The 123,798-nt window shown below is 50.0% G+C and overlaps 2 protein-coding genes and 1 pseudogene across 2 annotated transcripts; all 3 read left to right on the top strand.

The window, feature by feature from the left end:
* Nucleotides 1–22,188: 22,188 nt before the first annotated feature.
* Nucleotides 22,189–35,121, top strand: LOC128574665 (UPF0686 protein C11orf1-like; annotated as a pseudogene).
* Nucleotides 35,122–46,711: 11,590 nt separating this feature from the next.
* On the top strand, nt 46,712–83,189 carry PADI1 (peptidyl arginine deiminase 1). Its single transcript, XM_053576718.1, has 16 exons — nt 46,712–46,869; nt 61,096–61,276; nt 62,269–62,341; nt 62,966–63,027; nt 64,528–64,645; nt 64,751–64,876; nt 66,315–66,487; nt 66,656–66,759; nt 67,760–67,883; nt 68,264–68,371; nt 69,738–69,889; nt 75,460–75,604; nt 76,567–76,660; nt 77,699–77,778; nt 78,554–78,679; nt 81,250–83,189. Exons 1-16 carry the CDS (start codon nt 46,778–46,780, stop codon nt 81,481–81,483), a joined length of 1,992 nt encoding a protein of 663 aa, XP_053432693.1. The 5' UTR covers nt 46,712–46,777; the 3' UTR covers nt 81,484–83,189.
* A 1,600-nt stretch (nt 83,190–84,789) lies between these two features.
* Nucleotides 84,790–115,004, top strand: PADI3 (peptidyl arginine deiminase 3). The gene is made up of 16 exons (XM_053576719.1): nt 84,790–84,921; nt 92,045–92,225; nt 93,613–93,685; nt 96,991–97,052; nt 97,929–98,046; nt 99,029–99,154; nt 100,657–100,835; nt 101,158–101,261; nt 101,359–101,470; nt 103,192–103,299; nt 104,424–104,575; nt 106,104–106,248; nt 106,356–106,458; nt 109,527–109,606; nt 112,315–112,440; nt 114,050–115,004. Exons 1-16 carry the CDS (start codon nt 84,830–84,832, stop codon nt 114,281–114,283), a joined length of 1,995 nt encoding a protein of 664 aa, XP_053432694.1. The 5' UTR covers nt 84,790–84,829; the 3' UTR covers nt 114,284–115,004.
* Nucleotides 115,005–123,798: the final 8,794 nt, after the last annotated feature.

The following is a 123,798-nucleotide window of genomic DNA, read 5'->3' on the forward strand; positions in this document are numbered from 1 at the left end:
TGGGCCAGGGCCTGGGAGATGCTCCCTTAATCCTTACTGCTTTGGCCCTGGCCAGGTGAGGCAGCTGGAGGTCAAAGATCCAAAAGAAGGATGGGTAGTGCTGGGCCAAGTGCAGGTGCAGTGAGGGCTGAGCCCTTTGCCCTGCCTGGCGAGAGATGAGCCAGGCCCTTCTGTAAGCCTGGGTTTGAACCCTGGACTTTGTGATCAGGGCTTAACTCACAACTTGGAGTTTGCACATGGAGGTCAGCACTGTGCCACCTATTTCCCAAATGAGAAAGATGAGGCTTGGTGTCTGTATCGGTTGCTGTAAAAAATTGCCACAAACTTGGTGGCTAAACAATACAAATTAGAAAAGAAATCTTTTTTTTTTTTTTTTTTTGAGACAGAACCTCAATTTTTGAGACAGAGCCTCACCATGTCGCCTTCAGTAGAATGTGGTGGTGTCACAGCTCACAGCAACCTCAAACCCTTAGGCGTAAGTGATTCTCTTGCCTCAGCCTCCCAAGTAGCTGGGACTACAGGTGCCCGCCACAATGCCCGGCTATTTTTTTTTTTTGTTGTTGTTGTTGTAGTCATTGTTGTTTGGCAGGCCTGGGCTGGGTTCAAACCGACCAGCCCAGGTGTATGAGGCTGGCACCCTAGCTGTTGAATTACAGGTGCCGAGCCAAAAGAAATTTTTTATCAGAGGAATGAGAGCCCCATTTAATTATCAGGCCCAGAGTGACATTAAAATGTGACAGCATGTGAGGGCAGTGACATCTTACTCCCCTTCTGGAGCTTAAAGTCATTTGCTACGTGGGCTCTAGGCTGATTGGTGCCAAGGGACTATAAAATGTCAAATGCTGTACACCTTAACTCATACCTATTGTGTGCAACAGTGTATAGTTAATCAATGTCATCTCTGTAAACCAGTGAAAATTCCTGTTAAACAACTTGGTATCCGCTTTAAAAACCTGCTGGTAACAAAGGCAGGAAGACACATCCCCCAAGGCAATTTGGAAATGTGTCCCTGGCTGCTATCCTCCATGTTGGCCCAAATAAACTCTTTGTCTTAATTTTGCCTCAGTTTCTTTCTTTAGGTCTACAATGTTTACTGTCTTCTGGTTCTGGAGGTCAAGTTCCAATGTGGGTCTCGCTGGGCTAAAATCAAAGTGTTGCAGGAGTAAGTTCCTTTCAGGAGGGCTTGGGGGGAGGATCTACCTCCTTGCCCTTTCCCTAGAGGCCCCCCTGTCTTCTTTGGGTCACAGCTCTCTGCCTCCAGCCTCACAGTCAGCATCGTGGTATCTGTCTGACCCTTCTGCTATAGTCATGTCCTCCTCTGACCACAGCCAGGAAAATTCTCTAGTTTTAAGGATTGGTGTGATTAGATTGGAACCCCTTGGATAATCCTGGATAATCTCTTCATCTCAGGAGTTTTACCCTTTTATCACATCTGCAAAATTCTTTTTGACATGGTCACAGGTTCTAGGAATTAGGGTGTGGATATCTTTAGTGGGCCATGATACTGCCTCGCACAGAGAGGTTAAGCAATCTGCCCCAAATCACACAGTCTAGAAGCAGCAGAGCCAGAACTTGAACCCAAGCCCCAAATCCCAGTGACCTCTCCCTGGGATTCTGGTTCTAGCTTCTGTTGAGTGGGTGAGGTTTCACTTAAAGTTTGCAGGAACCTTAATAAATCATTTTACAAACTAAGATGTCTCAAGAGGTGCGCGATACAATTAGGTAGACAACAGAAATGCAAAAGATGGGGTGGAAGAGTTAACTGTCACTGCTGGGCCTGCCCAAAAGAGAGGAACTTGCTTGTGAAAGAGCTGTGGCTCCTTTCAGATGGAAGTGGGGAAATGGGGCTGGCCTTGGCCAGTGTCTTCCACTGAGGGTACATTAGTTCCACCTCCACATTTACCCAGCAGTCTCTGGGGCTTCACTCCAGATTTGTATTTGGACTTATGACCTTGAGGTCATTAGCAAAAATTGTGAGGAGAAGTGTCAGTATGAATGGAGCTGGAGGAGGAATAGCCCTCCCCCCTTCCTGCTCTACTATTATCTAATAACTACTGGGATCATGAGATACCTATAAACACAGTCACTATGTTTATCATGGGGATATTGTTCAAAGTGTTTATATTTGTTAGAATACTTTTCAGCAGCTGCAAGTTGTAGAAAACTCAACTAAAAAAGAGAACTTATCAGCCTATGACACTGAAAAACCAGAGGTAGGATGACCTTCAGGTATAGCTTGATCCAGCAGCTCATATGTGCTCAGTTCTGTAGCCTCAGTATTAGCCCGATTCTCAGTCAGACTCTCTTGCTGTGTTCCTAAGATGGTTGCAAGAAGTTTCTGGGATTCCATGTTTCTAGATTCAAGTGCCGTAGAGAAGAAAAGTGTACTTTTGTGATGACTCAAAGAAGTATTAGAATAGGGTCAATTGGCTTGTGTTGGGTTGTCTGTTCATTTTCCAATCAATAACTGTGGCCAGAAGGATGGGACATGCTGATTGGCTTAAGCCAATTGGCATGTTAGGATGGAAGCTTGGGAGTCTCTGATGACATCCTTCCAGCCATTGTCATGTTCCCTTTGGGAGGACACACAGCTCAGCTCTTTCTGAACAATGGGCATGACTTTGGACTCCATGACTCATATGTGTGTATGTGGCGGGGGAGTGGGTTTGATAATAAAGACATTAAAGAGAAGAGAGAATGAAGGTTGAATAGGATAATGTCTGAGAGAATTGGCACATAGAAATTAATAAAACTAATGTCATAAGCTTGTACTTTGTTCCAACCTCTCTGAACCTTAGTTTCCTCATCTAAAAAATGGGAGTACTCATCCCAATATCATGAAATTAAGAGAGAGGAAGTTGGTAAAAGTTTGTGTACATAGAAAGAGGTGGCCATTCAGGTATTCAACTGTCACTTATTTAGTGCACCCCTGTTTTCCAAACACAAGGAGTTATTGTTATTAAAAGATGCTTAGCCCTAGAGGCCTCCCCAAACAGTTGTGGATGGTGGTAGGGTTTGGATATTTGTCCCCCAAACCTTGTGTTGAAATTCGATCCCAGGATTGGAGGTGGGGCCTAACAGGAGGTGTTGGGTCATGGGGGTGGATTCTTCATTAGCAGATTAATGCTTTCTCTGGGGGTGAGTGAGTTTTTAGTGGTTAGTTGCCTTCCAGAGCTGGTTGTTAAAAAGAGCCTTGTACCTACCCCTTCCTTTCTCTTTTGGCCTGTGATCTTTGCACATGCTGGCTCCCCTTCGCCTTCCGGAATGGTGAGCCGAATACATATTTTTTCTTTATAAGTAACCCAGTCTCAGGCATTGCTGTATAGCATTGCAGAATGGACTAAGACAGATATGTTGTGGGCCACACAGTGAAGCTGGACTTGAACCCCCAATCTCTCATCTCCCTGCTGCAGCTCACAGCCTCTTCCCTCCCTGTACAGTAGCCACCTCCCGGTTACTGAGCCCGGCTTCCCTCTGGTGCACTTAGGAATCTCTTTCGCTGTTGCTCTTCCTGGCTTCAGGAGCGGACAGGTCCTTCCCAAGTTACCGCTGATAATTGAGGTGGAGAATTAATCACAGCTTTGTGGTTCTACTTTCCCCGCCGGCAGCTCTGTTCTGCTGCCCAGGGAGGCGGGCAGAGTGCGAGTGCCAGGTAATGATTTTTGTGCTCTGGGATGAAGTCATTGGGATGAGGTGAGGCCGGGTCTGCTCTGCGTACACGTGTTCTGGCACGCACGTGCATTTGGGCGTGCATGTGGGTGTGTTTGTGAGGGTGTGGGGGGGTCTGCGGGTGTTGGGATCCTGTCCACTGAAAGTCCCAGAGGAGTCCTGGGTCTAGACTAGTGTTTTGTTTTTCAACCTTTTTAATCTCACAGCACACTTGAAGCTATAGTTAAACTTCTGCCGCACACTTCAATTATGTTGATCAAAAAAAAAAGAGTAAAAAAAAATATATACTTGCTGTGCTTTGAACTTCTTTCAGAAATAATCTAATTAATGATCTTTTAAAATTTTTGTGGCACACCTCAGATCCTGTCACTGCACTCTAGTGTGCCGAGGCACAATGGCTGAAAATCACTGGTCTAGACCTTGCTCCACCATTTCCTAGGTAGGTCACTAAGTCCAAATCGTCTCTTCCCTCTTGGCTTCAGTTTCCTTCACGGTAAACATTCATTATCTTCCTTATGAAATGAACATCAAATAAGACCAAGAGGAAGAAATGAAAAGGGCAGGACACTCCCTACAGGAAGAATGGCCTCCAGATGGGGGTGTAGACTGTCCAGCTTGCCTGTTTATTACCTGCATGATCTGAACGTGACCTCTTTGGGGCTCAGTTTCCTTATGTGCAAAATGGGGACAATATTAGAAGCTACCAAAGTTTAGTAAATCTAAGATTTCATCAATTGTCAGATACCAATATTTTATGGCCCTTAAAGATAAAAAGATCACTAAGATTGGCATCACCCTGAGTTCTCTGGTCTCTGATGGGGCGCAGAGCAGTTCCAAATTCCAAGGAAGGTTTGCAATGGCACTGTGGGATCATGACCAGGTGGCCCTGGGCCAAGGCAGCTGAGACCCCACAGCTGGGAACTAGGCAGATTCCTCAAAGGATGGGTCACAGACTGCATGCCATGATGTCTACCTCTGAGTCTGCTCAAATGCCAGGAAGCTCTGGCTCTGGTCAGCGAGACTGTAAGCTGTATTTAAGTCATTAACTAAAATGCTACCAGGAAAGGAGGAAGGGGTGGGGATCAGGAAGGAAAAAACTCCTAAATTGACGGAACTTACCCTGATTTTCTCAAAGACAAACAAATCCTAATTGCCTCAAATTATCTGAAATGACCATGGGTGCTCATTAGCCTGTTTAGGTTTCTACTACCGGGGAACAAGGAGCTTGGAACTATAGACTGTATTTGGAACTACACTGTATTTGGTTGCAGGCAAATAAAATTGTGTTTCTTGCACAACTGAGTTTGCGTACTGGGAAATCCACGTCCCCTGCATATTTAAATACACGTGCCTCCATACATAGAGGAGCATTCATGTATATATTTAAATACAATATGCCCAGAGAGTCAAAGGAGAGACATCAAATGTCAACAGGCTCCCTCTCCACTAGGTGAGTCTGGTTTGTATCAGTTGGCCCACAGGTTTGACTGCTGTCACAAAGGTCAGAAAAGCAGTGCCTTTAATGGAAGAGGAGAGGAATGGTGGAATCATGCAGTCTAGCACTGCTGAGGTTACTGACTGACATGTGGGGACCCAGGCTCCTTCTGTCTCTTTGCTCCACCCTTCTTAATACTTCTTAATACTTAATACCTTTCCATGGTCTCATCTAAGCCCCTCCATCACACCTGCATTCTAGCAAAGGAGAAGGGAGCAAGGAACAAGGGAAGCCAGGTTTCTTTCTTTCCTTTTTTTTTTTTAAGGACATAATTACAAAGTTGCACTCATCACTTCCTCTCAGGTGACTTGGATGCATCCTGGTTACGTGGTCACACCAGCTGCATGGGATGCTGGGAAATGGAGTTTTAGCTGGGTGTCCATGTCCCACAGTGCTGGACAACTCTCAAGGACATGCTAGCCTTGGTGCTGCAGGTGGGCTTGGCTGAGGCCTCTGCTGGGGTTCACCACAGCCCAGCTTCTCTCTCCACTCAATCCAGTTCCCTTACCCTGCTCTCCACGGCCAGGTGTTGATCCTGAGAGCAAATACCAATCAACTCCCAGTGTGCAAAGCTCCTTCTCAGAGTCAGCTTCCCAGAGAACACAACCAACATGTACTCTGAGTGAGTTGATCTATGCAGTGGAAACAATATTTTTAGAAAGATTAAATGCGCTATTTTAAATGAAACACCTGGCACAGAGTAGATACTCAGAAAATAATATTAGTGAAGCCTTACGTCGGCAGCACTGACCCAGATGATGATGTTCTAAGCCTGTTATACTTATAACACCATTCACTCTTCACAACAAACCTTTGAGAGAGGTACTACTGTTATGCCTGTTTTATAGATGAGGAAACTGAGGCTCAGAGACGTTAAGTAATGTGCTCCAGGCGCCCAGCTTGTAACCATTCAGATGCGGCACAGGGAACTGTCAACTGGCAGGTTAAGAGTAGCAGGCCAGAGCCAGGAGGACAGCAACCAGGAGCCTCAGCCTGTGTAGCCTCCGCTTAGAACCTTCATCTCAGTCTCCTCACGGTCTTGTCAAGGCTCCCATGTGACCACAGCTAGAAGTGCTTTGTAAACTGTAGAGCTCCGGGCATCCCTGAGGTGTGGGCATCTCTCATGATTCCTTTTATAATGATTATAATAGCACCCATTTGTGGTATGCTCACCCTGTGCCGGGCCCTGCATTAAACATTTGACAAACATGATGTCATTTACCTCTCACCAACCACACGAGGCAGGCAGCTACCACTGTGCTTTACAGATGAGGCAATAGAGGCTCCGGGAGGTTAGGTAAATTGCCTGAGGTCCCGTGGCTGGGGGGTGGTGATATGGGACACAAGCCCAGGTTAGTGTGAGTCCAGAAGTCGTCCCTCACCTCAAGGTCTTCAGAAGGATGTGGGCCTGAGGCAGCTGCCCTCAAACATCCACTTCTCAGATTCCATTTTACTGACCCCCAAACAGGGATAAGCTAACCACGGCTGGCCAGTCTCCCAGAGAGTTCCCAGAAGACAGAGGAATCACAGGTCTACCTGGAGGGCCCCCCAGTTTGATGGGAAGGCTCAGCTTCTTCCTAGGCAGAGCCACTAGTCTGAGGGAGGAGGCCTGGGGTAGTCCCTGGTATGGTAGGAGAAGCTCAGGCCTTGTCTTGGAGAGACAGTCTAATGAGGGGGGCTTGACCCTGACCTTAGCTCTGCTAACAGGGAGTCTAGATGCCAACAGAGGCCAGGAGAGAGGAAACAGTGAGAAGGGGCCCAGGAAAGAAAGAAGCTGGAGCAGGAAGTTGGCTAGAGGCCAAGGTCAAAGCCAATATCTCCTACCTCCCCTTCCCCCGACCTGCACCGCCAGCCTCTGTAACAAGCCTGTGCATAACTGCTCCTGGCTGCACGGCCAGTCACACGGGCATGATGGGGCCTCACAAGGAAGCCATGCAGGACTTGGAGTGTGGGACCCTATGATTCAGGAGCTGCCCAGCAGTTTCACCGTATGCCTGGGCAGCTCCACTGTATGCCTGGGTAAAATCCACCTTGCTATGTGTACCTCAGTTTCTCTATCTGCAGCTGGGGGGAATGGCCTGGGCAGTTTCTATCTCAGCATGGCTCAGCCACATCAGAAACCCTCTGCCTGGGTAACATGATCCTGAAGATGCCTCCCCACCTGTGGTTCCTGGTCTGTCTGGCTCCATTCTTCATGCCCTTTCAGGCCTACGCCACCCCAAGAGAGTCCCTCTGAGGATCCCCTTGCTGCCAAAGCCCAAGGTCAGTCTTCAGCAGCATGTTGGCTTTGACGTCATGATCTGCACCCTCCCTGGGTTGGGTGGCATGCCATGGTCCTGTTTCTCCTCCTGTTGCTCTGACTGGCACCTCTGTATCCTCTCCCCCCATATTGTTAGGGAGAAGGGGCTAGGGGACACTCAGCATGTCCCAGATATCCCTCTGTGAGAGCAACTCACAGAGTGCATGTCCAGTGGCTCATGGGGCTTTTCCTCTGGGGTGTCCCCCGTGCAACCTGACAAGATAAATGATTGCGATGGTGCTTGGGTCACCAGCCACTGTTCACCTGAATGGCCGTTTCTGGCAGGGCACTGCTGGTCGGGCAGCCGGAGGAGCCTATGTGCCGACATCTGGAGATTGTTTATTCGCTTCCAAGGCCTGCTGTCAGAGATAAGTTGGGGAACTGGACTCCATGGTCCCGGTCAAGGACCCAGGACACTCTGTGTACCCAGTGAAGTGTTGACTATAAATTTAATCTAGAATAAAAATGCTTCAAAGATATAACCACTTTAAGATGGGAAAATATTGTCTAACTTTGCAACCTACGAGGGGGAATCCTATCTGTACTATGATGAGTAATAACATTGCTGATGTTTACTTTTACTGTGAAAATAAAAAGTAACAAAGAGAAAGGGGGGCAGAGCAGTTCTTTGAGGAGATACCCTCCCTGTTGTCCTGAATTGCCGGCTTTTCTGTAAATAAAAGTGAAACTGTTGATCTTTCATCTGCTTCTCCATTGATTGACTTGGGTGACAAGAGAACGGGTCTATTGGTCCAGCAACGACTGCAGCTCAGTTCTGGATGTGTTAAATTGTTCGCCCGCCCTTCCCTACCCTCGGTAATTAATGAGGCCTTTGTATTCCCCCACCCAGGTGGAGCTTTTGTTTGGAAGCCAAAGCCAGACATACGCAGATGCTATGCTCTAAAGAGTTGGGATTGTGTGTTTTGCATATTTTTGTAGCCCTATTTTGGGCTCTGGGCCTGGCACATAGTAGGCATTCAATAAATATTTGCAGACTCAATGGGTGATTGGATGGCAGAGTAAATGCGTCAAGTGTCTTCATCTGTGCAGGGGATAATGACAATATTGCCAAGAGAAAAGGGGAGAGAGACATGTCCAGGAGAGCGTAGCACGCCACTGGGCACACAGTCAGGGCTGAGCGAATGTCTGTTGTGATTGTGACTACCTGGCTGCACAAGGGCAGAGCAGAGTGATGTGAGCTGTACCTGTGGCCCTGCCTGGGCTCTTTGGGGCCTCAGTTCAGATTTCTGCCCATAGCCTTTGGGATGAGTCCAGGCCAGCATCTGTCAGAGGAACTCTGAACCTCTGAAACCTCAGCCTCCAGCTTCCGAGGATTCGTGGGCACATATGGACCCCAGTGTTATTGCCGGCCAGTGTCCACAGCAGTAACTGGCAGGTCAGCTAGGGGCCCTTTGGAGAACCTGATCCGAAAGAACAAAGCCATGGCTGGACTTTGCATAGAAGGTGACTCTCAGGCTGACTTTCTACTAAGCACCTGCTGTGTACTTCCCTTGGGAAGTGATGGGATCCAGGCAAGGTGTGAGAGGCAGGTAGACTTGAAGTCAAATCCTAATCTGTGACCTTGGAAATTCCTTCACCTCTCTGAGGCTCAGTTTCCTCAAGTTGCAGGATAACTATGAGGACTAAGTGAAGTACCTTGGGGCACAGAGCACAGCGTGGGAAGGCCATGCTGCTGGGCACAGCATGGGACATTCAGAAACCCTTTACACCTCATTATGGGATTCAGTCTTGGTCCATAAGGATCTCATATTTTAGCTGAGGGGACAGAAGGACTGGTGAAAAGAAAGCTGGAAGCCCAGGATTCCTCCCAGGGAGTGGATCCTGAGTTCTGTGTAGCTGCAAAGAGGTGGGATGGAAGCTCATATGGGTTGGAGTGGTCAGGGAGGGCTTCCTGGAGGAGGGAGCCCCCACGCCAAGATGAGCCCAGGGGAGGAACAGGCTTTGGACAGGTGGAAGAACTGAGGACATGTGGGTAGAGTGACAAGGGGCAAGGGCCATGAGCATGGAGCAGAATCCATATGTTGAGCCTGGGTGTGGGAGTGGGCTGGCCTGAGAGGTGACAAAATTGGGGAGCAGGTGGAGGTCACTGAGCAGGCCTGGTTTAAGGAGGGTTTATCTCTTCAGCACCCAGCAAGGTGGAAAGTAGGACTTAGCAGTTAAGGGGAGAGACAAGGGGGCTACAGACTTCTATGGCCCTCAGGATACATTCCAAGCCTCTCAGCTTGGTCTGCAGAGTCCTGTGGAATCTTACCTCTTTCCACCTCTCCAGCCTGAGGGTCCCCACCCCAATAATCTAGTCATGCTGACCATGTCCAGTTCTCTGAACATGACTCTGGGCCTGCGCTCCACTGATCCTCCTGCCTGGAACACCCTCTTCCTCATGCCCACCTGGCACCCCCTACTAACCCCTGGGGACTTGCTTAATGTGTCGCCTCCTTCATGATGTTTCCCTGCTCTGCCAGGAGGATGGATGCCTTTGTCCTATAATGCCCGCTGTCCCCACATTCATCATAGTAAATGCGTTCTGCTCTGCTGATGACTGCCTGTGTGACCTCAGACAAGTTATTAAACTTCTCTGTGTCTCAATGTCTTCATCTGCAAAATAGGGGCAATAATAGTACCTGCCTGTGTTTGGTTAACACTTGTAAAGAACTTAGAAGAGTGCCTGGCACTTAGTAAGTAGTGTTACTCACTATGAAAATAATGACTCTTACCTCACTGGGCTGTTAAGAGGATTAGATGTCAAGTGTGTATCATGCCTGGAACCTAGTGAACCTCAAAAAGTGGGTGCCCTCATCTCCAACATCATCTTCACCATCCCCACCCTCTCGTTCACCATCCCCGTCCTCATGCCAACTATCCTCACCATCCCCACCATCTTCCCTCCCCTCCCCACCATCCCTGTCATCTTCCCCATCATTCCCACCACCATCCCCACCATCCCCATCATCTCCACCATCCATACCACTCCCACCACTATCCTCACTATCATCCCCATCATCTCCACCATGCCTACCATCCCCACCACCATCCCCACCATCCCCACCATCCCCACCACCATCCCCACCATCTCCACCATCCCCACCATCTTCCCTACCATCTCCACTGCCATCCCTATCATCACACTATCTTCCCCACCATCCTGACCATACCTATCATCTTTCCCATCATTCTCACCACCATCCCCACCATCCCTACCATCCCCACCATCTTCCCTACCATTTCCACCATCCCTGTCATCTTCCCCATCATTCCCACCACCATCCCCACCTTCCCCACCATCCCCACCACTATGCCCATCATCTCCACCATCCATACCACTCCCACCACTATTGCTATCATTCCCACCATCTCCACCATCCCTACCATCCCCACCACCATCCCTACCATCTCCACTGCCATCCCTATCACACCATCTTCCCCACCATCCTGACCATACCTATCATCTTCCCCATCATTCTCACCACCATCCCTACCATCCCCACCTTCCCCACCATCCCCACCACCATCCGCACCATCCCCAACCTTCCCACCATCTTCCCCATCATCCCCACCATGAGTTTGCCTGTTTACTTTCCCCAGACTGTGAACCCCTCAGGCATGGCTATACTTGGCCATCTTTGATTCCAGTGGCCAGCTTAGGACCAGGTACACGAGTAGGTACTCCGTAGGTGTTTCTTGGGAGAGTGAAGGAAGCAAGGTCCTGGCCTTGAGGGGGTTAAGGAAGGGAAAGATGTGAGTTAGGGTTTGGAAGAAAGTTGCTAGGACCAGGTCCTGGTGACTAGGTATGGGATGTGGGGAGGAGTTTCTAGCCCAGCATTAGTCGTGTAGCAGCTAGGACTAGGGGAACAAAGTCACCATGACTCCAAAACCCTTGGGATCCAGAGCTGCAGTCTCTTTGAGGCAGGAGGACATTAAAAATGTTTTGGGAAAAAGCAGTTCCCCTTGGAAATCAGCTTGCCCTCGGCCTCTGATCTCAAGGAGTATCCCCAGCCTTAGACTGTCCACCCTCACCTACAGCTGTTGATTCTACAGCTATAAGTGGTGGCTCTGGGCGACAAGGATGTGCACAGCTCCAGGAGAATCTTCTCAACAATCAGAGATGTAGATAGGGAAAGAGGTCCCTAGGGTGCAAGCTGAAGGGTGGGAGAATGAGGAGGGCTTCCTGGGATAGGAATTTGGAGTTAGGAAATAAGTTCAGACAAAGGGTGGGTGGCACAGTGGACAGCAGAGTTAGAGAAGAATGAGCCCTGGGTCCTCAGGAGCCCCATCCGTCCTCCTCTTGCCACCACACTGCCCCTGCTCTAGTCCTGGTTGCTGTTAGCCCTGCCTAGGCCACTGAATCTCCCTTCTATCCACCTGCCTCCTCAGCACCCACTCCCTGGACAGCATGCTCTGCTCAGAGCCCCGGGGTGGCCTTTCCCATCCCCCACTCACAGTCAAAGCCAAAAGACTCCACTGGCGGACAAGGCTATGCACGACCCAGGTCCTGCCTGCTGTTTTCACCTGCTACCCACCCCCTTCCCACCCTCACCTTCTGGCCACAGACGGCTTCTTGCAGTTCCCTAAATCCTGGAGGTGGTTTTCCAGGGCCTTTGCCCCAGCTCTGCCCCCTGCCTGGAACTCTCTATTCCTGACAACATCTGGGACCTTCTCATCCCTGAGGTTCTGGCTTAAACATTGCCTTGTGTACGAGGCTTTCTCTATGTGCTTCCTTCATAGACCTAATCACAATTTGTTATTAAGTGGGCTGTTTTTAAACTTATTACTCCAGCCCTCCATGAGCCTGTCAGCTCCATGGGGACAGGCCTTTGTCTGCCTCCCTCACTGCTGTACCCCAGAGTCCCAGGCAGTGGCTGGTAGCTAGAAGGCTCTCAGTAAATGAAATGGAATCCTGCGCTTTGAGATGAGGATGGTGAATCGAGGAGGGGTTTAGGCCTGGGAAACAAATGCAGAGAAAGGGATGGGCGTTTAAGAGTGCAGCCAGTGTAGAGGTGCTCAGAGCTGGGTGGAAAGGGCCCAGGGGAGCCACTTTGCCCTTCTTGGAATATTTTTAGTCCCACTTGAGGCCTGGAAATGTCTGTCTGGGTAAGACCTTGCCCCCCACAGGCTTTAACAGACCCAATTCTGCAAGCTAGTGGCTGTGAGGCTGTGGACAAGTCCCTTAACAGCCCTGAGCCTCAGTGACCTCATCTGTTAAGTGGGGGTGAGGATGATAATGGCCAATAGTTATCGAGGGGCAGGCATGGTGCTGAGTGCCTTGCACAAAGAAGCTTACTGGATCCTCACCACTGCCCCTTGAGATAGGTAATTTTGAAACAGAGGCCCAGAGACAGTTCCAGGTGGTTGGTCATGCTGGGGATACTGGAGATTCTGTTTCTCTTCAAGGTGGAGCATAGGCCCTGAGTCCCTCTGGACGCTGACTGGGACTGAGTCAGGCCCATCTCCAGAGTCCTGACCTCGATGCCATCTGCACGAGGGGATACGTGCAGGTCTGCGAGGCTCTCTCGCAAGCCTGATCTGGCCATCGGCCCTTCTGTGCCTGCCCTGCTGTGGCCTGCAGCGGTGCTGTGAGTCACACTGTGCCGCCTCCCTGGCTGTGAGCCTGGCCACATTTTGTGCATCACATTTTTATGCCAGTTAATTATAGCCATTATGTCATTATGGAAAAGTTATGTGATCTCAGGCAGGTCTGGGGAGCCCCGAAACGCCCGAGGGAGCTGCTAGCCAGGGCTGTTGGGGAGGAGGCTCTCCTTGGCCTGCCTATTTTGTCTTCCTCCTTTGGACGAGGCCCCTTTGAGGTTAAAAAATGGTGTCTCCTTCCTTAGGCTGGTGCTCTGAACAAAAACTCTAAAAGAATCTTTTACAATGCATGACGGCGCTGGCAAGAAAGTAGAGGGAAAAAAGAATATATACGTAAATCAGAAGAGGTGAGGCCTGACTTCACAGCTCCCCTAAAAGATTCCTGTAAACTAGAGCTTTGTTGTTTTTCTAAGCTGTGGTCAAATTTACATAGAGTAAAATCCAGCCTTTGTGGTATGAAGTTCTTTGAGTTTTGACAAATGCATAGTTGTGTATCCACCACTGCAGTCAAGAGACACACCTGTTTCATCTCCCCTCCATTTCATTGTGATGAACCTGTCTAAAGTCAAGACAAAAGAAAAGATTCTGCAAGCTGCCAGGAGTAAGCGCCAGTTGACCTACAGGGGCAAATCCATCAGAGTGACCACAGACTTCTCTAATGAAACTTTCCAAGCAAGAACACAATGGTCATCTACCTTAAATCTACTTAAACAGAACAATTTCCAGCCCAGAATTCTGTACCCTGCTAAGCTAAGCTTCAAAATTGACGGAGAAATCAAATCATTTACGGATATACAAACATTGAGGAAATTCGCCACAACAAGACCAGCTCTACAGGAAATACTTCAACCTGTTCTGCACACTGACCACCACAATGGATCAGCAGCAAAGTAAGAACTCAGAAATTAAAGGACAGAATCTAACCTCCACGCTGATGCAAAAGATAAAACTAAGCAATGGACTCTCACAAAATAAGATGAATAGAATACTACCACACTTACCAATTATCTCAATAAATGTTAATGGCTTGAATTCCCCACTGAAGAGACATAGATTGGCTGACTGGATTAAAAAACACAAGCCATCCATTTGCTGTGTGCAAGAAACATACCTGCCTTCAAAAGACAAATTAAAGCTCCGAGTCAAGGGTTGGAAGACAATTTTTCAGGCAAATGGAATTCAGAAGAAAAGAGGAGTTGCAATCTTATTTTCAGATACATGTGGATTTAAAGCAACTAAAGTCAAAAAAGACAAAGATGGTCACTTTATATTGGTGAAGGGAAAAATACAACAAGAAGACATTTCAATTCTAAATATTTATGCACCCAATTTAAATACTCCCAGATTCTTGAAACAGACCTTACTCAGTCTGAGCAATATGATATCTGATAATACCATAATAACAGGGGACTTTAACACTCCTCTTACAGAGCTGGACAGATCCTCTGAACAGAAATTAAACAAAGATACAAGAGATTTAAATGAGACCCTAGAACAACTGTGCTTGATAGACGCATATAGAACACTCAACACTCCACCCCAAAGATAAAGAATATACATTCTTCTCATCACCCCATGGAACATTCTCCAAAATTGATCATTTCCTGGGACACAAAACAAATATCAACAGAATTAAAAGAATTGAAATTTTACCTTGTATCTTCTCAAACCATAAGGCACTAAAGGTGGAACTCAACTCTAACAAAAATGCTCGACCCCACCCAAAGGCATGGAAATTAAACAATCTTCTGTTGAATTACAGATGGGTGCAGGAAGAAATAAAACAGGAAATCATTAACTTCCTTGAGCATAACAACAATGAAGACACAAGCTACCAAAACCTGTGGGATACTGCAAAAGCAGTTTTGAGAGGAAAATTCATCGCTTTAGATGCCTACATTCGAAAAACAGAAAGAGAGCACATCAACAATCTCACAAGAGATCTTATGGAATTGGAAAAAGAAGAACAATCTAAGCCTAAAGCCTAAACTTTTCTAAGAAAAGAAATATCCAAAATCAAATCAGAGATCAATGAAATTGAAAACAAAAGAAGCATTCAGAAAATTAATGAAACAAGGAGTTGGTTTTTTGAAAAAATAAATAAAATAGATAAACAATTGGCCAGACTAACGAGGAACAGAAAAGTAAAATCTCTAGTAACCTCAATCAGAAATGATAAAGGGGAAATAACAACTGATCCCACAGAGATACAAGAGATCATCTCTGAATACTACCAGAAACTCTATGCCCCAAAATTTGACAATGTGAAGGAAATGGATAAATATTTGGAATCACACCCTCTCCCTAGACTCAGCCAGGAAGAAATAGAGCTCCTGAACAGACCAATTTCAAGCACTGAGATCAAAGAAACAATAAAAAATCTTCCAACCAAAAAATGCCCTGGTCCAGATGGCTTCACTCCAGAATTCTATCAAACCTTCAAGGAAGAGCTTATTCCTATACTGCAGAAATTATTCCAAAAAATTGAGGAAGAAGGAATCTTCCCTAACACATTCTATGAAGCAAACATCACCCTGATACCAAAACCAGGAAAAGACCCAAACAAAAAGGAGAATTTCAGACCAATCTCACTCATGAATATAGATGCAAAAATTCTCAACAAAATCCTAGCCAATAGATTACAGCTTATCATCAAAAAAGTCATTCATCATGATCAAGTAGGCTTCATCCCAGGGATGCAAGGCTGGTTTAACATACGCAAGTCCATAAACGTTATCCACCATATTAACAGAGGCAAAAATAAAGATCACATGATCCTCTCAATAGATGCAGAAAAAGCATTTGATAAAATCCAGCATCCTTTTCTAATTAGAACACTGAAGAGTATAGGCATAGGTGGCACATTTCTAAAACTGATTGAAGCTATCTATGACAAACCCACAGCCAATATTTTACTGAATGGAGTAAAACTGAGAGCTTTTCCTCTTAGAACTGGAACCAGACAAGGTTGTCCTCTGTCACCTTTACTATTCAACATAGTGCTGGAAGTTCTGGCCAATACAATTAGGCAAGACAAGGAAATAAAGGGAATCCAAATGGGAGCAGAGGAGATCAAACTCTCCCTCTTTGCTGACGACATGATCTTATACTTAGAGAACCCCAAAGACTCAACCACAAGACTCCTAGAAGTCATCGAAAAATACAGTAATGTTTCAGGATATAAAATCAATGTCCACAAGTCAGTAGCCTTTGTATACACCAATAACAGTCAAGATGAGAAGCTAATTAAGGACACAACTCCCTTCACCATAGTTTCAAAGAAAATGACATACCTAGGAATATACCTAACAAAGGAGGTGAAGGACCTCTATAAAGAAAACTATGAAATCCTCAGAAAGGAAATAGCAGAGGATATTAACAAATGGAAGAACATACCATGCTCATGGATGGGAAGAATCAACATTGTTAAAACGTCTATACTTCCCAAAGCAATCTACCTATTCAATGCCATTCCTATCAAAGTATCAACATCGTACTTTCAAGATTTGGAAAAAATGATTCTGCGTTTTGTATGGAACTGGAAAAAACCCCGTATAGCTAAGGCAGTTCTTAGTAATAAAAATAAAGCTGGGGGCATCAGCATACCAGATTTTAGTCTATACTACAAAGCCATAGTGCTCAAGACAGCATGGTACTGGCACAAAAACAGAGACATAGACACTTGGAATCAAATTGAAAACCAAGAAATGAAACTAACATCTTACAACCACCTAATCTTCGATAAACCAAGTAAGAACATACCTTGGGGGAAAGACTCCCTATTCAGTAAATGATGTTGGGAGAACTGGATGTCTACATGTAAAAGACTGAAACTGGACCCACACCTTTCCCCACTCACAAAAATTGATTCAAGATGGATAAAGGACTTAAATTTAAGGCATGAAACAATAAAAACCCTCAAAGAAAGCATAGGAAAAACACTGGAAGATATTGGCCTGGGGAAAGACTTCATGAAGAAGACTGCCATGGCAATTGCAACAACAACAAAAATAAACAAATGGGACTTCATTAAACTGAAAAGCTTCTGTACAGCTAAGGAGACAACAACCAAAGCAAAGAGACAACCTACACAATGGGAAAGGATATTTGCATATTTTCAATCAGACAAAAGCTTGATAACTAGGATCTATAGAGAACTCAAATTAATCCACATGAAAAAAGCCAACAATCCCATATATCAATGGGCAAGAGACATGAATAGAACTTTCTCTAAAGATGACAGACGAATGGCTAACAAACATATGAAAAAATGTTCATCATCTCTATATATTAGAGAAATGCAAATCAAAACAACTCTGAGATATCATCTAACCCCAGTGAGAATGGCCCACATCACAAAATCTCAAAACTGCAGATGCTGGCGTGGATGTGGAGAGAAGGGAACACTTTTACACTGCTGGTGGGACTGCAAACTAGTACAACCTTTCTGGAAGGAAGTATGGAGAAACCTCAGAGCACTCAAGCTAGACCTCCCATTTGATCCTGCAATCCCATTACTGGGCATCTACCCAGAAGGAAAAAAATCCTTTTATCATAAGGACACTTGTACTAGACTGTTTATTGCAGCTCAATTTACCATTGCCAAAATGTGGAAACAGCCTAAATGCCCACCAACCCAGGAATGGATTAACAAGCTGTGTTATATGTATACCATGGAATACTATTCAGCCATTAAAAAAAATGGAGACTTTACATCCTTCGTATTAACCTGGATGGACGTGGAAGACATTATTCTTAGTAAAGCATCACAAGGATGGAGAAGCATGAATCCTATGTACTCAATTTTGATATGAGGACAATTAATGACAATTAAGGTTATGGGGGGGGGAGGAAAAGCAGAAAGAGGGACGGAGGGAGGGGGGTGGGCCCTTGGTGTGTGTCACACTTTATGGGGGCAAGACATGATTGCAAGAGGGACTTTACCTAACAATTGCAATCAGTGTAACCTGGCTGATTGTACCCTCAATGAATCCCTAACAATAAAAAAAAAAAAAAAAATCAAAAAACAAAAAAACACCAGTACAACCCCTATGATTTCATTTATATTAACTCAGGAAACAGGCAAAACTAGTTTACAGTGACGACATGCAAATTAGCAGGTTCTTGGGGCCAAGGGTTGAAAAGGGGATTGACTGCAAAGGGACAAAGGGACAAGAGGCCTTTTGGGGATAGTAGAAACGTGCTTGATTATGATCAAACCCATGCTTCCAATGGATGCTTTTATCGTATGTAAGTTATATGCAAATATAATGTAAATAGGATGTACATTATACCTCGGTGAAGTTATTTTTTAAACTAAAAAGGCAATGATCAGGTTGGGGGGCCTGGCAGGGGTCATTTTAGGGTTTGCCCACCCTCCCTCTCTCCCTCCCTCCCTCCCTTCCTTTCTTCCACTTTTGAGACAGGGTCCTGCTCTGTCTCCTGGGCTGCGGAGTTCAGAGGTATCATCATAGCTCACCGCAGCCTCCACCTCCTGGGCCCAAGTGATCCTCCTTCCTCAGCCTCTCAAAACACTGGGACTACCAGCATACACCACCAAGCCCAGCTCATTTTTCTATTTTTTTTTTTTTTTTGCTATGCTGCCTAAGTTGGTCTCAAACTGTGGCCTCAACCGATTCTCCTGTCTTGGCCTTCCAAAGTGCTGGAATTATAGATGTGAGCCATTGCGTCCACCTGGGCCTTTTACTTTCACACAGCTGACCATGCCCCTTCTTAAGACACTGTCTTTTCGGGACAACCCCCTCTCTCTTGGATTTCTTCCTACCTCCCTGGCTGCGTCTTCTCAGGCTCCTTCTTTTTCCCAACCTCTACCAGGGGTCCTCAAACTTTTTAAACAGGGGACCAATTCACTGTCCCTCAGACCGTTGGAGGGCCAGACTATAATTAAAAAAAAAACAACTATGAACAAATTCCTATGCACACTGCACATAGCTTATTTTGAAAAAACAAAACAGGAACAAATACAATCACACCGCCTCATGTGGCCCCCCGGGCCGTAGTTTGAGGACCCCTAATTGGAGGACCCTGGGGCTCAGTCCCAGGAACCTTATCCTCAACACCTGCAAAACCACCCTTCTGCTTTTCAACTCCACAAACCTGCCCCTCCCTGAGACTTCCCCCACCTTAGTCACGGTGGCTCCATGCTTCCGGATGCTTCCACCAACACCTTGGAGTCACCCCGACTCCTCTCTTTCTCTCGCACCCCTCAATTAATCCCTCAGTGAACCCTGTCGGATCTGCCTCCAAAAATTAGTTTCCATCTGGCTACTATTTTTTCTTTTTCGAAACAGAGTCTCACTCTGTCACCCTCAGTAGACTGCTGTGGTGCCATAGCTCACAGCAACCTCAAACTCTTGAGCTCAGGCCCGAGGAGTTGGGATTACAAGTGTGTACCAACACACCTGGCTAGTTTTTCTACTTTTAGCACAGACAGGGTCTCACTTTTGCCCATGCTGGTCTCAAACTCCTAAGCTCAGGTGATCCACCCACCTTGGCTTCCTAGAGTGCTAGGATTACAGGCATTGGCCACCACGCCTGGCCTCCACCTGACTTCTGGCTTCCTGCTCCACTTACTTCCTCCCTAGTCCAAGCCATGTTGCCCGCCAGGATGATGATTGCTTCCCTAGCTGGTCTCTCTGCTTCCACCCTCGCTCCCTATAATGTGTGGGCAGCAGAGCAGCTGGAGGGATTCTGTCAAAGAGTGAGCCAAGTCATGTCTCTCCTCTGTTCAAACTCTTCCGTCGACCCCTCAGCTGACTCAGAGTAGGGGGACCCTTCCCTTGTCCTGCATGGTCTACCTGATTCTACCCTTTGTCCTTCTGACCCACCACCCTGTCCATCCACCCTTCTCACGGTGGCTCCCAGAGGTTCCTGAGTGCATCAGAACTTCTCGACCCATCAGCGTACTGTGCGTTCATTAGCCACATCCTTCTCAAACACTTCATGGATATTTCTTTTTTTTTGTTGTTGCAATTTGGCCGGGGCCGGGTTTGAACCCTCCACCCTCGGTATTTGGGGCCGGCACCCTACTCACTGAGCCACAGGAGCCGCCATGCAACCTACCTTTTTTTTTTTTTTTTGGCCAAGGCTGGGTTTGAACCTGCCACCTCTGGCTTATGGGGCCGGTGCCCTACTCCTTTGAGCCACAGGCACCGCCCCTTCATTGGATATTTCAAACTGTGTGTGCTGCTTTGGTTCTGCAACGGAACTCATATTTGAAAATAACATGAAGTTTTGGCTTTATCCCTGGTTTCACAAAATTTTCTCTAAGAAAAAAATTGCAAGATAATTGTGGGGAAAGGACTGTGAGGTGGTAGGACCCCTCACAGCCTGGGGAAGCGTTCAGGGAACACCCGCTGCCCCCCCCCCCACTTCTCCTCCTAGATCTGTTTTTCCTTTTTTGTTCAGAAGCCTGTTAACTAGCAACGTTTTGAAGAAACTAAGAAAAGAATAATCCAGTAACAACCCAGGAAGCAAAGCTGTAACTTTCATAACACACACCAAACTAATTACGGTTTTCTCATAAATCTGAGTGCCTCCCCCACAAAAAACTGATAAACAAGGAAGCCAAGAAAAATGTAATTACTTCAAGTGAACACACAACTCAGGAAGCTAAGATCGATCTACTTAGCATCCTGACATCATTTCAAATTCAAAACATGTGATGCAAATTCTAAATGTACTAGAGAAACAGGGATTCAATTTCTAGAAGTCAAATTAATGTAGCTTAATGCCTTGAGTTACACACTTCTCCTTTAAGATACTGACTTAGAAGAAAATTTGTAAACATGGAAATGATAAGGTTCCCTGAATGCCAAAAACGAAACTCCGTTTCTGTAAAGTTAATTAATAAAAACTTCTAAGGAAGAAGAAAAACTTATTCAGTTCTTCTATCTTTTACCCATATCTGTGTCTTTTGCTGTGGCTTTACAATGAAAGAAATGAGGGATGTGCTATTCCAACTTTCCAAAAGCTTCATTATTCTTGTTTGGCTTAATATCCAAAAATGTTAAGCCTTACTTCAAACCACACAGCGTTTCATCCATTAATACCACATTTGCCTTATCTTAGAGCAAAAGTTTTATGGGATACTTCTTTAAACGACCTTAATTCAAGAAAGAAAAACACAAAGAAAAATATTTTTTCAAAGAAACATATTCACCAAAGTTAAAAAGAAAAACAGGGCTTTGTTTTTTCCCTCCTCCTAGATTAACATTCTTTTCACCTGCCAGAAGTCACGTAGCTCCTGTGTAGTTTCCTTATTACAGCTTTTCCTCCATAAGGCTAATATTTACCCCAGGTGTTAAGATTTACCTTGTTAAAGACACATGATAAATACAGCTGTCCACAGTTCAGTGCTGGCTGCGGTCGTCAGCTGCGTCAGACCTGCCCACCCCACCCTATCTTTGCCTCATGTGTGTCCTATAGCACTTGTCTTTCTTTCTAATTTCCCACCATTGCCACTCAGGCTATTTCTATTTCCTTGTGCTGGTTTGTGAGAATAATCAAAAGCCAAAACAGGAATTTGAAAGAATGAGGATGTACATTTATAATAAAAACAAAACAAGAAGTGTCAAAGTGAAATGTCAGGGCTGGGCCCCGTGGCTCGTGCCTGTAATCCCAGCACTTGGGAGGCCAAGGCGGGTGAATTGCCTGAGTTCACAGGTTCAAGACCAGCCTAAGTTAGAGCGAGACTTCATTTCTTAAAAAAAAAAAAAAAATCGGGCATTGTGGTGGGCACTCCTAAAGTCCCAGCTACTTGGGAGGCTGAGGCAAGAGGATCCCTTAAGCCCAGGAGTTTGAGGTTGCTGTGAGCTATGACACCATGGCACTCTACCAAGGGTGACAGAGTGAGACTCTGTCTCCAAAAACAAAAAACAAATGACATGTCAGGGATATCAACTCTCAAACTTAGTACTCATGAAAATTGGACATTTCAAACTTAGTAACCTAATGATAAAAGAAGGATTTGGGGGGACATCCTGAAAAAAGAAAGAACAATACAGAGAAAAATTATAAAAAAACACAATAGGAGAGGCTGGACTGTATCCTGCGTGTTTCTAACACAGAGGAGTTTGTACCCGCTGTCATAGCGTCTGAAATGGCTGGCTCCCATTGTCTCTGCTGCTCAAAATATCTCCAGACACAGAACCCCGCATGTTTCCTCACAAACCCACACTATGGCAGCCTCATTAATGCAGATGGCCATGGTGAAGTGTGGACAGATTGGAATTCTATGTCCAAGTTTTTTCACTATGGGTGGAGAGGTACCACTAATGAGAATTCCTATTCAAACCGTACTCTGATGGGCAACTGGAACCAGGAAAGATATGACCTAAGGAATGTTGTATAACCCAAACCCTTGCCTTCCCAGTTTGGACACTACTTTGAAACAACATATGATACAAGCTACAACAACAAAATGCCACTTTCTACCCATAGATTTAAGCAAGAGCCACATTGGTTCCCAGGACATCAACTTGAACTGGATCCTCCCCAATACAAATGCACAGAAAAGTCAACTTATATGAACAGCTATTCAAAACCTCAAATCGGGCATCTCCCTGGGTGTGTATGGGATCCTAATATTAATCAGTTTCAAGGTTCAGGATTCTAAGAAAGAATAAACTTCATGTAAGGTGCCGGCCCCATATACCGAGGGTGGCGGGTTCAAACCCGGCCCTGGCCTAACTGCAACCAAAAAATAGCTGGGCGTTGTGGCGGGCGCCTGTAGTCCCAGCTACTTGGGAGGCTGAGGCAAGAGAATCACTTAAGCCCAGGAGTTGGAGGTTGCTGTGAGCTGTGTGAGGCCACGGCACTCTACCGAGGGCCATAAAGTGAGACCCTGTCTCTACAAAAAAAAAAAAAAAAAAGAATAAACTTCATTTTTCCAGAGTAAAACGTAGGAGGGAGCACTTTTAAGCATAACTAAAACTTTAGCTCACTGTAACACTGTTGCACTTCTAAAGAAATAAAGCAGAAAACACAGAATTAAAAAAAACACAATAGACTTCCTTTTTTCTCTTGAGTTTTCTAAATTATGTTGGATGGAACAAAAATTGTAACACTGTCTGATATGCTTCTGAATGTATGTAGACAAAATATATTCAGACAATTATAAATGGAGAGAATAAACTGATGTAAAGAGAAGTAAATTTTCCATACTTTGGCTTGGTGCCCATTGCACAGTGGTTATGATGCCAGCCACGTATACTAAGACTGGCACGTTCAAACGTGGCCCAGGCCAGCTAAACAACAATGACAACTACAACAAAAATAGCCGGGCGTTGTGACAGGTGCCTGTAGTCCCAGCTACTTGGGAGGCTGAGGCAAGAGAATTAGATAAGCCCAAGAATTTCAGGTTGCTGGGAGCTGTGACGCCACGACACTCTACTGAGGGTGGTATAGTGAGACCCTGTCTCAAAAAAAAAAAATTTTTTTTTTTTGCATACTTCACTTAAACTGGTAAAATGATGATAGCAGGTATATTGTGATCATATATATATGCATATATATGTATATATATATTATATGATACCTAGAGTAACTTCTAAAAAAATTATACAAGGAGATATACTCAAAAACACTATAGTTAAATCAAGATGGAATTCTAAAAAATGTTTAATCACCCATAGGAAGGCAAGAAAAAGAAAACAGGGAAACAAAGTAGAATGTCAGATCTAAGGCCTAACATATCAATAATTATATTCAATGTGAATATTCTTTTTTTTTTTTTTGTAGTTTTTGGCGGGAGCTGGGTTTGAACCCACCACCTCTGGTATATGGGGCCGGCATCAATGTGACTATTCTAGACCAATTAAAAGATAGAAAATGACAGAGTAGATAAACATGAGCCAACTATATGCTTTCTGTAAGAAACTTGCTTCAGATATAATGGTATATTGGTTTCTGATAAAGAGAAGGGAAAAACAGGGCCGGGCGTGGTGGCTCAAGCCTGTAATCCTAGTATTCTGGGAGGCTGAGGTGGATGGATTGCTTGAGCTCAGGAGTTTGAGACCAGCCGGAGCAAGAGTGAGACTCCATCTCTAAAAATAGTGGGGTGCTATGGTGGGCACCTATAGTCCCAGCTACTTGGGAGGCTGAGGCAGGAGGATTGCTTGAGCCCAAGAGTTTCAGGTAGTTGTGAGCTATGATGATGTCATGGCACTCTTATTGTGTGTCCATTTCTCTTGTCAGTTCTATTATCTTTAGCTCCATTGATTGATGCATACAGGATTTCTATGTCTTCTTGATGAGTTGACGCTTATCATTATGTAAAGTCCCTCTCTTTCCCTAGTAATCTCTTTGCTCAGGGTGACAAAGTGAAAATTCTGTTTCAAAAAAAAAGGGGGCAAAGATATCTGTACCAGAATGTTTATTGCAGCCCAATTCATAATTGCTAAGTCATGGAAGAAGCCCAAGTGCTCATCGACCCATGAATGGATCAATAAATTGTGGTACATGTATACCATGGAATATTATGCAGCCTTAAAGAAAGATGGAGACTTTACCTCTTTCATGTTTACATGGATGGAGCCAGAACATACTCTTCTTAGCAAAGTATCTCAGGAATGGAAGAAAAAGTATCCAATGTACTCAGCCCTACTATGAAGCTAAATTATAGCTTTCACATGAAGGCTATAACCCAACTATAGCACAAGACTATGAGGAAAGGGCCAAGGAAGGGAAGGGAGGGGGGTTTAGAGTGGAGGGAGGGTAATGGGTGGGGCCACACCTATGGTGCATCTTAGAATGGGTACAGGCGAAACTTACTAAAGGCAGAATACAAATGTCTACATACAATAACTAAGAAAATGCCATGAAGGCTACATTGAACAGTCTGATGAGAATATTTCAGATTGTATATGAAACCAGCACATTGTACCCCTTGATTGCACTAATGTACACAGCTATGATTTAACAATAAAAAAAATAAATAAATTGTGGTATATGTACACCATGGAATATTGTGCAGCCTTAAAGAAAGATGGAAACTTTACCTCTTACATGTTTACATGGATGGAGCTGGAACATATTCTTCTTAGCAAAGTATCTCGAGAATGGAAGAAAAAGTATCCAATGTACTCAGCCCTACTATGAAACTAATTTATAGCTTTTCATATGAAAGCTATAACCCAATTATAGCCTAAGAATATGGGGAAAAGGGAAAGGGAGGGGAGGGGTGTGGAGGGGGAAGATGGGCGGAGGGAGGGTAATTGGTGGGTTCACATCTACGGTGCATCTTACAAGGGTACATGTGAAACTGACTAAATGTAGAATATAAATGTCTTAACACAATAACTAAGAAAATGCCATGAAAGCCGTGTTAACCAGTGTGATGAAAAGATTTCAAATTGTATATAAAACCAGCACATGGTACCCCATGACTGTATTAATGTACACAGCTATGATTGAATAATAATAAAAATAAACACATAAATAAAAAAATAAAAAAGAGGGGGAATAAAAGATGGTGTAAGTAGTAGAAAGAAATAAAGGATGAAAAAAGATTTACCATGCCAACTTTAATTAAAAGAACACAGGAGTGGCTATACTAATGTCAGATGAGACAGACTTCAGAGCAAAGAGACTACTAGGGAAAGAGAAGGACTTTACATAATGATAAGAATCAACTCATTAAGAAGACATAGAAATCCTAAATGTGTATTCATCAATCAACGGAGCTAAAAATAATAGAACTGAAAAGAGAAATGAATACACTTACAATAATAGTTGAGGATATTAACACCATCTCAACTAATAGATTCTTTAGACAGAAATCAGCCAAATTATAGAACTCAGCAAACACCATCCACCAACAGCATCTAATCAATATTTACAGAATGCCCCACTCAACAACAGCAGAACACACATTCTTTTCCAAGGACCTATGAAATATATGGCAAGATAGCCCATATCCTGGGTCATAAAATGAGTCCAAAACATTGAAAAGAATTGAGATCGGGTAGTGCCTGTGGCTCAACGGAGTAGGGCGCTGGCCCCATATGCTGAAGGTGGTGGGTTCAAACCCAGCCCCGGCCTAAAACTGCAAAAAAAAAAGAATTGAGATCATAGAATGTGGCCTCAGGATGCAATGGGATTAAAATAAAAATCAATAACAGAAAAGTAACAGAAAAATCTCTGAATGCATTGAAACTAAACAACATACATCTAATAATTCATGGGTATTATTTCTCTTGAGAGGAAGTCTCCAGGGAAGTAAATATATTGAGCTGAATGAAAATTTAAATTCAACATAGCAAAATTCATGGAACACAGTAAAAGCAGTGCCGAGAAAGAAATCTATAGCACTAAATGCTTCTATTAGAAAGAAGGAAAAGTTTCAAATCAATAATGTCAGCTTCCATCTTAAGCAATAAGAAAAGCAACAACATTGGTGGCGCCTGTGGCTCAAAGGGTAGGGCGTCGGCCCCATATGCTGGAGGTGGTGGGTTCAAACCCGGCCCCACCCAAAAACTGCAAAAAAAAAAAACAAAAAAAAAAACCCAAAGCAACCAGAAAGAAGGAGATAATGAAGCTAAGAGCAGAAAAGAATAAAAATAATAGAGAAAATCAATGAAATAAAATCTGGTTCTTTGAAAAGATCAATAAAATTGACAAATGCCTACCATGGCTGACAAAGAAAAAAGAGAGAAAGCATAAATTACCATTATTGGGAATTAAACTGGAATATCCAGACAGATGCTGTGGACATCAAAAGAATAAGAAGGGAATATTAAAAACAACTTACAAACATACATTTGGCAACTTAGATGAAATGGACTACTTTCTCAAAAGACACAGTCAAAACTATTGACTATTGACCCACTATTAAATAGGGAATTTAAATAGGCCTGTTGCTAGTACGGAAATTAAGTCAATACGTTAAAGACTCCTGAAAAAGAATTCTGACTCAGATTATTTCGTTGGAGAATTCTACCAAGTGTTTAAAGAATTTACACCAGTTCTACACAATGTCTCCCCCCAAACAGAAGAGGAGTGGTGATTTCTCAATTCATTTAATGAAGCCTCTACTACCCTAATATCAAAATGCATGAAGCTAAAATTGATCGAACTTTGAGAACTGGACAAATGTAGTAGAACAGAGGGAGATTTTACCACATCTCAATAATTGATTAATAAAACAGACCAAAAAATTAATAGCAATAAAAGATTTGACTAACTCAAATAACGAGCTCCATTCACTCAACATGTAGGTGACCCTGCGTAGGCCAGTGAAACATACATGAAAACTGACTTATGCTTACGTGGGCTGCGCAAAAGCAAGTCTCAACAAAATCAAAAGAAACTGTGTCATCCAGACCACATCCTTGACTCTAACTCAATTAACTTAGAACTCAGCCAGGATAATAAGAAAACCCCATTCATCAGGAAATTTTTTAACACAGTCCTCTACACAACTCATTGATCACAGGAGACATCCTTATGGGAGTTATGAACTGAGTAGCACTAAAAAGAAAACATGTAAGACTAGCTAAAATGGTTCTTGGAAAGAAATGCATAGTCCTAAGTGTTTACGGTAGAATGAAAGAAAGGCAGAAAATTAATCATTTGAGCATCTACCTGGAGAAGTTAGCAAAATAATGAGATTAACTCCCCAAAAGGAAAGAGAAATGTAAAAGTGGGAATTGGTTAAAAAAAATAATAAAAATACAACAATTGGTTCTTGGAAAGTCAATTCAATGATAAATGTAGGGATTTCTGGCAAGGCTCATTGGGAAGTATAAGTCTTAAATAAAGGAACTTAACAAGGGAAGACACAGAATAGAAAGACATGATCACAGCAAAGGGAGGGAAGCCGCCTCAGTTTCTGGAGAGGACTGGTACCATCTTAGATCTGTTGGCCTTTGAGGGACCCCAAGAGAAGGGACATGCACCTCCTGCTGTCTTTCTGGAGAGCCAAGCTTGTGCCTCTGGCTTCCAGCTCCCACCTTCTAACACACAGAGCCCAGGCATCCAGAGAATTACCTGTATCCTCCCAAGGGAACTCCCAGGGCGGTAAGTAGTCCCTTCCTTTCGGGCTCCCTCATCCACAGAAGTAGAAGGGCTGTCAAACTATCACAGCCCAGGGCTGATGTTTTCCATAGTGACTGCAGTATTTTCTGTTCCCAATACTCATGCACGAGGGCTCTGAATCTCCACCTCCTCACTTGTTACCATCTGTCTTTTTCATTATCTGTTCTAGTGGGTGTGGGATGGTATCTTACTGAGGCCTCGATTTGTCTTTCCCTACTGACTAATGACGCTGAACATCTTTTCCTGTGCTTATTGGCCATTCGAACATCTTGGGAGAAATGTCTATTCAAAATCTTTGTCCATTTGGTAGTTAGGTTGTCTTTTTTTTTGGCCGGGGCTGGGTTTGAACCCACCATCTCCAGCATATGGGACCGGCGCCCTACTCCTTGAGCCACAGGCGCCGCCCTAGGTTGTCTTTTTATTGTTGAGTTAGTCTAGTTGCAAGCAGTCTTACCTGATAAACCATTTGCTAATGTTTTCTTTCCACCTACGGGTTGCATTTTCACTTTCTTGATATTATCCTTTGAAACACGAAAGTTTTATGTTTTGATGAAGTCCAAATGTACATATTTTTTTCTTTAGCTGCTAAAATTAAATTTAGAAATAATGGCAAATATATGCCAACAGACGTGGAAATGGATTTCTAGAAAAATTTAACTTAGCTACACATCCAGTGGCGCTGGCAAATATTTAACGATTGGCTTTCCAAATCAGCCAACCATACAGCATACAAATAAAACTGTTAGGTGTAGCATTTACTAATTTCCATGGTGTGAATATTCCACAGCACAGCCAGTTTTAGGCTACCAGTGTGACGTGCGCACAGTGGGGTCTCCAGAGCCAGGCTCCAGGGCACTGCTGTGCTGTAACATGAAAATGGAGAGCCCTCATGTTAATAGTTCTGTAATCATGAAATAAGCTGAATCAATACTATTTGCTCCTGTACTCCATAAACTTCAGGGTCTGCCATGTCTTCCTGCAAGAGGCCCCGCCAAGCCACCCTCCTCCCAGGAGGCCATGCCTGTCTTGGCCAGTTTTATTCTCGCCCCCTTCCTGCTGAGCGTAGGTCCTGCCTGAATATTTGAGTCTAACCAGGCACATGCAGACTCTGGTATCGTGGGAGGTCAGCTCCTGGCAACTGAAGCTCAGAAGGGGCCAGCAATGTGCCCATGGTCACTCAGCAGGACATGGCAGAGTTAACTAAAACCCAAGTCTCTGCACTCCCATCCCAGCCTTGGAACTGTGCAAACTTGAGTCTGGCTCCTGGGCTGAGCCCCTGGGCCCCTCCTTCAGCCCTGAGCTGGCCTGGGAATCTCAACAGGCTGGAACATGACCCAGAGCCCGGTCCACCTACACCTGCCCCATCGCTTTTCCCCAGGGAGCTCAGGGAGCCCCACAGTCTGGGCTACCCCTGGGGGCAAGACCAGCTTTGAACCCCAGGCAGAGCCTCGAAGGCCCAGGACCAGGTCAATGAATTGAAGTGACAGGATGCTCTGGGTGCTCCAGGCATCCCTTGGGGTCCATCTGGAGGCTTCCAGGACAGGGGTGAAATGGACCGTGGGCTTTGGAAGCACACAGAGCAGGGCTGGCACTCTGGCTTCCCAAGTAGGAGCTGCATGACCCCAGGTAGAGTGTCTCAACATCTTGGAACTTCCTTTTTCTCTTGTAAAAGGGCCTGGGCCCACAGTGGTTCTGAGACTCACATGAGGTAATGTTATGTTCAAGTGCTTGGCCCTGGGGGGCACACACAAGAGGTGTTCTCTAAATAGTGAGAACACTTCCCCCAGCCCAGCAGCTGGGCCTTCTCAGCAGGTCCCTTTTTCCTGCTTAGGGGATCCTGGTGGCTGATAGGGGTGGGGCGGGGAGGAGGGTGATGTGATCCTCTGTGCCTCCAAATCCCATTGGCCAGGTGCCATGGCCAGGTCCTGGGGCAGCCTCCTCAGGTGATGCTCTGGGGGCAGATTCAGAGCCAAGTATATGGCCCCACAGAAGGCAAAATCCCAAGGACTCCCCAGTACGGAAGATCTTTCTGACATCCTGAGCTGGTCCCACAAGGACTGCTCTAGAGAGCCCTACACAGGGGTCAGGTCCAAGCTCTGCTGCTGGTGTGCTGTGTGACCTTGGGCAAGTCACTGCCCTTTTCTGGTCCTCACTGTTTCTTTCTGTAAAAGGCAAGACTTGGACCAGCTTATCCTTAGGGTCCCTTTTGGCTCTAATGATTGGGAACTTCCAGCCTCTGCCCAACCTTGACTTTCAGAGGCATTGTGGCTGGGCCAGAGAGGCAGCTCAATTGATATTTCCCTTGGCTCATGCACCAGACACACAGCCAGGTTCATAAATGCCTGGAAGAGTGGCAGGTCTCTTTAAAACAAAAGTCATTTTCTAAAGAGGATTGAGAAAGGTCAGCTCCAGGCAGCCAGATGCAGGCCATCTCAGGGACACTGGGCACAGCCTCTGCAGGCCTCCCAGGCCATGGGTGTGGGGAACCAGCTTCTGTAGTCCTCTGTCTCTCTCCTTCCCTCCCTCCCTCTGGAGTTCAACCTGGGCTCTAATCCTGTCTTACTGTGTGCCCTTCATCCTGTCACTTCTCCTTCTGGGCCTCAGTTTCCCTATCTGTCAGACAGGAGGCCAATCCCTGGATGGCCTTGTTCCTGGGTCATGATGTGGCCCAAGGGAGACAATGAATGAAAGTACTCAGAGGGCCGTGAGCACGTGTGTGGGTCGAGTGATCTCAGTCCCTGAGTTAACTCCTCCCAGCTTGCCTTCCACCCAGCCCTCTCTTCTCAGCTCTGGTCACCTACATGGCCCAGACCACATGACCAAGGGAACCCCGCACACACTGGGAGGGGGGTCTCTGGGACCTTGTGCTGGTGGCATCTGCTGGGTGTGCTGCCTCCCCCATCAGACAGGGAGGGGCTGTGTCCCCAGAATCAGACTGGAGACTTCCTGATGACCAGGAGCCCCAGGGACAGCAGGGGCTTCATCTTCACTGACAGAAAGAGGAGGGTTAGGCTGGGCGCAGTGGCTCATGCCTGTAACCCTAGCACTTTGGGAGGCTGAGGTGGGTGGATTGCCTGAGCTCACAGGTTTGAGACCAGCCTGAGCCAGAGCAAGACCCCTGTGTCTAAAAACAGCCGGGTGTTGTGGTGGGCGCCTCTAGTCCCAGCTACTCGGGAGGCTGAGGCAAGAGAATCATTTAAGCCCAAGAGTTTGAGGTTGCTGTGAGCTAGACGCCATGGCACTCTACCAAGGGTGACAAAAAAAAGAAAGGGGAAGGTTTTGAAGGCGGGGTAGGTCCACTTCGGGACAGGGCTGTGTCTCCCCCATTACATTAGAATGTTCTCAGAAGAGGGGCATTGCCCACTCCTTAACTCCTAAGAGAAAGGACCCAGGTTTCCCTCATCAGACTAGATGGTCTGTATATTAGACGCTGTATCTCCTGCTCAAACTGAAAGCATCCAAGAGCAGGGGCTGTGCCTCCTCCATCAGAGAGGAGGCTCCTGAGGGACAGGGAGTCCGTCTCTACCTCAGCCTGGGGCCCACCGAGCACAAACGGTGGCTCTTCCTTCAGACTGGGGAGCCCCTCCATTCCCCCTAGAGCCAGCACCCAGGAGGCCCGTGCTGTGTGTGGCTGGAAGAAAGGAGGCTGCACGTGGGCCAAGGGGATGTGGAGCAGGAAGCAAAACAGTGGCCTGGAACGAGGTGCCCACCCTGGCAGGCTGACTGGCACCTCTCCTAGGGCAGAGGTCCAGGGTCAGGCCGGGTGATTCAGGCCTAGGCAACCTGGGGATTGGTTGCCTCTCAGTCTCAGCCCAACCCTGGCTGGCCTCACTGTGGGTCACCTGGGGGGAACACTGAGGCTGGGGGTGCTGGGGAGCTGTTGGGGAGAAGTGAGGAGGGGGCTGCAGAAGGTGTGAGTCTTACCTGGTCTCACTGTGTCAGCCTGGACAGGCTCTGAGCAGCAGCTACTTAATTCCCACCTATACAGATACAAAGAATGAGGCCATGGACAGTGGCCCAAGGCCACCAGGATATCTTCAGGGTCTTAGGATGGGGACTCCGGGCTCCTGACTCCTGGCCCAGTGTTCCTTTTACTCTGAGTTGGCCTCTTGGGGTGACCCAGCTTGGGCTCCTAGGGGGCCTTCCCGCCATCTGAGGGTAGATGGAAACCCCACTCCCAGCCCACTGTTAGCCCTGAGCCCAGATGACCTGAGAGCAGGGCGGGAGCCTGTCTGGGAAGCCTTCCTGTACCCTCATCCTTTCTTCTGGTTTCCTTCCTCTTCCTTCCCTTTTACCATTCTCCTCTGGCTCTGCAAGCCCCTTCCTCTTACCAAGAGCATGTTAGAAACGTTCCACAATTGACACCTAGTGAAGGCACAAGTGCATACATGTCCAGGAGGGGCCCAGGGGTTGTCCCTGAAAAAGGCTGGCTGTGAGCGGGGAGTCTCCTGGAAGCTTCCTGCTTAATACATGCATCTGCGTGCATGTGAATTTTGAGATCCCCCCCAGGATGCCAGGCTGCTTGGTACAGGATTGACGTGAAGGGCCAAGTAGGTTGTTCATTGAGAAATTAAAAAAAAAAATTTTTTTCTTCCAGATTATTGGGTAAATTGATGCTGCTGCAGGAAGCTGGGCCATGTTTCTAAGGGGGATTTATGGGTCCAGATCATGGCTTGAGAAGCTCAAATGGACCTCAGATCACAACTTCTTGCCTGGTAAATTAAGCCGGCATGTTGGCTCTATCAGTAAATCAAAATCTCTTGCAGCAAGTGCTGCTTCTAGAAGCTTCTTTCACTCTAAGTTCCACCAGTTGTGCATGTGGTTACCTGACAACATCTTTTCTGGTTTCCAACTTGGTTTGAGATGTATTTTCACAACATGGGAAAAAATGTTTAATTGTTTATTGGAGTATCACATAGGTAGAGTAAAATGCATAAATTTTAAATTTATAGCAAGGATGTATGTTTACATATAATTACAACATTGTAACCAACACTCAGATCAAGACATAGAACATTCCCAAAACCCTGGAAGGCATCTTCCTGCCTGCTGCTAGTTAATACTCTCCCAGAAAGAGAACTACTTCTCTGACCTCCAACACCATGGGTTAGTTTTACCTGCTCTTGAACTTCATATAAATGGGATCAAAAGTATTTAGTCTTCCGTGTCTATAAAAATTATTTTACTCATTGTGTCTGTGAGATTTATTCCTATCGTTGCCCAGGACTATATTGTGATCTTTTTCATTGCTGTATAGTATTTCATTGTATGAAGATACTACAATTTATGTATCCATTTCCCTATTGATGGACATTTGGGTTGTTTCCAATAACCTTATAAGAGGTTATTATAAATGAAGTGGCTATGCACTTTCTTATACACAACTTTCAGTAGAAAACACTCCCATCCTTCTGGGGCACCTAGGAGTGGAATTGCTGAGACACAGTTAAAATATGTGTTTTGCCCTAACTCTGACAGATACTGCCCAACAGTTTTCCAACATGATCCTACCAATTTATATCCTCATGAACATAGCCTGAGAGTTCTAGTTGCTCCATGTTCTTGTCAACACTTGCTATCATCAGATTTTATAATTGTAACTTTAGCCATTCTGATGGAAGCATAGTGGAATCTCCTTTGGGTTTTAATTTGCATTTCCGTGGTGACTAAAGAAGTTGAACATCTTCTCATATCTTTTTGATCACCTGGTATCTTTTTTTTTGTAAATGAAGTGTCTTTTCATATTTTTTTCCTTAAAATATCAGTTGGTTTGTTTTTTTCACAATGATTTGTGGGTGTCTCTTATAAATCTGGAAGTGGGTTCTTTGTCAGATATATGGATTATGAGTATCTCCTCTGTCTGGAAATTTAACTAATTTACTCATTCCAAGACTCAGTAAAGAACAGGCCTGGCCCTGTACTGGGTGTTGGGGCACCGACTTGTGTGTGATGTGGCCCTTGTTCTTTCACCTCTAGCGGAAGAAACAAGCATTTAGAATGAATAAGAAATAAAGGCAGTTGCTAAAGCGCCAGCTGTCCTCATTAAGCTGACATGACTACTTATAAAAGATTTCTTCAGAACTCAGGTAAGATGGAAAGCAAGGTTTTCCTATGTTTGTTTTCTGGGCTGGGTTTTTAAATTCCTTGCAGTGAGTGCTGGTTCTGGAAGATTCCTTGACTCCACAAGCCTCACCAGATGAATGGGTGCTCACTTGTTGACCTCTCCCTTGGTTTCCGCCCTGGTTGTGGGGATGTTAGGCTGGACCCACCAGCACATGGTCAATTTCTCAGCCTGGTTCCTTGTGCTCTATGGAGGTGAGTCAGAGCGGGCCAGGGAAGTCAGAAGCTTTGGCAGGGAGTGGGGGTGGGGACACACCTGGCGAATGCTCTGCAAAGCTGGGTCCAGTTTAGAAGTCCTCACCTGTCCTGGACAAACCCTCCATACCAGGCAAAGCTAGACTCTTCCTCTCATGTCTTGAAGGCTGCCAACCCTGAAGGGGACTTAGGAAGCTGAGTAGGATGGGAACAGAGGCCAAAGCGTTAGCTATGCCGAGGCCAGAAGTGGGGGGCCTGCATGAAAGTTGGGCCCAGGCCACAGGAGAGGTCCCCAGCCAGTCAGTACATGGGTGGTGGGGGCTCCCCAGTAGGCTTGGTAACAGCATGTCCTGGGTCTGAGGCCATGCACAGAGGGCAGTGCAGAGCATGCTGGGCAGGTAGCGAGAGCCCAGGGTTCTGGCCTGGGCCCTGTTTCTGGCTCACCAGGTGCCAGCCAAGTCCTTTCACTGAGCCTCAGTTCTATGCTCTAGTGACCCACGTGTCATCTGACATTGTCTGCAACTTATCTAGAAAGAAGGTGCTGCTAACTGGGAGCCGATGGGAGGCCCAGCCATGGGGAGCTGACAGTGATGATAGCGAAGCCAGGGGCATGCTGGACCTGTGGCATCCAGTCCCTTCCTCACACTGCTGCCCCAGTGTCACCTCTCAGGAAGGCTCTTAATCCTGGGGTGGACCTGGAGCCTGTGTTATGGGGGGCCTCTCTTTATGCTTGTCTGTGACGAACAGTTGTGTAATCTCTGCATCAGACGACTCCACCAGCCCCAGGTTGGGCACTCTGAGAGGGCACAGAGACTGTGTCCAGCCCAGCTGCAGCAGGGCACGTGTGGTGCCACTGTGAACAGCCTCAGGTGGATTCACTGAGCATCCCCAACTGCCTTCCTGGGTCAGGAGGCTGCGGTGGGGGCTGGGTGGATTGCAGTGCTCATGCCTAGATGCCCCCTGCCCCCGAGGAGCCATGCATGCTGTCTCTGAAGGTGCTCACTTGGATCTGCCTATGAGACATCTGGCCACCTAGGAAGAGGAAAATGAGGACTCTAGGCTGCAGAGGAACACAGGCAAGGTGAGGTTCAGAAGAGGCAGCCTGTGGGCTTCAGAGCCATCAAGCTTTCCCCTCCACCTATATGATGTGGGCAGGAAAACTACAGTGCAGGAGAGGCTCTGACTTGTCTGAGGTCCTGCAGCCAGGGAGTGTCCCCCTTTTTTCAGCCTGGTATATCCTGGCACACAGAATGTATGTGCAGAGGGGGAGGGTCTGCAGGGCTGGGTGGTCCACACTTTGGACCAGGACAGGGATGGGAGCAGAACACAGGAGAATGCAGCCTGGAGCCTGGGTAGGGGCAGCAGCGCAGATGTGGGGTTGGACATCCCAGATGCCCTGTGGGGCCCTGGGCAGGTGTCTTGTGTGTCCTCCTCTCTGGGAGCATTTTGTCCACCTGAGCTGCCTTGTGGGAGGCAGTAGACCCTGGCGAATGAAGGCGTGAGCCGGGAGCTGCTCCCAAACACACGAGAGCATCCTGGTCCTCCCTCCCTTCCTCCAGGGGCTGCCTAGGACTTTGGGGGGGGGACCTGAGGACCCCCTTTGTGGATGTCACAGTGGAGGCTGTACAAATGTCCACCCTGCCTCTTGTCAGTTCTTCGTGAGAGTCCAGGCTGGAAGGCCAGGGGAGAGGAGGTAGAAATGCCACCGGCAGCGGCCTGATTCCTGGGAGAAAGGATGAGTTTGGGCGCCCCAGAGGTGCCCTTCCCAGAAAAGAGAGAGGGAGGCAGGAGGCAGGCAAGAAGGAGGTGGACGTGGAGTTGACAGCTTGTAGGGCGTTGGTTGCAGCCCATCAGATAAGACCTGGAGTCTCATTGCCAAAGACTTAATGAGATTTACTTTGCTTTCTTTGGAACCAGGCAAGGTGCCAGGACAGCTTGCTTCAGCCTGGGCTCTGCACTGCTTTGTGACCTGGAGCCAGTCACCATTCCTCTCTGGGCCTCAGTCTTCCTACCATGACCTCTGCCTGCACCCCAGCAGTAATGACATCAGATTGTTTGGTTATCTGATGGCTCCCAGCCTCGGCTTTGTCGTCTGTGCCGTGGGGATATGCACGGCCACCTGCCTGGTGTAAGGGGGTGCGTTTCCAGCACCCAGGCCAGGTGCAAAGTCAGTGATCACTAACCGGTCGTGGGGTTGGCCCTGCCCTCCCCCAGCCCTGTCTGGGTGCAGGGGATAGGAGGCTTGGGGAAGGGGAGCCCTTGGGAGAGCAGGGAGTAGAAAGAGGGGTCTGTGCGGTGCTCCTGGGCCCCGTTCTGCCTTGGCCTTGGGGTGTCTCCTGCTGCCCCTCACGCAGTGTCTCTGCCCCTCCCTCTGCGTACTGGGCTGTCTGTCCCCACCTCCGGCTCCTTCATCCCTTGCTATCTCCTTCTCTTGGCCTCTCTTCCTTTCTCACCTTCCCTTTAGCTCTGCTTTGGGCTTTCTGCATCTCTCTGGTTCTTTCCATCCTGTTTTTCTGAGTATCTCTGTCTCTTCCTCTTCCTCTTCCTTCTGGAGGCCCCTCGGGCCTCATGGAGCCACAGGGTCAGGCTGAGTGGGGAAGACGCAGGAACTCTGGTCTCAGATGACGCTGGGCTCCCGGGGCTGCCAGCCAAGCACCCCAGTCAGGAAAGGGGCAGACAGACAAGAGCTCTGCTGAAGGTGGCTGGAAACTTCCTGGGGAACATGGGGCTCCTGGCCAGCTGTGAGAAGGTGACCGAGAACTCTCCTACCCCTGTCAATCTAGATCTTTTCACATAAGCCAGTTTCCTGACCCACGGAGCCAAAGGCCTGGACAATCCCTGTCCCTCTGAAAAGTGTAATCTTGCCGGAGTGGCAAGTGGAATGGGGTCGAAGCAGACAATTTTCCAGGGAGAGAGCCTGGGGGTGCTGCTTAGGGAACAAAATACTTCCTTGCAGCCAGAGCCTTCTGGGAGGGCTTCCTGGAGGAGGTGGCTTGTGAGGGGCAAGGAAAGTGGCTGCTGAGTGCATTGTAAACATTGGCAGAGTGGGGGTAAGCATAGCCACCTCCCTGGGAGGTATCAAGGGGGGTGTTCTGTAAAGCACCAGAGGGGTGAAGCAGCTGCTGTGGTTACCCAGCCAGTGCATGGTCACTGTTGGCCATTGTTCCTCCCCCTCTACTCTCACGCCACTTCCTCCCTCTCTGGAAAGAGCCTGGGGTTTGTGGCCTTGGGTGAATTGCTTGCCCCCCCCCACCCCGGGTCACCTTATTGGTGACAAGTCTGGCCAATGGCCTACTGAGAAGACCCATGGAATCCCAGGCTCCTGCACTAGGGCTAAATGGTACTAGAAGGGGAGGGATGAGCAGGTGGGTGTTGAACCCCTACCTGCGTGGTCCTGAGTGTCTATTCTTTCATATGTTTTAAACATAATGCCTCTAGACTTTCAGGACATCTGTAAAGCCTCCTCTTTTCCTGATTGTCTGGGAGTGTGTGTCCCCCTGGCCATCAGGGTCCTGTCTGAGCATCTTTCCTGCTCCCAGGCTGGGCCTCCAACCCTACGACTCATGCCAGACCAAGGCCAGCAGTGACTGGAAGCTCTGGGTTCATGTCCTGGGAGGCTCCAGGCCCTAAGGGGTGCTGAAGTGATGGAGTTTGACAACTGGTGCCCAGTGGACCTCAATAGTGGGAGGTAACTGGGGATTGGGTGTCTCTGGAACCCTTCTGCCACCAGCCTCTGTCCAGGGTGCCGCTGGGGACCAGCAGGTCAGACACAGGACAATCACATCTTTCCCAGGGCTGAAGTTGAGGGTGTATGTGCTGCAACAAGAGGGGCTGGGGCCAGTGGCTTCTGAAGCCTGTAAGTGCCAATAGCACACAGAGCTCCAGCCTCTTTGAAGCCAGTGGAATGTAGAAATTAAAACCCAAGCTCTGGAGTCTGCAGTGGCATCCTCAATGGTACCCACATGTCCAGAGTGGGAGACCATGGACATGTTGCTTAAACTCTCTGAGAATAGATTTCCCTCCTCTGCAAAGCAGAGATGACAGCAGGGCTCCCCTCCTGGGTCTTTTGCAAGGATTAATGATGCTGTCTGCAAAGTGCTTAGGCAGAATGACATACTGTAAGTGCTCAATAAATGCTGGCTCCCGTTATTGCCACCCCTTCCCTCCATGCCCTCAGCACATCCCCATATTATGCTCTTCCCAAACTCCCTGGTAACAACATATCCACACGTCCACAGTCCCCACCCACTGTGTGTTCCTGGAGGATAGGGTGTGACCTGCTTTTGCTCATCTGCTCATTGTCTGGCCCATGGTTGGTGCCCAAGAAATAGAATTGTTGGCTGAATAAATGAGTGAGTGATTTTGGGAAAGGTACTGACCCTTCTGTAAAATGAGGGCCTTAGGAGACAATGTCTTGCCAGTAACATAGATAGTGAGACAACCCTTGCACAGGCCAGGTCAAGATGGAGTGTCTTCACTGCGCTCAGTTGCTTCCATAGAGACAAAGAGTTTTTTGAGAAACCATCGTAGGTGGCCTAGGAATCCAAGTTTCTAACCCTGGGGCTGGTTCTCTGCCTTGTCTCTCACGTTGCCTCTACCGAGCTGTGTGTTTTAAAGACAAGTCACTCTCCCTGTCCATCTCCATGTGTTTAACAGGGCAAGTGGGCCGGTTTTATGGAAGGGACTGTGGCGATGTGAGCTCTGCACTGGTGATGCCCAGTACAGGCACCGTCCCCCCAGTCTGAGTGAATGAGCAGAAGTAGCTAGACCCAGGCAGAGTCTCACAGTGAGGCCTCACTGTAGACTCAGGTTGGCTGACATTAGAAGATATTAGGTGGCTGCTCCAGCAGCTGCAAGGAAGAGGAACCCCAAATTAGGGAAGGGAACCCCAAATTCCCTGCCATTCTCTATTCAATCAAAGCTTGGGTTAAAACAAAGAATCTCACGAAGGAGAGCTTGAAGGATGTAAAGCACGTGTTTCTATACACATCCCTTCCCAAAATAAATCTGTGGGTCTGGCCAGCCCTGACTTTAAGGCTGCTGTGGACTGTGTAGTTCAGGGGTCCTCAAACTTTTTAAACAGGGGGCCAATTCACTGTCCCTCAGACCGTTGGAGGGCCAGACTATAAATAAAAAAAACAAAACTATGAACAAATTCCTATGCACACTGCACGTATCTTATTTTGAAGTAAAAAAACAAAAAACGGTAACAAGTACAATCACACTGCCTCATGTGGCCTGAGGACCGCAGTTTGAGGACCCCTGGAGGTCAATATTCCACACTTGTCCCCACTTACCAAACTCCACTGGAGTGGGAGGGGGAGGATTTCCCTCAGTTTTCAGGGCCTAGAAGAGCTGGGCTTCTCTTACTCATCTGGCTTAGTTTTACCTCGAAAGCACCATGATTCATAAAATTGATTATATTCTATTTTTTCCTGGGCCACTAGGAAACTCACAGCTAAATCTACCAACCAGATGGGTGTCTGTCCTTGTCTTTTTCTTTCCTCCCCCAGTATTTGCTTTAATTTCCTCACTTGAACAAACAAACGCTGTCTAGGATATCCTCGGCAGGCTATCTTAAAGCCTTTTGCTTCGGCTGGGGGATGTAACTCCATAGACCAAGTGGAAGTGCTGAGTCTTCCTGTGCGGTGGGCACTGCAGGGAGAAAGGTGGCGGTGGGGGAGGGAGAGCAGGAAGGTTGGGGATGGGCAGAGGCTCATGTCGACCCTCAGGTTGGGAAGCAAAACCCCCAGTGGCGGCAGCAGGAGTGCTCAGAGCAGGGGCTGGGCACTGGGGGGCTGGGGGCTAAGGGGTGGGGGAGGGGGGAGGCAGGTAGAGGGGGGTCATCAGGGGCCTGGTCTCAGGAGCCTTGAATGCCAGGCAAAGCTTCCTTTCTCAAGCGTCAGCTATAGGCCTGGCACTGTCTTTATCTGTTATTTCTAACTTTTATAATATTCCAGATTTTACAAATTAGGAGACTGAGTCTGGGGAATATTAAATCATTTTCCCAGAGTTCTGAAATCTGAGGAAAGGCTGAGCCCAGATTGGAACCCCAGACTGGGCCCTAAAGTCTCAGCTTTTTCCACCTGGCCACCCTCCTTTATCTTGGGGGCCAAAGAGAGCCAGAGAAGGCTTTTTAGCAGGGGAAAGACATGATCAGCTGCGTGCTTCAGACAGGTCACTGCTGCTCGGGGCAGGGAGACCAGGAGCACTTGAGGTCTTGGCTGAGAGCTGGTGGCTGGTACCACGGTGAGTGTGTTGGCTAGGGTGGGGGGCAAGGAGGAAGGGATGGGGCCAAGAGAGTTGGCAGATAGAGCTGGCAGGTCAGGAGGGGGTCAGGGAGGGAGGGGGAAGATCAGAGAGGTCGCCTGGGTTTCTGGCTTAGGTGGCTAGGCCGGTGGCAGCACTCACTGCTTGCTGGGATGGGAGAAGCCCCCTCAGGACAGAGAAAGAGCTGATGTGCTGGGAGGCTGCTGAGTTGGCCACCGTGGGGCTGACTTGCCTGCTCACAGCCACTAGCACAGAGTCCACGTGTCTCCTCAGCTGAGTCTGTGCCATGCCCAGCCCTGCCTCTTGAACAGTGCCCCAGGCTGCCGCATGGAGCCTCGGATGTCCCCAGACTAGAGGAGGGAGGTGGTGATTCTTTTAGGCTGGCAGTGCCCCGCACAGACCTGGGTTTGGTTCTGGGCTCTGAGGGGACAGTGTGGACTGAGCTGGGTGACTCAAGGCCCTCACCACTTCCTGCCATCAGAGTCCTGGCCCCAGGATCCCTGGCCTTTTGGGAATTGATGGGTCTCCTGCTGCCTCTTGAGGGCCAAGTCAGAGTCACCGAGGCCTCTCCCCCACTCACCAGGACGTTGGCGCTCCTGCCCTGGGTGCTAGGGGCACAGGGTGGGGGTGGGGGGTTGGGTTCCCTGGGGAGATCCTAGAGGGTTGAGGGGACACAAGGGGCTAAGAAGACTCAGCAGGTGTCAAGATCTCTGACCTCTAGAACAGCACCTGTATGCAAAAAGTGTTTAATAAATGTTTGGTGAATAAATGAAAACTTTGGATCCAGACTTGGTTTCCTGCGACTTTATTGTGTCAACTGAGGTAAGTCACTGGTATTCTCCAAGCCTTGGTTACCCATCTGGAAAATGAAGGGTCTGTAGGGGCCCCATCTGCTTGAAGTTGGAGGACCCTGGTGAGCAGATGAACTGTCCCTATGGTACTCAGGGTGCTGGGAGTGGAGAATGGCTACTGACCCTATGAGTCAGAGAACAGGGCTCTTCTGATCCCCTCGACCTCCCTCTGGATAAGGTCAGGCACTGCAGGCAGTGTGTGTGTGTGTGTGTGTGTGTGTGTGTGTGTGTGTGTGTGTGTGTCTGGGGAGGGGACTCCCAGATCAGAAGAGCCCATACAGCTGGTGCCAGTAACATAGGAGCAGCCCCAGAACCCACTGACGGGTCCCAAGGCTTGAGGCAGGTAATTTCCATGTCCTGATGGTGCCAAGTTCGCCTGGGCACAGGTAGCTTATCCTGGTGGACATGAAATGACTTCCTCAGCCAGAGTTATTCCCCCAACTCTCCTTAGCCACCAATCCATAATAATCAATGCTGGGTCCCCAACTAATGGCCCGAGGGCTAGGTCTGGCTTAGAGATGGGTTTTATTTGACCCCACAGTATTCTGTTTTTAAGAAATGTCGACTTCTATTTTTTTTTTTGAGACAGGGTCTCGCTTTTTCATCCTCCGTAGAGTGCTGTAGTATCACAGCTCACAGCAACCTCAGACTCTTAAGAGCTTAAGTGATTCTCTTGCATCAGCCTGTACTACAGGCGCCCACCACAATGCCCAGCTAGTTTTAGAGATGGGGTCTTGCTCTTGCTCAGGCTGGTCTCGAACCTGGAGAGCTCAGGCAGTCCACCCACCTTGGCCTCCCAGAGTGCTGAGATTACAGGTGTGAGCCACCTCGCCTGGCTGAAATGTCAACTTCGAATGCGTTAGCCCAAGCAGGCTCTACCTGCTTTGCCACAGTCACCACCCCTCCCTATTGTCACACATTTCTATAAACTGCATGGCCCTGAAGCCATCTTTATTTTTTCAAAAAAATTATTTTTGCTCTTTCAAAATATTTCCCCTGCTTTTTAATTTAAATTTTTATGTATTATTTTAAAAAATAGATTTGAGGGTACAAATTGAATTCCATTAGATGTACATGTTATATGGTGGCAGAGTCTGGGCTTTTGGTGTACCTGTCACCCAAATAGAGTTCCTTATGCCCCGTAGGTAACTTCTCCCACCCTCCCCACTGTGAGTCCCACACAGTATCTATTTCACCATTCCACACGTCCTCTGAAGTCATCTAAGTTAGGAAACCCTTTGTGGCTCACCATTCCATTTTGTGACTAGGGAGACTGAGGGGCAGGGACTCTGAGGTTCCTGGAATCTAAGAATATCTGAGGTGGGAAGAGCATGTTAGACACCAAGGTCTCATTTTCAGATCTCTGCACCAATATCGTTTCTTCACCCAGGACTTCTCTGATAACCCAACTCAAAAAAGCCCCCTGATCCACTCTTCCCTTTTGTTTTGCTGGTCCCTGTCACTTCCTAATGTCAGTCTCTGTCATTCACTGCTGTCTCTCTTGCCCTGTGCCCCAGGAGGACAGGAGCTTGGTTTGTCTTAACTGCTGTTGTATTCCCAGGCCAAGAACAACGTCTGGCATGTGGAAGGTGCCCCCTAAAAATTGAGAAGGGAGAAAAAGCAGCCCTGGACATTGTAGCCCTGGTACCAGGCACCTTCTCTGCAGTGGTTTCCCTGGGTTGTTCTGGGGACCTCTTGAGGTTGTCTTAGGGCGTCACAGTCACTGGGCAGCTGGCAGGCCTCTCCCCTGCGCGGCTGTGTTTCAGGCTCACTGGAAGGGGGTGGGGAGGCTCCTGCTGTGTTTCCTTCGGCTAGAGGGAGATTGTGATGTCAGCAGGCTCTCCTTCCCCTCCCTCCTCAATCTGACCGATCAAGCCTGAACTCTCAAGTTCAAACAGACCACAGCACAGGTGTACAGGATGTGCACTTCGTGTTCCGGGCAGGGCAGGGGCCCAGGCAGGTCACGGTGTCTTAAAAGAATGTTCTTCAAGCTGGAGGAAAGAAGAAGGGAGGCAGGAATTGCGGTGGGGGGATGGGGGGCGGGCGGGGGTAGGGAAGCTGAGAGGAAGAAATGCTTCTTGTTTTTTCACAAAGAGAGAGTAAGGAGGGTGGCTTCATTTTTCTTTGTTTCCTCAACAGTAAAAATAGTGTTTGGTCATGAAAGCAATTCAAACAACACATAAAAGAACGAGGAAGAAGATAAAGAGAAGCTGATATTTTCAACTCCCAGGGATGTGGTCAGTAGTTAGCTGACTAGAGTCAGATGGCCGAGGCTCAAATCCTAACTAGACAAACTTCCAGCCATAAACCTTGGGAGGGTCCCTAACTTCTCTCTGTCTAAGCTTCTCCGTCTGTAAGATAGAGATGCATACGATCTTCCTCCCCCCTTCTCTGCCCATCCTCTGCAATTCCCTCCTTCCTTTCCTCCCTCCCTCTCTCCCTCTTTCCTCCAGCTGGAAGACCCTTCTTTTAAGATGCAGTGACCTGCCTGGGGCCCTACCCTGCCTGAAATTCAAAAAGGACACATCCTGTACACCCATGCTGTGGTTTGTTTGAACTGGGGATTCCAGGCTTGATCAGAATATAAAATCTAGTATTACTGTGAGGATTTGGTAAATGAATACATAGAGAGTTCTTAGACCAGTGCCTGGCACATGGTGGGGGCTATATTTATGCTTGCTAACATCATCATCACCGCTGTATTTGCAGGCAGCTCTTGTGCACCAACCTGCCTTCCCTCCTTCCTGCCTCTTTCCCATCAGTTCGCCCATTCATCCACCTGTCCATTCACTTATCCACCTGTCCACCCATCCGCTCATCCACCCACCCATCCACCCATCCATCCACCCATCCATCTACCCACCCACCCATCCACCCATCCACCCATCCACCCATCCATCTACCCATCCATCTACCCACCCATCCACCCACCCACGCACCCATCCACCCATCCACCCATCCATCCATCCATCCACCCACCCATCCACCCATCCATCCACCTACCCATCCACCCACCCATCCACCCATCCATATACCCATCTACCCATCCATCCACCCACTCATCCATCCATCCATCCATCCATCCATCCATCCATCCATCCACCCATCCACCCATCCATATACCCATCCACCCACCCATCCACCCATCCATATACCCATCCATATACCTATCCACCCATCCATCCACCCACTGATCCATCTATCCATCCACCCATCCACCCACCCATCCACCCATCCATCCACCCATCCATATACCCATCTACCCATCCATCCACCCACTCATCTGTTCATCCATCCATCCATCCATCCATCCATCCAATCTTCTCTAATGAGGACATACCCATGTACTTGTCAGGAAGCTGCTTTTCACACTCTACATTACCTTCCATATGAAATGGACATGTAATGTCAACAAATGTTGTTAAACAACAACAGGTGCTGGTTAGTGGAGTTTGGGGTGGCGGTAGTGGAAAACCATCTCTGATGTGTTGTTTCTCTGGATTCTGTATCTATGGGGTAAACCTAGGCTTTGCCTTGGTGCTTTGCAGATCGATAACATTTGCAGTCAGATGTCTTGGCAATAAGAAAGATCATTCCAGAAAGATCTTCAAAATCAAAAGTAACCATCTAAATTTTTATGCCACTTTAATATTTCCTAACCCCCTGATCAGGCTGGAGGTCGCTGGGGGCAGGGACTGTGTGTCTCTTGCACCTTTCATCAGACAGGAAGTTCCCCATGCCAGAAGGGTTTCTCCCTCTCCCATCCATCTATGTCCATGCCCACCCCAGACCCGTGGGTGGGGGAGTTCTGGTTTCCATATCCTTTGTTCACTCTGTCTAATGGTCCCCAAGAATGAGAGGACTGCATGGCTGAGGAGAGGTATCCTCCGACTCCTTCTCATCACCCCTGATGCCCAGTACAAAGGGAATTGAATGTCACCTGTAATTCGCCATCTCCACTCCAAGATCTAATACGCACGTATGGGTCTTACAGTAAGTCTGAAATAGATAGCCTAGCCCCAGCCTTCCCCAACTCTCTGACAACAGCTCATCTTCTAGCTGCTCGGGCCACAGACACCCTGGACATCCTTGACCACTCTCTCTCACGCCCATGCCCCTGGGACCCGGCCACCACCATCTCCCGCCTGGACGATAGGGAGGGCCTCCCTGAACCACCCCACGTGATGCACATTGTACTCATTTAACTTTGCTGACAATCTGTCTCCCCAGAATATAAATGTTGTCTGAGCATTGTCATCACTGTCTGTTCTGTTCGTAGCTATGTCCCTGTCACCTGAAAGAGTGCTTCACACATCAAAGATGCCTGACAAACATTTGTCAAAGGAGTAAACAAAATTCTACCAGCACCTTCAGAACAGACTGGAGCCAGAACCTGTAGTCCTGAGCTAAAAGGAAGGGGGGTTTTCTGAAATGAATCAGTACACCCCAACCCAGCGTTCGGGCTGGCCAAGGATGCTCACCTGGGATGGCTTCTGCCCTCTCTGGGGTCTGGGCACAAGGACAGAACCTTACCTGCGGTGGTGGTGGAGGGATGGTGCAGTGTCCTGCCGTGAGCCAGGTGCACTTGCATGTATGTTATGGTTCTGCAGCTTACTATCAGCGTGGCCCACGGTTCTCCTGTGCTCTGTAAAGTGGGATCTTGTTAGCAGGCACCTGGCTAAAGCTCCTATTCATAGTTCATGTCACCCTCCCTATTGACTCCATGGAATAGGTACCATTGTTACAGTTGCCAGCTTAGACCTGGGGAAACTGAGCCGTGAGGAGGTTAAACAATTCGATCGTGATCTTGGGTGCTGAGAGGCAGCACTGGCACGTAGTCAGCCCTCATAAACCGACATCACAACAGCAAGGCTTAAGGCCCCAAGGGTCCCAGAGGGGAACTCAGGGGCCACTAGGCAGTTCTGTGGTAGTTCCTGCTGGCAGCTGAGCCCCGCTTCACTTGGGCCCCTGGCTGAAGCCCCCCTTCTCCACCCTCAGGGAAGCCTTAGGCACCTCCTTCCTGGACCTCCTGGATTGGCAGCCTTGAGTGAGCAGGACCGGAAGGCGGGGAGCCAGGAGGTGGGACCTGGCTCAGGCAGGCTCATCAGGTATCAGGGTGAAATTAAAAGGGAGGAGGAGGGCACCAGCCCATCAGAATTCACACTACTTTCTGACGACAAGGTGCCCAGGAGAGGAGCTGGGGAGCCAGCGGACAGGATGGCCCCACGGAGAGCTGTGCAGCTGTCCCTGAAGACGCCCACCCATGCCGTGTGTGTGGTGGGAGTCAAGACGCTCGTGGACGTTCACAGGTGAGAGCTGGGAGGGGCTTACCTGGCTGCAGCGAACCAGGCCAGAATGGAGAGCTCAAGGCAATGGGATGGGTGCCCAGTGTGCAAATCAGGCAAGCCAGGGGATGCTTGTAGGAGGTTGTTTTGATATTGTTTTAATACCAGAGAAGATGGAGTTGGCTACAGATCCTGGCAGGAGGGATTAGGGTCTGGTCACGTCCTTGCCAAGGCGGTGGCTCTGGGCACCCAGATCAGGACATTGGCCTCAAGCCACTGGATAAGGGCCTGACCTCAGGATTCTAACTCTGGGGTCAGGCTTTGGGGTATGGGCTCTCGTTCTGACATCCAGGGGAGCTGTAGAGCATCAGAATGAATTGTCACTTAAGACAGGGACGAGGATTGGTCCTCTTCTCCCCTCTCTCAATTTCTCACTCCCCCAGCCTGTGTTTTGGAGGTGGAGGGATGTGTGTGGCAGCTGGATCCTTGGGGGCCACCTGGAGCAACTGGAGCAGCTGGGTTCAGGAGGGAGTGTTGAGGGTACAACACATGAATAATACACGGAGCAAGACCAGGGACTTAGGTTTGCCATGAGATCATGATGGCAGCAGTAATGACATCTGGTGTGTGTGTGTGTGTGGGGGGGGGCATCAGCTTCTCCTGTTGGCCCCAATCCCCCCGTCCTGGCTTTGCCCAGGTAGGAGCTGAGGCACCTGGCCCAACCTCAGTTTCCACACTTGCCCACTGCCGGAGATGGACTTGGTGATGTCTGGGGGAATTTCCAACTCTGACAGCTGTCTGTGGACTCCTTCCCCACTGGACCAGGTGGGGCTTCACACCCTGCAGATGGGCGGCTTGGGGTCAGAATGCCCCTCAAAGAGGAGCAGAGGGCTGAGATGAATGCCTCTTCTGATGAATTATGCGAGGCCCAGCTGCCCACCTGGCTTCAGCTGATCTTCTGCCCCAGAAGCTGTCTGCTCCCCTGTGGGCAGTGTTCTGGGGCCCCAACAACAGGGCTGGAGAAGATAGCCAGGAGCCCTGGAGGTTAGATCTTGATTCTGCTGGGAACCCCAACATGAAGGCTGATTCTTTCGGGTCCAGGTGGCCATTGGAGATGCCATTTTTTCTTGCCCTGTTAACAAAGGGTTGTCTACCGATAAAAATACAGGGTGTCCTATTAAGTTTGTACTTCACATAAATAACAGATCACTTTTTTAGTATATTGCTCAAGACATACACTAAAAAATCTGCAGTTCAGCTGAAACTCAAATTTAACTAGGCATCCTGTGTTTTATGCGGCATCTAGCTTCACTCCAAGAGCAAGGAAGGGGTCTCTCGTGGGCCTCACAGTTCCTGATTCCAGGCCTCTGCCCTCATCCAAGGGCATGGCTGTTTCTGGAAGGTGATTTCAGAAACTCAGGCTCTAGGATGGTGCTACCAACTGAGGCTAGAAGCAATTCATGGGGAGCCCAGAGGCCTTGGTTCTGGTTCCAGCTCTGTGGCTAACATTGGCCAAGTCACTCCTCTGAGCCCAGTGAGCTGAGCTGTGTGCCCTCCGCAATTCAGTGTGGAAGTAAAATGCCCAGACTCCAGATTTGAACAGATTTGGGCTCTTTCTGGCCGCTGCACTTCTCTGAACCTCAGTTTCTACACCTGAAAATTGGGGAAACAATAGCACCAACCTTAACGGGTTCAGGGGAAGATAAATGAAGCCATATGTGGGCTGGGCCCCACACTGGTGGCGCTTGTGGCTCTGATGGCTCTGTGGGTGCCCTTTTCTCCAGCATCTGTTCTTTCTGTCACACCTGAGAGGGTGGGAGGAGACCAGGACAGCCCAGGGTGTGTGCGGCAGGAGCAGAGGATGGCACTGTCCACGAGGGTCCTTTGAGGACACCAAATACCATAGTGTCCTCAAATGCAGGCCCTCACTGAGGGGCAACGGGAAATTGCTTGGGTTGTTCATAGCTGCTATGCCCTGGGAGGGAGAGGCTGCTTCGGGCTCATGGAGTGAACGCATGGGAGGCCTCCACCCAAGAGCTCTTTGTGAACCTTCACTCTGGGTGTTGGTGGTAACTAGGGTCATAGCTACTGAGTCTATATACCAGACCGCAGACCTTTATTCTACAGCAATAAGGCAGAACTTCCTGCCAGCTAGAGCATGTTAGGTGGAGAAAGGGGGCATGAAATTGTCAATCTGGGAAGACTTTTTTATTTTTGCGGTTTTTGGCTGGGGCTGGGTTTGAACCTGCCACCTCCGGCATAAGGGGCCGGCACCACCCAATCTGGGAGGACTTTTGAGAGAAGCCTGAAGCTCACTGTAGGAGTAGGGCTGGCAGGAAGAGGGGGCTCCATTCAAAGATGAATGATGAACTTGGGAGTTCCCCATCCCAAGTATCCCTGTACCTGGCTCCAGCTGAAGCTAAGCAAGGGGTTTCTAATTGGCCTTGCTGGCAGGAGGGGTCATGGGTCCCAGAAGAGGAGGTGTGGCAGTCACCTGGGCTGAGTCTGAGCCCTCCAGGAGATGGGTGTGTGACATCACCGGAAGTGATTAATCCCCCCAGGGGCTGCATGAACTGGTTATTTGGAGAAATATTTGTGTTTGGGGTAATTGTGTGCCCTGGGGTGTCCCAGCCTGAAGAACCCTTAGGAATCCCCAACTCAGAATGTGCTATGGACCCCTCTCCCACACCTCAGCAAGCTGGCTCATCACCCTGACTCTTGTAGCCAAGTGGGCTAGCTCACCACCCTGACTCCCTGGACCTGACCAGACTGCCCTGGCTGTTCCTGTCCTTGCCTATGGACTTGAGGTGGCTTGTGCCAATAAAGGATGGGCAGTGTGAGGGAATCCACTAGCTGTGGGCCCAGCATGGCCATTCTTGTTTGCCCAGAGGCCAGAATCAGAGCCCTAGGCTGGAGGCCATAATGAGTGTTTATTCTTTGGATGTAGAAGGCTGGCTGGGCAGGGGATAGGGACATTGTCCAGGACTTTCCCCAAGCCTTCCCCAGCCCTGCCAAAGCATCCGTGCAAAATAGACTCTTCACCTTGGAGAGCAGAAGAATCTTGAGGGGTCCAGGGAAAGGGGGGATACCATAGGGTGTCTCAGAAGCTTTTTCTGGGGCTCTATACAAATAGCAAGGCAGAGTTATAAAACGTGTGGTGTACGGAGTGTGTCTGTTGAGTAAATTGACGCTTTTAACTTGCATAGATGAACAATGAAGCATAATTGTGCTCTTCGTGGGATAATTACAGGATTGATGCCTCCGACACTAATTTCCTGCGACAGGCTGCAGGGGCTGGGCTGGGACACCTTCTCTCCTCCTTGCTCCATCTTGTTGCTGTGTCATCACGACACGAAAGACACCCTTCATGGGAAGGGACATTGAAAGTTCAAATTCTAGTGTTACTGGTGAACATGGAGCTGGCTGGGGTCCTCTGTAAGTTCCAGGGGCCCTAGAAGCCAGACTCAGGACAGTGGAGTGTCAGGGTAAAGTACTGGCCTCAGGGTCAGCCAGGCTTTCATTCTGCAGATGTCCCTGCCTCCCTGGGTCCCAGCTGTCACCTACCTTCTGCATTCTAGTCTTGGAACTGCCGGCATTTTGCACATTCTCCTCTTCCCTCTTGGTCCCGTCACCCCTCCCACCACCCAGGTTTCCGTCCCCCTTCCTGGTTCACATTCTTCCTCTCAGGGTGGGCCCGGGGCTGGGAGGGCGTGAGAGGACCAGACACACAGGCAGAGTTCCTGCTCCCCTGAACCCTTAGAGCCTGAAGATTTGAGATGCCAGGAATGGAGGGGCAGTTGTCCCCTTGTGACGCTGTAAGCTCCTCCCTGCTCCTCCCTCCCTATGCTTTGCTCTGTACAGAGGCTCCTCTTCTCTGTGGCTTTGAAGCAGCTACTTAGTTCTGCCAAGGATTGCCCCTCAAGGGTGTTGGGGGTCAGATGAGGGGCTGGAAAAAACTGGCAAGTCCACACCCAGCCAGGGACCACAGCCACCGGGAGATGAGCCCCAGCTATGAGCAGGGGAAGTCTGGGGGATTCCAGATGCTGCCCTCCAGTGGGCACGGGGCCCTCGGGGCTGGTGCTGAGGAAGCTGGGACCTGCAGGGTGCTGGTATAACCTTGTCCTCATGGGTGACATGGACCTGACTTTGGGCCTCCAAACGCATCCCAGACCCCAGAGCAAAGAAGCTGGTCACCCTGCATTTGACACCAAGACCAGCTGAAGCCCTGCCAAGTGCTTCTCCCTCATGCCTTCCCAGCACATCTGTGCCCCCCACTGCCTTCCACCCTGGGAGAGGAGGGCAGAGGGAATGTCAAAAGCTCTGCAGCAGGACCCTGCAGAGGGTGTGGGCTAGCCAGGCTGGGCAAGGAGCCTGCTGGACACCAGGAATAGCAGGCTGGGGCTTCTGGTCTTGGCTTAGGAAGGAAAGTTGTGCCTACCCCAGAGGCACCACCTTGACCCTGCCACATAGGAGGGTGGGGTCCCCGGAGAGCCAAACCAACCACAGCTGAGAACAGGATGGCTGGTGGTGTGACCTTGGGCCAGTCACTTAGCCTTTTTGAGCATCTTTTTCCCCATGCTAGTTGGGAATGACATCATCTCTAGATGGGAATGAAATTGTTTATTGTTTGTGCCTGTAAAGTTGGCAGCTTTATTTTTTCCCGTTTCATAGATGAGCAATTCTACCATCCACAGAGCATAGGGCATTGCTTTAGGAAGAGGAGAAGTGACACTTGACTTGGACTCTAAACTCAAGGCCCTTCATTTTGGGGGCGTTCTAGTCCCCAGCCCCCATCTGCCTCTGCTGGGAGACCAGTGAGTGAAAACTGACCTTCCTCTCTGGCCCCCGGTCCTGGGAGGTGTGGGGGCCAGGGAAAAGGTGCCCTTCTTCACCAAAAGTTCTCTGAAAGATCAACTCCCCATGTTTATTTCTAAATACCATGCACATGGGGAAAATCATGAGAGCGATTACGCAACATCTCAGGGATGGTCCTATTGTTTTTATGCTTGCCTTTTAGAAGGGAGGGGGCACATGAGAGGTACAGGTACAGCCAGTGGTTGGGAGGGATGAAAAAAATAGGTGGAGAAACAGATTGACTTGTAAATTAACCTGAGGGAGAGGTATTGTGTTCTAAAAGATTTGGGCCAGGTCTGCTTGCATTCTTGATATTTCCAGAAATGTACTGAGATAACAGAGAGAGGAAAGGAATTCTGCTCCCCCCCCACCCCACTTTGATCTTTTGATCCGGTCAGCATGGTTTTATGCAGGTAGAAGGAAAGCCCCTTCCAAATGCTTTTTGATCTCAAATGGCCTTTAATTCAAAGTAATCTTTCTGCCAAGTAGTCATATTTTGGGGTGAAGTTTCCCTGGTTCCTTCAGAAGGCAGAGGTCCACTTGTAGGAAGGCCTGTCCAGCCTGGGCCCTCCTTCTGGGCTCTCTGGGTGTGCCCCTCCCTGAGCAATGACCCACAAGCCTTATCGACTGGAAGCAGAGAAAGGACAGGACACAACCACCCACACCACGTGTGACTCTAGACGTCAAGAAAATGACTGCGTGTGCTGTGTTCTGTGGGGCATCAATCATCACCCTCTCCTGACCTCCGTTAGCCACAGCCAGCCCTGGGGGAAGGCCAAGGGGAAACCAAAGCCAAGGCTAGGAACCTGAGGGGGAGAGGGTCTGAGCTGCCCCCTCTGCTGCCTGGCAGCTTCTTCACCCCACGATCTTTACTCCATGGCGGTCATTTCACCAATGCTCCTGGGCACCTGCCCTGTGCCTGGCTCAGTGCTGGTGACACAGGAAAGTGACTCCCCATGCTGGGAACTACGTGAAGTCCAAGTGAATTCTTGGCTTTGTGCAAGAAAAAATTCAGAAGCGAGCCCACAGAGATTTTTTCAGAAACTATAGGAAGTTAGAACATTGCAGACAGGGCAGTGGCAAGTTCTCCCTGCAGAGAAGACCAGCCCCCTGGTTCACGTTCCCTTTCTCTTTAAGCAACGGGCTAAACGAGGAAGGTTTGTGAAGGCACGGTATTCCTCCACCATCTTGACCCTAACCTGTTGGAGCTTGCCCCGCCTTCATCCTGTTTTGATCAGGGTGATTAGAAACTCGGTTTTGACACTTCCTGACTCAGTTGGGCAACGCTGCAGTAATGCCCAAAGTAATACCTAGAGCAACACCCAGAGTGGTGCCTGCTAGTTCCCTGTCTCACTGGGCTACGGCACTCGGGGGTGATGTGTCCCGTGCGTGCCTGCCTGCCAGGAACTCCCGTCTTAGACTGGGAGCTAAACACGTCTCAGGATGTGAGTTTTAACAATTGCACACCTAATCCATTTTCTTGGTCAGGCAGGAGAATGAAGGAAGGTGAGAGGGTCCTCTTGTCAATAGGGCCTGTGTCCTCTCTTGCCGGGGTCTGCCCATTCCTCCATAGCTTTCTAACACCCTCTGTGATGGTAATGACAATGATGGTGCCCCAGTCTTAAGTGCTCACTGCACTAGCTCAGTTGACTCTTACCCTTACCCTCTCTTTCTGTGAGGTGGGGACTACCATGTTCCCCCTTTTGTAGACAAACTGAGACACAGAGAGGTTGAGACACTTTCCTGAAGGCACACAGCGCACCAATGCCAGAGCTGGGATTTGGACCCAGGTTTTCCTGATTCCAAATTTTGTGAGCTCAACCCTAAGATTGCCCATGATCTGGGTATCTTCTGGGGTGCTGGGTCAGTGGGGGAGTAGGGCAGGGCAGTGGCTTTGGATCAGAGCCAGGTAGGGTCCCAGCCCAGCCCTGCCGTGGTCTCCCTCTGTGGGTCTTCTCTCTGCATTTCTGTTCATCTTCTGTAAAATGGAAAGAATAACTCCCCTGCTTAGCCGGCCCAGGCCATGAGGACGGAACTAGAGAATGAGGACGGAACTAGAACCAATAAAAACACTTGGTACAGACTGTGATGTACTTGTCCCGAGTACACCCAGAAGTGGTTCATTTCTGCTTTCCTGGTGCCCAGTGTGGGGTCTGATGCACAGTGGGTGCTCAGGAAAGCACACGGAGGCAGAACTGCTGGCTCTAATGGGAGCTCCGTGTGCCCCTGGGGAGCTGCTGGCTCCGGAGGCCTGGCCAGCACTGTGGGACTGTCACTGTCCAGCAGAACCACCCACGGAGCTGCTGCACCACAGGGGACTTGCTGGCTCCTGCTGGCTGATCCTATGGCATTTCTTGTGGCTTTGTCCAGGACACCTTGAGATTGGCACCTCCAGGGCTCCTGGCGGGCAGCTGGGTGTGTGTGTGTGTGTGGGGGGCATGGACTTGGCTGGCATATACTGCTCTTCAGCCTTTCTGTCTGATTCTGTATAATTCATCCCCTCTTGCCCCCACCACTCACCCAGCACAGTGCCCTGCATGACTCCCCAGGGCAGGGGCTGTCCCAGCTGCGGGGTAGGAGGGTGGCAGGCTGACATCTCTGGGCTGCTGTGTTTCACTTCTCCCTAGAGACCAGGTAGTAAACTTCCAAGTCACTGAGATAGGTTTGGCCTGCTGAGCCCCAGCGGGTGGAAGCTTCTGGGAGGCATGTTGCAGCCAAGCAAAAGGAAAGGCTTTCTAATTCCCTGAGCTGCCGCAGCAGAGAAGGATGGAAGGTAGTGAGCTGTCCATCCCGGCGAGCGTTTCTGCACAGAGCCCTGTGCTTTGAGGCCCCTCTGACGCAAGGCCTAGGGCAGGCAGGGACCAGAAGGTCACAGGCACCGGCCCCCTCCTGGCCTTCATTGACCTTGCCCCTGTGAGGTTCGCGTGCGTGGGTGGGACAGGTACAGATGACTTTCCTGGCTCTGTGCCCCCCTCCTGCCTTAGGCCTCCTTGGCCTGCTCCCCAGAAACCTCACTGATGAGCTGGTGTTGCCGAAATCCCTACTTTCCTGTTCCTTTCCTATATCCTCCCAGCTCTCTTTTCCTTCCAAGCCCCAGTGGGGACAAGCCCAGGGCACACAGCACTCATTCTAACGCCAGTCAGGAGAGCACAGGATAGACGGCGAGGCTGGTGCTGCATCCTCACTTGGCCGTCTGTGACCTGAGGAAAGTCGCTTAACCTCCCTGAGACGATTTCTTCACCTGTTAACTGGGGACAATTGCACCTACCTGGGAGGGTTCTTGTGAAGTACAGATGAGATCATGGGTATCAAAAGCTAAGAATGTGTCCAGCACATCTTAAAGGCTCAAAAATTCAGACTCTTTCCCACCCCAGTATTATGGGAAACATATTCCTTATGCCATAGCCAGCAGGGGTGGGGGGTATGCATTGCCGATGAAGGCAGGCATGGCTGGGAATGACCAGCCATGGTCATGGTCATGTCATGGTGTTGTTCTTACTTTCTCTGTTCCAGTCTCTGTACCTGCTTTTGTGAGGCTCTGTAAGAACTCCCCCTCTGGGCGGTACCTGTGGCTCAGCGGGTAGGGCGCTGGCCCCATATACCGAGGGTGGCAGGTTCAAACCCGGCCCCGGTCAAACTGCAACAACAACAAAAAATAGCCGGGCGTTGTGGTGGGTGCCTGTCGTCGCAGCTACTCGGGAGGCTGAGGCAAGAGAATCGCCTAAGCCCAGGAGTTGGAGGTTGCTGTGAGCTGTGTGACACCACGGCACTACCGAGGGTGATAAAGTGAGACTCTGTCTCTACCAAAAAAAAAAAAAGAATGCCCTCTGTTCTCCTTGCCGCCTGTCTGTTGAACCTGGTGCACCTGGCCCTGCTCTGGGCACAGGGACAGGGGGTGTTGCAGGGCGAGTCAGGAGGATGTGCTCGGAGAGGCACAGGCAGGCTGTCAAGGGGCCCCCAGGAAGGGCTGAGCCAGTGCTGTGGGGACACAGAGGAAGGACATGGGCTTCTTGCCTGAGCAGACTGGGCTTTCAGCAGGGGGCACTCTGAGAAGAGTAATAGTAATGGTGGTGACAGCGTCTAACGCTACTGTATGAGTATACTCTTCCAATGCATCATCTCAGAGAACCCTCAGATGCTCTAGGAAGTAGCTCTCCTATTTCACAGAGGAGGAAAACTGAGGCGCTGCCAGCTGAGAGACTAGATTTGAGGCCACTCTCCACTCCACAGAAGAGGGGGCATTTGAAGTGGGTCTTGAAGAATGCAAAAGATTCCTGCCCCCAGCTCGGCCCCAGTAGAGAGGGGTGCCGGCTCCTCAGCATAAGGATAGAAATGACGATGATGATGATGATGAAAACAGTAGTTACAAGGACACTCAGCAGGGGTGACCCCTGCAGTAGTAATGATTATGGCCCTTCTCATTTAAAGGGGTTCTTTTCGATTCATTACCTCATGTGTGACTTTGGGGACATGTCAGCACTGCATCCCTGGGGTGTGTTTGGGTCTGGAGTTTGTACCAGGAGCTTCGACCCAGGGGAAGGAGCCTGGGAAGTGAAGATCAGCGGGAAGCTAAGGGGCAGCTCTGAAAGCTGGTGGGTGGGGGCATATGCCGCTGAGGGATGGCCCGGGACTCACCTTCAGCTCCCACACCTGCATGTCAGCTCCTGCCCTCTTCCCCATCAGCCCTTCTTAATCTATGGCCATGCCCACAGATCTGGACACCTGGAGATGAGCCCCATCTCCAAGGCGTGGGGCAGGGGTGGGGGTGGGATGCAAGGGGGTGAAAATCCAGGTGCCGCAGAGCCTGCCTGGCACACCAGCCTCGCTCAGGCACCTGCGAGAAACAGCAACCCCTCCAGGCTCTTCCTGGCAGTTTTCAAACCTGATGCTGTGTCACCCACAGCTCTCTAGCAGCTGAGGCCAACCCAGATGGAGCGAAGGGGGCCTTGCCCCACCAATAAGGCCGTGGAGTTGGGACTAGAACAGGCCCCACCCAGAGGTCAAGTGAGGAGGCCAGCAGGTGCTTTCAGGAAGCCACCTCTCCCCCGGGCACCCCATCGCTGCTCCCCACTCACCTGGTGCCAGCAGGGGAGCAAGAAGCTGAGACCAGGAACCCAGCACCCACCCCAGAGGAGGGTGAACGGAGGCAGGGGCTACTTACTGAGCAAGTTTGGGACAGGAAGGGGCAAGATCTCAACTGCACGAAGCCATATGGGCTCAGCGGGTCCCAATAACTCTTGGCAAACTGTACCCTGTCTTTTCTTTCTCCTTCTTTCATTGTTGTTATTATTATTATTTTTGAGACAGAGCCTCAAGCTATCACCCTGGGTAGAGTGCTGTGGCATCACAACTCGCAGCAACCTCCAATGCTTGGGCTTAAGTGATTCTCTTGCCTCAGCCTCCCAAGTAGCTGGGACTACAGGCACCTGACACAATGCTCGGCTATTTTTTGGTCGTAGTTGTCCTTGTTTGGCAGGCCCAGGCTGAATTCGAACCCGTCAGCTCTGGTGTATGTGGCTAGCGCCTTAGCTGCTTGAGCTACAGGTGCCAAGCCATATTGTTATTATTATTATCGTTATTTTCTACCAAGACTTTAAGAAGAATGTTTTGTGGCCAGATTGTGACTTGGAAATATCATTTTTTGCCCAAAGCTGGGGATAGAGCTCCCCCTCCCCCTGAAAGGGCTGCATCTCTGAATGAGGTGGGGTAGAGGTCTCCCATGAGCTGGAAACCTTTCTGCCACAAGCTGGGTGTCTTGGGCTCGGGCCACTTGCTCTCAGGATGCATGGGCCAGAGCAGACCAAATTCTAATCCCAGCTGAGCCGCCTCCCAGCTGGGCAGGCTGAGAAAGCGACTCCACGGTCCAGAGTTGCTGAGTCCTCATTGTGATGTGTGTATCAGGCTCCTGGTCTACAGGGGGCATTGAGCTGGATTTTGAGATAACAGCAGTGCTGTGGAGACCGTAAAACAGAAAATGTCCCCGATGCCGATCTGTAATCTGTCAGGTGACTTGTGGGTTGGAGTGAGGCTGGGGCCAGAGAGCAGTGGGTTCAGTGTCACTGCACTCTGTTCACAGCAAGGTGGTCAGGGAAGGCCTCTCTGAGGAGGAAGTGAGGAGCTGGGCGTACAGCAGATTATCTGTGAGAGGAACGTTCCAGATGAAGAGAGCTGTGGGCTTGAGAACTAGCCAGGATCAAGTGTGAGGGTGTGCGTGTGGGGTCACAGCTGGCAGACCACACAGGCTCTGAGGAAAGGCTCTAAACACGTGGCAATGGGAGGGACTGTTTGAAAAGGTCCCCCCTCTGGGTGCTGTATTTTTTTTTTTTTTGAGACAGAGCCTCAAGCTGTCACGCTGGGTAGAGTGCTGTGGCATTACAGCTCACAGCAACCTTCAACTCCTGGGCTCAAGCGATTCTCCTGCCTCTGCCTCCCAAGTAGCTGGGACTATAGGCGCCCGCCACAACGCCCAGCTATTTTTTGGTTGCAGCGTCATTGTTGTTTGGCGGGCCCGGGCTGGATTCGAACCTGCCAGCTCAGGTGTATGTGGCTAGCCTCTGGGTGCTGTATTAAGGACAGACCGTGGGGACTAAGAGAGGACACAGGGAAACCAGCTGATTGTACACCCGCAAGGAAGAAACTGGTGGCTTGGGCAGAGGTGAGAGTGGCCAGTGTCTGGTGTCGTCGTGATGGTGGAGCTGAGGTCTCTGCGGGACCTGCTGGGAGGGTGGGGACAGGAGGGGAAGGGAGGACAAATCTGAGGACAGAGCTGTGATTGATGGGCCTGGGGAGGCCTGGGCAGGAACAGGCTGGGAAGCAATGTGGAAGCAGGAGTTTAGCTATGGACACGTGAATTTAAAAACGCTCACCACACACCCGGGGAGATACTCAATAGACAGGTCAATGGGAAGGGGGGTCTGGGAGTTCTTGGCAAATCCACGTGGCAGGTGGGGCCACCCAGGGGCTTGTCTTATAATGCAGCACGTTTGGTCTCCATGGGGCAAAACAGTGTTGAAGATTTCATGGCTTTGCTGGAACTGGTCACCACGTATTATGCAAAGTGGGCTTGGAGAGCATCCCTGTTGCACCGAGCCTGTAATGTAAGTAAGATTCTTGGTGTTTTCTTTCAAACGCAGCTTTCATTTTCTTGGCAGTCTTAGCATCTTCTGCTGCCTTATCAATGGGGTATTTCTCCCTTTTTGAAGAAGCTGTCCAGTGATATTTGGCTTTTATTTGTTTTTGTTTGGGTAGCTTGCGGGATTACCAAAACAGTGACTGAGACAGCTGTACAGCATGGGAAGGAGGTGAGGACAGAATTGGCAAATAAAATAATGGGCGGACCACGTGCCGACTAAAATAAGTGTCAGATGTTGATTTAAAGCCTGACACCTGATGCGGCTGTACAACTAATGTACATCAATTCTATTGCCACTAGGAAGGCTGACACCAGATGCAGCTTAATTGTCACTTGCCACTGCCTGATGGAATTTTGAAAAGAGTCTGTAAACTATTGATTCATCATGATCCCTGGGCAGCCACCCCTCTCTGCTAATGATTATCTGTACTTGCAGCTGCTCCCCAGCGCTCCCATCACCATCTCAGCTCCACCTCAGAGCATCAGGCATTAGATTCTCATAAGGAGAGTACAACCTAGATGCCTCGTGTGAGTAGTTTACAGTACGCTCCGATGACAATCTACTGCCCAGATCTAATGCTGCAGCTGATGTGCGCGGATTTGGAGCTCAGGCGGTGATGGAAGCGATGGGGAGTGGCCGTAAATACAGCTAAAGCTTTGCTCACTCGCCCACCACTCACCTCCTGCTGTGTGGCCTGCTCCCTCATGGGCCACAGACTAGTGCTGGTCCGCAGCCTGGGCTCTGCAAGGGCCGCAGGTCTAGGACACTGCAAGTGAAAAGAAGCTTGAAAAATGTTGTAGGGCTGCCGTGTGGTGTTGGGATCAGTGGTCGTGAGTCTAAGTGAGCCATGGTCAGCTGTGCAGTGCAGGGGCTTAGGTGGGGTGTGCGTTTGATGATGGCTGGGGCGCTGCTAGGCAAAAGAGAGTGGAGTAAGGGAGAAACCTCCGTGAGGAGATGGTGGGATCTAAAGCAGCAAAGAGAACGTGGGGGTCAAGGGACAGGGAGAGGTGGGCAGAGAGGGCTCCACCTTCAAGGGTCAAGGATCACAGTGGGGCTGAGGTCCTGGTGGTGTTGGCATGTTAGGAGTGAGCTGGAATGTCAGGAGGTGGCATCTGAGTGGGGTGCTCACAGGGTTGCTTGTAGTTGGTGCCGTTCTTGGTAATGACATTGTAGAGGGTCTGTCCATGGGACAAAGGGGCTCAGGCCAGGTGGGGAGCAGGGTCATTAGAAGAGAGGCGACAGGGCTGAAGGCCCAGGGTGCTGCCATGCCATCCTTGTGGCCAGATGGGGAGAAGATGGCAAGGTGCCTCATCACGTGGAGGGGTGGGGGCTCACCAAGAAGGCGACCATTAGGCAGAGACCCAGCAGGGCCAAGGAAGTGAGCCTTGTGGGTAACCAGGAGGAACATTCTAGGCATAGGGAGCAGCCAGTGCAAAGGCCCCAAGGCAGGGCAGCCTGGCGTCTTTGTGGCACAGGAGGAAGGCTGATGTGGGGCTGGAGAAAAGCGCAGAGGTCAGGGAGGTGGTGGGGGTAGGTGGGGAGGGGCCTCGTATGCTGTTGTGAGGACTTTGCCATTTACTGAGTTTTTTTGTTTGTTTTTTTTTTAGAGACAGAGTCTCACATTGTCGTTCTTGGTAGAGTGCCGTAGTGTTACAGCTCACAGCAACCTCCAGCTCTTGGGCTTAGGTGATTCTCTTGCCTCCACCTCCCAAGTTAGCTGGGACCATAGGCGTCTGCCACAACGTCCAGCTATTTTTTGTTGTTGTTGTTGCAGTTTAGCGGGGCCTGGGTTCGAACTTGCCACCCTCGGTATATGGGGCTGGTGCCCTACTCACTGAGCCACAGGCGCCACCCCATTTACTGAGTTTAATGGAAACCACAGCTGTTGAGCAAAGAGACAGCACACTTTGCTCTATGTAGAACAGATGAGGGTGGGGCCACAAGCGGGACCAGAGAGACCAGCAAAGAAGGTGCTCAGCAGTCTGGGTGTGCAATGATGGTAGCTTAAACCTTGGCCATGGTGGAGGTGGTGAGAGGTGGTTGGTCAAATGGATTTCCTGTTGAACTGGAGGATTTTGAAGTGTTAGACGGGGAAGACTCAGGCATAGGGTGGGGGTGACCACAGGTTTACCATCTATGCCCTGGCTGCCTGAACCTCACCCAGGTTGGCCTCCTGGCCAGTGCCACTGCCCCCCCGCTTCCCTCCCCATGGTGACCCCTCTCCTGAGCACCTGGGTTTCTTCCTCTCTCCCTTCTCTGCCAGCGATGTGCCCAAGGGTGCCAAGACCTTCAGGGTCTCTGGGAGCTCCGGGGTGGAGGTCTTTGTGGTCTACCATACCACACGAGAGACAGAGCCCATAGGCAAGGCCCGCCGCCTCCTGGATGCCAAATTGGATGTGGTCGTATCTGTGGACGCAGCCAGTAAGGATTTAAAGGACCTCAAGGTAAGAGGCCAATTCCTTGCAGTATGGAGTTGGATCTTCCCCCCAGCCAAGGTAAAAGCCCCCCATGGTCTGTTCTCATTTGCAAAGCACCCTCACTGAACCAGACCCCACAAGCTTCTCACATCTACAGCCACACGACATTTCCTGATACAACCCCGAAGCCCCAAACACACAAACCACCTGCACGCCCCAGCATGGCACACATGTACGTGTGAATGAGTACTCTCAACACGTGAGCTCACTGGTCACCCCTCAAATTCACAAACACGCTCCATTGGTCCCTGTGTTCAACCTCCACGCAGACCCCACAAGGCACCCCACACTCCCGGAGTAGGCGGGGCCCACAGCAACTCCCTGTGTGCACACATGCTACCTACCTGCCGCCAGGTGTGCGAATCTCCCGTGCCTGAGCAAGCCTTCCCTGTCATTGCCTGCCCTGAAAGCAAGTGACACCTTCCTCCCTCACCCCAGCCCCAGGCACCTACCACACACAGAGACTGGCGGACTGGCTGGCCTGCCCCCCACAGGGGAAAGGGGCTCAGGTCCTGCCTCCCCGGTGAGCTAGCTGCAGGACTACAGGGAGCCCGGGTGGGTCCCCCGTCTACAGGGTCACTGGGACAACCCGGGTGGAACGCTTGGTGTGGGTGCTGTGCTGTGCCACTAAAGGCTCGGAGACCACCAGCGGTGGCAAGGGGGCAGGGGTTGTCATTCCCATTTTATAGATGTGGAACTGGAAGCTTGGAGGTGTTGACTGACGTGTCTAAGTCAGCTGGGTGCTGCCGCACCCCTGCCAGCTCCCCTCCCTCCTCTCCCCAGCGGGACACCCAGAGCTTCTAGCTACAGAAGCTGCTCCAAGTCTGAGCCCAGAGCTCAGCATTGGGGAGCACCTGGGGGTCTCTGTGTCCCCCTGCCTCTAAGCAGGGCTGTCGGGATGTGTCCCCGTTTCCCCTGCCATCTCCATCTCTGCAGGGGGTGGCTGTGTGTTCCCACAGGTGAAGGTCTACTACTTCAGGGAGCCCGAGGGTGATGCCCTGGGCCACAGTGTGCTCTACCTCACTGGTGTCGGTAAGTGCCACCTCCCTGGCTGTCTGAGGTCCCCTTGCCCCTCAGGTTGGCTGTTTGAGGGTGTTGGCTGATCACTTGGAGTAGAAGGACTATGGACAGCTTCCTCCCCCATCAAGGGAACCATAGGGCTTGAGACGTAGCAATGCCCAGGGCCACTAGGATCTAGAAACTTCACTGCCCAGGGGCCAAGAGCTGGACCCACTATAGACCTCCTCCATCTGGAGTCCCCTGTGTATTGTGGAGAGACAGGTGTCCCTTCAGCCAGAGCCCAGTGAAGCCCCTAGGACCTCAAGGCTCATCCCCAGCTGCCAGTTAAGGGTCACCAGCTCATGATCTAGAACCCTAAGGCCACTAAGGGTAGCAGATGACCATGCTCAGACATGCAAGTCATTCAGGAGCCAAAAACTCGGGTCCCTTCAGTTCCCAGAGTCACAAATGTCACCCTTACTCAGAACTACATTACAGGTCATCCACAAGGCCTCCTAAGGGTTGGGCAGGGACCCCAGGGCGGGGTGCCCTGGTCCTTGTGGGCTGGGGAGGGGGTAAAGCTTGGCTGGCCTGGACATTATGGGCATGAAGACGGGGCTGGAGAAGCCCCGGCAGCCCCTCTCCATCCCTTTGCAGATGTTTCCCTGGATGTCGACACGGGCCGCACAGGTACTGTGAAGAGAAGCCGAGGGGACAAGGTGAGACCCTCCTCGCTACCCCAAGACTGCAGGGTTGACAGACACATGTAGAGGTTTCCTGGGGTGGAGTGGGCCTTCTCTCTAGAATGGTGTTGGATCCCAGGGCCTCTGGTGCCCGACAGTGTAGGGAACCCATCCAACGGGTGGCCAAATTGGCACAAATGAGTATTAACTTACGCCATGTGACCAACATGCTGTGTGACGGCTTGCAAACAGCTCGCCCTCTCTAGGTCTCTCTTATGCTACCTTGGAATTGGCATTGGTCCTTTTCTTTCTCTGTTTTGATGCCTATATTTAGGCATCTAAACACAGTGGGTATTTCATAAAAGGTTGTTGAGTGACTGAATGAAGGCAAAGAGAAGCCGAATTCTGATAGAGGAAGCTATAGTTAAACCCTGAAGAACTCAAAGGAAGCATCTGGAAGCTTTCCTGGGAAGGGAAGAGATACAATTTTCAGGGAAAGCCACTAGGGAGGTGGCCTGGGGACACAGGGCTTTGTGACAAGGTGGGGCACGGCTGCCACGGAAAGGTGTCCAGGTTGTTTACTGCACAAGGGTGCTTGGTCAAGTTGGCAGCTCTGATACAAACCATGTCTGGGGGCCTGGTGCAGGGTGACATCTACCCACAGGGATGGACAAAAGTGTCATATAGGCTAGCAGTGGCCCTGTGCAGTCCCAAAGGCCAAGTATGCATCTTGGGGCTTACCTCACAGAGCCTCCCTTCCCTCTTCTGTGAAATGGAAACAGTGAGCTCCGCCTCTGCGTGTGGTGCTGCTGTAGTGGAGGCATGACCGGGAGAGTGGTGACCACAGAGGCTCTAGCTGTCTTTCCTGCCTCAGCTTGGACCCCAGCTTGCAGGGCCTGCAGAACCTTGAGTGGGCATTGGAAACATCAGGTCCCAGGAGAGTGCTGGCCTGGGGGGAGGATCTTTGGTAGATGTCACCCTGCACCAGGCCCCCAGATCCTCCCCTCCTCATCCCGGGCAGAGCTAAAGCTCAGCCATCTCTCAAGGGCCGTATCTATATGTAGCAACAACACCCTGCTCCCTCCAGTGTGACGCTGGGTAGAGCTGCCAAGTTGCCGTATATGGTGGTGCAGCCTGTCACTGAACAAGGATGGGGTGGCTTTGGGTCTAGAGTAGTGGTTCTCAACCTTCCTAATGCTGCGACCCTTTAGTACAGTTCCGCATGTCGTGGTGACCCCCAACCATAAAATTATTTTTGTTGCTACTTCATAACTGTAATTTTGCTACTGTTATGAATCGTAATGTAAATATCTGATATGCAGGATGTATTTTCATTGTGACAAAGGGGTCGCGACCCACAGGTTGAGAACCACTGGTCTAGAGCCTTACTTAGACCCTCACATCTGTGATCCCTCTTGAAATCATTAAGTGAGCCCAGAATATAAAAGTCTACAAGCTAACAAAGCAGCCAGCCCTGGTCACATCCAGAGACCCTTCCGGGGGCCACTGACCTCCAGGCTTCTTGTTTTACCACAGAAAACCTGGCGCTGGGGCCCTAAGGGCTATGGGGCTATCTTGCTGGTGAATTGTGACCGGGACAGTGACAAATCTAGTGAGCCTGACCTTGCCAACAGCCAGCTGATGACCCTGGATGGTGAGTGAAGCAACGCATTGCCCAGGGGAATGGGGAATGGAGGGTGGGAGGGCATCCTGCTGTCAGGGTGGGGGGAGGGAGTCTCAAGGGGGCCACCCTCCCCAGACCTGCTGGACATGTCCCCAATGGTGCTGAGCTGTGACGGCCCGGACGAGATCTTCAACAGCCACAAGCTGGTCTTGAACGTGCCCATGTCTGACTCCAGAAGAGTGGGAGTCTTCTGTGCTCGGGGTAAGTGGTGTGCTGGGGCCTCTCCCCCTTGCTCCATCTGTTTCCTTCCTCTCCATACCCATCTCTCTCTTTTCTCCATCACCTTTTCCTAACTCTCACTACTACTTACAAACAGCACAACATAGTACCCAGGAAGGAGGTTGGACAGCTTGTTCCATTTTACAGAAAGGAAAACTGAGTCACAGGCGCATGAATGCACCATCACACAATCAGTGGAGGCCGGGTCGGCATTCCAACCCAGGTGTCCTGGCCACCGAGGCCACTTCTCCTTCCACTCCCTCCAGGCCCTGTCCCATCATCTGCTCCGTCAGCGTGGACAGAACTGTACACCAGCTGTACGCCAAGCTCTGTCCCAGGTTCTCACAGAACCAGTGAGGCTGAGACCAGGTCCTGCTCCCGGAACCCGGCTGCTCCACTAGTTTTTATTAATCAAAGTTCATGGCTTTAAAAAATATACCAACCCTTAATCCAGAAGTGCCTTTACTTGTTTTCAAAAACAGCAACAGGCCTCTCCTGTCCTTTCCTACTTCCCCTTCACCTGCTTCCTTCAAATTGACCCAGAACTCGTTGTTCAGGCTGAATGAGCCGGGCAGGAGCCAGAATGTGCCTTTGCACGCACCAGTGGTGGAAGGTTAGGCAGAGGGCCCAGCTGGAAAACATGAGTGTAATACAATCGGCAGCTTCTGCTGTGCGCGACCACTAATCTGCTTCTGACTTTACGGATTCGCCTATTCAGGTTATTTCCTGTAAATACAATCATACAGGATGCGGCCTTTCGCATCTGGCTTTGTTCAGTTAGAATAATGTCTTCAAGCTTCAACCGTGGTGCAGCATGAATCAATACTTCATCACTTTTAGGGATGAATAATACCCCATCCTTGGCAGGCATGGCGGCTCACGCCTGCCATCCTAGCACTCTGGGAGGCTGAGGCAGGTGGATTGAGCTCAGGATTTTGAGACCAGCCCGAGCAAGAGTGAGACCCCATTTCTACTAAAAATAGAAAAACTGAGGCAAGAGGATCGCTTGAGACTATGAGTCTGAGGTCGCTCTGAGCTATGATGATGTCATGGCACTCTACCCAAGGTCACAGAGTAAGACTCCGCCGTCTCAAAAAAAAAAAAATTCCATCTTAGGGACATACCATGTTTTGTTTATCCATTTATCTATGGATGGATATTTGGGTTATTTTCACCTTTTGTGCCAAGTGGTTTTATCTCTTTATCTGGTTTAAAGTTCATATTGGCCTCATGGGAATTGTAATGTTAGCTCATTTTACAGATGAGGAACTGAGGCTCAGAGAAGTTGAGTCATTGAGCCAAGGTCACACAGCTTGCATGTGATAGAGTTGGAGAGGAACCCAAGTAGATCTAAACACAAAGGTGGCTCTGCCCCCAGACTCCTGTGCCAGCACTGGCCCCTGACTCTGGTTCTCCCTAGGTGGGAATTCCCTCTTGGACTACAAGCAGGTTCTGGGACCCCATCACCTGTCTTACAAAGTTGAGCGGCAGCTGGGGGAACGAGAGATCAGATTCTATGTGGAAGGGCTTGCCTTCCCTGATGCCGATTTCTCGGGGCTGGTTTCCCTCAGCGTCAGCCTGGTGGACACAGGGGTATGTATAACACTGGGGGTGTTGCATGAGGGCTGAGGGGTTTGGGGGGGAACCAGCTTGGAGGCTCCAGGGCTGGGTAGCTGAGGGCTGGGAAATCTTGAGGTCTGATGGGGCTTGGGCTGGATAGAGGTCCCTGCATGGCCCACTGAGTCCTCATTGTCCCCTCAGACTCTGCCTGAAGTGACCCTCTTCACAGACACCGTGGCCTTCCGCATGGCCCCCTGGATCATGACCCCCAACACCCAGCCCCCCAAGGAACTGTATGTGTGCAGGTGAGGCCCCAGCCTCCTGCAGCCCTCCCTGAAGCTCTGGACTTGTAGAGGTAGGGGCAGGATGTTGAGCTGACCTTGGCCTCTTGCTCAGACCAACAGATTATTTGAGGACATCCCAGGGGCAGAGCTAGGTGCAGCAGGTGGTTGGTCCCATCCTGCCCTGAGCAGCTAAGGTTCCTCCAAGGTCACTGGCTCAAACTCCAGCATTGCTGCCTGCTCCTGCCCTGTCCTGCTGCAACAGCCCTGGAACACCTTGGATTTAGTCTGGGCCGTGCCCTGTTCAGGCTGTCAGTGGCCACAGGAGACCCGGCTTGACTCTGACATGGGTACTATCTGGTGCCCAGTGAGGATGTAGGAATCCCACTTCTGGGGTTCACTGTGAGCCTGGCCCAGCCTGGGGCCCTGGTCCTTCTGCCAAATCTCAGAATCTTGGTCATACCCCTTGGTGTAAGGGTGAGTCTCAATTGGCAAAGCCCCACCAGGTCTCTGCGTCAGAGGTCAGACCATTGGAAAGGGCCGCAGTTGAGCTGGACATAAGTCAGAAGGCTGGGAAGGGAGTAGTCAAACAGGTTTGCTTTGTTTACCTGGGTCTAGGTGTGTGCAGGAATCCCTTCCTCTGTTTGCTTGCTAACCCCACCCTGACCCTTAGGCAGTTGTGTGGCACAGGGGTAGATGGGGTCCTTTGCCCCTCACCACTACAGTAAGATTCAGCCCCAGGTCACCACTGTGGCTAACTCTCAGACTACCCGTGCTGGGTTGGGTGCCTTGCCCCTGGGCTCCACAGCCTTTGTTTACCCCTCACCTCGTACCTATCAGCTGATGTGATCTGGGGATGTTATTTATCTCCCCCATCAGTCCGTGGGCTTCTCTAGGGCATGAACTATATTTGAACCCCTGCACCCCACGATCCTAGCACAGGGTGAATCAAGGTTCCCCTCACCTTCTGCTTTAGCCACAGTCAGGGGTCATTAGTATGCGCCCCTCTCCCTGTCTTTTACAGTGTGACAGATGATCATGGCCCAAATGATAAATTTCTGGATGACATGTCTTACCTGTCATTGAAAGCCAACTGCAAGCTGATCATCTGCCCTCGGATTGAAAATCGAAATGACCGCTGGATCCAGGTGGGTGAAGAAACAGACTCCAAGGAAAGTGTTGGGGATGATCTGGGAAGCCTTCAGCTGGGCTTGGGGAAAGCCCCCTGCTGGCCTCAGTCTCCCTGGAGGACCTGGGACAGCCTGGGGGCCAGGACCCTTGGGGGAGGCTTCCCTGCTGTTTTCATCAGCCCCAGCTTCTGCTGTTTCCCACCAAACCCAGACCAGAGTCCTTCTTGGTTGAGGTCCCAAGAGGCCTCACCTCTACCTCTGCCCACCCCCAGGTCTTGGGGAGGATCTGCTGCCCCGCCTTGCCCTGCCCGGCCCTGCCCCAGGCCCAGAGAGAATCACCCTGCTTCGAAAACCACCCCGAAGAAGTCAAAGTGGCTTTTTCTTTTCTCTCCTCCCAGGATGAGATAGAGTTTGGCTACATTGAGGCCCCTCACAAATCCTTCCCCGTGGTCTTTGATTCCCCCCGAAACCGAGGCCTGAGGGATTACTCCCATAAGAAGATCCTGGTACGGACAAAGGTGGAGTGGGGAAAGCCTGGGTGGTTCCTCCCTGAGCCTCCATGAAGTCTCATCAACATCTGGTCCTTTAGGGCCCAGAGTGAGAGATGGGGCAAAAGGACCCAGGAGGTGGAGTATGAGCAAACTGGGAGTCAGTGGGCTGTTTGGGCAGGACATGAAAAAGCTGTGATTGCCCCTGTTCTGGGGGTGGCAGGGCAGCAAAGTTCTAGAGAGGGGGCTGGTCTCCAGGAGGAATCATCACAGTGGCCAGACCTGGGGAGGTCAGCCTACATTTTGTAGGGAACGCATCCTTAGTGAGCCCTTGTGGCTTTTTAAGAGCCAGGACTTCCATTCATCAATACCAATTTTCTCACTTCAGAAAACAGTAGGTGTTTTCTGAACACCTACTACCTGTTGGGCACTTTGCTACCTCCTGTGCACAGGATGGCGGCAGCAGCACCAGCCACCATGTATTGGGTTCCAGGTACATCCCTAGCTTTCTATGTGTTACCTCATTTAATCCATGGGGCACACCTATGGCTGAGTGCTATTATTATTCCTCTTTATGGAGGAGGAAACTGAGGCTCAGGGGGTGTTCAATAACTTGCACAAGGCTATGCTGCAAATTAATGGTGGCACCAAGGTTCAAAAGTAAAGTGCCTCCAGAGCCCTTGTCCTCAAGCATGAGGCTGCACTGCGCTTCTGGTAGGAGCATGGTCTCTGCCCGTTTGCTGGTTCCCACTCTCCCACCACTGGGACAGGGCAGGGTGCAGGGAAGGTTCCAGAGTCTGTGTGTACCCAGAGCTCAGACACTCACCCCAGCCTGGAGGGCCAGGTGACAATGAACCCTGCAGGTGAGTGCATCAACCCACTGTGCTGAGGTGGGGGGACTCACCTGACCCCAGGCCCCAGACATGACCTGTAGGCACTAGGGGATTTTTCTCTGTCTTCTCCTCTCCTCTGAATTATCTCTCTTCTTCTTTCTTTGGGTTTAGTTCACTGTTCTTTTTCCATCTTGAAATGGAAGTTACAATTATGGTTATATTTCTGTTACCCTTCCCTTTAAAATATTGTCTAATTTCCAGTTTGATTTCTTCTTTGAGCTATGGGTTTTTTACATGTGTGCTGCTTAATTTCCAAACATTTAGGGATTTCCAAGAGGGTTGTTGACTTGTACTTTAATTGCATGGTGCTTGGAGCCAGGAGTGCAGGGGGGGAGGGATTTGTAAAACGTGGATGGAGGTGATTTTTCAGGCACAAGGCACCGGGAGTGGGAATCCTCTAGCATTGCCCCCACCCCACTCCAAGAGCTGCCTCTTCCTGTCCTAACTGATCCCTCCTTCTTGGGGCGGCATTCTTGCTACTTCTCCCCTAGGGTCCTGACTTTGGATATGTAACCCGGGAGATCCCGTTCTCAGGCCCCTCCAGTCTTGATTCTTTTGGCAACCTGGACGTGAGCCCGCCTGTCACCGTGGGCAGTGTAGAGTACCCCCTGGGCCGGATCCTAGTCGGCGGCAGCTACCCCAGGTGAGAGGCCAGGGTGGGAGGGTGGCGGAGGGCCCCAGGGGGCTGAGGGCAGTATCTACCTGCAGTGTCCCCTCGCCAAGGATGTGGTCCCCCAGTCTGAGAGGGGGTCTTAGCTTCCTGCATGCCATAGAATCAGACACTCGGGAGTCCAAGAATCTCAAATTCAGAAGGTTACAGAATCTTAGGAGGAAACTCATGAACTAGTGACCTGTGGTCTCTAATTTTATGAGCTTCATTAGTCACCAATATTTTATATGGTTAATATGGTTGTGTACGGGTGTGTGTGTTTGTTAGGAGGCCTTATGTAAAGAGCCAGATTTCTGGATCTGGCTTCTCTTGAAAAATCAGAGGAACTGGGGAGGTGCTACAGTGACAATCGGACCCAGTGGTGGGGGAATGGACTTGTTGGCTTCTCCCACTGAGAAGTCAGAATCATTGCTGTCCTATCAATGGCTTAAAAGGGCCCAGAGGTCACCAAGTGACAAGGGCAGGTGGCTACAGGTAAGCAAGTGCTCGGCTAGTATGCTTGTGTGACAGAAGTGAGTCAGAGGGTCCCAACACGGACAGCTGTGACAGGGCAGGAAACCAGATATTTAGGGTTTAGTGCTCAGACAGGTGATGGTACCCGCCGAATCCCGATGAATGGGTCCACATCCTGCCTGCAGGCATCCATGGAATGGGGCGTGCAGTGTAGGATCCTAGTGGGGTCCCCTGCTTCCCGTCTGGAGCTTATACCTGCTACAGGCCTGGAAGTCATCTTTCCATTTGCGGAGGATTAGCATGGAGCTGAGGTGTGCCCTGACTTGCCCCCAAGCCCTGGGAGCCCATCTGGTGTCTGGCCCAGAGGAGTTGGGCAGGGCTGAGATCACACAGCCTCACGGTTGAACACAGCCTTACGGGTGGTGGCCTCAGGGCTCTGCATCAGGGGAGGCGAGGCTTCCTGCCACAACCCAGGCACAACTGGGTGCCCTGGCAGCGTTCCAGGGGCTGCTTTAGGTCAGGGTGGGAGGAATGTGCTCCCCCTGCTGGTGACTCGTATCCATACACTATTACCCCCGGGGGCTAAAGGGCCTTGAAGCTTCAGGCCAGTCTTTCTGGGACTGTGGGAGGAGCCCATGAGGAAGGAGCAAGACCTTGGAATCAGATGGACCTGGGTGGGAGGCCTGGCCCTGCCACTTCCTAGCCATGTGATTTTGGTATTATCGCCTATCCAGTGTTGGTGATCAATTAATTCATTTAAAAGGATTTATTGCATATTGAAGGTACTGATGATATATCAGTGAACAAACCAGATGTATTTTACATGAACAAACTGTTGTATACACCACACCTCAGTTTCCTCATTTGTAAAATGGGCCTGATAAAAATCCCAGTCCTAGCCATATAGTCAGCATTGCTGGTGGCAAAGAATTCATATAAACCACCTTCTGAATGCTTAACTGTTGTTCAGCTGTGCTCCCAGTAGTGGGAGCAGGTTAAAATTCATTGGACACCAGCTTTGAAGCAGGTTAAAATTCACTGGACACAATTTACTGTTGACCTACTATGTGCCACGCCTATAGTGCTTTACCCGGGTTACCTCATTTAATTCTTCCAACAACACTCAGAGGTTAGGACTGTTACTATTCCTGTTTTATACAGGAGGAAGCTGAGGCTCAGAAAAGTGAAGTTATGTGCATCTGCTCATGCATTCATTTACTAATTCAATAAATATTTTAATAGATTTCCTACATGCCAGCCTGGGGCCTAGTGCTGAGGACACAGAAATGAGCATGGAACTAGCACTTGAGAGTTTACAGTTTAATGAGGGAGACAGGCAAGCAAGCAATTGCACCCAATGGGGTCAGAGGCAAGATCACATATAATCCAACATGGGGTGTCAAGTAAGGCTTCTTAGGGGCAGCAATGACATTGATGTGTAGTGGTAAAGGATGAACAGACTTTGGGTAGGTAAAGAAAGGAGCAGAGCAAGCTGGAGAGTTCTGGGTAGAGGGAGCTCGGGGGGAAATGCCTGGAGTCTGGAGAAAGGATGGTTCAAAGGGCATGCAGCTTGTACAGGCGGTGGGGAGAGGGTAGGCGTAGACTGGCCAGACCTTGGGCACAAAGAGGTACCACTTCAGGTGGGGGAACAGCTTGGGGAACCTCCTGCCGTTTTGTCCATTGGCCTTGGGACCTGGTCTCAGGGGCAAAGAGCTCACAGAATGGGGGCTCAAGAATGAGAAGGGGCTCTTAGGGAGTCCCCAAGGACTTTGCTTTTTTCTCTGACCCAGTCTCCTGCCCCCATCTCTTTGCCACAACACATGTACATCCTTACCTGCCTGCCCTCACCAGCCTCACCAGCCAGTGAGCTCAGCCAGGAGCCTTCTCTCTGCTCAAGATCTGTTCTGAGTGCTCCCAGGCACGAGGCAAGGCCCCAGATGGGAAAGGGAGGAATCTCCAGTGTGTTTGTGTCCCATACTGTTGGCTGTTGTGTCGAAAAACAGAAAGAAGTTCCCTTGGTGGACAGATGTGACCCTGAGGTGCAGAGAGGGACACCTATTTGCCTGAGACCACACAGCAAGTTAGTGGCCTAGTCAGAACCTAGATCTTTTTCTTCTTGGGCCCCAAACTAAAACTTAGCACCCTAGGCTGCCGTCCTGTGTTGCTGCCTTGGCTTCTGATTTTAGCAGTGAAAATAATAGATAACCTACATTCTAGGGGGAGAGACAGGCGATAGGCAAAGTAAATCAGGCAGTACATGCAATGACTATGTGGATATAGTACAAATGCATGAACATCCGCCGTATTCTAGGCCTCAGCCTTCTCATCTGTAAAATAGGCATAATCACAAGGTAATGTGGGTGAAGCACAATGCGCGTGGCACATAGCAGGTGATCACTTAACTTTGTTCAAGCCTTGGTGAGAATCTGACATTTAAACAAAGCCTTGAAGGAAATAAGAGAGTTAAAGACTGTGGCTATTTAGTAAGAGAATGTTCCTGGAAATGGGACATCCAGCGCTCAGGCCCTGAGGCAGGAGGATGTTGGGGACATTAGGACAGTGAGGAGGCCATCAAGCTAGGGCAGAGTGAACAAGGAGGGGTCAGGTGTGGCAGAGCACATTTCAGATGGTAGCCTGGAACTGGTATTGTACGGGTATCACAGGAGGATTAAATAAGATACCATGTTTGAGGAGCCTAAGGCAGATGCGCTATGGAGGCTCAGGGAACGCCCAGCCCCCTCTCTGCTTGGGTGGGTTTCACACCCTCTGCGCCCTGCATTTAAAATGTTGAGCAATTCTGCCCCCTGGTGGTAGCTCTGATGATGGCTCAGAGACAAAGGCTGATGCTTCCTGGGGCGGAAGTCCTGGTGTCCATCTTCCTGCCTCCAGACAGAGGGCTGGAGAGTGTCCTAAGGAGGGACCCTGCCCCTTCACCAGCCTTGTTTGCCTGGTTCCCACTTCTTTCTTCTCTGAAGTCTAATTCTTCTCCCTGCCAATTCACTGTTTTTAAAGAAATTCTTTAGAATTGCCAATATGATATTAAAATAACAGAAACACAAGGAAAATATTCCCCACGACCCCCTCCCCTGAATTTACAGGCGTTTTTTCGTTTGTGCCTGCTTGTCAGGTCTCCCTTCTGGTCTTTGTGTTTGGCGTGTTCAAGTTCATGGAGGTCACGGAGTCTCACACAGAGGTTCAAAGGCATTCATGTGATTTGCAAATATTTTCTCAGTGTGGAGTACATGCGGGGTGCTGGGGATATAGCAGCGAACAACTTAGACAAAAGTCTCTGCCCTTGTGGAGTTTATATTCTAGTGGGATGTGAGACAACTAATGAGATGTAGGATGCCAGATTGTGCCTGATGCTGTAGAGAAAAGTAAAGCCAAGAAGGGGGCTGGAGGCTGTTGCAGTTTTCAAAGCCACATAGAGAAAGAAGGTATGAGTTGGGTTAAACTTAAAGGAGGCAAGAGAGCAGGCCCTGGAGCTATGGGGAGTTGGCAACATCCCAGGTACGGACAACAGCAGGTGCAAAGGTCCGGAGGCAGGCAAGGGACAGAGGCCAGAGTGAGCAAATGCAGAAGAGCGTGCCAAGGGGTCGTGGGGAAAGAGATATCTGGAAGGCTGTTGCACTTGGGCTTCAGACGGAGGAGGGAGGGACAAGATCTGATGCATTAAAAGCCTCCTTCTGGTTAGACTGGGGGCATTAAGGATGAAAACAGAGAGACAGGGAAAGGGACAGGCCATTGATGATCCCAGCAAGGGAGGTGTCAGCTGGCCAGGTGGTGGCAGAGAGAGAGGAAGAAGCAGCGGATTCTGTCCTTTGTTGTAAGTGGAGCCACCAGATTAAATGCAGGCCCAGAAGCTCGTTCTTGATGTGTCCTTAAGCCGGACAAGCAAGGGCAAGAAATATGATTCTTTTTTATAAACTATATTAAAAACAATCCAAATAGACAGTGTGTGCTTATGGATAATGTCTTTGTAGTCGTCCAGGGAAAAGTGCAGATGCCCAGAGTAGGATAAAGCATTCTGCCTTGTGATAAGTCACCGCCTTAGACTTTCTAACCTCAGCTGGGTCCTTTGTGAAATGGGGACCCTGCCTTGGCTAAGACAGCATCAGAGGAGCCTTCCCACGCACAGGTGGCATTTGGAGATGTTTTCTCCCTCAGCTTAGGAACTTCAGTCTGGCCCTACTGTCCCCTGCTCTGAGTGCCAGCTTTCTGCCCAGCCCCTACCTTCCCCTCTCCCTCTGCTAGTAAAGAGTGTCTTGAAAATGCCTGGACCTCACTTTATGAATTCCTGAGCATTAGATAGTGTCAAAGACAAGATGGCTGGGACAGTGGTTCTTACATGTTGGTAAGAGGCAGAAGCTTATCAAAATGCAGATTCCAGGCTCACATCCCCAGAGACTGTGAGGTGTAGAGGGTGTAGGGGTCCAGGGGTCCTCTCTGATGGCCCCAGGCAGTAGAGGCCCTGATCTTTGGGAAATGCTGCTGGTCTGAGTGAAGGCCTCACCGGGTCTCTGACGTATTTTGAGCAACAGGCTGTGTGTCCCTGGAGTAAGAAGCCAACCTCTCTGAGTCCTGGGCTGAATCCTGTGAGATGAGGGTCTTCAGTTTCCTTTGGCAAATGGAGCTCTGTCCTTTGACTCCTTTGGGTGGGGGAGGACTTTCCTGGCCTTGAGGAGGCCGCTTAGGGTGGGAGAGGGGCAGGCACTCTGGATGAGAATATGTTCCCAGGAGTTCCTGGGGCTGGGAGGGGGCACAAATGGTAGCCGCTTGTACACCCAGCACAGGGCACCCTCTGTGCTGGTTTAGGCCCAACCTATGGGAGGTCAGCCAGCACCATCTCTCCCTGGGACGTGTCGTGTCCCCAGACACCCCCACTCCCACCTTCAGTGCCCCAGCCTTGGCTTGGGCTTGGAACCACTGGGCTTAGAATCAGGGAGGTTGGCCCTGTCTCCTTTTAGCTGTGTGGCCTGACTCTCTAAGCCTCAGTTTCCCTCCTGGACCCGCACAGAGGGTTGTGGTGAAGTTTGTAGGGCACATGAAGTAGGGACAAGGTGACCGCCTGCTATCTTCCTCCCCCCCAGGTCCGGTGGGCGGCAGATGGCCAAGGTGGTGAGGAACTTCCTGAAGGCCCAGCAGGTGCAGGCACCCGTGGAGCTATACTCAGACTGGCTCTCCGTGGGCCACGTGGACGAGTTCCTGTGCTTTGTGCCCACCTCCGACCAAAAGGTGTGTCCACTCCCTTCCTGCCTGAGCCATTTTTGCCCCTGCCTGACCCGATGGGATGAGGGAGGGCAAAGCCACCTGGACCAGCTCAACCTTGTGCCTACAGTGAGCTTGGAGTCAGGGCACTCTTGGAATCAGGCTGTGTTAATGTGGGGAGGGCATTTGTTGGAGGAGGCCAGGACCTCAGACCAGGAACGCATTCATTGCTCACTGCTTCTACGCCCATTCTCACTTACTGGTGTTTGCTTTCTACCAAATCCCTTAGCCAAGAGCCAGGAATGGCACTGACAATAATTGGTAATGTTTACTGAGCACCTAGTATATGCCAAACCGTCCACATAGTCTAACTCATTTAGTCCTCAACCAGCCCATGAGGTGGTTGATATTATTATTGTGCCCACTTTACAGATGAGGAAACTGAGGCTCAGAAGGGCCATTAACTCACCCTAGCTCACACAGCCTGTACATAACAGGATGGGATTCAGATCCAGATGTGGATTCTGGCCTGTCACCACACAGCTCTACCACCTTGCAGAGGTGGCCAGGGAGGGCATTTCCCTTGGGGAGCAGGCTGGGTGAGGAGTCTTCCCAGTGACCAGAGGTTACAGCTCAGTGGTGAGAGCTTTGACAGGGGCAGGGACAGTGTACAAGAGAGCATATGCAAAGGAATGATTCCTGTGCTGGTGTAGGAGATTCCTGAATTGGGTCTTGAGGGAAGAAATTGGAGTTCCCTGGTGGGCAAAGTGAGGAAGGGCCTCCTGACAGGGAGAACAGCCCAGGCAAAGGCCTGGAGGGGGGAACCAGCTTGGAAGATTGGGAGAACCGCAGGCAGTTCTTTGTGGCTGGAGGGCAGGGTTGAAGGGGAGGAGGTTGTCTTGTACATAGTCAGGCCCCTGCTGAGTTTGGAGTCTCCTGTGTCCAGGGTGAACCTCTCCACTGAGCCATTCTCCCTCCCTCTGTGCCAGGGCTTCCGGCTGCTCCTAGCTAGCCCCAGCGCTTGCCTCAAACTTTTCCAAGAGAAGAGAGAGGAGGGCTATGGAGAGGCGGCCCAGTTTGATGGTAAGTGCCAGTGACCAGTCAACCCTGGGAACTCTGTCTTTTCACCACGAGCCCTGGGTACCGTTGATGCCTTTTACAGCCATGACTTCAGGTATAGCCCCTCCTGGGCAGATCTCACAGCTGGCTTGGAGCCTGACACCAGCACGTGGGAGCTAAGAATGAGGGCTCTCCCTGTCTTGGGTCAGGGATGGGAAGTGAGGGGACAGTATATTACCCTAGGCCCTCTGATGGGTAGGGAGGGTCCGGGGCCATGCCCCACGGGGAAAAGGGGGAGGGAGCCATGAGTGCCCCGAGTGCCAGTCTGGGCCAGACACCTTCACCTTCTCACTCCTGCCTGATCCCCTATCCCCTTTATTACCCCTATGATGGAAGAGGAAACTGAGGCTCAGAGAGGAGAAGTGTAGCTTACCCAGGGCTACGCAGCCCCAGAGCAGCAGTGGGGAGCTCAAGAGTGGGAGGAGGAGCAGCCGGGCTCCGTGGTCAGGTCAGAGCCCCTCTGCAGAGCTTCCTTCGGGAGCTGCCAGACCCTCCAGGGCCTGGGTGGTCCACCTGAGCATGGGCCTCAGTGTTCTCACCTGGGGAAAGGAGCACTGGAGGGGATGTGGTGCAGCCAGATAGTCCTGGGTTCAAATCCTGGTCTTGCCACTTGCTGGAGGTGGTATCAAAGTTGTGTTCTGAAACTTTCAGTGCCTCAGTTTCCCCTTCTTTGAATTGGAGGTGATAACTAACCCCTCCTAGGATTGTTTTAAAGATTGATGATAAATTAAGTAGGGTGCCCAGTGCATGATGGGCATTCAAATGATAGTAGCAGTGTGGTAATTATTAGGGCGTGAGTCCAGGAGTCTCTTCCCAAGGGGTTGCTGATCCATTACAGGTTTTACCTACAGCCAGGACCAGGTCCCACAGGATTTCTGATCTCTGGCTTCAGACCCTGACACTGAGGAGAGAGGACAATCCTGGCCTGGATTATGTAGCCCCAGGCCCCAGGTGGCCTCTAGGCAGTTCTCCCCACGTCCACACATAGTCTTTCTCTTTCAGGGTTAAGATACCGGGAGAAGATAAGCATTAATGAGATGCTGGAGGACAGACATCTCAGGAATGACAGTCTCCATGCACAGGTGAGGGGCAGGGCCACTGTCTGCTCTAATGAGTCCTTCTCCCTCCAGGAGAAACAGCCCTAAGGACTGCAGGGTGGGTGGGGGACTTGGCCCTGCGGCTCTGCTTGTCCTGGGAGCTGCTGGGATCTGCTGGGACCTGTGGGATCAGCCTCTGCCTTATAGTCTGATGGAGGACACAGAGCCATGCCCTCATGGAGCTCCCCGTCTGATGAGGGAGACCTAGCCCTGCTCTGGGGACAGGGCCCATTTCCATGGTAGCAAATCTGAGTTCTCGTGTGAGAAGTCTGGTGTAATGAGAGATATGGTAGAGAAAGGGGGCCCAGTGGGGGCGGGGAGGTGAGTAGGGAGTGATCCTGTGAGAACAGGTGGAACGAGGGCTTAAGAAGGAGCAGGGCTCATGCCAAGGATCACGCCTGCCCTGTGCAGAGTGAAGCCCAGCAGAGCTGGGGCTCCGTAACTGAGCAGTGGTGCCGGGCATTTTCTCTTAAACTGCTGAGATGGGACAGGAGCAGCAAGCTGTGTCCATGTGGGACAGTGTGTTGTGGTGACAATGGCTTTTGGAACCAGAAGATGCCTGGGCCCAAACCCAGGCCTTGCCACCTGCTGGCTATATGCTCTTGGGTAGGCTGCTTGAGCCTCAGTTTCCCCAGGAGAGCTCTGGCTTCCATTGTGCAAAGTTGTTGTAAGGCTCCAAGGTGCTATTGGGCACAGAGGGCTGCACAGGCCAGGCATAGTAGGTGCTTGGCAAGCATCTTGGGGTGTGCCCTGCCCCCAGAAATGCATTGACTGGAACCGCGAGGTGCTGAAGCGGGAGCTGGGCCTGGACGAGAGTGACATCGTGGACATCCCGCAGCTCTTCACCCAGAAGGAGTCCTATGCACAAGCCTTCTTCCCGGACATGGTAAGGGCCTTCAAGCAGGGTCCCGATGGGGTGATCTTTTGGGATCAGAGGAGACAGGTTTGCTCAATGTGAAGGGCAGGCTGGCACAGAGACTGTGAGTTCCTGCAGGCCTCTCCAGTGTTTGCTTGTGTGTGGGTAGGGCCTGTTCCCATCAGTGCTTCTAAACCAGGACAATTTTGCCCCAAGGGCATTTTTTATTGCCACAGTGAGGTGGTGCTCCTGGCATCTGGTGGACAGAGACCAGGGATGTTAATATCCTACAGTGCACAGAATGGCTCTCAACCACAACAGTTTTTTAATTTTTTTTCTTATTTCTTTTCCAAATGGAAAAAGAAAGCATGGTTTTGTTCCAGATGTTCCTGACTCCTGTTTCTGGGCCTCAGCTGCTGGCTCTGCCCCACCCCTGACCCCTTGCTTCTCCCCAGAGGGGCTCCTGAATTGGGCAGATGGGGAAGGCGGTGTCCTCTGGGCTCTCATTAACTGAGCAGCTGACAAGCAGATGAGCAGAGGTGATCTCACTTGTGTCACCTGGGAAGGGCCAGAGCGATACTATTGCTGCAGGACAGCCCAAAGTGCCCATTAATCCCTTGGGAAAGGATGCTGGGGTGTTGGCAGCTGGGCGGGGTGGTCCCTCAGGTTGGGGATAGACCCTCCCTCTTCAGACTGGGGGCCTTAAATCCCTCTCAGCAGATAAGCTGGGGGTTGGGAGTAGATCTGGGGATCAGGATGGAGGTTGGAGGCAGGTGAGGAGGACCTGCACTCCTCACTGTACAGGTCTAGCCTCTAGGACCTGGGCAAGACCTTGAAGGCAGCTCTAGCTTACCTCTATAGCACTATCATACTCCATGCTGGATGATCCCTTGTTGTGGGCGCTGGCCTGCACATCATAGGATGTTTGGCCTTTTTGCTCTCTACCCACTAGATACCAGTAGCACTTCCTTACTGGTGACAATCAAAGATGCTCTAGGGTAAAGATGTTTCCTGATTGAGAAGAGGGAAAATTGAGAAGTGTTCCAAGACAGTGTTATCTGTTAGAACTTTCTGATTGGAAATATTCTATATCTGCACGATACAATAGAGAAGCCACTCAGCCACATGTGGGGATTAGAAATGTGGGCCCCCGAAATGTGGCTTGTGGCTACTGGACTGGACTGCGAGGTGCTAAGGGACAACTTGGTGCTGGTTCTGCCTTAGGGTGAGGGAGGGTCTAGGTTGGAGCCCATGACCTTGGTCAGTGCTCCTCAGTCTGTGGCCTGGCCTTCACTTGCTAGAAACCCCTCCCCATTAGGCATTCTCATTTGTCAGATGGGGAAATTGAGGCCCTCAGTTAGGGAGGCGTGACTTGCCCGAGGTCACATAGTGAACAATTGGCATAGCTGGGAGCATCCCCCAATCTCATGGCTCCTCACACAGGAGGAAGAAAGGCCCGGCTGGAGCAGACAGCTAGAAAAAAGGCCCCTACCCAGCATGTTCTGGCCCATTAGTGGGCAACTAGGTAGTTCAGGCCCAAGGCCATGGAACTGACCTCATGGGACTTTCCAGCTTCATGTTGGCCCAGGCCATGAATGGCTATACAGGGTAGACTTGAGAGTGAGGGGCTGAGGGCATGGAGAGTTTGAGGGAACAGAGTCTAGGACAGCCCATCCCATGCCAAGACATACCATCGGGACAGCAGGTCCAAAGTCCTCTTTGAACTCCAAGGGCAGCCCATTATGACTCTTGCTATCAATCTGGGGCTAAAAGTTCCTCTAGGGAACTGCTGCACTGGAGACGCTTCCCTTCCCTGGCATTAGGGCCCCAAGCCCAGTCTACAACCAAGGGAATCAGAGGTGCCACTGAAGATAAATTGAGGTGCCTTTAAGGGCTGGAAGTCCCTTTCCCCAACTTCTTAGTCACACAGGTGGCCGGAGTACCACATTCTGTTAAGGTATAAAGAGTATGGGTTTTGGCTTGAGTCAGATCCAAGTCCAAATTTTAGTCTCACTATTCTCTGGCTGTGTGGACTTGGTTGTGTTTCTTAACCTGGCCAAGCCGCAGACTCAGAGAGAGGCTGTGACATTTAGTGTTGATACGTTTGGCACATAGAAGATGCTCAGCGAACGGCAACAAAGATCAGGGCCGCCACAGACCGTTGAGCAAGCTGTGTGTGTACTGCACAAGCACACCACACTTATGAGGACATTCACATCATGACCTAATAGATCTATATATTTATTATATAAGTTTCTGGTAGATGACAGTAAACTCTCTTATTCTAACAAAATTGCTGCAAGATGATAATTTTCTGGTAGATGGAAGAAGATGTTGGAGGGAGGGGCGACTTCAATTCATACAAAAATACAGCATATGTTACTGGCAGCTTTAGCTATTATTAATTCTCTCTTTCCATCCTGAATCTGTTTCTTCTCTGCTTCCATAGATCCTAGTTCTTGAGCAAGCCCAAGTCTTGGAGGCCCAGGAATGCTGGTGGCAACAGGACAGGCCCCGGGGATGGGCCAGCAGTAGCCAGAGCCCAAAAGGGGCGAGCATTCACAGCCAGCCCAGACTCTGTCTTGCCTTCTCTCTTGCAGGTCAACATGGTGGTTTTAGGCAAATATCTGGGCATCCCCAAGCCCTACGGGCCCATCATCCACGGCCGCTGCTGCCTGGAGGAGAAGGTGCAGTCCCTGCTGGAGCCTCTGGGCCTCCACTGTATCTTCATTGATGACTACTTGTCCTACCACAGGCTGTCTGGGGAGATCCATTGCGGCACCAACGTGCGCCGGAAGCCCTTTCCCTTCAAGTGGTGGAACATGGTGCCCTGAGCAGGCTCCCTCTCACCATCCTCTCTGCCCCTCTTGCTGGGGGCCCATCTCAGGGTGAGGGCAAGGAACGCCCACCTGGCCTCTATCCTCTTGGAGGGGGGCTTGGCACTGTGCAAACATGCTGGCCTCTGCAGGCACCGGGACATAGGAACAGAAACCACCTGTCCTCGCTTCTGGAGTGGCCTGCCTAACCTAAGAAGGACCATCTCATTCTTCCCTCTCCTCTGCCCCACCCACAGCCCCCAGAGGTTCTAGAAAACAGCAGCCTTCGCATGTTCAAGAATGGCTGTGAGTGGCTTGGGCAGGTGGACCCCACTTTGAATTGCTCCCCCTCTAGTCTTTTGCCTCTCTGGGGCACACGGGTAATAACTGCACCGGGAGTGGACCCAGAGGGCCTGGGCTCTGCTGTGAGGGCCCTAGTTCCTCTGGCTCCTGTAGGACTGAGAGGGGGTGACCAGCGGCAACCTCCTACCGCACGGGACCTAAAGCTGTGACACCCCCAACCCCCAGTCACTTCAGCTTCAGCTTCATCCAGCCAAATGAGGACAGGGAAACCCAGTGTCCAAGGGCCTATTTTAAAAAGGAAAAAAAAAGACAACAAAAACCCTTTAATACCTGACTCTATCCTAAGAAGGGTGCTTGTTACCTGTCAGGAAAGCCTCTAATTACCAGAGCTGGCTGCTTCCAACTCAAGAATGCTGAGTGGCCAAAGTGAGGCCTGAGGACACACACAGGACACAGGACAGGAGGGGATGAGGCCAGGGTGGCAGAGAAGGTCAAATTCATGACTAATGTTGGATCTTGGGGCCTAGAGGCCTCTGTGTCCTGGGGTTCCTGAGCTTTGGATTTGGGGCTCTGGATTTGAAGCGAGCTGGCTGTTCCTGATATAGCGGGGGGGAGGGGGGCCCAGATGTTAGAAGAGGGTGGGGGGGGCCATTAAGTTATCTTTGAAGGTGGGGTTTAATTTCTTTTAATTGTCTTTAATTATTCCCCTTCCTTCTGCAGGCAGTGGGAGGGGGAAGGCTCGTCCAGTCTCTCTCAGCATCTTTGAACCCTGCATGTAGCTTGGGTTTCGCTTCTGAGTAAACCCCCGTGGCAGGCCCATGTCCCCTCTCAGAGTAGAGAAGATAGCTGCCATGGGAGGCTACTAGCCCTGGGTGAGGTCACCAAGATATGCACAGGTCAATGGGCTCTTGGCCCCCAACCCTGTCTGGTTTTTAGTGGCCCTTGGTGAGACCTCAGACTGAGCCAGCCCAGCCATGGTCACTCTTAGCCTTAGAACACTTAGCAAACAAAAGCTTACATGGAACTGCTATGGTTAAAGTGGTGGGTGAAAATCTGGATCCTCCCCTTCCAGAAGGTTCTGCAGAACCTCATTTGAAAGCTCCTGCTTTAACCTGAGCACCCTCTGCTTAGGATCATGACCTAGCCTAGGCCAAGCTAAGGAAGAGGAGACAGAGGCTCTTCAGGGGAGGAGGGTGGGAGGCTGAGCTTGGGTCTTCCTGGGGAAGGAGCTGGGGGCAGGAGAGGAATAGACACAGCAGAGAGATGGGGAGGCTGGGGAACAAGCCTTTTGAGCCACACTGAATGAAGGAAGCTCTAGAATCATTGTGGGGGCCTGGTGTCCACTCTGGGACTGTCCTGGATGACCGGTCCTACTTTCTGATCAATAAAAAAGTCAGTAAGCCTTTCTTCAAGTGACTGCCTCCTTGGCCTCTGTTTGTTGTGCTGTGGGGAAGAGGGGAGGCGGGGGAGTGGAGCCTGCTCCCAGTTCCATCATCTTGCTACCGCTCCTTGGCTTAAATTCTGCTGGCCATAGGCAGCCCACACATGGCTGGGAGAGCCTTCCACTGCCAAGGTCGGTGCCAGGCAGGTAGGCTGATTCAGCAGGGCAATTGGCACATGCCCATTGCCCTGGGGCTGATGGGCTCTGCTGAGATAGATATCATGGGATGGACAGGTACTGACTCTTTCTCTCTTCTCTCTTCCCTGGGCCACTTCCATCTCTCAAGAAAGCTGAACAGGGATAGTGGGAGGTGGGCTGGGCCCTGTTGGCAGAAGTAGGACATTCCCCAGCAGTGCTGGTGTCCAGGACCACAGGCCACTATAATTCCCTTTGCTTTCTGCCTCTAAAAGTGTTTAAGTTATCCAGTCTCAGTGTTATACCCCTAAAAATATCACCTTTTCATCTTATACACTTACTGCTGCCTCAGATTACACCCTTTGATGCTCATTCATTTTATTTTAGCTTTTGTTGTGCACTAAGAGGCAAAATGTTGCTGTCCATCAGTCATTGACACTTTAGTCTGAATGAGCCACAGACCTATTTTTAAAAGTTGGCATTAACTGGGAAGAAGTGAATGCATGGGTCTCCTTCTGAAGGATTCTGAGCAGGAGGTTGGATTGGGCCAGTGCCCCAGGGGAAGCCCTAACTTTCTACATCTATTCCCCAGCATATTTCTGCTTTTTCAAATGCCCAAATGCCCCCATGGCCTCAGTTTCCCCACCCGAAAAATAAAACTTCTTACTCTGACATTCTAAGCTTCCCCTGCCTGGCTGGGAAGTGTTCATCATTTACCTATTTCAGAGGTTTTTGGCATCTAATAACAATAATAAGCATAATAGTAATTCAATAACACCAAGCGCCATCCTAGAGCTCTGCTGACCTTGGCCCATTTGTACCTGCCAGCAACCATTGTTCAGATGGGAAAAGCGAGGCACAGAGCAATTGAGAGACTTGCCAAAGGTCACCCAGCCAGGAAACGGCTGAGGCAGGGGTGAAACTCAGACCTCCCTTTAAAATCCATGCTCTAAAAAAAGGATGGTGTTTCTCAAAGGGCACCAAAATTCTTTGAGGTGCTTGTAAAAAATCTAGAAGCCAAGCTGCACCCCTAACGTGCTGCATCATTCTAGAGGCCAGGCCCGGAAATTTGCATTTTCAGCTCCCTAAGCAGGGTAAAGCAGCTCCCCTCTCCCACCTCTGTTAAACCATATTCTCTGAAAATGCAGAAAGGGGGGCCGGGGGATAAGGACGGGTCCAAGACCAACATCTCTGCACACCTTTCTCCCCCACCCCCAACAGTCCCTGGTGCCTTGATCTGGTATATGTGGGGACTTGCTCTACTTAGAGATGGGGGTGGGGGCAACAGGTTCATATGCAAATATAAGGTCTCTTTCAGCCAATTGTTTGCTATCTATGCTCTGGGAAGGGGCGGGGCTTTAAGGACTGGCACCAATGAGCCAGTACCCTGGGTGGAGGGGCGGGGTCAAGGACTTTTAAACTACATCCCAAAGGGCCTCTGGGGCAGTGTTGGGGTTGGTGGCTGTAGGCCCGTCCGAGGCCAGCATGTCGCTGCAGAGGATGGTGCGTGTGTCCCTGGAGCATCCCACCAGCGCCGTGTGTGTGGCTGGCGTGGAGACCCTCGTGGACATTTATGGGTAAGACCCAGTGGCCGGACGGGCCTTCTTTCCTCCAAGCTGGACGGTGCTTCTTTGGGCGCAGACATGGCTTGGCTGTCCATTCCCCAGCCTTGGCCTTAGAAGAGCAGTCTATCAAGGAAGCCTGGGTCCTTGCGTTGTTGAACCCTGGTTTCTTGACTACCCCAGCTAGGAGATTTGAAGTGTAGGAGGCTGAACAGGGTAGAAGAGTCTTGCAGTGGCTGAACTGATGCTGGTGCTGTAGAGGTAGGAGGCACTGGGCCCTGCTCTCTGTCCAAAGGATCCGGCAGGCTAGGCTATGGGTCTGTCTGGGGCACACAAGAGTAGGAGGAAGCCGGTGGTGCCTGTGGCTCAAGGAGTAGGGCGCCGGTCCCATATGCCGGAGGTGGCGGGTTCAAACCTAGCCCTGGCCAAAAACCAAAAAAAAAAAATAAAAATAATAGGAGGAAGCGTATACCCCCATCCCTATCCCAAGCCTATGAGTCTGAACCATAGAGTGTTAATCATTTTTAAAAACCTTGTGTACTTACAGAGCACGTTCTATGTGCCAGACGCTGCTCTAAGAGCTCGAAAAGCCCCTTGAATTTAACCCTCAAACACTTAACTCTCAAGTTTAAACCTTATGGCAATTGTATGAGCTAGGTTAATTATCAGCATCACCTCATCTGACAAAAGAGATAAGCAAACCATTCACGTAAGTCACACAGTGACAAAAGCCGCATGGCTCCCCTCCTCCCTCATCACCTCTTGAGATAGCCTCTGTGGATTTAAACCCAGTCTTATGTTTTTAGTTGCTCTGCCACTTGAGAAAGAGGAGTTTCAGATCTGCTTTCTTCCAGCCTTTTAACACCCATGCATTATGCCTCTGCTGTGACCCAGGTCATACCTTTAAGGCCCCATCTTCTTTCCCTCCTAGGAAGAAAAGGAAAAGAGGTTTAGGGCAGGGTTTTAGGAGCTGAACTCCAGGAACCACCAGGGAACTGGCTTCCTAGGCTTTTGAAGAGCTTCCAGGGACCCTGGCCTAAAGCTGAGCTGGGAACAGGTAACAGGACACTGGGAAGGGAAATTGCAGGACCTCGTAACTGTGTCCATCCCTCAGGTCTCTCAACCTCTCCTCAGAGCAGGCTTCTCAACCTCACTATTCGCAAGCTAACTCCTTATCATGGGGGCCTGGCCTGAATGCATTGTAGAATGTTGAACAGTATTCCTGGCCTCTATTTACTAGATGCTGGTAGCATACCTCTCACTTGTGACAATCAAAAAAAGTCTCTAGACGTTGCCAAATGTGTTCTGGGGGGAAAAATCACCCACTATGGATTTAAACCTAAAGTCTTATGTAAAGTCACCCATTGAGAGTATCCTAAACTAAGACTTTTAAAAGCAGAGCAAACTTAGTTGGAAGCAGCGGTGGGGTTTGTCTGGGGCATTGGATGAGAGGGGATGAGGAGCTGGTCATGGGAGGGAAACAAATCTGGAACAGGCTTATAGCTGGTGGGTGGGGAATGAGGAGTAGGGAGGGGATTCAATGGCTCCTGAAGGAGGGGCATCTACAGAGGCTGTGCCAAGGGGTGATGAGGGAGGAGGGGTGCCATGCGGCCTGGCGCCACTGCCTGCTCCAGGGCTCTGTGCCATGGGAGTGACTCACCTGCCCCAGCTGCCTCATGCCTGCTGGGCAGATGTGCCCCCTGTTTGACCTGCCCTAGGAAGCCTGGAGCTGGCTTCTTCCGGGCAAAGCTTCCTGACAGGCTAGAGGAAGATCATCGCAATCAGAGGCAAAAACTACAACATCTTGGGTCACCTGAGTGAGATGAGCCAGGTTGAGGATTTTTAGAGAACGCTGTGACTGGGACAGACACAGGGTGGGGTGGAGGATCCAGAATTATCAAATGTGTGATTCTTGGGCCCCAATGACCAAACCCTGGGGTGAGTGGCACAGAGAACTCCTGGTTTGTTCATTCACACATTTGTCAAATACCTTTTTTGGGTCTAATGTGTCCACATAGTGGTGGACAAGCAGGCATGGCCCCTGCCCTCTGAGAACCCTGCCTTCGGGAGTTCTAGAAAGGCAAGCTCACCTTCTTGCAGGGGTGCTGCAGAAAGGACTCCCATCTCAGAAAGGGAGCAGGCCAGGGTTAGCTGTGAGGTCACCTGGGGCTTGGAGATGCTGTACTGTAACGATCCTGGGAGCTCTGTCTGTGGGCGAACAAGAGAACCGGCCGTAGGTTTGGTGGCTGAGTCTTGCTCTGCCACTTCCCAGTTGTCTGACTTTGGGAAAGTCCTTCAAACTCTCCAAGGCTCTGTTTCTTCATCTGTAGAATGGAGATAACAGTACTATTAGCAATGATACTTAGTTCCTGTCCTAAGCAGTCACTGTCCTAAGCGGCCCCTGTCCTAAGCAGTCTCTGTCCTAAGCACTTGACTAATTCTCACAATTGTATGAGGTGGGTACAATCATCATACTCATTTTACTGATGAGGAAACTGAGGCACATATAGGTTAAATAGCTTGCCCAAGATCACACAGCCAGTGAATGTCAGAGCCAGGGTGCAACCTGAACAGCTTGGCCTTACTTCAAAGGGCTGTCGGGAGGACTGAATGAGCATGTGCATGAAAGCATAGAACTAATAGCTGGCTCGTGTGAACATTCATTATCATTATCATTATCATCATCATTTTAAGTCTCCACCTCGAACCTGTGGATGGCCTTAAGCATTCCCAAATCTGCCACGCCCAAGATGGCTGGGGAAAATCTGCCATGCCCAAGATGGCTGGGGAACAGCCTCTGACCCATACTGGGAGAAGGGGGAGTGGTGTTGAAAAAAGAGAAATCAGCAGGCCAAGCAGTTAAGGCAGCCTGCCTGGAGGAGGGGCACCCCAGAGCCTTGAGGATGGGCACAGGCGAGACTGTTGGGCCTCTCTATGGCAGTGGGTTCAACCTTGCCTTCCTGTGAGTTGGGCATGGCCCAGGGGACTTTTTTTTCCTGAGCAGTGAGCCTTATGTCAGAGGGTAGGAAAGGAAGACTCCTACCCTGCTACCTGGAGCCACTCACTGGTCACTTGGAGTCTGGTTTGCACCTCGATGTCCATTTTACAGATGCAAGAATAGAGGTTCAGACAGATGGTGCCCTGACAAGTCCTATCCCACCAGGCTCAGCTGGGACTTGAACCCCGATGCCATCAAATTCCGCAGCACAGGTGGTTTCCTGCTTTCCTTCGTAGCTTCTTCCCAGTGCTTGAACTTCAGCACAAGGTTTGGGAGTTGGGGGGAAAGCTGATTTGGTTCTTACTGGGCCAAATGAACATCTTAGAATGACCTCTGGTGAGAATGGTATATGGGCTGGACCTACTCCTGCCGGATACTCCCATAACACATGGAAATACTTTTCGGAGTCTGGCAGCTTGTGTGGCTGAGGGGGTCTGTACCTTTGGGATTCATCACAAGGTGGCTTGGAGGGCAGTGTCCAGGCTCAGTGGAGGCATCCTTGGGGTCTTACCCACACCTTCTTTCTTTACATGGGGAAACTGAACCCTTGCCAGGGATTACACAGTGAATTAGGGATGGAGAGAAAACTAGAGACCAGGTCTTTCGATTCAAACAAACAACCCCTGACTACTGGTGAAGGGGAAACTGAGTCACAGAGGTGCTGAGACTCGCCTGGATTGGGGGTGCTGGTGGGGCTGTAATGGTGAGGTACTGGAGCACTTGGCTCTGACGGCTGCAGAGCTCCAAATATTTCCAGATGCACAGCTGCACAGTCCCCCCATCCAGGATACCTGGGCTGATCGGCATGACTTCAGAGGGGCCTGGGACACACAGCAGCCTGGACAGCAGCAAGTCTTTCCCGGTCCCTCTCTGAGGGCAGCATAGACACCTCTGAGAGGTCAGGGGCTACCCTGATCTTGGGGGTACACGTCTTCCCTATCTTGGAATGGCCCGGGGTGGCAGCATTTGGAGAAGGCAGAGGGCAGGGCCAATGAACTCTCAATATCCTCTTCTCTCCTGCTCGAGGGTTCTCAGCCTTGGCCACATTTTTGAGTCACCTGGGGACTTTTACAAAGAACTGGTGGTGTGGCCATCTCAGAAAGCCTGATTTAGTGCACCTGTGGAGGGACTCAGCATCATGTTTTTTTAATTTCCACCTGGCCAGGGTTGAGAACCTGCCTTCACTGCCAGAACAAATAATTCACATCCCTGCTTGTTTCTGTCACTCCTTGCTCCATGGAGGCTGCCTAATGGAGCCAGGAACACTGAGTTTTGGCCCTAGCTCTGTCACCACTGGCTGTGTCATCTTGAGCACCTTTCTATTTCTTTTTTTTTTTTTTTTTTTGGCCAGGGCTGGGTTTGAACCCGCCACCTCCGGCATATGGGACCGGCGCCCTACTCCTTGAGCCACAGGTGCCGCCCAGAGCACCTTTCTATTTCTCTGTTGGCCTCAGTTTCCCCATATGGACCTGAAGGGGTTGGGATAGAATAAGGTGTTTCAAGCTCGGCCTCTGAAACCCCTCCCTGATTTGAAAAACCAGCTTCTCTTCTGTTGATATGGGGATTTTCTGAATGCAAGAGCTCAGATCTGCCCGTGCTGGGCCCTGGTAGGCTTTGGAAAAAGTTTGTGTGGCCACGAGTTTCCAGGGGTGGGGTGGAGCAGGGCAGGGCAACACAGGATTAAGCTGGGACGGGATTTCCTGAACCTGGTTCTGTTGTTGAGGCAGGCAGAGTTGGGGGATCTGGCAGCCTCACTGAGTAGGGAGGGGCAGCTGGAACTGCTACCCAGAGCCTCAGCTGTCTGGGCCTCCATTTTCTCTGCCCCTGCAGGCCAGTGGGGAAGAACTCGGTGGGGACCTTGTTGATCCTTGCCAGCTTTTCTGTTTTCAACCACGGAGTCCTTTCCTATCAGTTTCTCGGCTGCTGAAATAACTATCTGGTGTTGTTTTCTCAGAAGCCCAGGCCCTGAACCCATGAAGGAAGAGGATGGGTTTGTGTTTGCAGGGAAGTAGGGACAGTGATGGCTGTGAGTCTTGGCTTTGTCACTTACCAGCTGTGTGACTTTGGACATGTCACCTGCCATCTCTGAGCCTCAGTTTTCTCATTTGTAAATTGGGTACAATAGCACATGTGTCGTACAGCTGTGGGAGCTATCTTCAACACCATCGTCACTATCTTCCTCATCATCATCATTAATGGAGGTGGTGCAAGAACACGAAGGAAGAGCTCAGTCATCCCTGCACTCCTGGGGGGTCTGAGACAGCCCACTCTTAGCTGTGGTTCTCAGGTGTCGGTGGACAGTGGAATGGGTTTAAAATGCAGATTCCAGGGCCCTGCCCACTACACTTCTGGTTCTGAGAATCTGCATTTGTTAATAAGATGGATCTGGGATTGGACACTTTTAAGGTGGACACTGGGCTGGTTTGCCTGGAATGGTCCAGGTTTTAGAACAGCAAGGTCTGTAGCTCAGGAACAGCCTCAATCCCAGCAAACCAGAGCTGTTGGTCCTCCTACCAGATTTTACCCACTACTCACCCTCTCTGGCCATCCCATGGGAGCAGTTGGGCCCTCAGCTGCCTGGGAGGGACAGGCTCAGCAGGGAAGGGCTCAGGCCCTAGATCGTGGCACCGCCCAGCGCTGCCCTGAAGCCAGTGTGTGAGGACCCAGTTACACTGGCTGCTGAAAGTGGCTTGGCCAGAGGAAGAACTTTATCCAGGCGAGGCTCTGTGTACTTCCCCAGTCCTCTGGGAAATGGGAAACTGGATCCTCCCTTACCTGATGCAGGTCCCCTCCCAGCAGCCAGCCCTGTGGTGCTCCTAACACACGGCTTGCATGAGCAGTGGGCTCTAGAGCCCTACCTTCTAGTCACTTCTCTCTAGGCCTCAGTTTCTCCAGCAGCAAAATGAGGCAATGACTTTCACTCATCCTGAGTGTTTTACTCACACTGGCTCCTTTAATCTTCCCTCACCTCCACCAGAGGTGGAGATGTTGACGCTGAGTGACATCTGAGTGAAGGTCATTCCCTCAAGGTCACACACCTAGTGAGCCGTGGAGCTGGGACTCAAACCTAGGCTACCTGGCCCCAGGGTCCACAAGCTCAACTACCTTGCCATGGCTCCATTGTGTTGCCCCTCCTGATCAAGAGCCATCACTGGCTCCCTATTACCTAGGGTGAAACAAAAAACAGCCTGAGTCTAATCTTGACCTCCCAAGACCCTATGGTGAAAACACCTTCCCCTCACCTGTGTCTCTCTCCCCTTTGTGCCTTCCCTTGGGAAGTCTTCTCCAGCTGCCCAGCCTCCTTCCTCAACCTGCCTCCATCCACCATTTCCTGCACCCTAATTTACTTTAATAACCCCTTCCTCCAGCCTGGGCTGGTGGTGTTCTAAGCCGTCCCTATTATCATATTTGCATCTTGTGACTGCCTGTGAGCTGTCATTATCCTACTTTATAGGTCAAATTACTGGGCCCAGAGAGAATAAATGACCCAATCAAAGTCATCTAGCTGATGTGTGACCAGCCTAGTCCAGAACCTAATTCTCAACTCTGGTCCCAGTACTACCTGAGCCCTTGGCCTCTCCCTTCTCTGACCTCTGATGTGGCTGGTTCCCCTTCTGTGGGAAGCTCTTGTCTGGGCCACTGCCTTGGGGCTCCTTCTCCATCCCCATCAGAGATTCCCCCAGCACCTCACACAGGGCCTGGTGCAGTGACTGGGGTTTGGGAGCTGAATGGAGTTTTCGTACTAGAAGGACCACCAAGGGGGCTCAGCCCCAGCTGGGACCCAAGGAACAGCTTTGGGTTGGGGCAGGCTCTGTAACAAGTTTACAAGCTTCCTGGGTAACTGGAGTTCAAGTGCCCCAAGAGCGGGGCTGAGGGAGGAGCTAAGCGTGCTCCCAGGGGTGGGAGAGGGTGCCCTGCCTACCTGGGTCTCTGGTTTTCTGACTCCCTGTCTCTGACTCCGTATCTCTTTAGGTCTCTCCAAGTCCTCCTCGCCTCCCAGGAGCTTACCGTGAGGATCTGAGAGGCCTGGGGTGGTCAGGGAAGGCTTCCTGGAGGAAGCAGAGCTTGAGCCAAAGCTCAGATAATCTCAACAAGGGCTGCCCCCCTCAGCCCTTCCCCATGGCTCCCTATCCTTCCCAGGTCGGTACCCGAGGGCACAGAGATGCTCGAGGTCTATGGGACCCCAGGTGTGGACATCTACATCTCTCCCAACTCAAGGCGGGGCCGGGAGCGCGCAGATGCTAGGCGGTGGCACTTTGATGCGAGTTTGGAGATCATTGTGGTCATGAACTCCCCCAGCAACGACCTCAATGACAGTCATGTGAGCTGGTTCTCTGGTCTGGGTGGGATAGGGTGGGGTAGGCAGTGCTCTAGCTCTAGTAGAGCCCAATGTCCTCTATGCAGAGTGAAGGGCAGCGCAGTGACAAGTGCCTGGCCTTGGAGCCAAGCTGCTGGAGCTTGAATGCCAGCTCTGCAATTATTAGACACGCTGTGTCCTTAGGGGTCCCAGGGGCAGTGCAAGAGTAGACAGCCTTCGAGGGACTCCTCCTGGTGCCTGCCAAACTGGGGGGCTGACTAGGTGCCTCCTGCTCTAGAATTCCTTGGTCCCAGGGGCCACCAAGGTTGAGGAAAGTCAGAGTCCCCCTTCCTCTACCTGCCTTTGGCCAGGATTCAGGTAATTGTATGTCCGAGGTAAGCATCATTGCTGGTGCCGACACGGGGGTCAGTAATTGCACGATTTAAGGGCTTCCAGGACTGAGGGGGGTGAGGGGCCTCTGCATGATCCTGATCTTCTGGCTGAGATGGGGACATCAGAGCCAGAGAGCTGAGGGACCTGCATCAGGAGGGGCCATCCAAGAGAAGGGCGTGGGTGCAAGGAGACTTTGATACACCTGCCTCCAACTGCTTTGTCATCCTCACCACCTTCAACCTCACCCTGTAGTGACAGGGGTGCTCGCACCATGCTGAGCGTGTCCCTCGCATCACTCCTTTCATCCTCACAGCCCGTAATCAATCCTATAGGGTAGAAGCTGTCATTGTCCCCACTTTACAGTTGAGGAAGATGAGGCCCAGAGAAGATCAGTAACTTCCCAGGATGTCCATAAGTGGTAGATCCTGGACCCAAGCCCAGGCTGTCTGGCCCTTCGCTCTGTCCTGAACCCTCCTGGGTGCCGCCTGCCCACTGATCCTTCTGCCCACCCTATAGTCTTACTAGGTTTATATCGGGTGCTTTCTATGGGCTTTGGGTTTAACAGGCACTGATTCTAAGCTGCATACAATCCTCTGAGGCAGAAACCTGTGTGGTCCTTGTTTTGTAAGTGAGAAAAGTGAGGCAGTTCAAAAAGGTGAGAGGCCTCAGTCAAGGTCACAGAGCCCAGAGCTGCCAAGCTCAGGCCAGGCTGAGCCCCACAAATAGGAACATAAATGTCCTAAACGCTGCCCAGTCCAGACCTCTTATTTTATCAATGATAAACTGAGATGTTAGGGGGAGCAGGGGCTTGCCAAAACCACACAGTAGGTCATTGGCAGGACTGGGATGGAAAAATAAATGGCACACAGAAGGCTAAAGAGAGCTGGATTAGGAAACTCTACCTTAGTGCACAGACATCCCTGAGGGCCCCTCTTCTCACCAGATCCCTGAAGAGCTGTTTTGGGGATTGGGGGCTGTTGGCTTCTGCCAGCATAACTCTGGGCCTGTCTCTCTGCAGGTTCAGATTTCCTACCATTCCAGCAAGGAGGCTCTGCCCCTGGCCCACGCAGTGCTCTACCTCACCTGTGTTTGTAAGTTGGGGGGGGGGGTTGTGGGGTATGTGTGCGTGATGAGAGTGTGGCCAAGGGACCTCAGCCAAGGACACGGGGTAACAGTTGAGAGTGACACTGAATGAGGGTCTTTTTTATAAAAATCCACTACCATAGTCTTACTGTAAAATTAAAGTAAGTGGTACACATTTACAAATTCGAAACAATACAAATGTGGTGGCTCATGCCTGTAATCTCAGCACTTAGGAAGCCGAAGCAGGTGGATTGCCTGAGCTCATGAATTCAAGACCAGCCTGAGCAAGAGCAAGACCCCATCTCTATAAAAAAGTAGCCAGGGATTGTGGCAGGCACCTAATCCCAGTTGCTTGGAGGTGGAGGCAAGAGAATCGCTTGAACCCAAGAGTTTGAGGTTGCTGTGAGCTAAGATGCCATGGCACTCTACTGAGGGTGACATAGTGAGACTCTGTCTCAAAAAAAAAAAAAAAAGAAAGAAACAGAAAAGAGTCAAATGGAAATGCTGGAAATAAAAATCATAGTAATAGAGAAAAAAATGCTTTTGATGGGTTCATCACTAGACTAGACACAGCTGAAGAAAGAATTGGGTGAACTTTAAGATAGGTCAATGAGGCTTAGCTCCTGTAGTGCAGTGGTTACGGCACCAGCCACATACACCGAAGTTGGTGGGTTCAAACCCGGCCCAGGCCAGCTAACCAACAATGACAACTGCAACAAAAAACATATAGCTGGGTGTTGTGGCAGGTGCCTGTAGTTCCAGCTACTTGGGAGGCTGAGGCAAGAGAATCGCGTAAGCCCAAGAGTTTGAGGTTGCTGTGAGCTGTGACACCACGGCACTCTACCAAGGGTGACATAGTGAGACTCTGTCTCAAAAAAAAAAAAAAAAGATAGGTCAATAGAATTTACCTAAACTAAAATACAAGGAGAACAAAAGAGTGAAACAGATGAGAAAACAAGTCTGAGAGCTCTGTGACAGTATAAACAATCAAAACTCGGTGAGATTCCCATCAAAATCACAACGGGGCTTTTTCATAGAACTTTATAGAGCTGGTCCTAAAACTCATGTGGAGGAACAAAGGTCAACAACAGCCAAGGCAATTTGGAGGAAGAACAGATGGAGTGAGCATTCACAGCTGTGGCTATCAAGACTGTAATACTTGAGGCATTATGCAATTAGTGCAGGGTTCAATATACAGAACAACAGAACAAACAGAGAACCCAGAGATAGGCCTGTGCTAATGTGATTATCATGTGGGAATAAATGAATTTGGAGCCCTACCTCACACCATACTCAAAAACAAATTTCAGGTGAGTTAAAAACCTTAAGGCAAAAATCAAAATTTTAAGCTTTTAGCAAAGAATATCTCTGTAACCCCAAGATGGAAAAATTTTCATTAACAAGGCAAAACAAAAACATAGATCATCTGGGGAAGAATTGAAAATTAGATTTTTTTTTTTTGAGACAGAGCCTCAAGCTGTCTCCCTGGGTACAGTGCCATGGCATCACAGCTCACAGCAACCTCCAACTCCTGGGCTCAAGTGATTCTCCTGCCTCTGCCTCCCAAGTAGCTGGGACTATAGGTGCCTGCCCCAAGGCCCAGCTACTTTTGGGTTGCAGCCATCATTGTTATTTGGTGGGCCCAGGCTGGATTTGAACCTGCCAGCTCAGGTGCGTATATGGCTGGCGCCTTAGCCCCTTAGCCCCTTGAGCCACAGGCAGTGAGCCAGACTTATTAACACTAAAAATTGCTGTACTCTGACAAAAAGTCAGACTATGGACTGGGAGGAAAAATTTGCAGTGCAAATGGCTGCCTTGGTGCATATGGAGAACTCCAATCAAAAGAAAAAGACAAATTCACAGAAACAGGCAAGAACATGAATAAACAATTCACAGAAGAGAAAGCCCAGTAATCAAAACCCACGTGATAAGATGCTTGACTGAACGTTGGCAAGGTTGTGAAGCTGGGAAAGTCCTTACACAGGAGGGGATGGGAGTTGGCCTTGGTGCACGCACAGGAAAGCAATTAGCAAGACATGTGGAAATCTTTATCTCTAGGTGGCATTTTTAGAATCAGAACTTCTGAGGTATATAGAATCTATCTTTTGAATTTTGATAGGGTCTTTTTGGAAAGGAATTTGGCAATATCAATCAGTCTACATGCCTGCCAACAGCCTATAGGAGTGCCATGCCAACTATTTCCATTTTTGCCAGTCTGATAGGCTGGCTTCTTATTGTTGCTTTAATTTGCCTTTCTTTAGTTAGGAGGTTGGGTATTCCCCTGCCCCAGCCCCAAACACACCCACGTGTTTATTGGAAAATACGCATACAGAAAAGTACATAAAGCTTTGTTTCCCACATACACACACGCTAACAAACAACTACAGAGTGAATGCTGGAGCAGCCATTGTCCGGAAATAGAACACAACCAACATCCAGAGCCCTCTCTGGGCATAACTCCCTCCTTCCCCTACAGGTAACCACTATCTCATGCAAAGTATTTCTTTGCTTTTCCTTCTGGTTTTATCCCCTGAATGTCTCTACCCAAATTATACAGTCTGGTGTGACCTGTCTGATTTTCTATGGCTGGAATCAGATTGTACAAATTCTACGTCGCTGGGGCTTCCTTTGCCTACATTATGTTTGTAAGCTTTATTCATTTGTTGCACAGTGGTTGGGTATCTTTTCATGTTTAAACAATTATTTCAGAATCATTCTTTCTTCCCTCCCTTGCTCCTTCCCTCTCCTCCTCTCTTTTCTTTAAGAACTAAGACTGCTTTATTTTTTTCCAAAACAGGAAGATTGATTCTGACTCTTCGAATGCTCCATTTGTGTTGTAAAACCTCCTCCAGTCTCTAGAGAGAAGCGTTAAGAGAGTGGAATGGGGGTGGGATTTGGGGAGTGGGAGCAGCAGATGAAGGCTCAAGCAGGACACACAGTCAGAAGGAGGTGAAGCAGCTTTATATAGACAAGAATGTTCTGGGAGGCCTGAGCCCAGTGCAGGGTATGCTCTAACACAGTAAGGGCTTGTAGGGACACTGAAGAGGGAGGAGTCAGGGAAGGCTTCCTGGAGGAGGCAGCATTTGGCCTGAGCCTTTGCTGTGACCCTGCCTCTTCCCCAAAGCCTCTTTTCTCTAGCCCAAAGAGGGAGGCTCCAGATGCCCTCACCCCTGGGTTGTGTTTCCTTGGGAATGACTTACATTTTCCCAGTCCCAAACAGGCCCTGGGATCAAGATTAAAAAAGCAAAGGCCATGGGCATGTCTTAGGCTCTTGGGAACTTTGTAGTAACTTACCCACTGCCTTCCCCTGCAGACATCTCTCTGGATTGTGACCTGAATTGTGAAGGCAGGCAGGACAGGAATTTTGTGGACAAGGTAGGTATCTCTGCCTGGGCCCAGAAGTGGGGGTGGAACATGGAGCTGCTCTAAGACAGGTTAGGAGGGGTGAGGCCATTCCAGGTTATCACCCTGCCTCCCAGCTGATGCTGAGCTCAGGGGAGCCAAATAGGAACCAGGCATGGCTGGGGAGCTTTTACCAGGAGAAAAATCATCAAGAATCATTAGACAGAGAGTAACGCAGCCCTGAGACTCAAAATCTAGGTCAGGAGTAGACAAACTTTGTCTATAAAATCTAGATAGCAAATATTTGAGGCTCTGTGAGCCAAATTCTCAATTCTGCCATTGTGGCTGCTGTGAAATCAGCCACAGTCACTATATAAACTAACAGATGCAACTGTGTCTCCATAAAACTTTATTTACAAAAACAGGCAGTGGGAAATCTAACAAGTGTGAAACTGTTAAAGAACTTTGGACTGAATTGTGTTGGCACTTACTATATTGAGAGTTCAGAAGAGAAGGTCACGATGGGCTGGGTGAGCAAGGAAGACTTCCTAGGAGGGCTCTGAAGGGATATAGGAGGAAGGGCATTCCCTGCGGAGGGAACAGCAGGAGCAGAGGCAAGACAGGAGATGTGGGAAAAAAAGTATTCTGTGAGACACTGCCTGTTGAGGAAGGGGATGCTGGCTGGAGGCACATCGCCCGCTGCTGTGAGAGACAGCTCTGTGGTTTGGAATTGAGGGTATTGGCAATAGGGAGCCATTGCTGTTTCTTGAGCAGGAGATGCTCCCATGAAAACGAAGCTATCCCTTCAGAGTGGAGTGAAGGGTCAGGAGGCTGGCCAAGAGCTTGCTGGGGAGGGAGACGCAGGTCTGATCTGAGCCCCCATCATGGGCTATGTTTTGCCACTGGCAGCGGCAGTGGGTCTGGGGGCCCAGCGGATATGGTGCCATCTTGCTGGTGAACTGTGACCGTGATGATCTGAGTTGTGATGACCAGGACAATTGTGACCAGCGTGTGCGCTGCCTGCAAGGTGAGGGGTCTGGGGCAGCCCAGGTCGCTGGGTGTTCAGGGTCATTGCTCCCCATAAGTATTCCAACCTCCAGGCAGCACTCTGAAGGCAGAGCTCAGGGCCAGAGTTCTAGCCCCAGACACATCTGGATATTCCAGAAAACCCATCTCAGGCTGCCATCTGCCTCTCCCCAGTGCTAGTGGGCACTCGTACACCAGAGCAGAAATTCTGGAAACAAGCTGCCCCCAGGTCTTTCCTTCAGGGAGCAGAGGATGCTAATATTGCTTTAGCACCTACCTCGTGCCAGGCCCTTTATCCAAATTTCCATTTAATCATCTAAGCAGCAGGTGGAGAGTCTCATCACCCCATTTTAGAGATGAGGGTGTGAAGACTGAGGTCAGGAGAGTCCTGAAGCCACACAACTGGTCTGCATCCAAGCTAAGGCTTGCCCTTACACACCCAAGGGTGGGCCTCTTCCCCATGCACCTCTGGCCTGTATTTCTTTGGTGCCCCACGGTCAGCAGGCCCCTGGAGAATGAGACAGTTGCATCCTGGGGGTGCACCAGGTGCTGTCCACAGGAGATATCACAGCCACCTTGGAAGTGGCATCATCTGGAGACGGGAACCCTGAGGCTCAGGAAGGGAGGAGCTGGTGGGCATCACAGGGAGTGATGCTGGAAGGGAGACTAGGACCCTCACCTGTGTGATGCCAATTGGCCCTCATCCAGCACACACTTCTCTAGAGCACCTGTCATGTGCCAGGCACCAGGCTGGCTGTGCCACACTTCATGTCTCTGTGGGCAGATGAGGAGACATGGGCCCAGGAGAGGATCTCAGGTAACTCCACAGATCAACCAGGCATCTTCATGGTTTGCTCTTGGTGATTTCCAGTGTGGCCACAGAGCTGGGCCTGGAGACCCACTCTCCGGGGAAGGGTGGGCAGGAGGAGGAGGAATTGGCATCCAGGGCCCTTGAGTCTCTGCCCTGCTGTTTGGCTTCATAGACCTGGAAGATATGTCTGTCATGGTCCTGCGGACCCAGGGCCCTGCTGCCCTCTTCGATGACCACAAACTTGTCCTCCACACCTCCACCTATGATGCTGAGCGGGCCCAGGTCTTCCATGTCTGTGGTGAGTGTGCTCACGCAGTCTCTCTTTGCAACCTGGGTGCCACTTCCAGATGTCCCACCAGGGAGCCTCACCAGGGAGCCTTGTCCTTTTGCCTTGGGCTGGTGGGCAGTCTCTGATGGACCCCAGGAGATGCCTTTGGGGGTGACCCTAAGAACAGCTAGAAGTGAGAGCTTTGGATCCGACCCAGCACACTGCCTGGCCCAAGGTCCTTTTACGGGATGAATGTATTTTTAAAAATATATTTTATGCTTATTTAGAAATTCTTATTATCAAAAATTTCAAACATACACAAAGAAGAACAGTGTGATGAGCTGCCCATCGCTCAGATTCCGCAATGAACACTGTTCTGTTGTCTTCATCTGTCTCTTTTTGTTTGCTGGGGCTTTATGAAGCCAGCCCCAGACACCATCGATTTTTGTCCCATAAATCAATTTGCATCTCTCAGAGAAAAAAAAAAAAAGGCTGTCTTACAGCCACAATGCCATAATCTCATGAAATACAAGATCTAAGTGCTTCTGAAAAATAGAAATTGTGTACAGGTCCTAAGATGCTCATTTTTAATTAAATACGTTTTATAATGTTTGAATATTTTATTTTATTTTTGCTTTTGTTAGGTAAAGTCTCTCTTGTAATTGTTTCCTCCCCCCAAATACATACCCTCATAAGAGAAAAATGAAGATGCTCATTTTAAAAACAATTAAGCAACACAGAAGTGCAGAAAGAAAAACTTCACAGTTCTCCACCCTTGCCCTTAGATCTGACCCTAAGACATGTTCGCTGGTAACAATTTGTTCTGTGCTCTTCCCGACTTTGTTCTGTATGTCCTGAACCTGTGTTTGCGGGCATAGTCTGCTTTCTAGCCTGTTTCTTACATTGAATAATATTCCTGCATCCTACGCGTCTTCCATAGCCACATAATATCCCAAGGCATAGTAGGTGCTGTCACTATCTGCTTCTCTGAATGCACAGAAGTTTGCAGTGTTCTGACGTTTTAACATGGCAGCTTCCTTGTGGTTGTCAAGGGTCTTGCTCATAGCTCTTTCCCCAGTCTAGAGCCACACCTTGGACGTGCACTTGAGGTGCTCAGTAAATACTTGTTGAATGAAGGGCGGTGCCTATGGCTCAAAGGGGTAGGGCGCTGGCCCTATATGCTGGAGGTGGTGCGTTCAAACCCAGCCCCGGCCAAACACTATAAAAAAAAAATACTTATTGAATGAATGAACAACCAGTGAACACCCTTGTACAGATATATTATGTGAAATTGTACGTGGATTTTTGTAGGGAAGATACTGAGTAATGGGATTGCTGGGTAAGGGGTAAATATTGCACCAAATCCCCTCCAGAAAGACCCAAACGCCAATCTTAGAGAGGAATGCCCCTTCTCAGATCTGGGCTCACACTGGTTGTCACCCGTCCTTGTGGAACCTGCAGAACTCTTCCTGCGTCCCTCCTGCTCCCTGGGCCCACTGGGAGTCACAGCCTCCCCTTCCCTCTCCTCCCAGGTCCTGAGGACTCATGCGAGGCCTACAGGCACGTGCTGGGCCAAGACAAGGTGTCGTATGAGGTATCCCGCCTCAATGGGGACGAGGAACTCTTCTATGTGGAAGGCCTCTCCTTCCCCGATGCTGGCTTCACAGGTCTCGTCTCCTTCCATGTCACGCTGTTGGATGACTCCAATGAGGTAGGGGCAGAGAAGGTTTAAAAAATGCCCCCTTCTGGGCGGCACCTGTGGCTCAAAGGGGTAGGGCACCGGCCCCATATTATGGAGGTGGCGGGTTCAAACCCGCCCCTGGCCAAAAACTGCCAAAAAAAATGACCCATTCTGGTGGCCATAGGCACCACTGGTTTGGAAGACCCCAGACTTCTTGACCACCCCATTGGTTTATCACCATCTTGCAGAGAAGCAAGGGGCTTTCACAAAGACCCCATTGGTGAACTAGGAACATCCATCTGGCTGCTGGACTCTGAATCCAGTGCTCTTTCTTCCTGATTCGTCCTTGCAGTATTTCTCCCAGTCCCCAATCTTCACTGACACTGTAGTGTTCCGTGTGGCACCCTGGATCATGACGCCCAGCACCCTGCCGCCCCTGGAGGTGTACGTGTGCAGGTGAGGCTGGGGGCGCTGGGTATCCTCACCTTTGTGGCCCTGCTGGCCCCCAGGCCGTGACTCTGTCCTAAGCTGCTCTCCCTGGGCTTGTCTGCAGTGTGAAGAACAACATGTGTTTCGTGGATGCGGTGGCAGAGCTGGCCAGGAAGGCCGGCTGCCAGCTGACCGTCTGCCCACAGGCCGAAAACCGCAACGACCGCTGGATCCAGGTAACCATGGCCACTGGGCCGGGCCCAGGCCGGATACCGTCTGGGGAAGCGGCTGGCCTGCCCTCACAGAACGGAGGGGGCTGCCGAGGGAGATCCAGGAGGACCAGGCTGCTCCCGGGTACTGACTGCTCTTCCTGATTCAAGACCTGAGTGCCTCTGTCTAGAACAGCGGTTCTCAACCTGTGGGTCGTGACCCACAGGAACTGTATTAAAGGGTTGCGGCATTAGGAAGGTTGAGAACCACTGGTCTAGAACCTCCTGGAGACCCTGGCACACACTGACACTGGGCCTGCAGGGGTGGCAGAGGTGTGGGGCACCCTCTCCTTGCCCTAAACAGCCAAGACAGGGGCTCTTAATTAGAGGCAAGTCATCCCACAGGGGACATTTGGCAGTACCTGGAGGCTTGTGGGGTTATCACCTTGGGGATGGTAGTGCTACTGGCCCTAGTGGGTAGAGTTCTGGGATGCTGCTAAACCTCCCACCACACACAGGACAAAGCTCCCAATAATGAATGAGCCAGCCCAATTCCTCAGTAGCGCTGACGCTGAGAAGCCCCAATGTGGTGAAAGATTGCTGCAAACTTCCACCTCCACCATCTAGGATGTAGTGGTGCTGCCCGCCAAGCAGCCTGCAGGGTTTGGAGGAGGCAGCATCACCATTTCCTAGTAATCAGGGACACCTCCGGCAGGATCTGAGCTGGCCCGGATTTGACAGGTGGGCGCATATTGATTTCTGCCACTTGTTAAGCATTTGCTGCAGGCCTTATGTAGCATCGTTACATCTTTTTGACAACCCTGCGTATACTCCCGTAATTAAAGAGCTCTCAGGGGAGGAGGGCCAGGCCACAGAGCTGGTAAAGGCAGTGGTGGGACTCGAGCTGCCAACCACCAGGCTGCGCAGGATGGTAGACCAGCACATGCAAAGGCCCAGAGGTGGGAGGAATGACACACAACCTTGTGTGTTCTTTTTGGCTGGGCAATGGCTCTGGGAAGGGCAAGGGTTAAGGCAGGAGGCCTTGAATGCCAAGCTAAGGAGCTTTCATTTTGGTTGGAGGTTAGTACAGTGAGGGGGCTTGGGGCAGGACTGTTAGATCCTGACTGTGCTATTGACAAGCTATGAGCCCTTAGATTAATAACTAGACCTCTCTGTTCCCCACTTTCTTCATCTATCATGGGAGGTAATTATGGTGCCCACACATAGGCATGTCATAAGGATTAATGAAGTTAATATTTATAAAGAGCTTAGGGCAGGCCTAGGCACATAATGGAGAGTGTCTCTTAGCGATATAGTTCATTGGTGCTGGGCCATCTTTGCCACCAGAACCAGAGGGGAACACATTTCTGTGTCTGAGGAGAAGGCATGTCTCTACCCTCCCCCCATGTCCTCCTGCAGCCATGTCCAACTCAGGCCATTCCAAGGCCCTCTCTGTATCTACCCTGCTCTGGCCCAGCATGGGGACATCCCCAAGGTCATGTCCATGTTCTCATCTACTCCTAGCCTCTGTCTTACTGTGTGACCTGGGGCAAGTGCACACCCTCTCTGGGCCTCCAGCCCCTCCTCCAGTCAGTAGGCATCCTGACCTGGGTCCTCTCCGTGTCCATTGCCAAAACAGGCCTGAGACAGAGAATTTATGTGAGCAAGTCTTCCCCAGGGGCTCAGTGCCGAGCCAGCAGGGGGAGCTGCCACTGTCCACAGCTGGCCCTCTCTCTCCTCATTCCCAGGACGAGATGGAGCTGGGCTACGTTCAGGCACCACACAAGACCTTCCCGGTGGTCTTCGACTCCCCACGGAATGGGGAACTGCAGGACTTCCCTTACAAAAGAATCCTGGTAAGTCGTCTCCAGCCGCAGCCCACTCCAGGCCTTACCCCAGGTCGAGTTCAGGGGGCAGTCCTGGGAACTTGGTTCTTTTAGGGATGAGAGTAGAGTTGCCAGATAAAATACAAGAGATGCCCAGTTAAGTTTGGATTTCTGATAATCAACAAGTAAATTTTTGGTATAAATATGGCCCAAATATTACATTGGACAGACTTAGACAAAAAAAATTATTGTTTACCTGAAATTCAAATTTAACTGGGTATTTTGTATTTTCCATTCACTAAATCTGACAGCCTAAGAGATGGGGGATGCAGGGCAGAGCCGCTATTAGTATCCAAAGCACCGAGCCCTGCCACTTATATGCTGTATGATATTGTGTGAGTTACTTTCCCTCTGATTTTCCTCATCAGTAAAACTGGTATTTTAGCCCCAACCTCCCAGGTGTTTGTGAAGCTTCTTATTATCACAGCGCCTGCACAGAGGGAGCTCATATCAGGGTAGCTCCATGAAGGTGTTATTGGTAATACAAAGGATGGCAGTGAAGGATGGGTGCTGACCAGGACCCCCTTAAAGAAAGAAGGACAAGAGAGAACAGCCTCCTAACTGCTCACTGACAAGTGTTGGGAGGTCTTACCTGGCTCAGGGTTGTCTAAGTTCCCGCTGAGAGAGGGTCCTGGGAGAGCTCCTCTTTCCAGAGTTTAAAGACTGAGTCTCAGAGGGCCATCACTACTCTCTTGATTCCCAGGGATGGGCCACTTGAGCTGATACTTGCCCTTGGGCTAGGCGTGGCAGGAAGGCCGGACACCATAAGGGAATGGCCATGGCCCCTGGCTCCGAGACCCATGGGGTAGGCAGGGGTAATCCGAACCTTCCCTGCTGTCTTCCTGTGACCATGGGGATGACGCTGCACTGATAAAGCTGTAGTTCCCAGGAACCTGATGTTCCCCAGCTTTGGCCCCTATGAGCGCATGAAGTATTAACTGGGTCAGATCCCCCTTCCCTGTCTTTGACTCAGTATTTCCATCCGAAGAATGGGTGGCAACTTCCACCCTGTCTTTAAGGAGCTCAGAGCCCAGCAAGCCGGTTCCAGCTCTTCCTGGCACCCTCTACCCTTTCTGACACAGTTTCCTTCTCAGGGTCCAGATTTTGGTTATGTGACTCGGGAACCACGAGACAGGTCTGTGAGCGGCCTGGACTCCTTCGGGAACCTGGAGGTCAGCCCCCCAGTGGTGGCCAATGGGAAAGAGTACCCCCTGGGGCGGATCCTCTTTGGAGGCAACCTGCCTGGGTGAGAGAGGAACAGGGAGTGGAGATCCCAGGAGGAGGTAGTGGGGCAAGGGGGGGAGGAGGAAGGACCATTCCACCTCTAGAAGGAAACCAGAAAGAAGTGATGAAATTGTAGTCCTACGCATGGTGGGGGTGGTGGGCTGCTCACCAAACACTGTCCACACTTAACCTTGGGAAGTTTGACAAGGCAGAGAGAGCAGGGACCTAAAGATCATTTAGTCCAACACTTTGATTTTACAAGTGAGTGCAGAGAGTGTGAGTGAGTCACACAGAAGGCAAACTTAGGACTAGACTCAGGTCTTTGGGTTCAGGAAATAAACAGATGAAGCTAGTAACAGAGTCTACCAGTAAATAATAATAGCAGAAAATGTTTGCATTCTCAACAGTCCTGGGAGAAATAACATTTAGGCAAAGCTTTTTTATACTACCATGTAAATGGCTAATATCAGATCTTTCCAGAGAACAGAAGGGAGGTATAAGACATAAAAAGTGAGATAGCAGTAGCACACACAGAAAACAGTCAATTATGTAGTATTCAACATGTGACTCAGGAGTTCTGATAGAAAGGAAAGGAATTATACCACTATGGTTACTTGCTGTGAAATAGACCGAAGGATCGAGCCAGCCCAGTTTAGCAAAGCTGTTAGGACAGACTTCGGATCAAATAAAAAATGAATTCAGAGGCAAGCTTTGGAGGGGATTAACTGCCCTCAAATACATGATCCCACAGAAAGAGGAAGTAGGGGCCATGACATGAGATACCTTTTCATAAGGATTGAATACAGGCGTGAAATTGGTCTCTTGGAGAATGTGAGAATGGGGTGTGAGCATTTTCCTGGGTGTCAGGACCTGGTGGGTCATTGCCCCAGTAGGCTTGACCTGTCCTGAGTCTGCTTCATCCAGAACTTACCTCATATGGAATTTTCAAGTCTTCATTTTCTTTCCTGTTTACAAATGCAATGCATATTTTTTGCTTTTTAAAAAATCAGAGATTGCAGAAATCTTGAACTCTTGTCATTCCTTCTCTGCATGGAATTATTTGTAGTTCCTTTCTTTTTTTCTTTTTTTTTTGAGACTGAATCTCACTCTGTCGCCCAGGCTAGAGTGTCCTGGCATCAGCCTAGCTCACAGCAACCTCAAACTCTTGGGCTCAAGTGATCCTCCTGCCTCAGCCTCCTGAGCAACTGGGACTATAGGCACCCAACACAACGCCCAGCTTTTCTATTTTAGTAGAGATGGGGTCTGGCTGTTGCTCAGGTGGGTCTTAAACTCCTGAGCTCAAGCAATCCTCCTGCCTCGGCCTCCCAAGTAGCTGGGACTACAAGTGCCTGCCACAATGCCTAGCTAATTTTTCTATTTTTAGTAGAGAAAAGGTTTTACTCTTGCTCAGGCTGGTCTCCAACTCCTGAGCTCAAGGGATCCTCTTACCATGGCCTCTCAGAGTATTAGGATTATAGGTATGAGCCGCCAGCCCTGCTAGAATTTTTTTTAGTTAAGCAACTTTTCCTTTTAAATTCCACGGGCCCCAGGTCAAGAGGCCGCAGGGTCACCCAGGTTGTGCGGGAATTCCTCTATGCCCAGAAGGTGCAGCCCCCCATCGAGCTTTTTGTGGACTGGTTGGCTGTGGGCCACGTGGATGAGTTCCTATGCTTTGTCCCTGCCCCCGATGGGAAGGTAAGGACTTGGGTGGTGTGGCTTTCCTTGGCATTTGGGGCACAGGCTGAGCTTGATGGGGCTACTCCAAGGCAGGGGACTCAGTTGGATCTGATCTCTGCACACAGGGTTTCCGGATGCTCCTGGCCAGCCCTGGGACCTGCTTCAAGCTCTTCCAGGAAAAGCAGAAGTGGGGCCATGGCAGGACCCTCCTGTTCCAGGGGGTTGTTGGTGGGTAACAGCGTCAGGTCCCTCATCACTACTTGCCTGCCCCTTACGCAAATTAAGACATATCATGGCTTGAGGGAGGGATGGCAAATTTTAAAGCAGTGCTGGTCCTCCAAATTCAGGACCCTTCACTCCTGCCCCTGTATACCCACGTTGGGGAGAGCTGAGGCAGAGTGGCAGGCAGTGGAGTGGGGACATGGCGGCACCTTGGGCATGTGACCAAGTGCAGTTATACCACGGAGCTTGGCATTTAATGTTCCATGGTCACTGTCATGGAATCTTAATAATTTGAGGTTTGTAAGTGAAATCTGATCAATCCATGGAGCATCTCCTGGGGCCTGGAGCCTCCACTTTTGAACAGTCCTGTCTCTCTGCCTCCCAGAAGTGGTTTCTCTGTCACCCATTCCCATGCTCCCTGGAGCCCAGGGCTGGGCTTTCTCCTCTCTGTCCCCTCCCAGCAATGCTGTAGCCCTCTGCTCCCAGTGGAGGTGGGGTTGAGCACATGTGCTCCTCGGCATCTTGGGGTGGGGGGCTGTGTCGGATGTTCTTTGGTGGGTAACTTGATTGGAGCAATCTTCTTGCCCACCCCTGCTCAGGAACCCAGCACCTCCGGGCATGGAGGTGGCAGCACCCTAGAGATCACCCATTCACTGTGGCTTAGGGTATGGTGCCTGTGGGAAGGGGCAATGGCTGGCTCTCTGTCCCAGCCACCTCCTTCTCCGCATGGGCTATACATATGTGCCAAATCAGGCACCCCCAGGGTCTGCCCTCCCCCACAGGAGTCCCTGTCCTTTTGCCAGAGGGAGTGCCGTATCAAATAAGAAGAAAGAAACACCATGACAGGTTGAGAGAGAGAGTGTGAGCTTATGCATGGAAGAAACCAACAGCTTTAGAGTATAGCACCTTTAATGGTACCTTTTTCTTTGCTTTTTGAACGGGGACCCTCATTTTCTCTTTTTTTATTTTAATTTTTATTTATTTATTTTTTGCAGTTTTTTGGCCGGAGCCGGGTTTGAACCTACCACCTCCAATATACGGGGTAGGTACCCTACTCCTTCAAGCCACAGGTGCCGCCCTATTTTCATTTTTAATTTATTTTCGATACCAAGTCTCACTCGGTTGCCCAGGCTACAGTACCAGGCTGTCGGCCTCACTCACAGCAACCTCAAACTCCTTGGTTCAAGTGATCCTCCTGCCTCGGCCACCTAAGTAGCTGGGACTGCAGGCACCTTCCACAACACTAGCTAATTTTTCTATTTTTAGTAGAGATGGGGTCTTGCTCTTGCTCAGGTGGTTTCAAACTCCTGACCTCATGGGATCCAACTACCTGGGCCTCTCGGAGTGGTAGGATTACAGGCGTGAGCCATGGCATCCAGTCATGGGACCCTCATTTTCTTATTGCACTGGAGGAATTCCTGTAGGGAGAGCTGGCAGGACCGTGGGCTGCGGGCAGACTTGTTCTCACATTCCACAGAGACTGTGTGAATCCCATAGCATCCTTCCTCTCTCACTGATTCCAGGGGTCTCAGGCCAGAGACACTTCGGCCTGCAGGGTGGTAGATTTTCTTGGTCCCGGGGCCTCACAGGAAGCAGACAGTGCCCTGGACCAGACCTTTCTTGGAGAGACAAGTGTCTGCAGGATAGAGAAGCTTCAAGTCTCTTGCTCCATTTGCTAGGGTTACCTTTTTTCTAACACAACACTGAGCATGAGCCATAGGGTGAAGTAGATACCCCAACCCTATTGCTTCCAAACCCTATTGCTAGGACCATGACTAGATTCCCTTGAACCCCAGATGAGCCCTAAAAGCCCCAAATCCAAATTATGTACAGTGGAGGTGGGGGGAAGACCACCTTCATCTTTCCTGGGAGAAGTATGTTTATAGTGAGCAAGGCCAACCTGCCCATTGGGAGGGAGGGTGGGGGACTGCATGGGTACCAGGACACAGCAGCTGCCACATCCTTCACAGCTGACACATAGGCAGTGACTGTGGCCTCATACAGATACAGAGGCCGGTGCACTTATTAGGCACCTAAGTGTGCCAGGTCCATGCCACATGCATGACACACGTTATCCTATTTGATCCCCACAAGTGCCCATGGGTGGCCATTGACCCCTTTAATAGCCAAGAATGTGAACCTCAGAGAGGGAACCTCTTGGAGGTCTCAGCAAGAATGCAGTGAGCCAGGGCTGGACCCCATCTGTCTGCCTCCCACTGGGGTGGAGAGGATTGGAACCTACAGATGTGCAGGGGGGTCCAGGGAGCCTTCTGTTCTCCTATGATCAAGGTTTGAGGTGCTTTGTGAGAACCGGGCTTGTATTTGAATCACAAGCCTCCCTTTCCTAGCTGTGTGGCCTTGAGCAAGTCATCTGATGTCTCTGAGCCTCAGTTTCCTCAACTGCAAGGTGGGGATAATGCCGCATTCCTGTGGGTTGCAGTGAGGGTTCAGGGAGCTGCTGAGTGCAGAGCTCTTCACTCAGGGCCTGCTCGTGGAAGGTGCTGCCAAATGGCAGCGTGAGGCTTATGAGCAGGTAGCTCTAACCTCCCCTTCCCTGTGTAGCCTCATTTCCATGGGCACCCCATCAGGCAGGCCAGAAAGCTGGGCCTCTGGGGAACCGATTGTTGCTGTACTGTCATCTCCTGGAAGGCAAGGCAGGGTCTGATGATTCAAATCCCACAACTGGGTGCTTCACTGCTCAGTAACCGATAAAGGCTGGCCCTGGTGGGCAGCAACTACCTCAGCACCCGCCACTAGCAAAGGAGGGAGAATCATCACCCAGTGCTCTCGGGTGGTTGTAAGCTTCCAGTTAAAGGCATTACCACTGCCAAAAACTCAAAGGCCACAAGTTCATTGCACTGTGGCAACTGGACCCTCCCACCCCCTACACCCCCGATTTGCACAGGGCCCAGCTGAGCTCTGACATGGGGTACCTACCCAAGGCCCAGGAAAGTCAAAGAGTTGCTGACTCAGCAAGACCAGCAGCTGTGAACTTGGCCTCTGCCTGTCTGCTATCTAGAGCAGGTTGCCCTTGTTCCTGCCCTTCCCTTCCGATCTGTGTCTCTACTTGGCAGGCGATGATCGAGTCAAGACTGTGTCCATCAACCAGGTGCTCTCCAATGAAAGACTCATCTCCTATAATAAGTTTGTGCAGGTATAAGGGCTGTGGTGCACTTGTGGGCTGAGTGGTGGTAGGCAGGCATAGGGTTGTGCTGAGAGACAGAAATCTGAGGCTTCATGAAAGCTCAGATTGAAATAGGCCCAGACAGAGGGGCTCCAACCCCTCCTCTAACCCCAGAGAAGAGAGGTGGCCCAGCCAGGTGCATGCGAGGATAAGCATTCTAGGCAGAGGGAACAGCACAGGCCCTGAGGTAGAACAAATGTAAGAGTGTTTGAGGCTGAGCCAGGAGGCCAACATGAAGTAAGAAGAGGCCAGGTGACATCATCATTTGAGGCCTGAAGGGCCATGGTCCCCAACCTTTTTGGCACTGGAGACTGGTTTCATGGAAGATAGTTTTTCCATGAACCTGGCGTGAGGGTTCCAAGGTGCCAGCAATGGGAGGAGCCTGTAAATATGGAGGGAGCTTTGCTCACTTGCCTGCTGCTCACCCTGTTTCCTGGGAGTCCACAGCCCAGGAGTTGGGGACCATGGCTGTAGGGCATTGCTAGAACCTTGGCTATGACTCTGAGTAGGATTTGAGGCCATTAGGGGATTTGAGCAGGGGAGGGACCCACTCTGACTTATGCTTTAAAAGATCTCCCTGCTGCTGTGACAGGTGACAGTAAATCCCACAGGAAGCACATGGCAACTCTAGCTGGGTATCCGTAGAAGAGTTTAATAAAGAGAATATTTACAAAGGTTCAGTGAGGGAGTGTGCACTGTCCCCAGGCGAGGAAGAGTGGGGAGGTGTGACCATTCCAAAGAGCTGTTGCTGGAACCTGGAGAGGTCACTATGACAAGAGGCTGCAAGATAGCCATATGAGCTGTGACCTTCATAGCCCACCAGTGACCTGGTAGGGAGGGAAATGGGGGAGCAAACTCCTGCCGCACTCTCCTCTTCTGCTACCCACAGTCTCCTGCCTGTGCCCCTATTGGCTGAGCCCAACCAGAAGCCACAGGGCACGGAGCCCCTGACTCCAAAGGATCAGCCTCCCAGGCAGGGCACAGAGCCAAGGAGGAGAGTGTACAGGGGTTCGGAAGGGCACACAGAGAATTTCCAGCAGAGGCACTTGTGTGAGTCCAGATCCTCTGAGAAGGGGCTTCAAGTTTAAGGATTTAATTCGAGAAGATGTCTGCACAGGGACACAGGGAGGACGCCAGAGAGGACTGGGGGCCCTGAGTGAAGAGAGAGAAGGAGGTTGGTGTGGGTGTGTCCCGTGCTGCCCTGCAGCCTCAGGAACGTTCAGCAAGGCCGTGGGGGATTCCACAAGCTGGAGTCAACCACGAGAGGAGGCCCCTGTGCCCCAGAAACAATCTGCCTTAGGGTGCTTGTCACTCTCAGACGTTTGCTGGGAGCAGCTGGTGAGAGGAGCAACCTCAAACCCAGGAAGGATTTCAGAGCTGGGCAGCAAGAGCCCTTGGACAATTGCATTGCCAAGTTGAAGGTGTGCGAGAGGCATTAACAAGACACTCGAGAGGAAGTGACTGTAGTCAACCAGGCTGGAAAGGGTGGCCCTGGGCCAGGTGGGACGCGGGCACAGTGGGGACAGATTTTAAAGGTAGCACCCACAGGACTTACTGATGAACTGGGGTCTGGAGAGAGGGAAGGAAACATGGAGAATGGTGGTCAGGCTTGTGGCCTCCTGGCTGGCTGAACAGAGTGGTTACATTTATGGGGAAGGAGCAGGTTAGGGGGGTAGAAATTAAAAATTTAGGGCGGCGCCTGTGGCTCAGTGAGTAGGGCACCGGCCCCATATACCGAGGGTGGCGAGTTCAAACCCGGCCTTGGCCAAACTGCAACAACAACAAAAAAAGAGCCGGGTGTTGTGGCGGGCACCTGTAGACCCAGCTACTCGGGAGGCTGAGGCAAGAGAATCGCCTAAGCCCAAGAGTTGGAGGTTGCTGTGAGCTGTGTGACGCCACGACACTCTACTGAGGGCAGCATAGTGAAACTCTGTCTCTAAAAAAAAAAAAAAAAGAAAGAAAAGAAAAAATTATCTTTGGACACATCACGTTTGATGTGCCTATTAGACATCTGAAGAAAGATGCAAAGTTGGCGGCCATCCTTACAATTCCAAGCTCAGGAAAGAGATTAGACTTTATAAAGACATTGGGCATTGTCAGTGTACAGATGTCATTTGGTTTTCTATTTTTGTTTGTTTTCAGACAGGGTCTTGCTCTGTCAATGCAGGTTGGAATGCAGGGGTGCAATCAGAGCTCACTGCAACCTAAAACTCCCACCTCAGCCTCCCAAATAGCTGGGACTACAAGGTGTGCACCAGCACGTCCAGCTAACTTCCCTTTTGTAAAGATGGGGTCTTGCTATGTTTCTCAGGCTGGTCTCAAACTCTTGGCCTCAAGTGGTCCTCCCACAATATTGAGATTACAGGCGGGAGCCACTGTGCCTGGCCTATAGACCGTGTTTTAAATCATGAGACAGAATGAGATCTCTTAAGGAATGAGGGCTCTAGAGAAGGGGGTCAAGGATGGCACACTCATTTTTAGCCCTACTAGTGGGATAGCATTGTGAGGTAGGAGCCAGGACAGGTATATTTTGAGGAAGGGGAGCAAAGATAAGGGCTAGCATGGACAGTTGACCTAGAGTGCTTGGCCATCCTGCCTCTCCTCAACCAGGTATGTCCCCTGGGGTCCCCTAACACACACTGATGAGATCTCCCCAACTCTGTCCCCCCCAACCCCAGAGCTGCATCGATTGGAACCGTGAGGTGCTGAAGCGGGAGCTGGGCCTGGCAGAGCGTGACATCATCGACATCCCCCAGCTCTTCAAGATGGAGAGGAAAAAGGCAACGGCCTTCTTTCCTGACTTGGTAAGGCTGCCCCCTGTGACTTAAGGTTTCATCAGATCAGGTCCCAAGCCTCCAGTCCCCACAGTGTCAAGACATTTGGTCACAGTCACTAGGAATGTGGTGGCCGGTGGCAAAGAGAATCTAGGGTTCCACGGGCCCAGCAGACAGGCTTCCAACTGGCTGACCACCACTGTGGTCACTGGCCAAGCTCACTGGCCAAGCCCCAGCTCAAGGGCCATCAGGGAAAGGACCCACTTGGCATTCATGGAGTGAATGAAGGATTGTATGAAATCAGGTGTTCAAAGCACATGGCATGAGCCGGGGGCTCAGGTACCCATTCCACTCCCTTCCCTCAAGCTCGAGGTTGCTCATCCACCCCACAAGTATCTAGGGCAGCAGTTCTCAACCTGTGGGTCGCAACCCACAGGAACTGTATTAAAGGGCCGTGACTTTAGAAAGGTTGAGAACCACTGATTTAGGGTGTCTTGTGGGATCTACAGAAATGGATAAGGATGGTCCCTGCTGTCAAGGAACTTTCAGCCTAATCAGTTAAGAGGGAGACTCTTCACTTCTCTGAAGACATGTCCCAATGATCTATTTTGTCTGATAAAATGATGTGGTAGTTCGGAGGTGGGACAAAGCACTTCCAGCCAATGAGGTAGGACTGTAGATCCAAGAAGACTTCACGGAAGAAGTAGCCTTTGACTGAGTCCCAAGATGGTGCTGAAACTGCCCTTCCAAGGAGCACAGTTTGGGTAGCACAGCTAGGGTCACCTGTCCCCCTCCCTGCTCCATCCTCAACTCACCCATGAGCAGACCCTTGCAGGGAGCCTGTCCATACCCGCCTTGCGTCACCCTATCCCCCCTTTCCTTCCCCTTTCTGGCTAACCTCTTGCCCTCTATTTGCAAAGCCTGTTGTCACTCCCCTTCCTTCCTGTGTGTTCTAGGCACTTATGTTTGTGCCCTAGGAGCTTGAGCAACGGGTCAGGTTCTTGTGTTTGCAAGAGACAGAGGCCCACCTAGCCTGGCTTCAGCGAGAGGGAGATTTAATACAAGGACACCAAAAACCAGGAGCAGGGACAGCTGCAGCAGGGCTTCGGGGAGGGCCCGGAACCCTCTCTTATCTCTCTGTTCACATCATTCATTATCTCCCGCTTCCCCTCCTTCCTCTCCCTCTCCACCAGCTTGGCTTCCTTTGGTGCTTTGTCCTTGGGAACAAATACACAAATGGCCATGCTGTAGATAACTGACAGGTGGGGACTGACTAGACTCTCCCATTGTTAAGTTCCTGGGAGAGGGAATCTCATTGGTCCTTCCTGGGTCAGTGTCAGTTCCTGGTGCAATCAGCTTTGGCCTAGGAGGTTGAGATTCTATAGAAGAAATATGGCAGCTGCCGCAGTCCTCCAATGAGGAGGGCAGTTCTCAGACACCATTGCCATAGTGAACTCTGTGTATGCCCCCAAAGGCATCTTGGCTAAAGAGTCCTTACCAGCACCATGTCCCCTCCCACTGCACAGAAGAGGGCCCGTCGCTTTCTGCAGGGGGTGCCTAAAACTCAGGTGCCGCCAGGCAGAGTGGAGGAGAGGTAGGGGAGCCACTGATGCTGTGCTGCCTCCCTCTCCGGCTGCAGGTGAACATGCTGGTGCTGGGGAAGCACCTGGGCATCCCCAAGCCCTTCGGGCCCATCATCAACGGCCGCTGCTGCCTGGAGGAGAAGGTGCGGTCCCTGCTGGAGCCGCTGGGCCTCCACTGCACCTTCATCGACGACTTCACTCCCTACCACATGCTGCACGGGGAGGTGCACTGCGGCACCAACGTGCGCCGGAAGCCCTTCTCCTTCAAGTGGTGGAACATGGTGCCCTGAGCCAGCACCCACCGGCCGTCCTCCTCCACCATGGGCATCAGCCCGGGAGATAGAGACTGAGATAGGCCCCTGGATAATAAACACCAAGAGACCCCAAGGTTCCAGATGGAACCCTGAGGGTGACCGTCCCTCTCAGAAGCCTTTTCCCTGGATGTGTCCACACCTCACCTACAACCTATTTGGTTCTCTGACTTGAATCCTCTTGGCCTCCCAAAAAGAAGAACCTCATTTCTTAGGGCTGCTCATGTGGATCAACATTGCCCATGGGGTCTTCCTCAAACATCTCCCTTTCCACTCTCAAATCCTCCATCTGGGGGCAAATTCATGTTGGGGCCTAGAAACCCAGGAGAGACCGTGATTCTGCTCTGGTCTGACTGCCCCCAGCTCGGTAGAGGAACAATGGCTAAGTCAGACCACTTTGCACCTGAACAGGAGAGATTCTGCCCAAATCCTCCCCCCTGGGAGTCCCTTTAGATCAAGGTGGGACCACTGTTCCCACTGACAAGCTCCTGACCAGACGTTGATCCCTGCCCAGCATCTGGCATGCACTGTCACCCAGTAGGAGCTTCTAGATGCCTATTGTCTCTTAGCCTTAGAAACTTTCCACCATCTGACATTCAGCAATCCAGCTTTATCCAGAATCCTCATGGAATTTCCTAGAGTTGGAAGTATCTAGGGGATGCTGGCTGTTAGGAAGACTGGGTAAAGGGCGGAAAGTGTCCTGGTGCACAGGGCTGACCATGGTGATCCCATCTCCTGGAGGATGCTGCGTTGGCCCTGGAACCTCTCTCTGCAGGAAGGGAGGCCCTGGCTGTATTGGTCTAAGCCCTCTAATGACCAGTGTTCCCACATCCTGCCACACTGCAGCAGAGTGGACGAGCTGGGCCAGATCTGCCAAGACAGCTTACAATGAGACAACTCTGGGAATGATCCACTGAGTGCAGAGGGGCGGGAGTGCGTGGTGGGTGGGTTTATTTTCTTAAGATGTGTGTCAGCCGCATGTGTGTTCTGTATGGGTCCAGCTGTGTTTCCATCACCGGCTAATAAATCAACAGAGACACTGATGACGCGGGTCTCTTTTTTTCCTTTCTTTGGCCTCAGAACTAGAACAGCAAGGAGAGAGGAGTTTTCTATAGTTGAAGCACTTGCTTGCTTGGCTCCCCGAGAATTTGGGGCTGACAAGCCCACATTTTGGTAAAACTGAGTTTGCTTTGTCTTGGCCACAGGACAAGTTAGAGCTGCCATGGGCCACTGTGATGATACAGATACATAAAAACAAGCCCGGTGTTAAAAATGCCGGACTGCCAGGATGAGTCCTACAAAGTCAATGTCATGCTCAGTCCCCAGGGCATAATGATGGTGAGCGTGAGCCATGTGCCAGACCTGTGCTGAACACTTTATGAGCATCACCTAATTTACCCCTCACAATGTACTAACGGGCAGATATCATTACTACTCTCACTTTATAGGTGAGGAAACTGAGGCACCAAGAAGTGAAGGAACTTACCTGGGTCACAGAGTTATTAAGAGGGGTAGAAATGGCTCAGTGAGCAGGGTGCCGGCCCCATATACCAAGGGTGGTGTGTTCAAACCCAGCCCCGGCCAAACTGCAACAAAAAAATAGCCGAGCGTTGTGGTGGGCGCCTGTAGTCCCAGCTACTCGGGAGGCTGAGGCAGGAGAATCGCCTAAGCCCAGGAGTTGGAGGTTGCTGTGAGCTGTGTGACGCCACGGCACTCTACCGAGGGCAATAAAGTGAAACTCTGTCTCTACAAAAAAAAAAAAGAAAAGTTTGAGCCTAGATAGGTGATCTCTATACCCTGGGTTCTTAACCAGCTGCAGCAGTAGTTTATAATCTAGCTGTGCATTGGAATCTCCTGGAAGGTTTTTTTTTTTCCTTTGAGACAGAGTCTCACTGTGTCACCCTGGGTAGAGTGCCATGGCATCACAGCTCACTGCAACCTCAAACTCTTGGGCTTAAGCGATTCTCTTGCCTCAGCCTCCCACATAGCTGGGAATACAGGCGCTCGCCATAATACCCAGCTATTTTTTTGGTTGCAGCTGTCATTGTTGTTTAGCAGGCCCGGGCCAGGCTCGAACCCGGCAGCCTTGGTGTATGTGATTTCCAGATTTCCTTATTCATGGATTTATGATGAAGTAGGTTAAGGATACATAAAAGGTTTTATAATGTCCTTGAATGATTTAGAAAATAATGATGGAATGAAAGCCTGTGTACACAGCACTATTCTCTTTAAAACAGGGACATTCCCAATCCCTCTGCAATCTTCTGGGTGACCCTTCTCATCCTCTCCCACACCCAAGGGTCTCACTAATACAAATTTTGTGTTTATCATTATTTTGCTCCTCTTTATGATTTTTAACCACAGGTGGAAATACCTCTAAACCAGGTAAGGTTACCTGTTACTAGAATTCACATACACAGAACCCTATCAAAGGTGGTGACCTGTGACCTGCTTTTGTCACAAACACTGTGTTGCTATCTCATTCGTGTTACATGACACCATGAGCCATCATCCCTTTGCTCTGCTGCATAATATTCCACTTTGAGACTGGACTGTATGGATACATCTTTCTGTCAACAGATGCTTGGGTGGTTTCCAGTTTTTCCTGTAATATCAATGATGCTGTCAGTGTTCTGAGAAATGGCTCCTGGCATTCATAAATCTCTCTAGAATGCCCATCCGGAAATGTTCTAGCTTTAGGAATAAGGAAGATGTTGGTACCATAGGGGGGAAAAAGGTCATGGACCAGTTTGGGAGGAATTATTCACTCAGATGGGCTGTCTGCCCTAACAAATGGGCTGAATGATGGCTCAGCCACAATAAATGTTTATTTCTTACTCACGTCTAAGGCGGGTCAGGTCTGAAGGGTACATATCTGTGTGTGTCGGGGTGGGGCTGGGGAGCTCTGTTCCACTCAGGGCCCCAGGCTGATGGAGGCTCTTCCAAGGGTGGCTTTCAAAGTCACCCCAGATGTTGACCTTGAGCCATTAGAAAGAAGACAGAGGGTGAAAGCAAACACGAGCCTGCTTCTTAACCACCTTCGGCCCCCAAGGGACATGCAGATCGCTTCTACATACAGTTGAGTAGCAAAAGCTCCAGTGGCCACATCTGGATGTGAGGGCTCTGGACCATGTGGTCCTCAACTAGGCAGCACCTTCCAGATTAGAGTAGAGGGGGAAGGAATTATTTGCTGACCCAGAGGAGAAAAAGAACAGTCCAGGGAAAAACCCTTTCTCTGAGCGAGGCGTCCCAGGTGCCAGCCTTTAGCTTGCAGCTCAAGTTTCATCACTGTTCATTTCACGAGGGTCTATCCTCAGGGGTTTAGAGTCGGCTATGCAGAGTCAGGCTCAGCCTCCATAGGCTCCTCTCTGCCTGTCCTGTCCCCCCCCCCCCCGATCTAGGTATTCATGCTGCGGTCCTGTGTCTTATCCACTGATCGACAACAGTCAGGAGTAGTTTCCTGGATAGAGGTTAATGAGTTAAGGGTGTCTTCAGTATAAGCAGGAAAAAAAAAGGCCCTTGGCTCCGCGCCTGTGGCTCAAGCGGCTAAGGCGCCAGCCACATACACCTGAGCTGGTGGGTTCGAATCCAGCCCGGGCCCACCAAACAACAATGACGGCTGCAACAAAAAAAATAGCCGGGCGTTGTGGCAGGTGCTTGGGAGGCAGAGGCAGGAGAATCGCTTGAGTGCAGGAGTTGGAGGTTTTTGTGAGCTGTGATGCCCTGGCACTCTACCCAGGGTGACAGCTTGAGGCTCTGTCTCAAAAAAAAAGGCCCTCATTAAGGGCCTAGTGACTGATGAAGGTGTTTGGAGAAATGTCTCTTTCTGTCTTTCCTGCTTCCTTGTGAGTGGTGGTGAAGCAACCGGGGCGCCAATGTGGAAGGCAGTTGAGGTTGACTTGCCAGCCCATACCTGCCCATGGCCTTGGGCAAGAGCTTTGCAGATGAGGAATGGAACCAGGGGGAAGCTCTTAAGTACACCCTCATTAATTCATTAGATGTCTACTGAGCATATAGGACCCAGACAATAAGTGACAGTGGCTGTGGCCTACTTTAGGACATGGGCTCTGGGGTCAGGCTGTCATATGTGCTTCCCGACTTGCCAGCTGTGTGACCTTGGTAGGTTACTCAACCTCTCTGAACTTTGGGGATAATCGGGCGGCGCCTGTGGCTCAAAGGGGTAGGGCACTGGCCCCATATGCGGGAGGTGGCAGGTTCAAACCCAGCCCCGGCCAGAAACTGCAAAACAAAAAAAAGATGGGGATAATCATAGTGCTGTTGTGAGCAATGTCAGAGATGGTCTAGGGAGGAGCTCGGCCTAGTGCCTGGCACTCAGTAAACCGTTGCCATGTGGCAGGAGAGAACATAATCTAAAGTAACTTGCCTGAGTAAGGTAAAAAGATAGGTGTGTTTGGCTACGGAAGCTCAACTTTTCTGCACTGCCACCCAAAGAGTCTCTTCCTCACTTTTTCCTGGTGATAAACAGTTTTTAAAAAGTTAACAGCTGGGCCAGGGATGTTGGTTTGTGCCTATAATCCCAGCACCTTAGGAAGCCGAGGCAGGAGGCTTTGTTTGAGGCCAGGTGTTCAAAACCAGCCTTGGCAAAATAGGGAGACCCTGCCTCTACAACAAGTACAGAAGTTAGCTGGGCATAGTGGTGCAGGCCTATAGTCCCAGCTACTCAGGAGGCTGAGGCAGGAGGAATGCTGGAGCCCAGGAGTTGAAGTTGAAGTGGACAATGATGATGCCACTGTACTCTAGTTTAGGCAGGAGAGCAAGACCCTGTCTTTAAAACAAGCAAACAAAAAGTAACAGCAGGACACACAAGTCTGGCTATACAAAGCTATGATTAACAAAGCAGGTAAGTATGTTTCACAGCTGTCCACTACTATGTACCACTGGCCACTCTCCTAGGACTCAAGATAAGGCAAGCAGTGGGCAGATTTTCATGAGGCCCAGGGTAGGAGGAAGGCTGAGTTCCCCACTCCCAAGTGTGTCACCCCAAGTCTGGGTCCACCTGGGCCTCCTGGTTCCCAACATTTTACTATTATGTTGGTGGTGAGGATTTGAGATGGTTCCTGGTAGGATGTCTGGAACAAGAGTTACCTTTAGAGTTCCTAGAAAGGAATGCACACTCAGAAACCCCAGGCAGAGCGTGGTTGTCGTGGGCGCTCAACAGATGCTTATGTCTGAGTCAGTGGATGAAAAGAAACTGCCGCTAAGCCAACTCTCAGAAGCGATGCCGTCTTTGAAGGGCTTGAGGCCAGCATTAAAGCTGGTTCTTTGGTTTATGAATCCTTCTTGGGTCTTTAAATAAGTCTCAGCATGCATCATACTAAAAACCGGATAAGAAAAAAATGTTTCAGCATCCTGAGAAACTACATCTCAACATTAATTATCTTAATCGGAAACATCTCACTCACAGAAATGACAGCTTCCCTAGACAGTTCCCAGGCCTCCAGAAAGCAGGGACCTGGGCAGTGCGCCATTCAGAAATAAGTTGTCATGTAACGCTCCCCAAGAAGATATTAGACAGCTGGGGTGTTATATTTACTTATTTTCTATTTAATTTTTATTTCCTTCTCACCTTTCTCAAGGGATTTGAGGCAACTTAACAGTAAGAGTATATTCCTCAAACCAATGACTAAAAAATAAAGAAAACTAAAAACATTAAAGCAGGAGAAAAATCCGGGAAATCAAGTCCATGGGAAAGGACAAACAAACATACAAGATCCTGATGATTAAGCTATCAAGTGTAGTTAAGTTCCGAATTAGGATCTGAGCTTCCCAGCAGCCCATGCAAGAAGGGAATCAGAGTTAGCAATCTACTTCTCATTATCAGAAGGAGAGTAAGATGACGAAGTGACTCCCACCCTCTGTGAACCTTTATAAAAGGGCGTGGAGTGGTAATTGTCTTTGTAGCTGGGCCCCTTCAGATTTTAGTTCTCCAGCATTGTTTTTTTTTTTGCAGTTTTTGGCTGGGGCTGGGTTTGAACCTGTCACCTCTAGCATATGGGGCCAGCGCCCTACTCCTTTGAACCACAGGCGTTGCCCTAGTTCTCCAGCATTTTTTAATGTCTAAAATAATATAGAATCAGACTAGACCCTTGGTTGTTTACATACGTTGACCACTTGCTTCTTGCCCGGCACCTTTTTCTCACGCCAATTATTAATTGCTAATACAGTGCTTCTTTGTCCAGCAGGAAGAGATAACCCCAGGGTCACAAGGAGAATCTATGAGTTTGTTTTGCAGAAGGAGTGAATACCCTTAAAAAAGTTGCAACTACGTGTTGACACCTAGAAGTCTGATTACTCAAGGTGTTATCTGAGCCTAAAAATGATACAGACTTCCCTTCTGGGTTCCCCCCAATTTCCTCCCCCTTATCTCCCACCCCATATAAAAACTCACTACTTCATTTCTGGGAAAAACAAATCTAAAAGATTTTACTCTCTCATTGTTTCACTTTATTTAATAATCTTTGCTCTATCTTCCTGGTGTCACTTTTTTTTTTTTTTTTTTACTTTAACTACACATTATATTCACGAGCCTACATTTAGAGTTCTACAACATTCTCAACCACCTCACACCCACAAACTTGATGAGAAATTTCCTGTGGCTTAGCTTCCCTCTGTAATATGGGAACGATGCTCACCTTCCCAGGTAGTTTGAGGATTAGAGTGGCAGACAGTAAGAACCCAACAAATGTTCATTTCTTTATATTCTATTCCCCACAGGATTAATGCCAGATTCATCCTTTACAACACAGCTATTTAATCCTCACACCTATTTTATTTGGGCACAATTTCCCCTACTACGAGTCCAGCTCAGTGGTAGATTTGGGAGATATAGCAGTGAGTGAGCAGATGTGCTCCCTGTCTTTATAAGGCTCACAGGTTAGTAGAGAAACAATAGCAACGTGGCTTGATAAGTACAATTATAAGACTGATAGGACAGCCTTGCTAACAAACTATCTAACAGAGAAAAATAGATTATCTAAAAAAAGGAGAGAAAAAGGGAAAAACTCACAACACACAATTGCCTCTTGGAAGGGAAAGATCACAGAACACAACTGCCCTGTGTTTGACTAACCATCTATAGTCTAATTCAGTGTTTCTAAACATTGGTTTTATTTGAGAGTTTTATTTTCCAGTTTTGATGTTCCCAAGGAGATAGCAGGAGTAGGACTAGACCAGACTCCAAGAAGACTAATAAGCCGGCCTTACAGAGGAGAGCAAAAAAGTAGGGGAATGGGCAGTGCCTGTGGTTCAGTGAGTAGGGAGTTGGCCCCATACACCGAGGGTGGCAGGTTCAAACCCGGCCCCAGCCAAACTGCAACAACAACAACAACAAAAATAGCCGGGCTTTGTGTTGGGCAGCTGTAGTCCCAGCTACTCAGGAGGCTGACGCAGGAAAATCTTCTAAGCCCAAGAGCTGGAGGTGGCTGTGAGCTGTGATGCCATGGCACTCTACCAAAGGAGACAAAGTAAGACTCTGTCTCTAAAAAAAACAAAATAAATAAAAAAAGTGGGGGAACAGCCATAGTCATTTCTGTTATCAGCTGACAGCTACAACTATTCTTTTGTCCTTTCTATTTTTTCCCACAAAACCCCCCATCCCATCCGCTCTCTGCTAGCACTTTTCCTTTCTTTCTTTGTGTGTCATGCCTTTCCCACCCTTTGGGAAATAAAATACACTTTCTTGCTTTAAAACTTTCTTAGTCTATGTGTTGAGAATTCTAGGGCTGGGAGTGGTAATTACAAAAGCTTCCATTCCTTTAGCAGTTGATCTGAGCTAGTTACTACAACATTCTCAACCACCTCACACCCACAAACTTGATGAGAAATTTCCTGTGGCTTAGCTTCCCTCTGTAATATGGGAACGATGCTCACCTTCCCAGGTTGTTTGAGGATTAGAGTGGCAGACAGTAAGAACCCAACAAAGCAGAAGACCAGAAAAGCATGGAAGACAACCTTAAGACAGAGCAATGACAAAACTATCAGTGAACTCAATTTTAAAAAGAGACAGTATCAGATAGGGCTGTAATACATACTGAAAAATAAAATGCCTCAGTGGGAAGAAAAAAGAGTTATAACAGCAAATAAATAAAGAGAATGCTGCTGGTGAAACGTAGAAGCCTGCGGGGCTGGTAGGAAAACTGGAACTACCCCGATTTGATGGAATATGGAGAAACCTCTGAGGTCTTTGTGACACTGTGACAAATACCTTTCCCATTAAATACAAAAAATCTGGCTACAAAGGCAAATCATCTGTGAAATAGTAATGTGCTAAACAAGTAAGTGGGAGTAGTCTAAGTGGTCGCCATTATCATTACCTACGGAAATGGATCCCATTAGGCATGATTTGCTTTGCAGACGTCTTTTACAATTTAACCATATGAAAAAAGAGGAAAGAAATCAGATTTATCCATCTGAGATGGAAAGTTGTCTGAGACCTATGAAATGAAAAAGTTGTGAAACAGTAAGTAGGTTTCAACACAACCCCGTCATCTGTAATGATCTTGAAGAAATGCTAGGATTTACGTTTAACTGATAACAGTAGTTACTCGTGGGGAGTGGTATGAGGGGATCTGGGTGTGGATGAGTTTATCTTTCTACTTAAAGATGTAATACTAGTTTTGCAAATAATTCGATTAGAAAAATAGGCAATAGATATACAGGTATATAGTCCTGCTGGGTATAAACGCAAAGGAAGAAAGGTCAATTTATAAAAAGGACACCTCCACTGGAAGGTTCACAGAAGCACAATCCACAATTGCAAAGATGTGGAAAAAACCCAAGTGCCCACCAATACATGAATGGATCAATAAAATGTGGTATATGCATACCATGGAGTATTAGTCATTAAAAGAAATGGCGATTGAGTATCTTTTTGGAAGATCTGGAAGGAATTGGAACCCATTCCTCTAAGTGAAACATCACAAGAATGGAGAAACAAAGCCACATACTCAGTACCAAGTTGCAACTAATCAATCAGCACTTAATTGCAAGTAGGGAAGTAAATCTCAATGAAAGTCAACCTGGGGGAGGGGAAGGAGAGGATGGGTAAATTCACACCGATTGGTGCACACTGTCTGGGTGGTGGTGGGGGTCACACATAACTTTTATTATAATAAAAGCTGTCTGTACAATCTACAAAAACCAAAACGTGTACCCCTAATATTCTGAAATTTAAGACAGAACAGGCAAGAGATCTGAATAGATATTTTTCTAAAGAAGACATGCAATGTAAAGGTGCTTAGCGTCACTAATCATCATGGAAATGCAAATCAAAACCATAATGAGATATGACTTCACGCCTGTTGGGATGGCTCTGCTCAGAAAGGCAAAACACAGCAAGTGCTGGTGAGGATGTGGAGAATAGAGAACCCCTGTACCTGTTGGTGGGAATGTAAACCAGTTACAGCTGCTATGGCAAACACTATGGGGGTTCCTCAAAAAATTAAAAATAGAACTCCTATATGCCCAGAAATTCC

This window comes from Nycticebus coucang, chromosome 22 (genome assembly GCF_027406575.1).
Source record: "Nycticebus coucang isolate mNycCou1 chromosome 22, mNycCou1.pri, whole genome shotgun sequence".
In the NCBI taxonomy this organism is placed as follows: Eukaryota; Metazoa; Chordata; class Mammalia; order Primates; family Lorisidae; genus Nycticebus; species Nycticebus coucang.

What these genes read in the sequence shown, in the direction of transcription:
- PADI3 (XM_053576719.1), top strand. Translation starts at nt 84,830, where the DNA reads ATGTCGCTGCAGAGGATGGTGCGTGTGTCCCTGGAGCATCCCACCAGC. An exon ending in TGTTGGATGACTCCAATGAG is followed by an intron (nt 100,836 to 101,157) that starts GTAGGGGCAGAG and finishes TCGTCCTTGCAG; the next exon opens with TATTTCTCCCAGTCCCCAAT. An exon ending in TCCCTGCCCCCGATGGGAAG is followed by an intron (nt 106,249 to 106,355) that starts GTAAGGACTTGG and finishes CTCTGCACACAG; the next exon opens with GGTTTCCGGATGCTCCTGGC.
- PADI1 (XM_053576718.1), top strand. Translation starts at nt 46,778, where the DNA reads ATGGCCCCACGGAGAGCTGTGCAGCTGTCCCTGAAGACGCCCACCCAT. An exon ending in AGGATTTAAAGGACCTCAAG is followed by an intron (nt 61,277 to 62,268) that starts GTAAGAGGCCAA and finishes GTGTTCCCACAG; the next exon opens with GTGAAGGTCTACTACTTCAG. An exon ending in AAGCCTTCTTCCCGGACATG is followed by an intron (nt 78,680 to 81,249) that starts GTAAGGGCCTTC and finishes TCTCTCTTGCAG; the next exon opens with GTCAACATGGTGGTTTTAGG.